Below are 128,201 nucleotides of genomic sequence, written 5' to 3' on the forward strand. Positions count from 1 at the left end.
TTAGCTTCACCCGTTACCTTCCTATTCCGTCTCTTAGCCCCAGCCAGGGATGCCGTTCTCCCTGTTGGAAGTTATTGTCCTAGTCTAGATCGATAGTCTAGGTGGTACATATAGATTCTTTGAATTCAAAATGGTAGATAGTTTGGAGAATTAGCTGAGCTTACAAATCCGATGAAGGTTAACTGTGGCAGTGCGGTGTAGACATGCAGACGTCTCTGCTGTAAATGTACTGAGGCTGTTTTCTTGAAACTAGGGTCTTTGTTTCCGTTCTTTTTTTTTTTTTTTTTTTTTTTAACCTCAAAGCAGTCTTCATTCTTCGCTGGACCCTTTTTCTTTAAAGTCATTGTAGCTGCCCCCCCCCCCCCCCCACACACACACACACACACATACACACACGCGCATACACACAAACACCACATACATACTCATATCTCAAACACTTGCTCCGCACACACACAAAGCGTTAAGATAGCATTTCACACTTCAGTTCTTGCTTGTTGATGAAGGAAACATATGCACAGCTTGTGACCACACACCAACACGACTTGATGCTGAGAGATTGTTTTTTTCCTGAGTGACATTTTCAGAGTGACTCAAACACACCCCTCTCTCTCTCTCGCTCTCTGCCTTCAGTCTCTTGATTTTATTGTGTGACCAGTTTCTTGATTGAGCGTGTCTGAAGATGCAGTGTTTGCATTAGTGGACACACACTAAGCTCTCATTTGGCAAGAGTGATAAATTACTGCACTGTTTGTCTAAAAGGTATTTCTGTTCCACTGGTTTATCACTGACCTGAATTCTTGTGGGAAAATAACAACATTATGTCAGGACTGAAGTCCACTAACCAGAGTGACATACATCCTGATTAGATGTGGGTGGTTGGTCGGGTGAAGATGTGTGAACCACAAACTTCTTGTTAAAAAGGTTTTGTTTTTACGAGTAGTGATCATGAAAATAGGACAAGTTTTATCTTGTTGTTTATCTCAGTTTGCTGCTGTGATGTTTTCTCGGATACAGTAAAGATTACAGTCAGACTCATGGTTTTGAATGACTCATGTCATCACCTTTTTAATGTTTGAGTTATCTACATTTAACCAGAGCTGCTGCGCCTGCTGCTGATAAACGAGTCAAATCTTGAGCAAATAGAAAAGGTTTGCAGCTCATCTGTCTTTCAATTCCACTAAAAAAACAGACAGTATCTTTGCACATATTGACACCGTCGTCTTTTTTTACGCCTGAACCATAAATAGTGAAACAAACATCTGCTGCACACTGTATTTGGGTTTATTTAAAATATTCAAACAGCTGATATTTTTTAGTAATGTCTTGCTCGAGATGAGAAGCTGCGATGCTATGACATAATCATACTGCAGTGTCACAGGTCTGCAGGCATGCCTTTTGCAGGTAATCGGTCAAATTGTTATGAATTCATTAGTTCTTCATTTATAGGCAGCGTAGAAGATGATTCAGGTAGTAAAAAGAATGAAGAAAATTTTGAGTTAAAACAACATATTCAAACATATATCCAGGACCGCTGCATGGGGGAGAAAAGTTATGACCAATGGGACCTAAAACCCCTGAAAGTGTCTCTGCTGATATCTCAGACTTCTACAAGGCAGCAGCTTTTATTAGCATTGAAACATTCTCACTTCCCATTTGATGGTGTTAGATTAAATGATAGGACATGAAAATAATAAGAAATGGGTCAATGCTAGATTTCATGACTTACTGTACCAGTGTGAAGGATGTGGCTCAATGTCCCTCCTGATCAGCGTAGCCAGACTTCTTGACTAGGGTGGCTCAACCGGGCCACTGACTTCTGCAGGGGTGGAAGTGTTAGGAACAAAACACATTCACATGAATGAAAAGCATTTATTAACCCATATCTTTACAATAAAGTGGCAATATTTAGATCAGTGATTCTCAACTGTTCGAGACTCAGCACCCACCAACAACTCCTCGTGAGAAATTGCGACCCAGATTTCTGATATATTTTTCAACCAATCAGTTTGGACCTTTTATTGTACAAAACATGTGACAGAACAGAAAAATGGAACAAAACAATATTTAACAATATTTAAAAGGCACTTCAAATACTTTTTGGTAAAGTCACACATCCGTGACCCACCGAAAACAGCTCCCTATTTTCAATCATTATTTAAAATATTTACGAAATGTGCTATATTGAAGTGCAAAGGAAGCTACCAGCAGCCTTTGGTAACACAGCCTAAACAGTTAATCTGTCCCACCTCTGACAAGGCAAACAGCCAATCATAGTTCAGGATTTTGGCATAGACAGGGGAGGGGGAATCAGATTTCTTTCTCCTGATTTACACCATCGTTTCTTCTTTTATGTCCTATCACTTATGTCCTAAGTGATGAATTGATAGTGACCAGTCAGATTCCTTTAGTAAGACTTTTTAACAGCGGTTATTCTTACCCCTGTGTTTGTGATGTCCAAGGAAAATTGCCATGCATTCAGGAACACTTACATGAGAAACTTAATTTCTGATTTCCACTTAACCTAGTATTTCAGTTTTTATTCTCCCGTTGACTTGAATTTTTTTTTTAAAATGTGCTTTATGAAATAAAAATTTGAAATTATTACAGACTTTTAAATCCCTTTTGGGCTTTTCTTGTGTGATACAAATCATTTAAATGTCATTCATGTCAGTCAACATTTTCTAAGAGTACTTTTCAATGATTCCAGTATCTTTCTTTCAGGCGTTTACATGAACCCTGCATTTAGTAAAACAACACATCATCTGCAAAATTACGTATCCACTTTGTACACACTTATAAGAGAAAGAGTTAAAGTTCTGTACATAAAGAACATATTTACATTTCAAAATGATCATAGATAAAAGATTATACTTTTTGAAACTGAGGGACAAACTGAAGAAAAATGTGCTACGGCTGTGTCCAGATAAAGTTTTTTGTTCTTTCAGTGACAGTGCAGGTTGAACTTTTGTAATTCATGGACTTCATCGTCTTTGAACCGTCTTCTTCTGACAGTCTCTCTCTGCTGAGTTTCTGCATAGTGCCACATGCATCACTTGCACTCTGCTGCAGTTTCATGTTGGTTTCTTGCACACTTCCATCACCAGCGCCGGATTGTTGCCCGCATGTCCTCGTATACATCGTTGTTGTTGATGCGGACTGGTTTCTCTGTGGTGCGTCGTGACCTTGTCTGGTAAACACAATTTGTGGTTAACATGTTAGAAACATTTTTGTTATACAACACCTTACAGCACACTATGCTATATAGGTTCCTTTTCTTTTTTTTGAACTTCTGTTTACTGTGCTGTCAATCGTCTTCTTTATTCAGGTTACAGTTAATCTGCATTCTAGTGTTAAGGAATGTTTTTAAAACCCCCAAAAAGTCAAACATAAGATGTTTTCAAGATTACCATTTTTATTTTCTATTTAAGGGTGTCAAACATAGATGTTTAACCACTATCAAAAGGTGTCCCACTAGGATCAATGCTGGGCCCATTCTTATTTACAAGTTTTTTCTGTTTTGAAAGTCTCTGATTTTAATGTCAATCTTTACGCTGATGATACTGTTCTGATACTGATGATAACAACCTTCTTTTAATGCTTTACAGAATACATTAATCAGCCTTAGCCTACTTAAAAACTGAATTCATGCTTTTGAACAGAGACACAGCTAATCAAAAATGTAACTTTGTTAACTGTTTATCTGTTAAGAAAGTTGTTAACTTCGATAACCAATGAGTTTATTAGTAATTAACTGAAGTTAACCTGATGATCAAAAAACAACAAAAACATCAGCTTTTAGAAATGTCAATAGATTCAAAAATAGAATAGAAGCCTTAATGACTTGGAAAATCTACAAATAAAAGAAACAATTTGATATAGCGCCACCATCTTCACTCTAGCAGCGCTCTGGAAGAACATTTATGTAGGTCAAGCAGCATTTCACAATAAAGGCACTAGGGCAGGGACGGGTATTTGGGCTCGTTGTTCATTAAGCTCTCTAAAGTACAGGAGGCGCTACGCTGTTGCTCAGGTTGTCCACGATCTATCTAACCATGTAAGAGCGCGGTTTGGATGTAAATGGAAGACAAACTCAACAGAAGTCAAAGATTCTGGAAATATTCAAATTAAAGTCTACATTTGAAAAGAATAACAATGTTAGAGTTTATATCTCTATATTTATATCTCTCCTTTTAAAGGTATTATATGTGTTAGCAGATATTAAATATATCCAAACATGTCATTTAGTGAAGCCTTTCTAAAAGAGAGCGAAGTCAAACTCCAACATGGTTTGTTGTTCTGAGCCCTGTGTTCATACGGGATGAGACAGTGCTTCCTTCAGCTTGTTTATGTTTTGCTCAGAGGCTCAAACATGTTACATTTCACAAAAATTAATCAACCAGTTGGAAATCAAAAACTCTATCTTTTTTTTTTGTTTTTCTCTCACAGGTACAGTTTACAATAACAGGAACATGGAAACCTCCCCCAGGTTTCATCAGTGTATGAGTCATAAAACATAACCAAATCAAATGCATAAAACACAAAGAGACACCTACACACACAGAGACACACACACATTCACACATGTGGGTACCTTGATGATCCACACGAGGAAGGCCAGGATGATGCCGACCAGCACAGCAGCTAAGACCACAACAGACACCAGGATCAGATTCTTGTTGGATTGGTCGCATGTCTTTGCTGTATCTGTTAGAAAGCACAGTTCATGTTAGACTCGAGCTAAACAATCTTCCTCAGCACTGTAATGTCATTTTTCTTTGGCAGGAACATTTTCGGGGGAGATTTTTTGAGCACATTGCTTTCTGTACTTTCATTTCTTATCAAATCCTTTCCATTTCAGTTTCAGGTTTCTTTCTTTGTTGCCGTTTCAACCTCACACAAATACACAGCGGAAAAACATGTTGTTTCTCCAGTAGGGAAAACACAAGGCAGCGTGCAATGTAGAGATTATTATGGAGAAGGTACAAATACTGTACTTAAACAAAGCTCTGGAATGTCTGCAAAAGTTGTTTGTTTGCAAAAACGTTAAAATGAAAGAAGGGTTGTCGTAGCATGTTTCATGTGCAATGAAGTTGGTAAAAAGTATACAGGAGTGTTTCCAGGGATCACTGTGGTCCATGTGGGCCCCACTACCACAGCACAAGTCAACCCCACACATATATAAATATAATTGTTAGGGCAGCGTTGCGACGAGATTAAGTTCTGAAAGCAATGCAATTTTTTTACAATTTTTAAATTGCATTGATTGCATGCAATTTTGTCCCTTTGGACGCACCGTAGCTAAGCCCCTTCAGAGACAGCAGCAGCATCTCACTGTACAGTCACAGTGATGGAAAGGGATGACATCTCCGCACATTTGAATGTCTGATTTCACTTCAAAAAAAACTCCAAGATGAGTCAAAAGCAGTTTACACCTCTTCATATCAAAAATGTCACTCTTTTAAGCGTTTCATTATTTCAAACATTTCACTCTTTCCCGTCCTCTTTAGTTGCTTTCATACTTTTTGACCCATAACAAGTTCCTCTTTTCAGTAGTTTTTAACCTTCAGTCAACCACAAGTTTTGTATTTTAAGTGCCATTACTTTAACAAACTCAACCTTGACAAGTTGTCATAGCTCAATGATCACGTTTAAAGTCGACAAAATACCCCAAAAATGTGGCGAGAACATTTCTAATCTCTATTGCTTTTTAAATGAATCAATAAAGAATGAGTATGAGCCTCATTTTCTTGACATGAAATTAGAATAACTCGCCCTCAGTTCTTAGTTTACTTCCTTCTTTAAACACTTAAAATAACCGTAAATCAAAGTATTTGACAGTCAAATGATGCTCCTTCTTCCATTGGGACCCTGAGTAGTTAGTTCCACTTTTACCCCCACTATGACTGCCATGCATTCACATAAGCCAGTTTAAGTTCCACATGTGTCTGTAGTTAAACATATATCCCAAACTTATCTGAACACTGAACACATCTGACACAAAACTAGTCTACTGTGATAATGCACGGTTGCAAGATTTTGTAAGGTAGAATGAAGATGAAGAATTAGAAGATGACCCACCCGTCACCAGCAGCAGCACAGACCCTTGGCCATTCACCGCCTTCTGGTCGGACGCACTCTTTTGGTACTTGCACCAGTACGGCCCAGTGTCTTCAGAGGTCAAGTTTCTGATGAGGATGTCTAGATTTGGGAACTCTCCATGTATCTGAAGTCTGCTTTTGAAATCTTTGGCGATGACAGGTCTTGAGGCGTTCATTTTGTACAAAACTTGGGAGTCATCATTGAGACCTTTCATCAGAGTCAGGGATGCTGGACTTGATTGAGGAAATTTGCACTGGATTGTGACGGATCCTCCAGGATCTCTCCGTACCACTCCATTGCTTTCTGCAAAGACAGATGCACAAACATTCAGGGTTATTGTGTTTACTCTCACTTAGCACTTGATGTATTCAGCTCTTTTTTCCTGCATTCTCAGGTGGTGTGTGTACGGGTCTTACCTGAGCCACTCAGGGCCGTGCAGCAGAGACAAAGGAAGGTAATGAGCTTCAACCAGAAGGCAGACATACTGATAGTGACTGTTACACAAGATGCAGCTGAACTTGAACCTGAAAGGAGGAAGTATTCGTGTAGACATCAACCCACATCACCTGAAACGTCAGCAACATGTGACCTACATCACGGTGTCTGATGTTGACAAGCCGCAAAGAGTGGAATCAACTTCGTCTCTAAAGCTGAGCCACTTGTGAACTTTGTTAAGGTGAACAACACAATGCTTTTATTTATCTATATATTTAGCATTTAAAAGTATGAAGCAAATAAACCGATGCCTGGACTACAGCACTCATAGCCTATAGGCTCCTTTTCAATGTAAGTCCCTTGATGGGCCTTTAAAATATAACAAATCAACAACAAATACACAAGAAACATAAGCTAACAAACTGAGTGATAGAAACAGAAAGAACAAAACAAGATACAAAATATCATACAGGAGATTATCTGTGTCTGATGTAGCTCTCTAGCAGAGAAGAACTGTTATGGAGAAACAGCACCAGCTAGTGGCAGAAGAAGAAACATGTCTTGGAATAAAGAGACACCAGATTTGAAGTTCTCTGCCTAAAAAAAAATATCAATCTGTAGGCATTATGTACACAAATATAAACAATCGCAGGTGAGCTTCTTTCAAAAGAATGAAGGAAGGAACAATCTGTAAGATATCTAGTGAATTAAATCCTAAACTGACCTTACTGTATCATCAGACATTAAAGGAAACATGCTGAAGCGCTGGTTTATCTGACAACAACGCAGCAGTCAGTATGTCCTCCTTCTAAAGGAAAGGTGTGACAAACAAGACACAGGTGACACTGGAGAGGGCAATCCAAGAGGAGGGAAACACAAGGGCAGGAAGTAAAACTCAACATGCAACACTGGGGACAAGACCTACAAAGTAAAACAGGAAACACTAAAGGCCAACTGAGTACTCAGGAATATGACAGTTAACAAGAAGTTAGAGAGACAAAGGAAGGAAATGACAAAATAAATCAGGAAGCAATCTCAGATTAACAAAATAAAATACAATTGCCACTAATGGTGGCCTAAGACTTTTACACATTTTTGCATGTGTGACGGCAGCCTGTTAGGTTGCTGCCTTCTCTTCTCTTGTGTTGCAGGTACGTGCAGTTGGTAGGCGTGGCCTGACTGAGAGCGCTCCGGGCCCGATGCTCACAGTCACAATACCATCTTAGTCTGCTAAAAGAGACTTCCTGCATGTGCCTTATTTGGTTACTTAATCCTCCTTCTCCATCCAACAATCTAATTTATGTTTTTGTAAATAAGTCAGTTTAATTAAATGTTATTTTGGTGTCTCTCTGAGCCCGTCATATAAGCAAAAACCCTAAACACTGATTTAAGGGGACCTTTAAAGTAAAAAAGTTAAATCGCAGTCATGTATTCCTCAGTAGGTTTTAGATTACAATGAATGAACACGATGATGACTACTGTAATGTGAAGCTGAAACGACCTCCATAAGCTCCATTAAGTCGTCACAGTCCTGGGAGAATTGTAAACTCAACATCGATAACATCAATAAAAGCTCTCACCGTCTTTGGGGATGAATGAAAAAAAGAAACTCACCCCCTCCCCTCTCTCTCTCTCTCTCTCTTTCTCTCCCTCTGGGACAGGATGAAAAAAAGGTCTCAGCTCTTCCCTTCATCCATCCCCCTCCTCTTGTCTCATCCAGTTATGCATGTGAGCAGGCACAGCGAGGAGGGCTTTTTTACACTCTCTTTGTCACTACGGAAACAGGCCTGTCAATTTGGCAAATGGTGCTTCCAGTTCAGGGCTTCTGGTTGGAGGGGAGCAGTATATCTCTGACACTGCAACACAATTAAGACTCTCTGTTTTTGTTCACAGAGAGGGAGAGAACAGGAAGACCTTTACATTACCTGATACAACAGCAGCATGATTCATAATTCCAGATGCTTATTAACACATTTAATCCTGCTTCTTCTCCATCAACAACATATCAAGAGCATGTTTCCTCCCATACTTATCCCCCCCCCCATCCTCCTCCTCCTCCTCCTCGGAGTAGTTGCTGAGTCAGTGCAGTGCGCCTGAATGACTCCTATTGATTGACTGATTGCGTGCAGCGTCACTCAGAGATGACTCACCTCATTTCCCCTCCATCCTTCTCCGCGCTCACATCTCCTCGTCCTCTCCTGGGAGCGCACGTGGCCTCATCTGGAGCCCACATGCTGTAATGACCCCGCGTCAATAAATTGAAGTTGCAAATGAGGGCGGGTGCTCGCACACGTTCATCACAGGCATCAGTTAAATAAGTTGACATATGGCTGTGGGGGAGGAAAATGGTAATCTCCCCGTCTTTGTGGAAAGATTAGTAGGATGATCAAGGGGGATCGAGTCGAGTCTGTTTCTAATGTGGTGTTACTGATTAGCTGATGACCAGCAGGAGAGGAGAGCAAGCTGCAGAGCTGCAGAGCTGCATATGTTTCTACAGCTTAAATGATGCAGTAGGGGAGACCGGGGACGACTGTAACAATGTGTAGTGTGGATGTCTTAACTCTGAAATCTCATGGACGATTTGGATTCAATTTTCACAATGCTTACTTGTATCTTTGTTCTACTTGTTAACAGTCATAAAATGTTTTTATAAGCAATGTACTGGTGTTCTCACATATGCACATGTTTTGTGCAGGCATGCTGTTCCAAGTTTGACTCTTTAGTGAAGATTAAACCTGCTTATAAAATATTTAAAATTACAAACTGTCCTTGAAAAACGTTTAGATTTCCTCCACATAGCATCACTTAATTTAACATCAAGGGTTCACTTATGGCAGGGTCAGAAGACCCGATCTTTTCGTCTGTTACCATGGTCACTGTGTCAGATAAGGCGATCACAGAGCCACAAATTCATGCCGTGACTTGACCCGACAGAAGCAGAGTAGAATTTTCTTCACCAACTACCAAGGTGCATGAAGAGTGAAAGAGGTCAAAATGTTCCAGCAACAATTTTAGTATGAAGATCAACTCCCGCTCTGCTTCTTCAGTACTTTGCAATTCTGAGACTCTGAGACCACATCAGCATTATCCAGTCTCTCACTTGGATGACCACGATGAAGGCCACAAGCCGAAACGCGGGACTGGGCCAACAGACATGACATGACAGGCTACAAGGTGGTAACCGACCAATCATCACGACCGACGTGATGACTTAGGAAGAAAAGAAGGGAAGACTGCAAACAAAACAAAAAAACCCTTGTGTTGCCAGAGATCATCAAAATGTTCCTCCGTCTCAAAGTTCCATCTTGCAGCAGCAATTTCATCATTCTCTTTTTGCGTCACCATTTTTTTTTTGTTTGCGCTGGTGACCTTTGCGCCTGCAGAGTGCTCTGTGCTCTCATTGGTCAAAGTCACTGACTTGTCGGAACAAATCATAAAAAGAAAAACCTGCTAGAGCTTCTGAGTCTGACCTTGACATTTGTCCTTAAGCGAGCGAGGGATCATCACAGACCAGGCGCATTATCTTATTCCTGATTGGTGCACATGTTACAAGGCCCCCAGTCTCCCCTACAACACTTAACATTTTAACCCAAACTAGGTGATACTTTGTTTCCAAAATGTTTATTAAATTAAGACGCACAAGAGATCCAGTCAGACACTGTGTCTTTAGGTCAAATCAAAAGCACAGGACTTCCCCCCAGCGGGTTCACAGCTCTTACTGAGAACAAGCCTTCATTGACTGCACTTCAACATCCTGGCATTTCTCCAGGGCAGGAAGTTCTCTTCCTGATCTTCAGTGACCTCTGCATGCCTTTCACAGCAGACACACCGCCGTGCCACAATGCTTTTCTGAGGCAGCTCCTGGTTTGAGTGTGAAAGAGATCGACTCGTAGCTCGACTCGTAGCTCGGGGCGGAGAGGAAGAGTCACTTAAATGATTCTGACAGTCACTTTTTCTCCAGGTCTGCCTGTGATTTACACACACGTGACAGGTATGCAAGTATTAAGTGTCATCAACCTCGTACAGTTAAATGATGACACAAAGCAAAGACTTACTTTAGCTTGTTTTAAATTTAAAAAAAAGAAACAATACAAATCACATTAAGATAATTTAAAAAGTCCAAGTTCGGGTGTCGGAAACCTGAAACAGTTTCAACCGAGTCAACCTTCACTACCTACTCCTAATTTCTCCCAGTGGTCATTATTGTTCTAAATATATTGTTTTTTTCACACACGGTCTCTCTTTAAAGAAGACTTTAAATCTTGTGTTATGTGAAATACAATTGTGCTTTCTGAAATGTCCTTTTTTCTCTCAGGGCCACCGTACTTATTTAAAAATAAATCAGATGTCGTGTGATTTTGCTGAAAGAATCCATGCAGTTATGAGTCTCATGTTTTGTAGTTATGTTACATTGCTCCCCCTCCTCTCTCTCCGCCTGTCTCATCTGAATATGAGACAGGCACGTTGGTTTCCATTTTGAAAAGCTTGCTGGCCGCAGATATTTAATGGGCCGAGGCTCGTCACCCCCACGTCAAGAGTTGTGTGTCTTTTGTGGATAGTTATGATTGTTTATCTTTTTGATTTAAAATTAAAAATTTGTATGAAGTTTGGATTTGTTACTTTTTCCGGCCTCTATTCTAGACTCTGTTGGGGCCCGAGGCAAAAATCAATTGGGGGGGGCCCTGTGACCGCCCCCCTCCAACCAGTGTTCAGCAGGGCAACGAGAGTGAGTGCAGTCAGATGGGGCTATTAGGGCCCCCTTAGGAAGTTTGCAAAAATTTGCACATTTTCCACCGCTGCTTTGGGCCCCCCCTAAACTAAACTAACAAACTAAACTGATATAAAAACAACCAGATAAAAACTAATGAAAAATCCTAAACTACAGTATTTAGGATGGGTGAATCTCTAAATGAAACTATCCTATAACGTGTTCCTCCTGCTGCTTAAAGAGGTGAATAAGCTCACAGACGAACGTCCATATAAGGACGTCTCTGTGGATGTGGGAGTGACGTCGTTTCATAGGTAACATTACATCATCTGGAGGAAATGTCTTCACCTGCCTAACCCAACTTTGTTTGAACAATCCAACAAAAAACTGTGAACAAAAGGAAAACTCTTCTCCTAAAGCAGACAGACAAAGAGTCAAATATCCTGAAAGAGACGTCATGAAAAGATCGAGCACTTTCTCTTTTGGCAGAATACGAGGCAGCTTTTGGGATTATTTAGGCTCGGCAGGTTTTCCAGTTGGTAGAGCCCGCCTCCGCTCTCAATCTTTAGTCCTCAAATTCACATTCAGCTCCATTTGATGAGCCACACCAGCACGGTTACTACACACGTTTTACTTTAGAAAACAGAATCAGCCACAGCAAATTCATATCAATCTTTATTGTATTTAGAAATCCACGCATCAAATCTTTTTATGTATTTTTTTCCTTTACCATTTACAACAGGGGAAGAATGAGGGACAAGCTAAACGTCATGCCTTTCCCAGCAGGCGCGATGCACTACAGGATGGGCTGAAATGGAAGGTGTGTGTGTGGGGGGGGGGAGGAGGAGGGGGCAGAGAGAGATACATAAAGTGCTTTTGTCAACAGTTTTCTTTTTTTTTTAATAGAAAATAGGATCAAAACAAAAAGGTCTGAGGGTGGAGGGACAGGACGCAGGGGTCCATGGACGTGACAGCATGTGAGGGCGGTGAAGAAGGGAAGAAGGTGACGGGGGGCCATGAGGAGGGAAAGAGTGGTGGGGGGGGCTTTTATCTTTAAAAAATAAAAAAAGCGTTTGAATGAAAAACAAAAAAAAATTAAAATAGAAGTGGTCTCAACCCAGGATGAGGCTGGACTTGCCACCGGGGGGGTTTCTTCGGCCCCCTGCGGCGGCGGCGGCGGCGTTGGCACCTCCCGACGGGGCAGAGGGCTGTGGCGTCTCCTTCTGCTGCTCCTGATCCTCCTGCTCTGCATTGTCAGGACACTCTGCAGACACAGGACAACTCATTGACCCTGAACATTTTACAGTCACACATTAGTTATGTTACTGAAGAAGGGTGACACGGGGGCGTCTCATAGCCTAGCGGTGAAGTTAAGCACCCAATGTACGGACGCTATAGTCCTCATCACAGCAGCCGTGGGTTTGAATCCGATCCGGGCCTTGTGCTGCACGTCATCCCTCCTTTCTCTCCTCCCAACATGCCCTGTCTCAGCTGTCCGAGCTAACCATCCATCCATCCATTTTCTATACCACTTTTCCCAGAGGGCTGGAGCCGATCCCAGCTGTCATTGGGCGAGAGGCGGGCTACACCCTGGACTGTCCACCAATCAATCACAGAGCTGACATACAGAGACAGACAACTGAATGACAGACAGCAAATTTTAGAGTCACCAGTTAACCTAACGAGCATGTCTTTGGACTGTGGGAGGAAGCCGGAGAAAACCCATGCATTAATAATATCTGAAAAAGCGTTATTGGTTAATCCAGAGCTAGCAGTGTTTTTTGTCTTCCTGCTTCGGTAGCGTCCGTGTAATGAACTTTAAAGGTTTATTTTTGGGCTTTTCATGCCTTTGTTTTAAAGATAGGACAGTGGAGTAGAGTCAGAGAGAGTGATGAATGACGTGCATTAAAAGGAGCCACAGGTCAGATTGGAAACCCGGGCCGCCCACTTGGAGGACTTTAGCCTCTGTACATGGGACGCGTTGACACAAACCACCTCACTACTGGCGCCCCAAAGCCCTGAATTTTAGACTCTAGTGACAGCTTCTGGGTTTTTGGCAGGTAGAGCACTTAGTTGAGGTTATCCAGGTCTGATATAAAATCACAGAGCTGCAGCAGTGGGCTCTCATTGTCCATTAGCGGTTGAATTATTTCAGAATGAGCGAACTGGAGGAGACTTTATGACGTAAATGTCACAGAGAAGAGCAACAGTTTCGGGTTTTTTTCCCACATATTTGAATTTTTTTCCGGTATCAAACGTTCCGGACGGCTGCAGAGAGAATAGTTTTAAGTTCTGAGTTTGTACGACTGGCGCCACAGATACTAGGACAGCACAGTCTCCTGCTTGTTGTGCATCCAGACACTCACATGTTAAACTCTCTGGTTAATATTTTCTGCAGCTTTTGCTCCTGTTTTTTTTTTTCCCAGGTGCCACTGTCCTCTTTGTACAAACATTTAATTGAGGGCTGTGCAAATTAGAGGAGACATGTTCTCTGATTTATGTATTCAGCTGGATTTACTGAGGTCACACGTTTGGGACTTACAGACACGCAGGGGAAATTCTCCCCTGCTAAAGAGGAGACACACACACACCACACATTAGATCTACTACAAGCACATAAAAGGTTGGAATTAAAGCAGGCTTTTAAACCAATAAAGAATAACTCAATGAAGCTCTTCAGCTTTTTATGGAAGAGGGACAATATTGGATTATCATGACGAAAGCAGACTGTGGTCGGATGTTGTGGTTTGTGTTCATTCAAGTAAATTTGAGCTTCAATCAATGAGTTGTCTAATCATATCACTTCATCTCCTTGTAGTTTCACATGAATACGTTGTTGTACAGATATTCTCTCAGGTGGCAAACATTAGAAATGAGACTTGATCGTTGCAAGCTATCTGCAAGCTTCCTCATATCTGTCCTGCTGGTTGGGCACCAGACACACGATCTGACTGCGCAGTGAGCTGCTTCCTTTGTCATTCAGACTCCGATTCTGCGACCACTCAGACCCGGTGAAACAGCACACGTTGAATTAAAGCATTTCTTTAAGTCAATCTGGCCACTATCACCGCTTTCAACAGCTGAAGGCTCGATTTTTTTTGCCTCGCCATCGTTGAGAAATGTTTTTTTTTGTGTGTATTTTTAATAGTGGTGAAACAACAACAGCATTCTGAAGTCTGTTGCTGTTAAAAAACCTTGTTACAGCTGAGTTCGCTTTAAAAAAAACAGAAGCTGTAGTTCCTAAACACACAAATTCCATCACACACAACTGCTAAATGATCTCTGTGTGTGTGTGTGTGTGTGTGTGTGTGTGTGTGTGTGTGTGTGTGTGTGTGTGTGTGTGTGTGTGTGTGTGTGTGTGTGTGTGTATGGGAACACAATACAGTGTTCAACATCCTCGAAGCTCAAACAAGAAAAAAAGATCACATAAAACATCATTTTTTTTGGACTTTGGTAGATTACAGCAAACTTGTTGTCAGTGAGATTTCTATTCAGAGTTTGTGAAGTTGATGATGGGGGGGGGGGGGGGGGGGGGGAGTAAGATTACAAATGTTTGTTTTTTGGTTGATATGAAAAAACGACCAGATCTGTGACAAACATCCGTGATCCAATCTGAATTGTGGGTCGTGGGATTTGTGACCCATTACACCACTGACTTAGTACACATGCATTCTGATTACATTGAATACCAGGGACAATGAGTGAGCTTTAATTTGTAAACGTTCATAGAAAACATACTGTAGGTCAAACCCTCCATTATCCGAGGAGCCAGCTGCTCTCACACAAACACGCACCTGGACGTCAATAAAAAGCTTTTCATACCTGCCATCACAGGACAGCTGCCTGACTACAGAGCAGGCGGCCATTATGATGACAGGGAAACCCCCTACATCAAAGGGATCATGTGATGTTGACTCAGAGAGGGGGAACATGTGTACTGTGTCTTTAAGAAAAAAGGTTACTTCTGGTATGCCAGCAGAATGAGAGACGGGGGAAAGTGAAGTGTACCATGGAGCTGTCCACTGATAAGTCATTCTCTGCTCGTTTAGACGCAGTGAGAATGGGACGGACTCTTTCAAAGCATCTTTAGAAACAACTGAAGAGTTCGGGAAACTCACCATCATTTGCTGGTTCTTGGCCGTTTTCAACCTACAAAGAAAAAAAAAAGACAAATATATCAGATCTCTTGACTTTGACACACAACTTGTTACCACACAGTAATGTTCATGTTCAGCAACTTATTGCTTTATTTCTTGTATTAGAGTTTCTGTTATGCTGCATTCAGGTGCTCCTCTGATGGTCCCAGTTTCAGAGTTGGGAAGTCGTTCTTCTGACTTCAGTGTGTTCACTTGATTTCAGTTTGGAAAGTTTGAATGTTGTAACAACAGCAAAAAAAGTGTTGATGCTACGAAGAAGATGTGTGAATGTCTCTGTTATGGGTTATATTTTAGCAAGAAGCTGATTTGCAATACGAGAATAAATAAAAAGTATCTTAACATCTAACTAACTAACCCTAACCTGAACACAACATATTTTGTTATGAAGAATATGACGTCAAGTCGACAAGTCGGGCACCTCATTTTTTCCAGAATTTCCGAGTTGTTGTTACGATTTGAGCAGGCGTTCATGTGCATTTTGCAACTCGGAAACTAATTTTTCCCGATGTGTCCGACACCACATGAATGCACCATTAGTCCAATAGATATCTAGTGTCTCTGTGTCTTAACACCTCAATCAAACATTATCACCCCAGTACGCCGTGTGGACTGACAGATTCCCAGAGTAAACATTAAACCTCCACATGGATTACAGTGGAGAATATCATGCTGGGTCTGATTCAAATGGATGGATAAAGTCATCCATCCCCCCATGATTTTTTTTTTTTCCACTGAACTGTTTGGATTTAAACTTAATCTATGACCATGTGCTCTTTTAGCTCTACACTGGTCCTCAGCTCTGTTTTGGAAACAGAGTCTGTCTGTCCAAAAGAGACGTACCTCTTTGTTCTGGCTCCACACCAGGGCTGCTCCAGAGTTGTGGATGGTGGTCAGTTCCGGCTCGGGGTTTTTGGGGAAGAGAAGAGGCTGCTGGCACCGCCTGAGGGGGGCAGAGGGCTCCCCGCACAGGGTTCCTGTGGGTGCCCCGGCTGGGAAGAGACAAGTAAGAGACAAGGATACAAAGTGAGACTGAGGGAACGAGTCAGGAAGTGATTGAAACATCATTTCTTAGAGTATCCCTTAAATCATTCATATTACTAGAATCTGTAAAACATGAACTGAAAAGTTTTGTAAACAGATAATCCATCATATTGTATTTGAATTCTCAACATTTTTTATGATTAAGATATTCACATGTTGACAAGCGGAGCATTGAAGTCCTCATGAAGCGGAACTTCAACGGGTTGGAACCAATCACAAGATAGGAGGCGGGACATAACATTGGTATGAATTTGATTGGGCGTTAGCTTTGACAAAGCTTTTTAATTAGTCGGAAAAAATAAAGTAAACACCCCTGAGTGCAGGATGAGTCATCAGACATTTTAAATGTTTTACAGGAATAATTTGACCCTCAGATGTCAAATATTACAAACATCTGTACAAGCTGAAGTTTGTGTATTTTTTAAAGTAAGGCTTTATATGTGATTTTTTTGATCCAGCAGATGTCACCCTTGAGCACCAGCATGAAACCAAAACAACTCGCGCTGCATTGTTGTGTTAGCATGCTAATTATTCGGGTAAATGTACCTGAAATGAGCATGATCTAGAAACACAGTTAAGCAGTGAGTACAGTATGTTATTCTTCTTTTCTCTAGTCCCTCAATTAAACAACTTTATACACGAGGGGAGGAGCCATCCTGAAGATAAGACTCTCAAAACTCTGAAAACAGCACAGACAGTGGGACTCGGGTGTTACACCCATTGTAGACAGTCATGACTCACAGAGTTATTTTCAGAGGATATACTTGATTTATATTATATTTAAGTGTGAAAACTCGCATATAAAGCCATTAAGTATTACACTTTATGTTTTAAAACATTTGAAAAATAATCATGCATGGGTTTTTAAGTAATGAAACAGGACGCTGTCATCAATGACAATGGAGCGGGCTGACTTGAAAGAGGGACCTTTCTGCTCCCAGTTACAGAGAGAAAGACGTCTCTAACTTTTACAGCTAAGTGTTTTAAATCGATGTAAACAGGGTCGAGTTAAACCCATAGAGGTTTGTTTTTAACACTAGCCATCATGACTGCTTTATTTTTTCTCCCTGTCCAGCCGATAGATTACACTGAAGTTAGACAGGAAACACTAGAGACATATGACAAAACATGACTCAGACTTCAGAGCATGGAGTCATGCCATGTGGACGCTAATCCAATTAGTCACCCCAGGCCCAAATGTTTCAAATCCATGAGGCAACTGTGCTAACCACAAGATTCATCTTCTCAGATTTAACAAAACATCAGCTTTAGGAGGGACTTTGACTGAAATAACACGACACAAAAATCGCTGAGAAACAACAGGAGACATCATCAAATCCGCTTGGGCGTCTGCTACAGACCCAGAAACACAGTGGAACACTTCCAGGCAGACGACCTGGGTGCCAAAACTCACATAACGCTGTAGCGCCGGCGTTCTCCTTTAGCAGAAAGAGCATTAAAACACAGAGCTTGGCCCGCAGCGAGAAAGCAGGCTGTGCTAACTAAAGCCACATAAGGTAACAGCTCTCGCTGCAGCTCCAGCTCAGAGGGCTGAGGGGGGGGGGGGGGGGGGGGGGGACACAGACAGGCCGTCTTTGTCATGAGGGGAACAACGGCGGCTGAGGAAGTGGATGAGTGTCTATTGTTTTTAATGGAGTGAAGTGAGCCAGCCCAGTAGAGAGCTTCGATCATGCTACAAGAGCTCCTTCATTACTGGCTCCACATTTCTGAGGCTGATCACTTCTCTGGGTAGTGGGCAACAAATGGGAAATGGAAGAGGATTAAACCCGAGTCACAGGCCAGACTGATGCATTACATTATCATCACTCCAGCATCATAGCTTTCTACTTAACCTTACAGCCCTCCTGGGTGCATGATGTTGTACTGTGTATCTATGAGAACGCCGCTGACCTCACAGGCAAACAGGCCCGAGGACAGGAAGAGCAATCATGCTGCTGCTGCTAGTCTTGGCGTCCTCTCTGATTACAGAGTGCTCGCCATGTGGGCAGAAGCTGAGGGCACCCGAACAAGCCAACAACTCTGGAATCCGAACGCCTGAAAAAATCCCGACGAGGACAGCGCGCTTTATGAAGAGCAATATGATCATCATAATACCAGCACAACACAGAACACAGAGTAGAAGATTTTTTAATTTTAACCATCTAAAATAAGCTTCACACCAGGAGTAGTGTCTTAATAAAACGTACAATCCTCCAGTGGACGCGCTTTGAGAGTGGACTCGTGCACGTTAAGGGGTAGAGAGCGAGCAGGGAGACAGGGTGGCGTGTGATTGGTTCATCAGATTGGTACCTCGTGGCGGACATAGGTTTACAACGGCTACAGATGACAGATTATCTTCGTTCCTTTTGCAGAGCACGAGCTATTAATTTCATGTAAGACAATTTCAACCAAAATCTGGAGAAAATTACCAACCCTGCCTTTAATGTATAGGTTTATATTTGTCATTTAATGTATAATGAAGACAAGAGTTAGGAGTGTTAACTTCCATTAAGTTGTGTTCTTTTCCAGTAATGTGGAGTTTCAGTTTGTGTTTTAGGAGGTAACAGGAGCTCCTCCTGTCGCTGAACCGCAAGTCTGGGAATGTTTGTATTTGCAACTGACTGAAATGGACGACTGAAACAATGAACTCAAGTTTTCACCTAGCAACCTCACATCCAACTGTCGAGGCCAACCTGCTCCTTTGAGCACGAGGCAGCCTCAACAGAGACACCTGAGGATGGAGCAAACAGTCAGCCAGAAAGGAATGACTGAAGCCTTTTGCAGGAGTTTCAAATAATGCTCTGAGAGAAACAGGCATAAACGAGTTTGCAGCTGTTGTAATATTTACTTGATGAGCTGGTCACATGAAGCCCATCATTAAAGAACTCAAATCTGTGTAAAGTATGCTTCTGCTGCTGCGGTGTTAGTCCACCCTAAAGCCTTGCCTAGTCTTTCAGTTTATTGTTTCACTTTTTCAAACTCATGAAAAACGTTCTCATTTGATACACTGAGGTTTTAAGATGTAAGTTTTTTTTTTTTTTTTCCACTTGACATGAATACGATTCAAATTGAAATATGATCCAGTTTCCATGGCACTGAGAGATGACACTTTTAAAACAAGACAACATGTCTTTCCAGAACTAATGTCCCTTTAATTCTAGATAAACCCCAGAGATTGGACTGTAAACAATCAGAGATGGGAAGTCCTTATTAAACTGGAACTTCAGTGAGCTCTATGGATAATTCCAAGTAAGTCTGAGGTCAAGCTGAGAATTAGATATTTGAATTCTTAATGGCCACAAACTACAGTGAAAGCCCTGTACAAACTGTTAGTGCCCGATCACACAGACACTGGTTGATATAACAGCGTCGCCAGCAAAACCAGTGTGTTTCCATATGGCGCTCTTCTCTGCTGCTGTGTAACGCCTTTTTCTAGCGGTTTCTGGGCGTGCACAAAAGTTAAAACATTTTCAACTCATACCCGGAATCGCAGTGCTCGTCACTGTCACAGATCAAATCAAGTAGGAGGATTTACCAACGCTTTTTAAGACATCCCCCCCCCCCCTCCCTCCTCCTCGTCTAGGAGCAAAACATTGGAGAGAGCTCTACCTTTGGTCAAATCCATTTTTTACCATTTATTTTATTTGGTCGCCTGTATGCGCAAGAAGCCCCGCTCAGCAGGTGTTTCCAGCTGTTTTTTTCCCTGCAGGCACTCAGGCGTTTTTTGAGCGGCTACACCTAGCGTGACGCGTCTCAGTGTGATCGGGCTCTTAGACGATCATGAAACTGAAGCCTTCCCAGTGGACTTACATGTGTACGACTCAAAGGGAAAAGTCTTACTGCATACATAGTGGGACCTTTGTGTGCAAAATATAGCAAAACACTTTTTCATTATAAAAGAGCTTAAAGCTGTAACGAGTCTCGGATATAAATATCTCCTGTAGGACAGCGTTGGTAACAGAGTGCACATTGTTTGAAGATTGAAGAGGCTTACATTGAGAATAGAAAATGTGGATTTGAAAAAAGGAACTACACAAGAGGGCATGCCAAGGTAAACAACCCGGCTCATTTACACCGGGTGGTCATCCCCGGGTCAGTCCGATCGCACAATGCTTATGAAAGCTGTTATAGAAAATAAACCTTCAGAATGGCATATCCTCATCCAGCTGTATCCAGTGAAGTGGTTCAACTATGAAAGCTTCCCCCCCAAAACTTGACCGTGACCCAAGAGAAACAATGCAAGCAGGAAGAGGCTGCACTGTCTGCAGCTGCCGTCTGCAGAGGTCACAGGCTGAAGAGAGGATTTTAAGGTAGATTCTTCATTGGCCACACACTCAGGAAATCTGATACACCATGTAACTGGTTTCCTACAAAACGGTCAGTGTGGAAGCATGTGATCCCCCTGTGGGTGACTTCACGGCCTCGAGTTGAAATTAAATCTGTTTGCTGCAGGGCTTGAATTGTATTCTTTGTTTGTGCTACACTTTTAAATATCTCAGCTTTAAAAGCCCCCAGAGGAAATGGAGCTCCAAACAGCAAAAATGCACACATAATATTAAAGTTCAGACTCATGAAGCATCCGCAAATATCTGAGTGGAAACAAAAGTGAATGACAATAAGAAAGAGTCGTTTTTAAAGAACAGCTTCTTTTGCTGTTTGGATCATTTCTCAAGACTGTGTCTGCATGGCTGATCTCATTTTGATTGACATCCACAATGCTCCGCCCACAACAACAGTGAATGTGACAATCAGGAGTTTGCATCCCCCCGATACAATTTGTTCAAAGGTTTAAAAAATACAATAAAATCCCTTTTTTATTTACATGAATAGTATCGAAAAGTAACTACTCTTAAATCAGTTCTTCAATGTTTAACCAAAAGCTGCAGCGAGTGAAAGATAGAGAGCTCTTTCTAAACTGCACAAATATGTTGGCAATGCATTTTTGCACTTTAGACAGTGTGCAGGAGTTTGCCTGCATTTTCAGTAATAAAAAACAAGATATTAGGGGCATCAGTTGGCCTAGTGATAAGTTTTAGAGCCCCATGTACAGTCGCTGAAATCCTTAAGGCAGGCTGCTTGGTTTTGATTCTAACATGCGGCACCTTTCCTGCTCGTCATTCCTTACTCTCTCTCTCTGGTTTCTTACTCACTCCACTGTCTTATCAAAGCAAAGACTAAAGTTAGCTGAGTTTAAAATTCTGGCAATAAGACAACTCTAGTATGTTTGTTTGAGTCGTTAAGGATTTACAGGAGCAAGAAAAAGTAGCGCAGTAGATAATATTCATTTCAATTGGTCACTCAATGGTCACTTTGCTCTCCATGTCAGAGTCAACAGTTGGCATGAAAAGTTAGAGGCTCACATTTCCCAAAGCTATGAACTCAATGTTTAATGATAGCTTTAGAGTGTTAGCCAGTGCTGTATTTATAATGAGCTAATGTTGACCCACTGATACACAAGCTGCTTTAACCTGAACATCCACGTCCTCAACTGAACATCCGCAACCCAAAGGAAGCAGTTGTCAACACTGAGTATCTGTGGGGGTCAGCACTTGAACCAAAGAGGACGCTCCTGCTGGGTGTAAGTCGTTAATTAGCTGTTAATGAGAAGTTTTCATATTTCATACGCAAGGATATCCTTATTTGAAACCCGTTATCAGAAACATCTACTAAAAACTTAAATTTCACTTTTCTGGAGAGTGATGATGCTTGTTGTAAACCATATAGCGCCCTCTGCTAGTGAAGGAAAACTGCTAGTGTAATACAATGAAACTCAAATTAAATGCTATTTGATTGGTGAATAACTCCAGTAATAACTGCGATAAAGTTAGCCGATACTGATAGTCACTGTATATGCTAATATCGGCGGATATTATTGGCTGGTTGATAAATCGGTCAGACTCTAATTTTTGTCTTATTATTATTTATTATGATCATAAATCCTGAGTTACATGGTTTCACTTTTCCAGAGGGCTTTAACCAAACACTCTCCAGCTGGGTGATACAACATATTTAATTACAAACAATAAAGAGTGAAAGATGTTTGGCTCGAGCTCCACCTGTATTCATTTATTAAACTACTAGACCCTATAATAAAGTTGGACCACATTTTTAATTCAAGCATGTGGTTGTGTGTGTTTCCAGCGACCTTGATAACTCGAAGCCCTTTAAGAGGTCTCATATCCGCTGCTGCCGTGTTCCTCCGCCTCTCGTTGTGTTGTAAAAGTTCCCTCGTGTCTCTCCAAGGCCACACGTTTCACCAATTGACACATTTTTAACTGACCTATTTCTTTCCATTGAGAGCTGCTCCTTAACTCCACTTACTAAAGCCTGGCTTCAAATTACCCTTATCCCAGTCCTCCAGGGCTTTTTGGCTATCACACTTGTGGGATGTTCTTTCTGACAACCTAAATGGAAAATTACTAAATAACACTCCAATGTTTTTCCTTGCTTAGGAATTAAATCCATGATGATTTTTGCTTACTTGAGGATTCTGGTAGCTGTGTCTCGTTTGGCAAGATTAAACTTGCCCATCTAAAAGCGATTATACCTTTCTTGTTGCAAAACACAAACCACTGCTTGAGTATTATATTTTTTTGCTTTGGGTGCTGATATTGTAAATTTAAGATTGAATTACTGGGTGGGTTGTTCCTTCGATGAGCGTGGGGGTCATCAGGTTCTGCAAAGATGCTGGAGGTCATCTTGTTCTTGCGCTGGGGGGTGCTGTTTTCATCTGTGCCGAGGGAGAAGCTCGAATCCCCACCTGGTGGTCGTAGTACCCTGGGGGGGGGGGACAAATTTACAATTATGATATTTTATTGACATCCTGCTACATCCTGCTTAGGCCGGATTAAAACACACCGCCTGTGTGTCACTGTGTCACTGCTAAAGCAAAAATCAATAGGCAAATATAACGTGAGGATGCCGCAAGCAACTTGCAGCCTCCTCGCGACTCCACCCTAAACCTTTTATAAACATACCAGTCTCTCAAAAACACACAGGCTAGCAGCAAGGTCTCTGCTCTAAGCCCCGGCTGTCAGCCTGTCAGACAGACAGTCACAATCTCTGCCCGGCAGCTGACTCCCCTCGCACATAATCACAGAGTTAGCTGGCTAGCTGCTGCCTCTATTCATACGGATTCCTTTGCGATGACACAAGGGAATGGTGTCAGTTCCTGGCAGCATTGTTGAACAATTAATAAATGAGTAAATTAAATATGACACCCCCTTTAGGTAAAAAAAAAGACAAAGGAGGGGGAAAGTCTGTGGTCCCGGCTAATGTAGGTCAGCTAATAAATGGACTTTTCTGGAACAATAAAGGAGACATGCAAGCAGACCAGTGCAATGCGAACAAAGCCCACTTTGCTCCGACATTCCTTCGGCCACAAGCTGAACAAAAGGAGCACGATAATGAGTGGGGAAACTCTTTTTCCTTGCCGTGCTGAAGGACAGACAAAAACTGATGTGTTTGCAGAGCCCCTGCCCTGGACCCCTCCCTCTTTTTCCCCCAGAAAACTCTCCTCTCCTCAGAGTCCCTGAAGCCACCAGCTGACACACTGAGCAGCTGTCCAAGGGCCAGGCGGGCAGATGGAGGCCAAAAAACAACCCAGCTCTAAAAAAGAAAGCAATAGAGGAGGGAACTCCTCTCTGCATGAACGGTACCGACATATATTTTCTCAATCAAAGCGTATATCTACACACGAGTGTCTGTCACACTTGGCTGTGACAGTAATGCTGAAAGCAGACTTCACCTCCCGGCCAGAGGGGATGAGCTCATGCTTTCCACGAGGATTGCAATGGGGGGAAAAGCTTTAAGCTGCCTGGCAGCAGACCCCACCCTAGAATGAAACTGCAAATAATATCAATAAAAAGGCTTTCATTTTCAGGAGCTGAGGGGGCAGCTGCAGGCAGGTGGAGCTCGGGAAGATACAGCAGAGCTCCACAGCCTCAAGATGGCATGTCTGATAAGGCAGGGTGGGAGGCTTTTGATGGCCTACTAAGATTTGAGCCTAATTCTGCTAAAGTTGCTGCTGTACCGGATCCCTTCGGTCGTCCAGGAGCAGAAATGACCAGCAGCTCGTAAAAACGGCTTTAAGGAGCAAATGCAAAGAGCTAAGGAAAGATTTACAGGCTTAGCTGGCTGAAAAGCCCCCACCCAAGCCCCCACAAGCATCATCAGAAAACAGCATGCGGCTTCAAAATGCTTAATGACTGACCGAGATTTGACTTGCTGACTCTGAAAAGGCTAATAGCCTCAGTTTTCCTGAAGAAAATCTGGATTATAACTCCTGAAATCAGTAGAGCAGCCTTCATTTAAAGTCATTATCCTTGCTTTTTTTTTTTTTTCTCCTGCAAAGGGGGCAGGAATGCATCCAGACGAGACGCATCACTTACTGGAAAGATATGACTGCATGCCTGGACCATGAGTGGCCCTCTCTCCAGTGCTTTAACATTTATATAGAGATACAATATACAGATGGAAAAAGGGATAAGGAAATGGAAAAAACCTTGAATTTGCTCTAGTCAACAATGAGCCATATCCCTCATTTCCTAAATGGCATTTGCAGAAAAAGATTGTCTCGTCTGGGATTCTTCCTCCAATCGATCACGCATTTGGACCACTGCTCTTGAGTTGTAAATTAGGTAATAATTTCTTGATAATAAACATTAAAATCTACATTTAGCTCAACATTAAGTACTGGATGTGTCATAATCGGCAACTTCAAACAGCAGCACATAGCCAATCACCGCAAGAGACGAGCTGTGAACTAATAAAAAAGTTATTTTGCAGCCGGGAGGTGAGTTAGCTGTAACCTGCAGATATGTGGAAAACATCCCTTCTGCCTTCTTCGTCTTCTTCTTCTTTTTATCTATTTTTAAACTCCTAATTGTTTGACGACGCCAACACGAGCCAAACAACGAACTTATCATCAGTCGCCCAATAAGATTAACTTAATTAGCAAGATGTGACAGTTGAGCTAAATCCAGAAAAATCCCCCGGCAGCCAGCAGCAGCAGCAGCAGCAGCAGCGGGCTGACGTCGGGCAGCAAGGCTGAAAAAAAGAGGCGTTTGCTCGCAGAGAGGCACTTCTTTGTTCCTCTGCGAGACGTTTTCAGCTCCTTTTCTTTTCTTTTTTTTACCTGGAACTGCTCTTAGCACCAGGCTCCATTCCCTTGAAGTTGGTTGTCGTCGTCATCTTTCTGGTGTCGTTTCGACGCAGCGGCAGGAACAAACAGTCTATGAGAAAGTAATAGAAAAGAAAAAGTCCTCCTCCTTCTTCCCCCGCAGAGATGCGACAGGATGCAGACTCCACCCGACACTGAAAAACATAACGAAGACCAGATCCGCTGGTTCTGCGGTGCCAGCCCACAAGACCCATCCCACCAGCGTTCGGCCCGCGCTGATTGGACAGCGTGTCGCAGAATTGCTCTCTCATTGGTCAGAACAGCACAGAACTCGACTCTCATTGGACAGAACCTGAGAGACAGGCTCTCTTGTTGATGGCAGGTCTTTGGCTTCATGTCAATGATCACACAGAGTGGAGTCCACATCCCCGAGGCCTTGTTTCTCCAATCAAATGTGTTTGCATTGATCACGGGAGTTTGCAAAATGTTATTTTCCTTTCATGTGAATGTAGAAACGTGACATCCAGCTGCTGAAGACTTTGTGACTATTTCCTTCAGTCTTAAAATAAAGTAGGTTACCATCTGGAGTCTTGCACGTTTCAAAGTAAATGCTCATAACAGTGATGTCAGCTTGGAGAAAATAGGGGATGAAGTTCGACATCCAGCAGCTGAAGATATGTAGACTATAACCCAAAGCAGTGGTTCTCAACCTGGGGTCTGGGCCCTCCTAGAGGGGACACCTGAGATGTCAGCAGGTGGACGAGGCTCTGTCTGCTCGGAGGTTGTCAAAATTAGATTTGCACATATTAAATAAAATGTTAAAACATTACTTCTTCCATCCAACTTCTTCTGCTTATCTGAAGTCAGGTCGCAGATGTCAGCAAGCGCATTAAGTCAACCCAGACTTCCTTCTCCCCAGCTCCTCCTGTGTTTACAAACCAGACGGGAACTCTGGATCTGGTCCGGGGTCACCTCCCACTTGGGCGTGCCCGGAAAACCTCCGAAGGCAGGCGTCCACCAGGAGGCATCCTTATCAGATGCCTGTACCACCTCAGCTGACTCCTTTTGATGTGAAGGAGCAGCGGCTCTACTCCGACCTGTCCCTGAATGTCCGAGCTCCTCACCCTGAGCCCAGCCACCCTCCGGAGGAAACTGCTTTCGGCCGCTTGTATCCACGATCACATTCTTTCAGTCACTACCCACAGCTCATGACCACAGGTGAGGGACGGAGCGAAGATCGACCGGTAAATCGAGAGCTTTGCCTTCGATGGTTAAAACATTACTGGGACATTTATATAAAGGTCTTTTGGTAAGAACAAGTGTGTAGGCATATTCTGAGGGGGGCTCCAAGGACAAATGGTTGGGAACCCCTGATCTAAAGATTTAATCAAAATGAGGCTGATATCTAACCCTAACCCTAACCCTTGTTATAAATCATCAAACTCATATGACTTGTATTCCTGTGCAGAAAAAAGGTCATACACTGTCACATTAGAAAGCCAGACAAAACGAGTGGAAGTTTGGAAAAAGACAATAGCTTTATTTTTAACAGGCATCTCAATAGATAATACAGATGTTTACTTAACTGGAACATCTCGACATCTCGGCTTCCCAAAAAATTTTGAAGCTCTGCCTAGTCAAAAGATTATTCAAAACATTTCCCTACACATCCATTACTATATAAAAATGTATAAAATCAAATAACTTTGACAGACAAATGACAATCTAGACCCATTCCCTAACTGGGTATAGCGCTCACAAAAGTGATGGCCAGTCCCAAAATAGTACACTTTAAGAATAGATTTACTGGACATTGAACGAGCATAGCCCAATGACATTTGATCAGTGATGTCAGTTTTATTAATTCTCCCTCCGACAGTCGTCGTCCTTTCTGTCTACAACCGTAGAAAAAGCTCTACAAATCGGGGAAAGCTAAGTCATTAAAATTCAACACAATTCATTCAGCATAAAAACACAAAACCTGAATGTATGTGGGGGGGGTATGGATGTTGTTTATGTACAAAAAAACAGAAAAGGATCAAGGGCAAGGATGAAGATAATATACAGCAGTTGTGTGTAGCAGAGAAGTGAAAACTTCTTCTGCGTGAAGTTCTGTTGAGACATCAGGGCGAGTTGCAACGGACGCAGCTGCTGAGTGACTGACGGGGGAAGGTTTGCTGTGAAGTGTGATGCATGAGGTCGATTAAATCAGGCCTCCCGTCTGTTGCTGAAACACATCAATTGTGTCTTCATCTTCCATTTCCAACTGTGGAGGATAAAGAAACACTTTAGTTTACATGGTACAGATTACAAGTGGGTTCAGATGACCTGTAACGGGTATGTCATTAACTGATATTCCTGATTTTTTTTAATCCATGACTTATCTTGAAGGTCAGGATCTCGTCTCAGAATCAAAATAATTTTTTCTCGGTCTTGGACTACTGTAGGTCGACTCCTTATTTTAAATCAAGACCAGTTAAGACCACCGCTTATGGGCTGTTTTTCCACGTCATCACTGTGATTAGAAGGAAAATGCGTCTTTCTAAAACAACAAATATTTTTTATTTATTCATAATTTCATCCCCCCCCCAATTACAGCCACAACCTTCCTGGTGTTAAGGTCTAAGTGAGTGACACGCCCGCTACACACTAGATGATGATTTTTCAGGGATATTTATGTTGTTGGTCCTAACTCGGTCTGGATCCCTAAATGTCTTGGTCCACTCTGGTCTCGGGTATCTCTCGGTCCTGGTAAGTGTGGTCTTGACTAAAACACTACTGTGTCCTTATGGAGATAAAGTCAAAGTAGTAACTTAACGTTTGACCTGCTTTGCACATAGACATGGAGAGTTTTTCTTTTCTTTTGTTTGTTCCCGCTCATCTCCTGTTTATTTGTTATTTGTTATTTGATGCAAGACGAGAGCACCATGACCCACAGCTCTGTTGACAAATGAGACTCCTCGCAGCGTTTAAACCGGACGAGCGAGTCGAGGAGGAGAGGTGAGAGGAACATAACGAACACTAACAAACACACGAGTCATTGAACTTTCCGTAACTGTGAGTGTCTGCTTCAAAGAGTCCGATCTGCTGTGGGATCTTTCACGTTTCATCAGTTAGTTTAATGTTAGCTTCGTTAGCAGAAAGGGCATGACGTCAGTCCCACCAGCCTGCTTCAATCTGTGCATGACTTGGCCCCAAATTACTTATCCAGTGTAATAAGTCAGCGCGTGCCACAGGGGTGTTCTGGCTTCACTTTTGTGTGCTTTTGAGTGCTGTCCGTATATATATATATACGGTCATTTGTGTATGCATGTGTGTAAGTCATTCATAATCCCTCAGGTTGTGCAAGATGTGACCCGCCTCCTTCATTGAGAAAAAAATGGAATGTGCAAAAACTTTCTTACTTCGATTGCTATGATCGCTCGTTTCTTTCTTCTTCTGGTTTCCAGTTTGGTGTTACTGTGTCTGAAATTGGTTTGGATCTACTACTACTCTCTAAGACCGTAGATATTCTGCCAGTTCATCACTTTTTAGACCAGATCATCCACTTTGGCTTTAAGGTTCCTCTTCCCATTGTCCCCAGTAAGTTTCTTTTACATTTAAAGTTTAGTTTCACTGTTGGACAGTTTCGTTGTTGCGAGGGTGGTCAGAGGGTGGTCTCAGAAGGGGCAATTAGCCGCAGCATCGACTGACATCGGGGACACTTTTCTGGGCTCAGCTTTGCAGTCTTTGAGGGTTTTGGAACGACGGGAGTCCCAGGGGCTGGATTAAAGATGCTTTTAATAAATGAATGGTCTCTTTTAAATGGTAATCAGTGGGTAATTCTGCTCTACATGCTTTTGTTGTTGTTTTTCTGCATTCTGCATGTTAAGACTCTTTTTCATATTTTAGTCCCAGTGGGCCCCAAACTTTATAAATGTGTGGCAGAATTTTGAAGGAGATCTACCTTAAAGGAGATCGGCCTTAAAGAGACAGCAGCTGAAATGAAGCGTTTCAGGCAGAGGCTGAAATGTGGGATATTACTGACACCAGTGTCAGACAGATAAGGAGGTTTTTGAGCTACACATCTCACAACGCTGCTCAAAAGGTGTCCCATAGTGACATCATTAATGGTGAAAGTGAGGATAATAGATCTGCCAGATTAGAACAGGGATTTGTAAATGAGCTCACGGACTCTCCTACCTACACTGCTGACTGTGGGTCGATCTCCTCTATATTTAACTGTTGGATTGTTTAGTCTGTGACGACGTTTATGCCCTACTATTGCACATAAGACGTGGACGTGGTGGGGAGATTTTTAGTTCTGTGTTCATCCCTTCATCCCTTCATCATGTGTGTCAAATTGTATTAAGACCTGCCATCAACTAGAGTGCCTGTCTCTCAGGTTCTGTCCAATGAGAGTCCAGTTCTGTGTTATTCTGACCAATGAGAGAATTTGAGAGCAGTCCATGAAGGTGCATACAAAAAAAAACATGAAATCCTTACTTTTAATAAATATACAGTAAGCTAAACTATATCAGAACATGTCCTGATGCATTTAGGAACATGTAAAACATGTTTGAGGCCGCTATAAATCCCCAGGCACACACTCTATTCCTTTGGTTTATATTTTATAACTGAATTTCTTTTTGTACATTTTCTTTGAATAAAAGCTTCTTGGTCTGATTTGGGAGCTGAAGCCAACCTTTCAAACCTTCAGACTTACCTGTGATGGCGTGTCTGTCTCGTTTATGGGCTGTCCATCGAATCTGAACCTGATTTGTCTCATTTGAAGTCCCTGTAGAGACAAACACATAAAAACCTTCGATGTCAATCAAACCATACAGAACTCATTTGTTACCACACTCAGCATCTTTTTAGTTATTTATCTTTCGGACCTTTTTGCCTTTATTGGATAGGACAGCTGAAGAGAGACAGGAAATGTTTGGAGTAGAGAGAGGGGGGAAGGACATGCAGCAAAGACCCGAGGTCAGATTTGAACCCACGGTCTCTAGCCTCTGTACATGGGGCGCCCGATGTAACAAAGCCCTTCAGTGTCCGTCAGAAGAACAATAAATAAGAGTTATACTTTGTGTTACAGAAGGAAAAAAACACAACCATGTAATAAAACTAGTGTGACAGGAACACACACAAATACTCTTAAATCACATTTTCTTCCTCTAATGCACTTTATTTTTTACTGCTGCACTCGAAGTGAATGACTTATTACTGAACTATAATTGTGTTCTTTTTTATTTGTTGTGTCATTTCTTTACTGCTGGTTTCATTGCACATTGATTTATCATGTCTTCAACATGAACATCACCCCCCCTCATGCTAGACTACATTATTATTACTACTGGGGGAGGCAGCATCTCAGTCTGCAGGGACTTGGGTTGGAAACTGGAGATGAATGACTAAAGATGTCTGAGTTTGGCAAATCAGCCATCTCTATTAGAGCTACACATCAAACCGAGTAAAATCAGAGAGTGCTGTAGCTTTGCTGAATTTAATTCTGAGATCAAATCAAAAAAAAAAAAGACCCAGCTCTTTCCTGAATACCTACTAACTTAATGATGATGGTCTCCATATTATTGATGATGATGATGGTAATGACGATGGTTTTTGTTTGATAAGATGGTTTCTATACTGATTAGAGCTCTCAAGAACTGCCGTCAATGTTGTGCTTTGCCTCTGGTCACTTCCTGTCAGCACCTGTGTGTCCAATCGGACTCAAAGCTGATCGTTTGCTCTTACTGACATTGTTCCCTTTTTTCTAGATCCTTGCTTGTGTTGTTCTTACTCTCTGATGTACGTTGCTTTGGATAAAAGCGTCTGCTAAGTGAATTGTAGGATTGTAGAATCATGACTCAAATCTACTCGATCATGTCCTCATCACACATAAACACATGACATTTGTCTAATGTAGTGTATCGATGTGTTATTATGGTATTGATGTGTTGCTTTGGAGATACATGATGCGGTATAGCTGTTTTTGTAGTGTAGTTTGTGTTCTGATGTTCGTGGGTCACAGGGAAAGAGTGTACCGTCTCTGCAGTGAAACAGGAATAAAGGAATAATGAAAAACATCTGCCTCGTGCTGTAGTTTTTTTTAAATGAGCTGCATGACGAACATCTCTGATTTGACCTGCTCTGCTCTCCTTTCTTTTCTTCCAGAGAGTTGAAAGCTCATTTGACTTTCAGATCCAGAGGAATGTCAGAGGTTGCCTTTCTTTCCACTTGTCCTCTCTTTTGTTTTCACAGTAGACACAGACACTCGTGGATGTGGACGTTGTTGTCACGCCTCAGGATGTGTCTGAACAGTTCAGCTTTAAGAACACAACTGGCACTCGTCCCGATGTAAACTCATATGAATACGTTAAAAGAATACGTCAGCATTCCTGCATCCCGTTGAAGGACGACTTCAGACGTGATTTCGCTTGTAACTGCTGATGGAAAAGACGAGATATGCTCTGTAATTAACACGTGGAATCACAGATGAGGAAGATAAGGAGGTTTGGTTTTTGGGTGACGAGAGAGATGTAAGCTTCTGCAGCTGAAGGGAGATTTACATCCAGACTCTAAACGCACCGGAGCCAAGACATCAGAGAGATAGCGCCCAGCTGGATCACAGCCAGTAAACAGTGAACTGTAACTCTCTCAGGGGATTGATTGATAATGTGACCGTGAGGAATTATTCTTTAATGAGCGTCATGTGACTTTTATTTCACGTTTGAACTTTTGGCTTCCTGCAATCGCCCGTCTCTTAATGTCACATAAAAATTCACTTTTGTACCACATATCCTCAGAGGACAAGGACTTTTACATTTCCCAGCCATAACATTGCATTATTTAGAACCCTGTAAAACTAAATCTCAAATTACCAGCTACTAAGTGCCTGTTTCACGAGTGCAAAGGGCTGAAAATGACTCTCATCACAGCCTATTTGTCTTCCAACGAGAATAAACATGTGCATACTTCAAAACTGTTGCCTGAAAGCATCAAGTAATAATAGTTATTTTGATGTGTGTGCAGCACAACTTCACACAAACACATCTACACATTGCACTGCATCGTTGAATGAGGACTACTGTTTTAGTATTAAGAAAATATTCAGGCCTCTGTCTGCTCGACTAGAGAAGAAATATTCCTCATTGAGAGGACTTTTCAGTGGCTAACATTTCGACATGTTCCAGCAGGAAAAGCTCTGCTGTAAGTAATGATGTTCACAATGGTTGACTTATATTCAGGTAGGTGTGCAGGTTCAGGTATCGTGCTGATGGCTGAATGGGGATTTCACCAACGTCTGTGTGGATGTCAAATCAGTGATAGAAGAAAATGTATACAATTGAAGCGATGCATTCCTCAGTGGGTGCATCACAGGCTGAGAAAGCAAGCAGAGCCTACATGTACCATAATGCATTGTGCATGAGCTTCTGCAGCTCAGCCTCGCTTCACGGCCTCCCTGCATCTGTTGACTCGGCCTGAAAGAAACAAGGCTGAACATCCCCGTCTGCCAAAACTCTGTCGAACGATTCCTTGACTAGTGATTCATCTGCGCTCAAATCCCACGGGATGTTTTTATTTTTTCCTGTTTCCTGTTTTTTAGATAGTTTGCGATGAAGAAGAGGCAGGAACTAGAAGTCCAGCTGAATAAGGCCTGTAGTTCTTTAAGACCTCTGACTAGTTTGATGCATCTAGAGGACAAAGGATAAAGGAGGAGGAGAGGATAAAGTCTACACCCTCTCTAGTCGGCACCAGCATTACTAGTAACCGGTTAAACTAATTAATAATACTTATTATTAGTCATGCCCGTAATGACAGTTAAATGTTGACTCTAAGGTGTAATGCAGCCAATGGCCACCAGCTGGGGCTGTAGCTCCGGTTACTGGCTAACTACCGCTCTTCTCTACTACCTGAATGTAAACCAGCACAGTAGACAGCTGGCATCTTGCAGCTCCGACCGGTTTGGCAATTATTTGATCTTAGAAAATGAAGATAAAGTTGCATGTAGGCGGTGTCCGGTTAAACTGGTATATCGACTGGAGAGATATGTAACCACATTCAGTACAACGAGGACCGCAGACCGGATGTGTTATGTCTGTGTTACTTCAAACCAATTTGTCATAATTTACCCGTAGATGCTGAGATCCTGTGTTTAATACACAAGTGTCTTCTTAACGTTAGACTAGTTAACTAGTCTGATTTGAAATATGCGTTTAATCGACTTTTAAATTAGTGGCCGGGGAGCATCCCTGTGGCCTGCTAACATTTAAAAAATCAAAGCTATCCTTCTTTGAATCGTTCCCTTATTAACAAGTATTATCAGTTTTTTCTACATTACATTAGTACACACCCTGTAATAAACAAACCCTGAAGTTTATGGGACCTCTGCTCCTAATCTACGCAGATATTAAGCTCCACCCACCTGTCTCTCGCAGTAGGCTTTCATGAGCTTGATGAGCGGAGTGTGTCTTTTGATCTTAAACTGCACCACTGATCCATCCTGACCCGCCACCTTCAGGTTTATGTGTTCGTTGTTTTCTGTCTTGACTCCCTCCTGCAAGATAAAGTCAGAGAAGAGAGACAGTTAACGTAGGCAGAGAGGAAAACAGAGCTGACCTCAAAGTGAGTGAACGACTCCACAATACTTTGTACGTCTCTTTATGGTCTTACACCAGGCAAAGTGTTGGAGCTGAGGGGGGCCTTAAGCCTCCTGACTAACAGCTACAACGCCCCTGCTTGTAGTTAGATCAGTCGCGCTTAATTATGCATAACTCTCGTATCCCTGATAAAATAAAAAACAGATGAGCAATAAAACTAAATCACCCTCAAACAGTGCGTGCCAGTTAAGACTAACTATCCTTTCCAACAATGTTTTTGTTTAATAGGCTGAATACAAGTTAGTTTTGCTGTCAAAATGGGGATTGTAACATGGCTCTGTATGAAACCTCCAGGCTTTTGGAGCCAGCTTCAAGTGGACACTCGAGGAGCTGCAGTTTTTGCGCTTCATTTTTTAACTCTGGAGGATGCCGCTTGAGTTTTAAACAAATCGTAAGGGTTTGTTAATAGGAAGGTCAAAACATTGCAAAATTTGACTAATAAAATCCAGATATGAAAATGAAGAGCAGGTTTATGTTGCTGAGCTGATAATGTGTCTTACTTTCAGACCTGTACCTCCAATCACCAGTTTAGGTAGGCTATATGTTGGTTCTCATCATAGATGTCTTCACACTTAAAATCCTTCCTCAGTCATCCATTTCACTTCATTTACGTTATAATTCTGTGTCTCTAAAGTTGGGCACTGCCTGCTGTAAGCACAGATACACTGAGATAAATTCAGCACTGGTAGTGGCATAAACAAATGATGACTGCTGAGTGCACAAACTTTCTCCCACTTGCAGGAATGTAAACACACATGATGTTTTCACAGTTGAATCCATCCATTCCCCTGACACTGATAAGCTGAAGCATGCACTCAGGATGGCTCCAGCTGAGTGTGATCAAGCAGAAAGCGACCTGCGCGCCTATGGATGCGCGTTCACAAACCTTCCGGTCTATCAGAGTAGGTATAGCTGGTAGTTAAAATTTAGCTCTCAACTTTAAAAAAGGTGAGACAAATCGCAGGAATTCTCCGTTTTTACGTGAGTCACTGTCTTACAAAACCAGTTAAATAATTTGGTTAATTGACACAATGTAGAAAAACACTCACCTTTGGTTTTTCATCTGCCATGGTCACTCTTTTGGCGCTTCTCTACGCTGCCACACAAAGAACACGTGTGCGCGCACGTACTCGTTCCCGATTAAATTATGCGAACCGAACGTGCGCGTCCACGAGCCGATGCGCGTCCACAGTATTTTGATTTGAATGGATGCAGGCGGTCACGTGGATGAAAGCGCGGTCTGGGCATGGGCGGGAGAGTCTCAATGCGCGTGACAGAGGCAGCAAGAAGCACATGAACGCGCACTCAGACGTCCTCCCTTTTGTTGTCATGTTTTTAAATGTTTAACTAAACAACAGCTTCTACTTCATCACACTGTTTGATGAAATACACACTGTACGATACAATCCTCCTCAGCATACTGTTCACGACACCACAGGACAGTTAGTATTAACATGTTTTCAGTTTCTCATCTTTAACCCTTTATATTCCAGCGGCCATCTTGTTTTTCTGTCAGAAGAAGAACCACATGAAACATAAAAGATAGAAACATGTACATCTAACAACAGGGCGTATTATTATTTAAAACATTGCTATTTGACTTAAATCAGTCAAATATGTTAAAAAATATTTGTTTGTAAACTCATAGCAGAAAATATTCTTAATTTATGTGAACCCCTCGAGGGTTTTACAGTCATACGACCTGTGTTATGTGATATTGTATGTATAATCTGTCTTTATAGTCTGTGTTTCCTGTTAAAAACAGCAACACCCGGCTGTGAGTTATTATTTACAGCCTATGAGCCGAAACACAGCAAGATGGAAAAACAGGCAAGAAGAAGGGCGGCCTTTCCATGACGTCATCACGCCGGCGTCGAAAAGGGGCTTGAATGAGTGAGGCGCGTAAGCAGCGGCAGCGGCAGCAGCATCGCACCTGTACGCGTGAAGCGTTTCCAGCCGAACAGTCAATCAATTCATAATTTAATCGTATTCGACATAATTATCCCCGATGGAGGAGGTGGACGTCGAGCCGGCTATCACCGTAAGTGACCTCTGAAGTGAAGCTTTCACGTGTTTTCTCCAACTTAAAGCTAATCATTGCTAACAGGCTAACTACAGAGTATATAACATACAGTATATAAAAAGTCATAAATAAATACAGTGAAGATTAATAAAGTGAATGTGTCTCTAAACATGTCACAACTGTCTAAGCAGTAAAAACACAATAGATAACGAGAGTTTATTAAACTACTATATTTACTGACTTATTCAAGAGAAATGTAACTTCATTGTTTTTGTTTTTATGTCGTTTAATTCTATTGTATTTGTTTGGATGATCCCCTAGTGTTTGTCATATTGTCTAACTTTTTATGAATTCGTGTTTTCTTTTATTGCACCCTTTAGTTTTGTCAGAATGGCTTTTTATTTAGTTTTACTGGATTAGCGTTATTGGGCAAGTCAGGTGTGTTTATGTAGAAGATTTCAGCAACAAGGTCATTCAAAGTTTACTTCACAACAAGACATCAAAAGCTTCAAGACAACGGGACTTTTACAAAATCACTCAAACAAATCATTAACAATCACAGAGGAGATACATATGAAAAATGTTTAAAAATCAGATCCTGAAGAAATAAAGAAATATGACATTGAGTAAAAATAAGAGATGGATAATGTCCGTGTAATGACCTGGTTCCTCTTCTTTTGATGCAGAACATCCCTGCTGCCAGTGATGGGAAGCATTTGGGATTTGCATGGGGTCCTGGTGATATCCTTACCTACGAGACCCTGTACCCCTATGCTTCCTCAGGTATGTGCAGCTCATGCGTTCTATTGCACAGATATCCAAACAAGCCTCTGCATTTTCACTCTCTTCCTTATTGTAATCATTTGATCTGCTTTTTTCTCCCTCCATCATTAGGAGTTAGAGGATCAGGCAGCTTATACATCCATGAGGTCAGGAAAGACGAGGACATTTACTCCCCCATTCTACGCAAACTCTTCAATGAGTCACATCACATCTTTGTCGGCCTGCAGATAATAAGAGAGGACCTCCCCAGCAAGAACAAAAAACCTCAGTAAGACCGCCTGATGGATAAGATCTCTGCTCCTTTGCATGTCACCGTAAAAGTTTTCAGGTGTAAACATTTACAGCTACAAAAGGAACTAAAACACTCACATAAATGATCTCATATCAGTAAATTGTTGTTGTCTTGCTCTTTAGATTTGTCAGCATCAGTAAAAACTATCGATCTGTGATACGAGCCTGCATGGAGGAGCTTCAACAAGCTGCTGGTAAGAATTATTTTCTGTTATAATTTGATTTTGAATTATCATTTCATTACTGAGGGATAATCAAATTGACCTGCTTCTTTTTTCCCCCCCGCAGTTTCTACAAAAGTTGCAGATGTGGCGACACAATATGGAAATCAGGTACGTCCTTCTACTGTATGTGCATCTCTGCCACAACGTTACAACTGTACAGGAAACATAGACTCACAAAGGAGGCCGTCTGCGTATATGTTATGTTATATAAGAAACAGTTCAGTGTTTATATCTATTTATTTAAGTTGAATATGTTGTGTTTTATATTTACATAGAATTAGAACATTTTAAAAGTTCACAGGCATTGAGCTTTAAAACACCGTCATAATCTTCCTACATGGTGCATTAGACAAAAACAAACGTATAGATGCAGCAAACAGGAACTTAACACAAAGAACAAAAGGAGTCTTGATGGAGTAAATTCTTATTGAATCATAGGAAGGATGAACAGATGGAAACATTATGGATGCAGATGTTTTAGTCCCTCTGTGACTTTCTTCAGTCTTTCCCTGCTGCGCCTCTAAATGTGAACATTTTAATGGACTGATTCATGATGCTTCATATTAAGGGGCTACTGCAGAGGATATCAGTTTTTTATTCATATAGTTCTAACCTTTTTTTCTGTTCTGATGCGACAGGTGTCGATTCTGTTGGCCATAGAGCTGATCTGGAATCTGTGTGAAGTGCTGTTCATCGATGCCGCTCCAGGTTAGAGTTACCTGTAGTTAATCTATCTCACATTTAATAACTTGATTTGAGTTTTGGTAAGAATCCGAAACAACAAGTCAGCATCGTAAGTGTCTGTGTGTGTGTTTCTGTGCCTTCAGCGGGGTCCCTGTTGCTCCACCTCCTGGACTGGGTAAGGTTGCACAAGGCGGATGTGGATGAAAAGGCCAGAGAAGTGCTGCAAAGTGAGAGCCCTGCTGAACACCGCGACTACTGGGATGTGGTATGTTCTGCACACACACACTGGGCACACACAAGCTACAGCACATCTAGCCCTGACTAAGCAGACGTTTGTTTTCTGTTACAAAGCAACAACAAAGACTCTTCTGCATTTAGCTCTACATGTTCTTGTCCGACATCGAGCACAGCGTCAAATGTTAGTTCTGAAATGTTTGGTGTGTGCTCTGTGCAGGTGGTGAGTTATGTGCTGCAGGGCAGGTTGGAGGAGGCCAGGCAGATGCTGGTGAAGCAGGCCACCCTGCACCCTGCAGCCAGGAACATGTTCAAGCTGATGGACACTCTGCTCAGCAAGATGCCCTTCTACAACGTAAGATCATCTATTAATGGTTCATCTCATTTTGTAGCTTCAGGTATGTTGATGATTGTATCTTCTCAATGGATTTGTTTTTATGTGAAAAGAGGAAAGGGACATAAAAAGTACTTGGCTTTTTGGTGCAGCTTTATGCAGCTTTTTAACAGTTCATTCTGTAGTTTCAGAAAACTAGAGATGACTGCTGCAAGATTTGATAATGCTGCAGCTGCACCATTATGCAGTTTATGGTGTTGACACCAACTTTGATTTGAAACATTCTCTTGGTGTAATAGTGTCCCTAGAATAAGAGACTTCCTATGTTAAGGAGGTCTGCTGTACCAGAGCTTCAAAAGAAAGTTGTCTACTGTAATTGAAGAGTTTAAGGTGCTATTTTCACACAAACAAACAAACAAACCTATGTATATGGTTTATGCTCCGTCTCTCACATCATGGTTAACATACACAGCTTAGTGCTAAAGTGCTAAAATATAACACAGGGTATATTTTTGTACAAGCCTGGTCAAATATCTGCCAATAAAACAACAAAACGAGGCGTGCATCAGTGACATGTTTGTAATCCTTCAGCCCGGTGGCACCCAGACGCTCACAGAGTTTGATGTGAAGTGGAGACACTGGCACGAGGAGGTGGACCGCTGCCTGCAGGACAACTCGTTCGCCAGCAACCCACACCTGGAGCTCATCTGCAAGGTCTGTGACCCTTTGCCCTCAGTAGCCGTAACCATCGTCCGTTTACTTCTTACCTTACCTGATTCTGTTCTCCTTGTTTTAGATCCTAGTGGGTGATGAAGACACTCTGCTGGAGCACAAGGGACTTCTGAGCACCTGGTACCACTTCCTGGTCACCAGACTGCTCTTCTGTCACCCCACAGTCAAACCTACTGAGCTACACTTCTATGCACAGGTACACTACCATAAAAGCTGCTGCAACACTCACACTTCCTACTCAGTGCTACAAAAATCCTGTTGATTGATCTTTTGTGTGTGTGTGTGTGGGTACTTACTGCAGTCATGCATGACGATGTTCTTGGACATGAGCCCAGAGCCCCTGGACAGCATCTTACTGGCTGCCTTTGAGTTCGACATCCATCAGGTCATCAAGGACTGCAGGTAATACCTTTTTAATAAAAACTATAGAGTGTCTACAAGCTACATACTGTACATGTTTATGACGACAGTCTGCTACTCCTCCAACACTTCATCTCCTTATGTCTCCACCCTGCGTCTCCTCAGCATCGCTCTCAACAACTGGTGGTTTGTGGCCCATTTGACGGATCTGTTGGATCACTGCAAACTCCTCCAGTCCCACAATCTGCAGTAAGGACTCGGTTTGGCTGCTTTTGTAATTCTAATCAGAAAATAACTTTAAGATTAATCTCTTAAAATAATCTCTGTGGTGTTTTTGTTTTCAGCTTTGGCTCCAACTTGAGAGAGTTTCTCCTCTTAGAATATGCTTCTGGTCTCTTCACTCATCACAGGTTTGGTCATCTTAACTTAATATGAAACATGATTATGTTTTAGGATTTATTTGTAAGGTTTTCTTTAACCTGAGGTATTCAAACTTTTTGCATCTTGTACGATAGAATTTCAGAGATTTAGATGATGATTTCTGTATTGTAGTAATACACAATTTAAATTGGTGTTTTGATTTGTTACATGCTACAAATGCCTGATCTTATATCTTGTTTTTGTGTGTGTGTTTGTGCACAGTCTGTGGCAGTTGGCCGTGGACTACTTCGACCACTGTCCTGAGTTCGGCCGTGTGTACCTGGAGCTGCAGATCGAGCGGGTTCCCTTAGAAACGGAGCGCAAAGCACTGAAGGTGCTCAGAATCTGTGAGCAGAGGCAGATGTCAGAACAAGGTACCACTTTCTTTCTCACACCTCAAGTTCCAAACCTGTCTTGCATAAAACACACAGACGAGACTGCAAAACTTTTGTCCTCCTTCAGTGCGGAGTATCTGTAAGATCATGGCCATGCGCGCTCTGAGGAACAACAGACTGGGCTCGGCTCTCTCTTGGAGCATCAGGGCCAAAGATGCTGCTTTTGCCACCCTCATTTCAGAGAAGTGAGTTATTGTAAAGACCCTCTGAGGGGCTTTTGGGTTCTATGGCAAATTCTCTCTTTGCACTAAAGTCTCTTTAAGCTCTTAAATGAATCACAATTTTTTTTTTTTTGCTAAACTTGTAAAGTCAACTTTAAAAGTGGTTTTGTATTTGTTAGGTTCTTGCAGGATTACTGCGCCAAAGGAACCTTCTCAGATCTGGACCTGATAGACAACCTGGGTCCATCAATGCTGCTCAGTGACAGGCTCACTTTCCTTGGTATGAAGAAAACACACACACACACACACATTCCTGTGTTGTGAGGTTTGTCTAACATCATGCACTCTTAATGAGAAGCTCTATTAATCTTGTGACTCAGCCTCTGCTGTGCTCTCACAAATTGAATTCCCGTATTAAGTGAAGGGAACATTCAGTCAGGACGGACCTTTTAGTCTCTATTAGGCCGTCACATGAGACTCAGATGTGTGCACACTGAGATAAAAATACAGTTTTGTTCTGCTTTGCTTAATGCAAGAGCATGTGACTGCATGTTTTTCTACTGGAAGAAAAAAAGAAACCGATTTCACACTCAGCTTATACACCTTACATTTACAGAAACTGGTTTATACTTTGTGTGTTTGTTTTGAAATGCATTGAGACATTATTTAAAAACTATGAACCTAACTCCTTTAGAGTCTCTGTGTAAAGGTTAGATCATGAGCCGGTGTCGCAGGGTGGAAACTGAGCTCTCTCTCTCTCTTTTCCCTTCTAGGAAAGTACCGCGAGTTTCACAAGCTGTACGGGGAAAAGCACTTCAGCGAGGCGGCCAAGCTGCTCCTCTCCCTCATGACGGCAAAGATCGCCCCCCGAAGCTTCTGGATGACTCTGCTGACTGACGCGCTGCCGCTGCTGGAGCAGAAAGAGGTTAGTCACTGTTAAAGTGTTCAGTATACTGAGATGTTAGTCTGTGAATGTATTATAGAACATGTCTGATGATGCATTATTCAACACATCTTTAGCGATAGTGTTTGGTATTGTGATGGTGCTCGACTGTTTTAACTGGAATGTTGATTTTTTTTTTTATGTTTCAGGTGATCTTCTCAGCAGACCAAACCTATGAGCTGATGTTTTGTTTAGAGGAGCTCACCTCCTCGCTGAACACCGCCGCTGTCGACGCAGACAGGCCCATGCAGGTACGCAGACCTATCACAAAGTCACCTTGATCCTCTACAACGTAAACTCTGGTTCAAAAACCCAATATCTGTTTTGTTACCATGGCAACAAAAATTTAATTTAGTAGGGCTGGTTAAAAATATATACATCAAATATATTTTCCCAATTCAGGGAAATCCTGAGATTGATTATTTACGTTGTAATGACACCCCACTCCAGTAGGGGCACTGTGGGTGCCGCAGTACTTCCAGACAACTTACTTTTACAATTTTATTCTTTGTTTATTAAAGAATATTTTAATCATAACATTTATTTTTTTTTGTCAGTTTGTCCTAAACTAATACAAATAATGCACACATAATTATTTAACAAATATTAGAAGGTACTGTGATTAGTTATCTGGGTATTCCTGTCATCTATGTGTAATATTATATCGATATCGTGACCCAAAGATCTGAAGTCTAATCGAATAGTGAGGTTGTGGAGAATACCCAGCTCTAGACTTTAGTACCTCGTAAAGTGATTTCAGGGACTAAAAATCTCTCATACCTTTACTGGACACTGAGTTCTACAGTCCCCAACATCTCTCCTTTGAATTCTTCCTGGCAGGATGAAGACATAGAGGTGACCAAAGTGGAGCTCCTGAGACTCGCCCTCGCCAGAAATCTGTCGATGGCCATCGTCAAAGAGGGAACGGTGGAAGCTTAAAGAACACAAAGCTCTTCTTTTTGCATTTTTTTGTACTGTACATAAAATTCATGTAATCGACCGTGCTCTTTGATAATAAAACTGTTTTCATTTGACTTTGAATGATGAGAAATCAGAACATCAAAGATCCATTTACAGAACCATTTATTCTTTCATGCAGCGAACACATGATGGAACATATTACAGTATGTACACTCTCCCCAAATCCACACGCCACAAGTTCACATAACTTGTCACAACGGGCGATAGGTACATTACATACTATGTACATTTACAGCCCACATCACCACGGATCAAAGACGACGAGAGAAGAGATTTTAAGGGACGATCAGGAGGACTGATTTTGTCAGCGTCCTCACAGCACAGATCTGCTCCATCCCGCCGCGACACACTGCAAAGCCCGACGTCTGCTCACAGTTTTCCCTTTCAAGCATTCAACTTTAAAAGCTCAGATTTCTCCGTTCACATTTTCAAGATTCAGTGATGCACTGAAATACTAACAGAAAATAAATAAGAGACAAATACTGACACTGTTAGAAGAGTGAACGTCTTAAAATACAAATAAAAACATGGATACCAACTGCTAGAAATAAATCTGCCTTCATTTACTTCAAGAACAAAAATCTAATGAAATAAAACTAGTTCAACTCAGCAGCTGAAGTCATGACGGCATATGTTGGCTAAAAACAATAGAAAGTGCAGTTGGTTGTCTTTTCTATAGAAGCCCTGAGAGGACATTCATCCTTAAATTAGATTTGACTGTTTTCCAGCAACGACTCGGCTGTTTGCTCAAATCTCGACTTATTCGTCGCATTAGTTTGGGATAAAGACCAACGTTGTTTTCTCGGGGGTTACGACATACATGAGAAACGAGATCAGAAGAAAACAGTCACATAAATTGTGAAAAACCGTAATATCCGGATTATAAGTCACAGAAGTTTACAGGCGCAGTCTTGTTTTTGGGTTCTCCCAGAAAGAACAGGTTTAAACTTTCTTATTGTGTGATGTTTTCCACTGTGCTCAGCAAAGTCCACAACGTACAACATCTTTCTGTGCAGCTCTGTCGCTCTTACCATCTTTTTTTCTGCTTTGTGCAGTTTGAACTCCTACGAGCTACAGTACGGTAGCGGAGCTCTGATGGCCCACGAGTTGCGCTGCCCACCTTCCATGGTCACTCGCTGACTTCAATTAAGGACTACACAAGGTTCATGTACTGAACAATAGACCATCTTTAAATGAATGATGATCTCATGAGGGAGAAAGGATGGTAAAAAAGTGGAGCCTGGCACACTGCTATGTGTCGCTGTGTATCCCTACAGCTAGAACGCAGCAATGAACGGGGATGAATTTTCAAACATTTCAGGTGGCATGCAGCCAGCATGTGATGGTGACGGCCGCACTGTCTGTAATGACAGCACATTTGTCAACATGTTGTACTGGGTTATTCGTCGCACTGGTATGTAGGACGCAGCCAACTTTTTAGATTAAAAAAGAAAAAGGTATTAAAAGTGCGTCTTATAGACCGGATGTTACGGTGAGTTTGTCCCCTAAGGGCTTCCGTATTTTACAACAAAATTCAACATTGGTTACCTCATCCAAAAGGAATAAAAATAAATTCAAAAATCTCAATTGTTGAAGTAATAAATCAATAAAAAGTCAAATATGTTTCTGCAGCAACGAGCATTGTGACTTCACTTTGATACATAACCAATGACGTCTCCACATTTACTCCAGTGTTTGACTATTACAAGAGGCCTTTCTTCAATTTCTATTCAAGTATATATTTTAATAATATTCCAACTAGAGGAATAAATAAAAGCACATTTGTTCTGTCTTAAACTCTGTTAGCTTCAAGGTGAGTTCATTTTAAATGAGAGGTCACTTTTATCTTAAAAGTCTCTGCTATGCTTCTCTAATGCGTTACATATTTAGAGTACATTTTAATCTATTAGAATATTTGTCTCCATTGCATTGACCCGTAAACATCCCGGCATGTATCTTCATTGTGTTAGCTTTCTGCAGATAATTACACACACGCGCGTCATGTGAATAGAAGAAGCTTCTCACTGCCAGTAAAAGGAAAAACAAACATCTATAAGGAATGTGAAGCTGAAAGGTCGAGTGCGGATTCTCCCACCTCTCCCTCATTTCTCTCAGGGATGGACGTCAACAAACGCACCCCTTCATGAAGTAAGAACCTCTCCGTTCCCTGCTGAATGTTTGCCCGTCGACACGCTGCTATAGATGACCCCACATCTCCTGAGGGGGGAACTGGTCGACCTCTCCGACCTCGTTGCACGGTCGCTCTCCGAGCGTGAAGTCCAGCTTGTAGCGCAGACGAACCTTCTCCTGTGAAGACGAACACAAACAACGTTATCTTCATCTCATCTAAACTTCTGTCACAACGACTTCACTACTAATCTACCAACGCTCAACAACATTTTATTACAACAATAATAAAGTCAGGCGTTTAAATATGCTATTGCTACATGACGCATTTTGTTGTTAACTGCTAATCATGACCCTAAAAGAAAAGTTTTCAACCCATGTATCTCGCTCGTTGTTTTCTGCAGAAGAATTTGACCCCCAAGTGAAAAAGATAACAGATAACACAACCACGTTTTCAAGTTACATTCAAGTTACACATTTGTCATGAGGTACATAGAATCAGAATCAAGTTTTTTTCTTCTCGTATCAAAACAGTAAAGATTAGTATTGTCATAATTATATAATAAAATATTCCAGCCCTGGTGTTTTTGTGATGTGCAGGTGTGACTGTGTGACCTACCTTTGTAGGGTTGGCCAGAAACATGATCTGTGTGATGGAGGCTGGAGGGAGGATGGGGTTAAAAGGAGCCAGTTCTGTTCCTGATGGAGGCTGCAGCTTCACCTTCATGGCCTGCAGGAGGATTAAAGGGACAGTTAGCAGAGTGTGTTTATGCTTTAATTACAGATTCAAGTCACAACTTCTTCAGAATCTTTCATTTCTTCCGAGAGAAAAAGTTTAGTTAGAGAGGATGTGGCTGAGAATAGGACCACAAAATGTTTACATTTGAAGGTTACCCGTTGATCGAACTGACTCCCAAGCCTTACATAAACTGTTACTGAAATAAAGAATGAGGACTGTAGATTTAGTATGCCATTACTGAATCTGAATTCCTGTTAGAAATCATCTTTTTACGATCACAAGGGAGGAGAGGAAGGATTACAGGGATCTGTCATCTTAAAGTAAATTCATTATAGTGACATGTGACATAAAATAAGTTGGCACATTAGAGCAATAATGATTTCCTTTCACTTTTTATTACAGAAGAGAAGGTTGAGACCAAACTCTTTGAAAAATAAAGTAAGAGGACCCAGCTAAATCCACCATAAGCCTGTTATGTTGACCCACCAGATCATGAAGTCTGTGAGATATGATATGTAAAAGATAGTGTCTAACCAGGATAAAATCAAGTTGATCCTCGTAAAGTTCATAAACACAACAATGTCCTTTTTTTTTAAAAAGAGGGAAACATGAGCGAACCAAAAAGTTCTGTGTCTACCTTTGGGACGGCAGCCTGCAGTACCACATTGTGAACAGGCTGTGGAGCTGTGTTGAGCATGGACACCACCATCACCAACACGTCAGGCCTGCCGGGGGGGCAGTCCGAGGCAAAGTTCAGGAGCATTCGAACGCCGTCCTTATCGTAGGCCGTCACAGGCAGCACTTTACCTGAGGATTGACAGGACACAGCCAATCAGGAAGAGGCAGAGAGTCTCAAACAGAACTATGTTTTCATTTTTTATTTATTAGTTAAAAACAAATCATCTCCCGCAGCTAAAACCAACAATGGGGTACCTCAGGGCTCATTTCTGGGGCCCCTCTTCTTCTACATCTACATCCTTTTAAAACATCCATAACGCATATATTTCTTTTCGAAGATAAGCTGAAGATAAACTGTTAAATGTACGGTTAAGATATAATGATCGGTTTGTAAATTCCTTTGAAAAAAACTGTTCAAAAAAGTGTTTTACAAATAAGTAAATACAGTTATTTACACTGTTTGGTTCCACTTTTACAGGCTTGTGTTTGGTTAATGCACATTTTTGTTTTATTGTACACAACATGTCTCTTAACTTAACCAACTTGAAAATAAATATCCTAATTTATTGATCTTAATGCAGAAAATGACAACTGGTGAAGAAAACAAAAAATCCCAGTGTTTATCAGACCATGATTACTGCAAGGAAAACAAGTTTTTTTTCATTTATAGACAACATAACATAAATTTTTTAACTTGAGAAAACTGAGCTGAAGTCAATATTTGGTTTGCGTTTACAGCTTTCTTGCATTTGTTATTCATTGGGGCTATACAAATACAGATTGATTGATTGATTGATTGATTGATGCGTCTTGGCATGCTCTCCACCAGTCCGTCACATTGCTGTTGGGTGATGTTAAGCCACTAATGGTGCAATAACTCAAGCAGCACAACTTTGTTCCATGGCTTCTCAAGTGTTTATCGAATCAGTGCCTTAGTAAGTAGAATGAGGTGTGCCTGTGTTGAAATTCAACAAACACTGAAAGACAACTTTTCCATGCACATAGAGATGTTGATGAAAAGTCTCTGTATATTTGAGTTATGAAAATTGTCTTTTATCCAAACACCACTTAAGCCTGTTTTTAACTTGTACGCTCACTCCTCTCTTACACTTACTTGGTCTGATGGCCTCCAGAGGGACATGCACGCCGCTCAGAGAGGCGTCTGTGGCTCTGGCCGGGCTGCCCTGGAGGGGAGGATGGCAAGGGGACAGAGAGCGGAACAGCGGGCTGCCCGGGGCTGAACTCAGGCTCTGAGCCTTTGTGTATGACATAGCGGGAGAGCCAGGCATTACACCCTGAAGGAGAGAGGGTGAGGAGGGACAGCCCTGCACAGGGAGGAGGGGGGGCACTGCTGCAGGCGATCCGAAGCTGCTTCCTCTGGTCATCATGTGGCTGGACAAACTGACAATAACAAAAAGTGTAACAAAATGCAAAATAAACGTTGTTGAATGTTATTCAAAATGTAAGGAAGGGCTGAAGTCTCTGTACCTCTTGTGATCTGAAAAGCCCAGCATGGCCAGGTCCTGCAGGTTCTGGAGACTGTGTGTGGCAGCAGCTGGTTCAGGCGGCGGGGGCACCACTGGACCTGAACATGATGTAACACTCCCAAAGAAATCCACACCTGAAGCCGGAGCCTGCAGAGGAGAAAGAGGGGACAAGATGATTCATCTTCTCCCGTTGCACACCAACAGAAAGAATATAGTTCTATATGTACCTGCAGGGAAGTCCACTGATTGGACAGCTCGTTCAACGTAGGCTTTGCCTGGCTGCTGGTAGAGGTAGGGGGGTCGTTCAGTCCTAAAAGAAGGTACAGATATTTAGAGTGTAAGAAGAGAGACAAATCTTTTGGACCTGAAAGTTCTGGCAGCAGCTGGCTTACCAGTTAGCTTAGCCTAACTCTGCCTGATGTTATCAAATCAACCTACCAGCAAATAAAATGTCACTTTAAAGCACTTTAAGTTCATTTGCTCAATCCATGTCTTACAACAGAGCTTAAAACATTTTACAGGGCATTATAATGCAGACTATTTCTTGTCTGGGCGTAGTTCTAAAAATGCCAAACAGTTCCTTGGACCGGTTGAGTCATGAAAGGGATGTTCTACCTAAAGACAGCAGCTCATCATCCAGCAGAGACAGAGCAGTGAAGGCCTTGTCGAGCGGCGGGTGGCTCGGGCTGTTGTTCTGGCTGCCGATGGAGCCGAGCAGGTGTTTGGGAGGAGGGGGGAGGACCGGGATGGGGGAGTCTGTGAGATTGATGGAGATGGGGATGGGGATGGGGATTGGGAAAGAGGGAGGAGGGACAGGTTGGGGAGGGCTCGGAGTGTCGAGGCCGGCAAGGTCGATCAGCGTATCTGTGGTGTCTGAGAGGAAATAACAGCGGCTAAACTATTTATTTGATCTCAAGCATTATAAGGAATCTCATTTTAGAGAAACATTCAACAACATCTCTCACCACTTTCACTCTGACCAGCTGTAGACGGAGGCTCTTCCCTGTCACCATTGATTGGCTGCCCTTCCACTATCTTCTTGTAAGAGTTGATGACTCTGGAGAGATCATCACTGGCCTGCAGGATGTCACCTGAAGGGGGCGACAGGATGGGGGGGGTTACAACTTACTCACAATAAAACCTTTTTTCGAGACATTGCTTGTTAGAATGAAGACAACACAAAACTATCAAACCTAAATTGGCGTCATTGTCCTCGGACTCTGTGGCCATTTTGAAAGCAGAACGCCTCAGCTTGTCACAGCGCTCGTAGAGTTCCTGAGAGGAAGAAAAGAGGAGGTGCTGATTAAAATTCATGTACCTATCAACTTCAAATGATGACATTGTACAGTATTAATAAACTATCTACTGTAACCACAAGGAGGACTCATTATTTACAGTTTGATTCAGACAAAATAAATGTTTGAATATATAAAAAGTCCACCATTTTCTCCTTGTCTCCTTTGAGTGGGGACTAAATCTGGACAGCAAATGAGAAGATTCACATCCACGTTTAGGGACTTTGTAGGTCAGAGCTGATTCAGGTTTCTGAGAGAGAGAGAGAGAGAGAGAGTGTGTGTGTGTGTGTGTGTGTGAGACTGCAAGAAAACCCACCTTAATGATCTCCCTGTCTGATTCTGTGGAGCTGTCTTTATTGTAGTGGGTCAGCATCTCCGTCAGCAGCTTCACGTTGATGTTCACCTCCTCCAGTGTGTGTATTCGCTTTGTTACCTTCTGCACTCGAGCCTCATCCTGAAGAAAAACAAAAAACGACCAAACTGACAACACGTTTCATGCTAAACATCAAAATGTTCATGTGAGGCATTCAAAGTACTGTACAGCAGAAAATCTTAGCCAATAACACACGAGTTATACATTTTAAATAAACCTCAACGTTACCTCTTTCACCATGTTCTTGATTAATCTGTTGGCTTCCTGGAGATCCTCTGGATTTTTACTTCGCAGGAGCTCAGCAAGCAGCTAATTACACACACACACACACACACACACACACACACACACACACACACACACACACACACACACACACACACACACACACACACACACACACACACACACACACACACACACACACACACACACACACACACACACACACACACACACACACACACACACACACACACACACACACACACACACACAGGAACTCTTTAAACATCCGTTTTTCTCTGTGATTGCAGATGGGTTCAACAGGAATAATAAATATTAACACGTTTCCCCTTGAACAAATAATTCAGCTTCTCTTTTTGTCATGCTGGCCTTCACTTTTTGGATTAATGTATCTCAAACTCTGTTAAAAACTGAAGAATTCTATCAGTCCCTTTTCAAATATGTCCACCATTTGCTGGTTCAAGCTTCTAAATTGAGAGTTTTTTGTTTTCTTGATCGTTAGCTGGAATAAAATAAACATTTTTAGACATCACTTTTAGCTCTGGGGAAAAGTCACATCAATTAAATCCATAGATTCAGAGTGACTTTTCCCGCTCCTCTCTCACCTTGCCCATGTCCTCGTTGTCAAACACCGGGTGTCTGGGTCGGGTTGGAGGAGAAGGAATCAGCGTCCTGTCCAGCGGTAACTCGGGGTCCGTCGTAACGAGGCCTGATGAAGAGAGTGAGGACTGAATTATTACTTTGATGAAAGTCGTTTTTTTTTTTTTTTTTCACGTGCATATGTCTGATCATCTCAACACACCCTGCCTCCTCAGCGTCTGGTAGGCTTCACCGATCTTTACTTCGTTTGGAAAAGCAACAGTCCAGCTGTACAACATCTCCACGATCTTCAACTTCACCTTCTCAGGTGCGCTGTCGCCCATGTACTGGAAACAGGAGGTGGTTAAACAGAGGCTGTGCAGCAGGATATAGAATGTGTGTCATAAATGATACCGCACACTGCTCACCTTTGGAGACACAACTTTGATCAGCTCGTTCAAAAACCTGTATTTCCCGACTTCGTTATGAAACCTTCTCCCGCAGTTCTTCATGCACGCCTCCAACACCTGCACACAAAACCATGACGATGAATCCAAAGTGTTTGCTTCAGTAGATGAGAAGAAGCTTCCTGTCTGAGAATGTCTTACTGTCAGAGCCTGCAGGGCTTCCCATTCCTGCGGGGAGTGGATTTTATGGACGAGCAGAGGGACAGCTATCTGAGGACTGCAGGAGGAGGAAGAAAATCCACACTGAGGAGCTTTTTCTGACACGTTGTGAAGAATATTTGAATATATTTCACCAACTCACCCTTCCAGTTCCTTGTTGATCTGATCACAGAAGCCTATGATGTACTCCCAATCCTCCTGTCGGTTTGTTGGATGGGTGGCTTTATCTGCAGGAGACAAACATTCACATTCAATGTGGTAGCTGTGCAAAGCAGAAGAGAGCGGGGCGCTTGTTTTTAATGTAGTTACACAAAACTCTTCAGAATGCTTATACGGTGGTATCAATCAAGTATCTATTTATCTATAAATGATCTATTAATCTCTTATTGGACGTTCACCATCAAATATAACATCTCTGCTGATCTGGACCCGACCAAACTCTGCTCTACTGACCGTCTGTCGCTTTAAGTCCCGCAGTAAAATGAGCTTTTCCGCTTACAACACACTCTCAAGATGGACACTCTAGTTTCTCTGAGACAAGTTAAGACAATGATGTCAAAACACTTCACCACAGTGTGTGTTTGTACTGAGAATCATCCTCTCTCTGCTGAAATGAAATGAAATCTATAGTGTTTAATTTTCACTGGAATCACACCAAAGTGTTTAATTCTGGTACAGTGACATCCTACACATGTAGGAGGAAATACTCTGGATATAAATATTTTTACTCATAACAAAAACAAAGTTAATGAGTATGAAAAACCCTGTTTTTTATATTTGGCATGTAGAGATGGATGTCACAGACCAGGTTCATGCTGACTTTCATTCTTCGATCTTGTTTCTGATTTGCTGTTATCTAAGACAATTGTCCCTTGTTTCAATTCCCCTACATGTTAATGCTGCACACACATCCTGTGGTAAATATGGCTCCCATTGTGTCTAAACAATACAGTTCTTGTTATCCCTCTTCCTCTTTGTATTAGCAGTGCTGCTCTGTCATCACTCACAATGTGTCCAATAAGCTCCACAGACGGTCAACATCACACACAGCTGTCAGAGGTGAATATGATCCACACACTAAAGTGTTTTAAAGCTCTCCACCCACCCTGCTAATGATGCAGACAGTGGGGCTGTCACTCAGGACCCTCTGTTAGCTGTAAATCACTTTAAAAGCGCGTTGACAGCGTCGGTACCGACAGATTTACCGCCCTGCCGCCCTGAGAAAAAGCACCTAGCTAATTTACCATGTTATTTAATTCATAAAACGGGATTAAAATCACTCACTGAGCCAGGATTCAAGCGACTCCCCTTCCTGGTACGCCATAGCACATCAAACATCGCGTGATGTCAGCAGCGTAAACGCGAGAGTACAGAATTATGATTCAGAAAATAAAAAAATAAAAAAGATTTTTACCATTCTGAAAAAAATATATTTTAGCATTAGTATTTTTTAAATCAAAATGTTTAAGATAAACAGCCGATTTTTTGTAGCCGATGTAAAAAAAAAATAAAATAAATGAAGGCATCTCCGGGAGATACTAATCTGGGGTCCTCACTGACGCTCACATTTCCAAGATGGCCGCCTCCATCTCAGGATTACTGAAACCTTGGACACCAAGGTAACTATCATTTTATACAGCCTCCAATAATGAATCAGTGGTGTTACTGTGTATTTGATATTAATGTAACAATGGCGAACTTTAGAGCACTTTTAACATCGAAACAATAAAGAAAGGACGAAGTCCGGAAGTAAACTATCTCCGGTGCTAAACATGAACCAACATGAAATTAACGGAAGGCTTTAATAACCTTTTTATCCTTATTAATCCACTTATATCTAAATATATAACTTTCAATTCATTCTTAGGCTTCTCTCATTTGTTACTTAATATTTAAAATGTATTAGATTAGGACATATTCCAACCACACGATGACAGTGAACAGTGCAAAACAGTTTTTAAGATATTCATCACAGATGTTTTTCTTTTTATTCATCTTTTTATTTTAATAAATGCCCCCCAAAAAAACAACAAAAAAACTACAAACAAATTAAAAGTAATACATAAATAAAAAAGATAATTGTATTAATCCAAAAATCCAACTTCCAATCTTTTTCGAGTTTTTATTCATTTAAATATAAATTTAAACTATAAACTTTTTAACTATAAACATTCTTCTAAATTTCACGAGATTATTTATATTTTTTTTAACCTAGTGTGAAATTGGTGAAAATACCGAAGCTTGTCTTAAAATCTTTAAATGTCGTTATAAAATAAAGGATCTGGGGAGAATAAAAATGTTCCTACACTTTTCCTGATTGACTAATTAATTTAAATTAATTCAATTGTTACTGATCAACTAAATATTACTACATTGTGATTGTATCTGTCGGTCAGACACTTGCTTTATTTGAAATGGATCTGCCTTCCTCACACAGATCTTTCACACTCAGCTCTCTGATGAAGTACGGTTGTCAAAATGTCCAGTACTTCAATAGTTTTGAACACGATATAGTCTGTTATTTTAATCATCGATAGAATCAAAAAGCTTTTTTTTTTTTTTAAAAAGGACAGCGGTTCATAAAACAGTTGCAAAGGACAGGTATGAGTCCAAAAACTACATGAAATGAATAAGTTTGCTTACAAATATTTCTCAATAACAACAAGGATTTAGTCAGTATTGCGGGCCTAGGACTTGTTTTGTTGTTGCTGGGGTATGGAAACAGGTTTTGATATCATTTGATTTTTACTAGAATCATTTCAAAGTTTATATTCTTGTTATATAACTCTACTCTGCTGTGCATTTTCTCTTCAGAGTGTTCCTGGTGAGATGGAGCAGATACAACCCGTACTATCTGGAGCCAGAGGTCAGGAAGGAGGTGTACAACAGGCCGGAGGCCGAGCTGAGCGCCCAAGAGAAGGAGCAGCGGGAGCTCAAAGCGCTCAGACCCATCAAGGCAGCAACCAGTGGAGTCACCAGCTCTGTCTTCAACGACCCAGTCCTCAGGTAGAACCATATCAGATCACTACACGAGAGAGCGTCACTTTTCAGTCACAGCTACATGCCTCAGGGTGTTTGACTTTTTGTTCTTCTTTGCAGTAAATTCATCAACATGATTATGAAACATGGAAACAAGGTTATGGCCAGAGAGATCTTGACAGATGTAAGAAAAAAAAAACTGTTTTCAGGGAAGTTTAAAGTTTAAGTTTAAAGATTTAACCTTTTAGGAATATCAATTCCTTCAATTTGTCCTGTGTCTTCTAGACTCTGGAGCAAATCAAGAGGAAACAGGTGGAGAAATACAACAAAGCTCCGGCGGGGAAGAAGGACGAGATCGAGTGTAACCCGTATGTCATTTTCCACCAAGCTCTCAACAACTGTAAGCCCATCGTCGGGCTGGTTAGCATTCAGAAAGGTGGAAAGTATTACCAGGTCAGTGAAGAAGCAGATCGGTACATTTCTGTGGCAGCAAACATAAAAACATGAAGTCTAATTACCGTCTGTGTTGTTGCAGGTGCCCATCCCTCTTTCGGAAAACAGACAGCGCTTCCTCGCCATGAAATGGATGATCTCGGAGTGCAGGGAGAACAGGCACAGACGCACACACATGTATGAGAAACTCTCCCAGGAACTGTTGGCAGCCTCTGCGAAGGAGGGCAACGTTATCAAGAAGAAGTTTGAGATGCACAAGATGGCCGAAGCCAACAGAGCCTACGCTCACTACCGCTGGTGGTAGAAAGACGCTCTGGACGCAGAGGGTCGAGGGGCGACTCAGTGACACGTTTGTAAATAGTGAACAGTGTGAAGGTGTTCTGCAGGAAGGACTGAGCTGTGGGACAACAGTGGATTATAAACGGCTCACAGGGATGGACTTTTTTTCTTTTGATAAACGATGTAGTGAAGCATCACAGCATTTTTTCATTTCAACAAAATAAAACACATAAAAACTGAATAAAGGAAAAACTTTCAAAATTTATTTGAACAAATACAGTCGCATCTGAAGTAAAACCCAACCATAAAAAAAATGGAATTGAGTAATGTAAAAATGTTGCAACAAGTTAATAAAAAATATAAACACATATTGCAGTCAGCTCTGTGCCCTGTAGGGAAAATTAGTATCGACAGCATCCAAACGTAGTCCTTCACACGTCGTCCTCGTTAGGATCTGTTTCATACAGCGTAAAGCGACTCTGCCTCGGAGGTGGAGTACAACATTTCTTAAATCCTGAACACGGCTGGGCTTTGATTGAAACTATTCTGATTTCCAACATTTGTCATTTTTCCTCTGAATCACTCCGAGGTTGATTTGTCTGACTGCCAATTTTATATAAAGCATATTTACATTCAACAGACGCGAGCTTTCATTAAACACATTTCAGTCGTAGCATTTCGTCAGTCTGATTCTGTGGCAGCTTAAGAGCTTAAAGCTGGATCAGATATTAACATCTATGGGCTACATGGGGACGTGAGTGCTGGTGAAATGGAAATACGCCATCCTCCAGTGATCGTGGGAGTAACAAATCAGACATGTCTGCTGCTCTTGTTAAAGAAGAGAACTGTCAGTCTGACTTATAAATCAGCGGAAATGCAGTTTTACGTTCAACTTCCGATCTCTGCAACAAAATCTATGAAAAAAAAAAAAAAAAAAAGCTCCCTGACCTCGGGACAAAATGCTTCATCTGACTAAACCAGCAACGCAGGAATCCAACTGGAAAACTACTGAGTATTTCAAAGCCTTTGTAAAATGTTAATACTAGTCTAAAATATTCAACAAAAGAAGTCAAATCGTGATTTGGAATTAAATTAAAAAGTTGGTCACACAACAATAAAAGTAAAGCAAAGACCAAATCAGCTCGTATCCGACTGGAATGTCTGCTCCAAGCCCGTCGGATCTGGTTTAAAACTAAGTCAGACTTTGAAATCTTTTCTCACAAAATAAGGAATGCCTGCGAGATAATTAAAACATAATAGAAAGATCTTCAGCTTCTTTAGCTGTCAGCAAACATTAAAACAAAGTATACCTGAATGTAACTAAACCTCGTAAACATAACTTAACTCTGGGTGAACTATTGCACATATTCCACATCCACGGCACCGTGTCTCAGAACTTATTGAACGCAGGGAATACTCCAGCAGTCTTTGACCAGTTTTGAACAACCAGCTCCACAGAACCCTTCACTGATTTATCTGGAGGATGTCCATCTTAGAATTGCTGGTTTTATAATCAGGAGAGGAGGTATCCAAGGTGCTCAAGGGTTGGCTAACGCACCTGCCAAACAGCCACTCGGCACATCCTAGTCTGCGATTTCGCTGTAGTAGTACTTGTGGGCGGTGCTGCTGAGCAGCCAGCCTCCGGCCCTGAACTCCAGGATCTCGAGCAGCAGCAGGCGGGCCATGGAGGTGAGTCCCTCTTGAAGCAGGAAGCCGTCTCGCAGCAGGAAGAACAGCTCGTCCATGCGCGGGGCGTTCATCTTCTCCAGCTGCTCTCCGATGCGATGCAGCTGCAACACAAGGCAGTCCACCTGCGGAGGCCGAGGACATGTCAGTGTCTCAAAGAAAACTAATTATTATTATATTAAAGACGTGTGAGAAGTTGAATGATGCCTATGTGACCTGCAAAAGCAAACAAGACGATTGATCATCTCAATATCACAGCAGTAAAACATGGTGGACGGAGCAGGTTGTGCAAACGGGGGGGGGGGGAGAAGTATTTTACCAAACAGGAATCAAATCGAATAAAACAAACAGAAATATAAGTGCTGGTCCTCACCTCCTCTTCATTCATGAGAGCATCTGGTTGGGCCAGCCTCATCAGACAGTCAAACACAGGGTGGACCAGAGCCACCATCGGCATGTTGTTCACCTGAATGTGAAGACATTTAGGAGAAAAGCATGATTAATACTGTGAGTTTGATGGTGACAGTAATGACCACCTTCACAATAAAGTTCACCTGGCCACAACAACAACTGCTTTTGAGGATGAAGGCGGAGTTAAACTGCAGCTGATGAGAAAGTGAACTTTTGCAACACAGGTTAAATGTCCCAAACACAGATATATCTTACACTTATTTTAGTCCAGTTTACAAACAAGACAGAGTCACAATGTTTACAGTGTTAGAGATTTTTTTAAATGTTTCAAGTTACTGTAAATAAATCAAAAATAACATTAAAGCCAGATGTTGAGATCTTCAGTATTTTCACGACATACAACACGATTACATGCTGAAATCTCTTAACAGGAAACAACAGTGACTTACCTTGAGGTAGTCAAAGATGTTACAGATGAACGTGACGAAGCACACCCACTCCTGCAGCGAGCGCCCCCTCGTCTCCTCTCGCTCCTTGAACTCCAGCTGGAGCCGGTTCAACAGGTTCCTCCTGAACACGCTCCCGTTCTGCTTGGCCTCGGCCTGCACACAGAGAGGTCAGGGTGAAGGTCAAGCATGGGCAAAAAGTCAGAAGACTAAGTAGAGCAGGTAAACTGGCTCAGAGTTTACAGCACCGAGTTTAAGACTTAAATGAGATATTTGGGTCCTGCTCTGGTTTCTTCAATCCTTCTGTTCCAGTTGTGCTCGCAGTCTGGACCAAACAAACCAAGAGGAACAACAAGTAGCTCAATGTGATGTAAACACTACGGACCTGAACGATGGTGTAACAGATGCGTCCGGCCTCTTTGCTGAAAACCTGGTCCTTGAACGACTGATCCATGATGATATTGGACACCTTCTCCAGGTTAACTGAACCTGGATCTGAAAAAAAATATAAATGCATTGTTATGGGAATAGTGTGTTTAAAGAGATAACTGTTTGGTAAGTTTTGGACTGGACAACATAAAGCTGAAGTAAAATCACATGAATAAGTGGAGTTAAGGACCTGGGAAAGTTTATCTTTGGCAGGCTACCCATCACCCTGCTTTGTCTAAAACATCTAGGAGTGACATCTACAATTTCTACATTTACAGAGAACAGCAAACAGGAGCTGTGCTGACTGCATTATAGTGAATTGTATTTAAGTATCTCATACGATCCCACTTCAAGATATTCAATCTACGCCATTGGTAACATGCACACCTTTCAAGGCTGTCTTCAGCAACATCTGCGTGTCCAGGTCAAAGGCCTGGATCCTGTAGTCATCAGAGGAGTTCTCCATTAGAGATGGTAGCACACAAATGACACCAGAGAGCCGTCACACTGTGAAGATAAGGAAACACATATTACTGCATCTTACAGCGGCCTGGGTTAAAAAAAAACAAAAAACAGCTGGGGTTTATAACAGTACTGCAACCTTGCCTACAATCCGGGCTCTGCTTCACAAAATACAGACACAGAGACACAGAACGATTTGTGTGACAACAATGAACACAAAATCCTGTGCTGTCATCAAACTGGCTGCTCATTCACTGAGGGATTACATGTGGATACTCAGGTCAACCAAGAGGTCACCCCAGGGGCGTGGCCACCCCAAAATACCAAACTATGATTGGCTACTTACCTTATTAGAGGCAGGACTTTAAAGTTAAAATCAGTTGTTCTGGCTGTGTTGCAGCTGGCTGCTACTAGTTTTCTTTCAGTGTCAGTGTAGTACATTTTCTCTTGTCAGTATATCAGTTGTTATTTATTACTGTGCACATTTATTTCATAAGAAAAGTATTTAAGAAAGGGATGAGTCCATAAAAAATGTGAAAGCAAACGTTTGCTCACTGATTAACATGAAAAGCACTTACTAGCAATGTTTGGATACCTAAACTTTTACAATAAATGCATTTATGCAAATTAGACGACGTGCAATAGTTTGCCTGCAATGTGACTTTGAGCATCTTCTTTTGGAGTCCTAAAAATATTTGAAGATGTTTGTGTTGCAGAATCTTGTAACTTACATGTAAAAATCATAAATGGGAACAGAAAGTGTAAATGAATGAAAATCATTCAGTGTGCACAAACTTCATGCCACCCCTGGACCAACCCAGACAAAAAACAGTCTGGACACGCCCCTGGGTTCATCCAGTACCCAAAACCAACAGATTCAACACAAAATAACCTGGTTTTACCTCAATAATGAAAAGAAATGACTTGCACAGCAGCCAGGCGCCTTTTACATGATACACACGTCAACATAAAGAGAAGCATCATGTTTAAACCACAGTTAGCTTGACGTGTACTGGAGTAACTTTTTTCGGTTTCTTGCCGGGTAAACACGAGTATATGTAAAGTCAAGACTTAAACAGAGTAACTATCCTGTTTATAACATACTGATAGTTAATCTGAACTATTATTGAATCAGCTGGTTGACGCGCTTCTTCTCTGAAACGTTAATAAGACGACTTAACGTTAGCGTCAAGTTTTACACCCAACCAACATTTACCTGAAAACTACCCGGAAAAAAGGTATATGAGGGATACAAAATGTTTTTAGATAAGCCAATAAGGCAATTACTTACATTTCGAAAAATAATGTAGCGAAAATGTGTCTAAATTAAGAGCCAAATCTTCACATTTGTGCTAGATAAACCGCTTGGGGAGGTGTAAGCAGACGCTACTCTGTACAGATTGTCAAAGCCCAAAGTATCGCGACAAGAGAGATCCCTGCACAGTTATATCGAGGCATGGCTAACACCACGTTACTGCCATACTGCCGACGTGTTGTTGTGAGGCAGTGATACATCTTGCCACCTTTTTCAGCTTTGGAAGGCTGCGTTCAAATGCTCATCAGATGCTCTGAGTTTCTGATTTAGTAAAGCTCTCTTATCTCTCTTAAGCTTACAATCGAGTTTTAAATTCGTAAGTTGATGAATTATATTTTATTGCCTCGCTACCCAAATCCTATAATGAAAGTTTCTTAGCTATTTCGATTTATTTTGTCTTGAGGGGACGTTTATGTGAGCTTTTCCAAAGTGATAGTTCATTTATCCGATTATTATGACGCCACTTAAATACCGGGCTCTTTATGGCCCGGAAGTAATACTAGCAGTATTTTGGGCGTGCAACAGAGAGCTGCGGTTGTCCTATAAAGTTGTCCTGTACTTTGCGTTCAGTGCTGTAGCAGTAGTTTTATTAATGAATGATTTATTGAATACGGTAAGTGTCTTTGGATCTGTACAGGTTACATAGCTGCTCCGTGTTTGTTGTTAGCTTAGCACAGCTAGTCCCAAGGTGTCATGCTTGTCCTTTACCTGCTGTGCCCATAAACTCATAAACTGGATATTATGAAATTACGATATTATGATATTACTGTTTTTCTGCTCCTCATGTCGTCATTACTTGTTGTTTTGTTCTCACTTATATAAATATATTAAAGGTATGATAATCAGGATTTATCAAGAAATAATTAGATGACAGAGAATCTGATGAAACATGGAGACTGAAAACATAAAAGAACGGCCCACACATTGAAACCCTGAGCTTTATTTAACATAAATGCCCCTCGAGATACTCCAAAAAGAAAGAATAAACCAAATAAAACAATAGGGACTGGAGACCTTGAGGAATGGAAGGTGCTGAGCCAACCACCCAATTGTCTGTGGTTGCTCTCAGCCCCTCCCCATAAAACTATGAAGACTTAAGAAATAAAATAACCTAAGAAAATCTCCTCCTCCTCCTCCTCCTCCTCCTCCCTGAGCACAGATCACATCCGGGTGTGCAGCAGGCAGAGGGAGGATGGAGACCTTAGAACCAGAGAGGGAGAGAAATAGAGCTGTATGTAACAGAGATGTCTCCTGATGTCCTTCTGCAGCATTGACCGGACTCTGAGGCTGTGGAGACATGGTGGGCTTTGACCCGTCGGCTCAGGGTGCAGTCCGCTCCCCGGAGGAGGCAGCCCTGGCCGGGTCAGCTGCTGGGATGGTGACGCGAGCCCTCATCAGCCCCTTGGACGTGCTTAAAATCAGATTCCAGGTAAAGATGTGTTTTTGTTCTTACTGTACAACCATCCTGATTTCAGTGATGTTTGAATGAAGGAGATATGATGAAACAGGAAGGATTTTAGTGTTTATGTTTGCACAGAGGTAATAATGTAGGAATAAATTACACTTATCAACAGCGCTAATTAAACTTCCACACTGTATCATGTTTTTATGTTAAATGTTCATAATGCTGTTTCCTTTCGTGCATGTGTGTCAGTGATTTTTTATTTTTTTTGTTCCCCCAGCTGCAGATTGAGCGTGTGTCCTCACAGCAGCCGGAGGGGAAGTATCGGGGATTATTCCAGGCATCCCGCTGCATTCATTCAGAGGAGGGACTCTTTGCTTTCTGGAAGGGCCACATCCCTGCACAGCTGCTCTCCATCTGCTTTGGCGCCGTGCAGGTATAGTCCTGCAAACCATCAGTCTTGAAATAAACCATTATAACCTGTAAACAGCAAGACTGATCTAGTTGTTGTGGTTCTCTGTGATCTACAGTTTGCCAGTTTTGAGTTACTGACTGAGGCGGCGCACAAGACGACGTCGTATGACAGTCAGACAGCCGGAGTTCACTTCGTGTGCGGCGGTCTGGCTGCCTGCTCGGCCACAGTGGTGTGCCAGCCTCTGGACACACTGCGGACACGCTTTGCAGCTCAGGGAGAACCCAAAGTATGAACTGCAGCTGTCAAGACATCCAGCTTCTCTGGCTTTTATCACAAGGAACTATTTTTAAGTTCTGCTGAGAAGAACTGAAAACGTCGATCATATTATCTTCTTGCTGTTTTCTCAGGTGTACAGAAACCTGCGACATGCCGTGTCCACAATGTGCCGCTCAGAGGGAGTGCTCACGTTTTACCGCGGCCTGGCTCCCACTCTGATGGCCGTGTTCCCGTACGCCGGGCTGCAGTTCTTCACCTACAACGTCTTTAAAAAGGTTCTGGCTCCATCATCTGACGCTGGGAAGTCTGGAGGTCAGTGGAGATCAAACTCGGGGCCAACACTGCACCACATTATGTGCTCACATAAGAGGAGCAGCAGATCACAAAGACTACAGATCAGATCGCATCTATTGATAAAAAAAAACCCATCTCCTTTCCATACATTTACTCAACACCTCTTCTCAATGCATCTCCATGGTATGGGTCACATCCTGGATTTGACAGATCACTGCACCTTGCTACCTGTAAGGTCTTTAATCAATCAGACTACAACTGTCAATAATGTATAAATATCTGTGTGTCTTCCTGCTTTAGCACATCCACATCACAAACACAAAACATAAATCCTTCTGCAGACCAGTCCACTGTGATTTACTAAAACAAGGAGCTTTGGCTTCATTCACAGCTTTAGCCAGCTGTTTGTTCTGATGGATCATTTGCGGTGTGAGAGTTTCATAAACATCAGAATGAGGTGTTCTGTTAGGGGTTTTGTCTTCATTCATTTTATTTTTGCATCAGCACAGCGCTGTGAAACTGAACATTTAATGACTGCAGGCTTTGGGAAAGAGTGGACTGTGTTTACAATCATCCACCAGCTGGTTATGGCAAAATAAAGAGCCCCAAAGTGGAAGCTTTCTATGAGACGAAGTCGCCAATAAAACATAAATAATTCACACTTTTGGGCTCATTTCTGTGTAAAGGCCTGCACACCCATCTCACATAAAACATGTGACAAGAAGAGTGGCCTCTTTTCACAGCAGTAGAAATGACTCTGTGGCATTGATATGCATCACTTAACAAACTGCTCCACTCTACTCTGAAGTTAGTTGTAGACTGGATATTTTCGACTGACAGGAGTGAATGTCTCTCGGATATATTCAACCTAAAACTATCTTTTCAGCCGCTGCATCGAGACATGTGACACTTCTGATCATTACACCTCAGAGTGAAGCACAACACATGTTTAATTTCTCTGCAGCTTCATGACTCATTTGCAGTAAGATTGAAGTCGCTCCACGATGTTCAGGTTTATTGTCTCTCCGCGGTTTACATGAGTGCAGTGTTGATCAGCTTTGATTCATCACACCGCGAACAAATACGAGGTATTAAAGAGTCTGTGCATGAATATCCCCTGCTTCAAGGAAACTTGAGAAGTCTGATCTGTGGCAGTGGAGCTGGAGTGATCAGCAAAACGATCACGTACCCCTTCGACCTCTTCAAAAAGAGGCTGCAGGTGGGCGGCTTCGAGGCAGCCAGAGTTCACTTTGGACAGGTAAGCTCTTCTACATCATGTCTCATAACAGTCAGACCTCATACTGTGGTCCACATCATGTGTCATTCTCTGCTGTTCTTCTGGTGCAGGTGCGGAGCTACAGAGGCCTGGTGGACTGCATGCTTCAGATAGCCAAAGAGGAGGGTCTCCGAGGTTTCTTCAAAGGCCTCTCGCCAAGCCTGGTGAAAGCGGCGCTGTCCACAGGATTCACTTTCTTCTGGTATGAGTTTTTCCTCAATGCCATGCGTAACCACAGGGAGCGTCAGAGAACAAAAGACTTGATTCAAGACTCAAAGGGAAGATAACGAAGGAAGAGGGAAAAGTAAAATCGGCTGGATCACGCACATCAGAAAACAAACGGGCGCTTTATTCTTCACTTTCTCCTCACACACATATCAACCTGCTCAATGCTCTGTGCTGTTCTCTCGGTGTTTACATGAAGGAGAAACATGACCTCATTTATTATGTGTTTGTGCTCTTATTATCACATCGTGTGTTGTTGTTTTATTTCAGACTGTTTTAAAAAAGTATTTAATGTTTCACTCTGAGGGTGGAGGTTTTGGGTCGCCTGCTTTGGGGAGACGTCCAAACTGAACTTTGCACATTTTAAATCTTCGGCCTTCATACCGAAGTTGATGTTGTTAACTCACAGCGTGTGGAGCAGAATTAGCTTTGATTTTATCGACAGAAACATGCACACTTTTTGGATTTTTAATTTATTTGATTGTAAACATTGTCAGGGTTTATTGGATCCGGTGAGTGAAAGGTCAAAATGCACTGCTCACTGTCCTGCTGAGGGAACCTCTAAACACAGACTGTGGCTGCTGCTCCTTCATGTCTGTGCAACACTTTCACTTTCAGGTCATCCTTTTTATAAATAAAACTTGTTTTTTTAATGAAGACTCTAAACTCTGCGTGGTGCTTTAACATGAAGATGCATGCATGTTTGTGATGTATGGATGTCAACATGTTCGATGCCTCAGTACGTTTGGATAACTCTGGTATAAACGGTCTTTTCTAGTCTTCTGATTACTCAAAGTGCTTTTACACCACAGGTTTATATTCTGGAGTTTAACGTCTTCTTGTAGCTCCAATAGGTCTCCTAAAATAGACTTTCATGAGTTATTTAAAATCAACATGTATGATAATTATAAGTTATCATTACACTGTCACACGATAACCTTAAAAAGTATGAAGTGTTTTCTAAATGACTGTAAATTGAAATCCCAGATGTGGAGCGTCGGGGCTCTCAAGTATGGACATGGAGAAGTGCCAGGCCACGTCCTGATAGTCCCCAGGTCCTGATTGTGTGTGTGTGAGAAGCATGTCTCTCAATATCAGAGTGTAAAACCAGAGCCCTCACACAGTGATTATTTACAACAAGATTTTATTTCATTTACTTTAATGAATACAAAAATCATCAAGTGTAACGTCCAAATGAACAATACAGCAGCCGCGTTAAACTTGAGCCACATGAGCAGCGAGTAAAAACTCTGTTCAAACACAACATCGAGAACGAGGCCGAGAAAACAAAGAAAACACTTTCAAATCACAAATATTTCTGAAGGTGAATCATGCGGGTACAGAAGTCCTTCACAGACAAGGTGGCGGAAAATCACTACAACAAACACGTCAAAGGAGAAGACAGAACCAAACTTTTTAAATACACTCAAGGCGACTTCATAGCAGCATGGTTCATCACTGGATATGTTCTTCAAGTCGATACTTCACTGTTTATGTTCATACACTATGTACAAGAATACACCTCACACCTGACTGTGACAACCTTAATACTCAACTGATACGGTGGCCCACAAGGATCTGTCCAAATCACAAACTAAATACTGCAGATACAACAAGCTCCAGGTGACAAAGGCCAGAGGCTCCGATGTCTGAAGGTAAAGAAGAAAAGGAAAAAAGTGGATTCTGTACATGTGGAGTGAATGAATATTGTCGACACACCCTGAGTTTGGATTAAAGTAAGTCGATGCTCTGCTGGGATTCATGTTTCTGAGGAATGTACGCTACACTCGATGTGACTTATTAGACTCCTAACCACAACGCAATTTTCGGAGAAAGCTGGGACGCTGTGTAAAATGTAAATAGACACAGAATGTGATGATTTGCAAAACACTAAAACCTTTACCATAAAACTTCTATTAACAGGTGTCAAAAAGAGACCGCCCTTTCACTATTTGAAAACAAACTCGTTCACAGCAAAGACAGCACAGACTATAGACTATAAGTTTACATCAGAAATAATATTTAACTCTAGGGGAGTACACCAGCCTGCTGCACTGTGTGGGAGAGAGGGAGACACCCTTCTTTCTGTGTTTTTAATCTGCAAACTAATCAGCACTAAAAACATCTGAGAGCTGACTTTATTTGTCAAAAACGGCATCACCAGGCTAGTAAAAAGGGACTGGGCCTTAAATTAGGACGGGCTTCTAAAATGAAAAGAGGACAAAAACAACGTATCAAATGTTGTTAAAGAAACGTCTGGAGCGTCACACTAACAGTGACTTTACTGTGACTTTATTGTGCAGTGAAGTCGCTCTCAGTGTGACGCTCCAGACGCTCATTTCTTTTCTAATCAAATGTTCCTGCAACTGCCAAGTGGGGGGGGGGGGGGGGGTGTCCTGTTGCTCATTGGTACTGAAATGTTTCATGTTTTTTAGGAAATTAAATGCACATTTTGAATTTGACGCCAGCGACCGTTTCAGTAAAGTTTGGAGAGACCAAGACTAGAAACGCTGTGAAATGCTTAAAGAAACAGCAGATAAAACATTTCACAGTTTCTAAGGTCAGTTACATGACGGGGTGTAAAGAGAGCATCACGTAGAGGCCGAGTCGCTCTGAAGTAAAGATGGGGAACGACTCACTACGCTGTGAATGACTGAGCTGGAAAAAAAGTGAAACAATTCAAGAATAATGTTTCTTAAAGTACAGCTGGGATGTTGTGCAAGATGTGAATCCACAGTAAGAGAGTTCAAGTGATCAGCTGGACTTCCTGTAGACCTGACTCTCCTCTTACAAAGTGTTTTTAAAGCTGCACCAGAGAGGGCTAACATGACCCTGTCCCAACGACACATTTTGTCTGCATCAAATTTAAATTGGAAATGTAAAAATCCAGAAGGGATACATTTAAACATCTGACGGTGCTTTTTCCAATATCATATGGGGCCTCAATGTTTTGCAAATCATCACATGACGTGGTCCCAGCTTTACAGGAAAATAGTGAAATTACAAAGAACAGAACACAGCGTCCAAACGTGTGAGAAAGGTTTGTATTTGACGGATGATCCTGGCTGTTTTTGTTTAAGAAGTTGGAGCCTCTGTCTGCTTTAGTTGAACTCTCAGGGGGACTTTATATCTCTACCCTCACTGAGTTTTGGGTTCAGTCTTCCTGTGTGCACCTGTACAGGTAGTCTGAGAGCTTTGTGGTAACACAGGCGGGTCTGTAGGAGCTGGGGATCACCAGGACAGTGAAAACGTCTCCTTCACTTCCGCTGGCTTGAGGGGGCATTTGTGGGATGTGCTGGGCAGGCATCCTCTACTGATTGGACGGGGGGGTTCACAGGCGTCTGACCCTTCTTCGCTCTCATTCAGGCTGCGGACTGGAGTTCCAGGAGAAAAAGCTCGGCAGTTTGAAGAGCGAATCTCTGCGGCCCGGGTCGGGCAGGGTCAGGGTCTCGGGGGCGGACTTCTTCCTGGGACGCTCCTTTGGCACCGACAGGAACTCGGGGGCTTCTGTGGAGAGCGGGGTGGACGGGGCGCTGTTGGGGCCGCTGCGGGCGCAGGACGGCAGCGGGGTCTCTGAGATGGAGATGGTCGGGGGGAACGTGCCGATCTTCAGGTTGGTGGCTTCTTGCGTGGCCCGCTCGAACTCCCGGACCTCCTCCATGGTCATGTCTGTTTGAACAAGTTAACACACTTTAGGAAAAAGAAATCCAGGACACTTTGTAGTTGAGTTTGACAGAAGACAGAAACATTTTGATTTGGATGAAAAAATTGTTTAAAAAATGAAAAATCAACTATGTGGTTTAGGAACTGCAGATTTGTAAACGGATGCTTTCTCGTCTGTTTGCTTTTGCATAGGAACCATCTTCATTTTAACTTGAATATATATGAATAGTTCCATCGTGTAAACCATGGCTCTGCTTTGTTTGGATCGGATCTAGTCCTTGTACGACACATTGCTCAGAATCTTTTAGTCAGACAGATTTAGCTGTTAGCTTATTTTGGTGACAATATTCATCAGTAAGCAGTAGCTTATTAGCATGCTTAGTAGCATACTGGCTACTTAGTAGTCATTATTAATGATAACTTTATTTATATAGCAACTATTCATGGTGAATATTGTGACCTTCATTTAAAGTCATACTCTTATTTTATCTGTATGTATTCAGGTTTTAGTGAACCGTTGAACCTGTGCTCCTACATCATATTTTTCTGTAGTGATGACAAAAAGCCTGAGTTTCCTGAGCACCACCAGCGCCATCTACTTACCAATCCACTCATCCACCCAGGCAAAGGCCTGTCTGTGTCCTAAAAGTAGAACATCTCGAATCACCTGATAAAGAGGAAAAAAAAAAGAGAGAGAGAGAGAAATGAAGCATAGGAAGCAAGGTCGCAGAGGAGGAGAGATAACGAGAGGACAAAGTCAGGGAGGAAAATCAAGGAGAAAGGAGGTGAATCAGAATAACTTAACTGTGATGGCTTTTAAAGTTGTAAATGTTTCTGTTCACCCCCAGAGGGATGTGATTAATATGAGTCACTGTATGAGTAATGTCCCTGCCTGTGTGTGTGTGTGTGTGTGTGTGCGTGCGTGCGTGCGTGCGTGCGTGCGTGCGTGCGTGCGTGCGTGCGTGCGTGCGTGCGTGTGCCTCAGGCAAGGAGAGCACAGGGACAGTTCAGCCGAGGGACAGATGCTGCGCTGGGCTAGGTGAAAGGGATTTGGGGAAATGGGAGATATGAAGTTTAAACTGTACAGCCGAGGTGAAGGGAGGCGGTGCAGGTATTTTCTGCAGGGTTTTAAAAAGGGCAGATAGCGTAGAAGGCAATAATGAAAAATCGGATTTGGTTCACGTCCAGGTGACTGAGTGTCATATGTTATCAGAGCAGAGAATGAAATGCCTCTGCCGCAGACACAGAGGGGTCAAAAAGTTCTAATGAGTGAGGAGAAGAGTTTTTTTTCTGAAAGGCGTCTACAGGATGTACACACAGAAAACATCCTGCAAATAACTTTTTTATTTAATATCCTGACCTTGTGCACAAACTGCTCTACTCGTGTTTGCAGCCCCCAGACTTCAAACTTCACGGTGACCAGTTTGTAGGAGCACATGATGGGGTCCTGGCTGTTGATCCATCCTTCCTGCAGGAGGCCTCGGCTCGTCTTCTTCGACTTAAAATAACGCAGGTCCTACAAGGCCAGAGACAACAGTTCAGAAAACGACATAAGACATTCTTTTCCTTTTTTTTGTGAATTTCTTAAGATTTGCATGTGTGCTGCATAACGGTTTGTTATCATTATTGGATGACTTTTTTGGGGTCTAATGAAACTGAATGAGGCTCCGTGTTTATTTGCATGCAAAGCAGGGAAAGTGACAACCAATCACGAGTAGTTTCAGAGACCCAAATGGCTGTGCCTAGAGCTGTCCACTTGCGATCGGATCAGCTTAATACCTGCTGTGAATTGCCCCTTTGCGTCCGCCTATATTGCCCATGCCTTGATCCTCATATACAATAGGTCAACTGTTTACCTATACCTAATTAACTCTTCTTCCTAGCATTAGTCTCTGCACATACATTTGATCCTCCCTGCCTATAGGACAGGCTCACCTGCATTCATTACAGCCTCCTGCAGGGAGCAGTCAGTCTGCACACTGAGAGTCCCTGATCAAAGCTGTATGTGCTGTTTTTTTTGCACAATTTAGAATTTATTACTGTAAATATTATTTATCTTATTTTTACCTCATTTTATTTGATCTATTTTACCTTATCTCTTTTTTTACCTTATTTTGGTTGTATTGCACCACGGGACGGAGACAAACGCAATTTCGATTCCACTGAATGTCTGGCATATTTTGAAATTGACAATAAAGTTGACTTTGACTTTGACTTTGATGTGCATTAATCACTGCTCCCTATGGACTCATTATGCGGTGGCACTTATTTGTCTTGGGGGTCATGCATGTAGCTATGAGTGTGTCAGGACACATGAGAAATGCTAATGAGAGCAAAACTTACCTGTGACATGTAATTTTCTTTACAAAATGCCATGTCAACATACACATGACCAAATGATCTGAACCGTTTTCTCTTGAGTAAATACGCTGCAGTTTAAAGAAACATCTTACTGACATACAGATGGATACAGGCTTTGTATAAGACACTCTTAAAGCTTCCTGTGAGGAGCTTTGAGATGGTTACAAAACAGAATGAAATCAATACTAAAGCCTCTTTGTGGGCTACAAAATCAAACAAGAACATCAGCGACAAGATAAATCATTTCTGTATAGTTTAGCGTTCAAACGTTTAGAAGTCCCACCTCTAATGGACACAGCCAGGAATGACTTCCTGTGGCATTCTGTGCATGCACATTTATTTAAAATGTACAAATAATCATTATTATTTATACTAAAAAGTTCATGATTACAAGATAAAAACAAGTGCATTTCTCACTATTGTTTTCTACTTGTGCTTCTCCCAGAGTCCAGCTCCTTTTGCTGTCGGTGCTATGATTGGTTTTCATTTAGTCTCTGTGGATTGTTTATGTATAAATGAATTATCTAGCGGGCGCTGTGGTGCATTGACAGATGTGTCTCTCCAAAGCCGATCCGTCTTTAAATCCAGAAGATATTTACTTCAGCCACGTGAAGTCTAATTTTAGCTCAGGACTGCAGCTCGCTGCTATTTTTAGCTCTGAGAGGGGAGCATAAATCCTGGTGGGGAGGCGTGTATTCAAGTGTGTGTGTGTGAGAGAGAGAGAGTGTGTGTGTGTGTGAGAGAGAGAGAGTGTGTGAGGGGGGGTTTCAATAATAAAACACTGCAGTGACATTATGACCCCTCCTGATTATAAAATCGCTTCGCTTTTGATTACCATCGCACCCTGAAAGACGGACGCACACACGCATACAAATGTCTTATCACAACGGCAAATGTACATCGCCTTCCCTGCACACGCACGCACACACACACACACACACACACACACACACACACACACACACTCATATAAACACACATCTCCATCACTCTGAGGAGGCAGATGGGCGACGGGTGGTCAAAAAATGAGCTGAGAAAGATAACACACTCGTCTGTTTATGCGCTCACACTTCATCCTTTGTCTTCAGTCGTCATTTCTCTCCTGTCCTTTCTCCTCGGATCTCTCTCTTTTCATCTTTCAGTTGACCCCCCCTTTAGCTCTGCCATGTGTGCGTGTATATATTTCATCTGTGCTCCTCTTCACACATCAAAATGTTTCAATACTTTGACACTTTGGTACCGAAATATTTTGTGCAATTTAGACAGTGTGCAGAAATACGGTTGGAATTCTTGATACTTAAAAACAAGAAATTACCTAACTTTAGGAGCCTTGGTGTTGACAACCTCACGACACACATACAATCATAAACATCCTGCAGGTCAGTTCCCTTCTCTCACCTCGGACTCCTTGTAGTGGCGCTCAGGGATCTCGTCGTAGACGATGTCCACCAGACACACCTCTGTCTCTTCCTCTCTGAGCTCGTTGTTGAAGATCTGAGGAACAGGGAAAGATTTAAAGAGTAAACTAGATCAATAATGCACTTTTAAAGGTTGACAAATGTTGCATGGTGATTGGCTGTGATCTTCCCTGGAAGTCAGTGAAGCAGAGTTTCAAAGCGCTGCAGGGGGTTTGACAATAAGGTGAAATGTCCTGTTGATCTTAAAAGTCCAGATGACATTTTGAGCCCCGTTCTCCCCTCTGGCTTCACCGTCACTGAATAAATGTGAGGATGAATGTGACTCACACAGTCAGGGACACGACCAGTGATCAATGATTTAAGCCCGAGTCTGACTCATACAGGGACAACAGAGAAATGGAAGCTGGTTAGCTGCCGCTTTAAAAACAACTTCCTCATTTCCTGCGTCACAGAAAGTCGGTCATACTTTTATAAAGGTGAATACGCAGAGGTGGGAAGTAAGAAGGTGCAGATAGTTAAGTAAAGTTTTGACTAAATTCAACATTTGAAGGAGCATGTTGAGACATGAACGGGAGCAATACGCTTCTCAGGTCCTGATTAAAAGACAGCAGTTATATTATAAAAGAAAAGAATACAAAGTGAAAAAGAAACATAAACTCAGTGTAAAAGAGAAAACAATAAATCCATGGGATGAGGTTTGCCTTCCCAGCATCAAGACCAAATTCAACCAAATAAAGATGGAGCGTATGAAAAGACATTTCCTAAATGTGTATGACAGATGCAATGTGACAAAAACGACCTCAAACACACATCAAGATGAAAAAACAACAAGTATGGAAATGCTGCTGAGAAGAAGCGTCTTGTGGATTTCAGACAGTTACCACAACAGATTCAGAGGGAAGAAATCTAAATCCAGAGGATTAAAAGTTCATTTTCATTATTTAAAGTCATTTTTTAAAATTAATTTAAAGGAGCAATATGTAACTCTGACCCCTAGTGTTTAAAAGTGGGTACTGCAAATTCAAAACATTGGAGAGATCTGTCTCCCCCTCCTCCTCCTTAGAGTTGATGCTCATGCTGGTTACCATGGTGTCAACACTGAAGCTTCACTGTTTCACGTTTCTGCTCGTGGAGCTTATTAGAAACATGCAGAGGCTTTTTAGGTCGGGTACAATCACTTCTATCTGAACCACTTCTCTCGCCCGCTTCCATCGCTGCAACACCTGTTGGTTTGACCTGATAACTGCTCTCATATCTGACAAACCGAGGGGCGTCCAAAACGGCCATGTGGGTTGCCTTAAAGCGGCCTAACCTTCTCTGGTCCAAACAAATCCAGATCATTCAGGACCAGAATCTAATGTTAGAAGGAGGACATACTGGCTGCTGCATTGTTGTCAGAGAAGACAGCACTCCTTAATGTCTGATCATATAGTAAGGTCACTTTATCATTTCAGTCACGAGATATCTTACACGTCATGAGGTTCTTTAAAGAGAAACAGCTGGTAGAGGAGGGGTCTGTTAGGGGGACACTTTTAATTTCATACTGTCAGTAAACTTCAGAACCTTTTCTTCTTCACTTTAACTTAAGTTCAGAAGCTAAATTAGTACATTTTTTCACATCAGGATTTAGGTCCACCTTTTTGTAGGAGGACAGAGTTGTTAGTAAGAGACCAGAAAATGATATAAATTAAATGATACTAAAAGAATAGAAACAGGTGAAGCAGTTAGTAGATTTAAAACCTCAAAGCAGAAGAAGCAAACACTTGTATGTTACTCCTCTACTCTCACGTCAGAAAACACCCCCACTTGTTACAATCCATTCTGAAATCTGAATCTGTGAATCCACCACTATGGGCGTGCTACTCTCATGAGCCACCACTAGGTGGAGCTGCGGCCTTTTGTTTCCAGTGACAGTATGGATCGAGGCGGGATTACATAACCTTTAGATTGGTGTGAAGTGTTACAGAAGGAGAGGCAAAGGAGTTTCAACCTGTGATGAAAGCAATCATTTTTTTTATTCTTCAGTAGTTTTATTCAATCTTTATCTTTTCAGTCATTGTGGATATTTTTAATTTGTCTTTGTGCTGTTTCACACTGGTGGAATTGAAGGTGTTGTCTGTGACTTGTTGCTGTTAATGAGGCTGCATTTAAGTAACCAGGGCGGCAGGTGAAGTGTTAATGAGTCCATAGCAGCAGGAACCTACGAGAGCTCAGGAGCTCCCAGGAAAATATGTGGAAAAGCAAAAATCCTGCACACTTCTCTTACCCGACATCACCAATTAATTAGAGAAAATCACTACGTTTTGGTCCCTCTAAACCTTTGTCAACACGCTTTAAAGGATCAATGTGGTGATGCCGAGCAAGAGCAGTGTGCAGGATTTTTTCCTTTCAGTGTGATAGTTTGATTTCCTATGCACCTACTTCATGAGGTAGTTGGATGTGTGAACACCTTCTTTAAATCCACCTTAAAAACAAAATGATCTACAAGATTGAGTAAGATCACATATCCTCTTCATGACTGTGAATTCATAACAAGATTAAATTATGCAACAATGATGCAATAAACTTTTGAACGTGACTGTTCACATCTCCTGATTTGGAGAATGTATGCACAGGGAGGTAGAGGTAAAGAAAGAACATTGTGCAAAACACTTCGCTAATATAGAGTTCTCATTTCTTAAAAACGCTCTACTCACACTGTCATTGCTGCCTTTGTTATCCTCGTATTTGGTCTCGATGTGGATGGAAAACTTGGGCAGGAAGGAGCACTAGAGGGGACAGAAACAGACGGGTAAAGTACGTACAGTGAAAACGTTGTCAGGTGGTGATTAAATGTAAGAAGGAGGAAGATTTCGCTCACAGGACGAGAAGCGAGACAAAGTGTGTGTCTGTGTTTTATGACCCAAACCAAATGAGCGATAACGATCGTTTTTTTTTACCTTCTCGCTGTGTAAATTTACAACGGCACAGCACACACTCTTCCACATCAATACGCGCACGCACGCACGCACGCACGCACGCACGCACGCACGCACGCACGCACGCACGCACGCACGCACGCACACACACACACACACACACACACACACACACACACACAGAGTTTATGCCCCCCAGCTGTGTAGACTGCTGTTCATTAGCTCTTAAACGTGGCTGTTTGATCAGATTAAAGCCGAACACTTTCAAAGTTATTATACAACCAAAGAGTGGAATACGGGTTACATAAGCTGCTGATGTCGTAGCGGGCGTGTGTGTGTGTTTGTGTGTGTGTGTGTGTGTGTGTGTGTGTGTTTGTAGCACAGCAGGACAGAGAGAGCACCACAGAAGAAGAAGCTTATGTCGAAGGCAAGGGTCAATCCTGTTTGTGCTTAAATATTTACATTCATCCTGATTTAAGGAAGGTCGAGGGTTCGATCCCCCAGCTGAGCAACATGTCCGATGTGTCCTTGGGCAAGACACTTAACCCTGACTTGCTCCCTCTGCTTCGGTGGTAGTGTATGAATGGGATTAGTTACTGATGGATGATACTACATAGCGATCACTACCATGAGGGTGTGAAAGTATAGGGGTGACATGCAGTGTAAAAGCGCTTTGAGGAGTCGGAAGGCTAGAAAAGCGCTATAAGCTCAAGTCCATTTACCATTTAAAGTGAGCATTTTTTTGTCATTTTATAATCACATGTCATGCAGACATTGCTAATAGAAGACGTCCCTGTCAGGTCCGACTTAGAACGCCAAGTTAAGCTTAGCTTAAGACCAGCCCTGTTGGTGCAACCAGCCCCTTTTTTGTTGTAAAAATAACTGGTAGGTATCTAAATGTCAGCCATGATAAAAGAGCCTCAAATACTCTAAGTGCTAGAGAAAGTGCTTTGTATCCTCAGCATGGAAAAAGTGGAAAAACCTGCTTCAAAAAGGAGAAACTCCGTCCCACAGCTTGTTGAAGCAGCAGAATTTGATGCAATGCAAAGTTCAGCACCACGAGTCAAGACCAGTGATGTTAAAAGGCTCAGCGTAAAAGTGCAATCAGTTCCTTTAGCAACAGGATTCTCACTGCCGAGTCCTTGACCCTTTGAGTAGGTTAAGAGGTCTGTGTAGAGGCCTTGAACATGCATTTATTTTTGATTATTCACCTGCAGAAAGGGACTCTAAATCCACTCTAAGGCAGCCCTGTTAAACTGTTCTATTAGTTACATTTGTGCTCCTGTATGCATCGAATCATAGTTCCATGTCAACATGACCTCGATGACAGAGCCTATTAAGCGGAAACTAATATTAGCTAATCATTTAGAAACAAACAAAGTGGAACTGAGGCAAATGGCAGAGCTTTTTGTTTGGAAAGAATTGATGAGACCTTTTACTCATAACCTGGCTGGAAGGCCATGACACGCACGGGAAGGACCCTGATGAAGGCCACAAGCCGAAACGCGTCGATCTAATTTGTTCAAAAAATGTATCAAAAAAGTGTTGCTGGAGCATTGTGACCTCTTCAAGACATATGGGAAGGTTTCTGACAACTTCATGTCGTTTACCTCCCTTTCACTGTTTTATTTTATTTTAATTTTATTTTATCATGTAAATTATGAGAAGCTATTTAAAGACCCCTTGTTAACTGCACTACTTAAGTTATGACCTAAAATTGAAAATGTCTGGCAATTATTCTGATGTTATGTTGTTGATGTTTTTTCTGTTGGAAAAATAATTTAAAAAAATTTAGTGGCAAAAAAGACATATGGGAAGGACACCATATTTGATAATGTTAATTGTGAAAAAAAAAAGGAAACGATTGAAAGTATAATTGGAAACATGTGTGGCATAATGAAGTATAGGATGGTTGGGATGAGTCCAGGTGGAATGAGAGTCAGAACAACAACTGGGCTGTGGCTTTGATGCCCTGAGAGCAGCAGGCCCAGGTGATCTGAATTCGACCAGAAGATTCCTCTGAGAACAAGGGAGACAGGACTTATTAGTAGAAGCCTGATTATAAAAGTAAGGCAGTGACCGTCACACTAACTACTTTTGTCATTACTCATCAATCTTGCTCATCATCCCGCCCACATTTCTCCAACAGAAAACAAAACTTCCCCAATCTGAATCAGTCCCTTCAGGCCGTGTGAGTCCAAAAGTGTCCCTCTGTGTGGTTAGTGACTCAACATTCCTGATTTAAAATAGAAAAACCGAGCGCCGATCTTCACCTACAGCATGTTTTTTTTCCTAGAAAGAGACTGATATTCTTTTGTTTGCAAAGTTGCTGTTCCACTTTCACATCGGCCGTCATGACCTCCCTCAAACATCCAGATGTTCCGTGTGTCTGCTCACAGTCTCCGGGGAGACGCTGGCCTGCAGCTGATTTTATTTGTGCCTCATTGATGTTTCCTCTCCGCAGTGGACATACGGTGGGGCAGGCTGGATGTTCCTCTGATTTCCCAGAGCAAATCATTAGTGCTCTTTTCTCAGCGACAGTCAATCGAGGAGGTTTCTTAATGACTGCGAAGGGAAATTTGTTTGATTAGTAGATATTGAGCGTCGGGGTTCGGGGTCAGCGGGGATTCAGGTGAAGCAGCAGACGATTGTTGAGGAGAAATCAGCGGCTAGGGAAGGTGACAGGTTGATTTGACTTGGCTTTGCATGTTAAGGAGCTCTGGAGTAGAAAATGAAAATCTGATTTCAGATGAAAGCGGCTGAAATGAGATTCCTTCACAGGGCGTCTGTGTTCACCCTCAGGGACATGATGATGAGGAGGAGTAAGAGTAGAACGGGTGCTTATTTTGCATATAAAAGAGACATTTGGTCAATATTCAGATCAGGACTCATGCGGCTTATACGACCTCTGTATGACGCAAAGGTCTGACCCCCAACTCTTGAGGGATTTCATATACACAGCTGAGTGACCGAATCAATAGGTGAGGTTAATTACTACTCTTGGGTACCTTTTTATTGACTGAAAATAAACATATCGACCACCAATAGGAGGACTATAAAACATGGGGTTTAATGGAGGATCCAGATCAGGGTTTGCTCATGATGTATGAGCTAAATAAGATGTGTTTCAAAGAAGGCGACCGTGAAAATGTCAACGTGTGGGGGAAAAAAAGCAAAAAATCTGAGACAAGATGTTATTTCTGTTTGATTAGATTCATTTTGTTCTGAGCACAATCTGATCAATAAAAGGTCACAGTAACATAAGCAGAATGTCAGTAAACGAAAACACCCTCTCTCTCTCTCTCTCTTCCTCTGCAGACAAACCCTTAGACACGAGCGCTGTCTAACTTGACGATCACTGTATACAGACTCATATCCTCATACTGTTAACGCTGTGTTTTGAATGTGATGTCATTCTCGTGGAGTTTAATAAAACTGCTTGTTATCTCCACTTTTTCACTTTTCTATGATGTAATGTTTAGTTATTTATTGGGACAACTGTGGAGTCAGCTGAATGTTTACATCTTTGGACTCCAAATTCTCCTTAGGGAACGTATCAAACTTACCCTATTGTTTGTTTCACAAAACCTGCCATATGCAATATGTCTGACAAGCCACACCCCCTTGTTTGAGCTCAAATTCAAATCCAATTGCAGATCAAACATGCAGAGTGAAAAATTTGAAATGTGATGTGTTGTATGGCATCATATCATATTGTGTCGTATCCAAGCTGCAAATGCAGAAATGCAAAATCCTGCAGTGGGTCGAGTGTCCGCTTGAGGCCGGCTCAAGGAACACAGGAAGTCACATACACACCAACAGGCGAAAAAGCTGTTTTTACAGCATAAATAAACATGTTTACAGCCTGGTACAAAAAAACGTAATAGGTCTGATTAGTTACTGTCATCACTGGCACACACTGTACTGTATCAAACGTACCGTATTGCATCATATCATATCTTATCGATCGTATAGTAAAGTATTGTTTCGTATCATATCTAACTTATAGTATCGTATTGTATAATGTCGTAATCGTACCGTACTGTTTCAAACATATTGTATTGTGTGGTATGATATCATATCATATTGTAAGTTGAGCAGCTTAAGCACACAAATCAAGCGGGTTGTCCACTAATCGAACAATTTTACATGACATTTTAAGCCCCAGCTTCTCCGGTCTGTATGTCCAAGTCCACAGAGTCTAAATTCCTCACAAAGGAATGTCCTCTGTGTGTATATGAATGACTTATTTAGATTAGATCTCGACTCGCAGGTTAACAGCTCCTGCTATCTACGTAGGTTAATGCTGAAATGTGAAAAGACCTTTTTAAGTGCATTGAATTCAACAATATTTATCATACTAGAAAGCATGCAAACACACCGCAGCATCAACATAAGGCCATCATTCAAATGTTATCAAGCCATTTCAACTCAGAAGGGTTTTAATGCACAGCTATACAGAGGCAAACAATATGACAGATGGTGCAGTGAGACACATGCATGTGCATGCTAACATGAATTCCTCCCCGAGAGAGACTTTTATCAGGACAGTCACCTCACACATATCTGAGCCTGCAGCATGCATGAAGCATATCCCCCCCTCGTCTTTAACCTTCACCACAAAGATTTACATGTTAGACGCATGAATCAGAATGTGTGATAATGTGTGAGATGCACAAGTACTCACCGTGTACTCTGAGCGTATTCCCAGCAGACCGCATCGTTGTGACAGACAGAAATGGGAGGTGTGTGGAGGAGGCAGACACGGAGAGACGACAGAGGCATCAAACAGGTTGAGAGGGATAAGAAGAGCAGAATAAGAGGATACTTAGATCAGGATGCTGGAAAGAAATTATACCTCAGTAAAAGCACTTTGGTGTTATCAAGCACCAGGAGACTAGTTTGGTCTCTGTAAGACGGATACGTTTACTCTGTGCATGGTCCTACTGTGGATGAACTTAGTCCAATGTGTTTGTCGCATTGACATAATGTGTATCACATATATCATGCACTATATCTGCAACAGTTAGTAGCTGCAGTGCTTTGTTTGTTGTATTTGGTCACAAGTGTAAGTTAGGAGATGTTTTAGTGTTTTGATTCTAAAGATGATCCTGAAAATGGTGTGAAAAGTTTTGTTCTTTTGGAAACTTTTGTGCCGACCTGGATGTTAAGAAAGGAACTCAGTACTGAACGCGTGATATGTGATGAAAACAGAGTGTGAATCAGTGCTGCTTCTGATACCTATTTATACATTTTTTTAAAGTAGTTGACGGCCTGTTATGAAGACACTTGAATACAAAAGGGCCCTTGAAGCACGCATACCACCAACACTTCTTGCTTCTTCAAACTGCAAATGTATAAAAATACCAAAACTGTAGGAATTCAATCTGCTGCTTTTGATTTCTTGTTCAGGAGTTAAAGGAAGAATGTGCAGCTTTTTGATCCAGTAGCTGTCGCCCTGAACACCATACATGAAACCAAAAGAAAACTGCTGTTTGGAGACACCTCTACTATTCTGAAGCCTTCCAATATCTGTTTTTATTTCACAGTCTTTGGTTCTGTAGGTCGTAACAGCAGCACTACCTGTGATTGTGTACGGGTAATAGTTCCAAGCCTTCTCTGTGACGTAGAATATTTTCGGGACCACCGCTCTGGCCCAGCTTGGAAGTTTGCTGAAACACAGAGAGAGACAGAAAAGTTGGATGAGTTGTAGTTTGAAGAATCAGAGGACAAAAAAGTTGATGAGACAAATAGCTTTTATGCTGTTCAGCCAAAAAGATTTCTCTCTGTGTGTTTCTCCTCTTTCTCTTTGGCCCCTGTCACCCAGCCAAGTAATGACAAACATCCAGCTGTGTGAAGCCACAGCGAGGGGGGGGGGGGATTAAAAAGGCAGTCACGACGGCCCCTGGGGAAGTTGATAACGATGATTACACCCTGAACCCTGCAGTGGACTTTCACCAAAGTCTTAGATACAGAGAGGGACAAAGACAGTCTGAAAGTTCAGAGACATAGCTATTACTCAGCAGAAACAGATTCTTGAAAGTTGAAGACATGTTGTCGAGAATCTTTTTTGGGGCCTCAACAGGAAAGGGAAACCTTTGTTAGCTGGAGGCAAAATGGCTGAGCCACAGATTTGAGAGATGCATGAATTTAAAGGTGAATGAAGCACATTTCTTTAAAACTGGGAAGTAAACACTTCAAATTTCAAATATTCAAATATTCAAATACTGCTTTTCTGATGAACATCACAAGTAGAATGGCTGAGGAGTGCTAACTACTAAGGTTTCAAAAACATACAGGTGCTCTTTGGATACAAGGACAGATCATACAGCTCAGAGTGTAAAAGATGAATAAAGACAAAAGAGATGAGGGGCGTAATATTTGTCTCTAGTTAAAATCGGTGTAAAAATCTTCAACATATGAGGTGAAGTTCTGTTTAAGGTTGATAAAATAATTAATCCTTTGACACCTTTTGATACCATGAGTTTCATCGCCATGCAATCTCTGATATTTGTAATGATTGACAGAATCAAAAGTTATCCAAGCTTTAAAAAAACATCAGATCTCCAGTCATGTTTTTAACCCAAAGCCACCGCCAGCAGAAAAAGAGAGAGAGAGCACTGTCTAAACTGACAACGTTTCAGTATAAATAATGGTTGAAAAAACACGCTCAACTCCCTTTCAACATAAAACAACAGGGTGCTGAATCCTGAAAAAAACATTAAAACAAGAAAAACCACAAGGCCAGCACTCCAAAATTGTATTTTAATTGCCACACGGCGTCCTCAGCGTCTAACAGACAATTTTCTCAAACATACACAGGTGAAGCATCCAGTCGAAAACGTCCGTGTGGCAATTAAAATACAATTTTGGATTGCTGTCCTGATTGAGTTTCTCGTATGCCAGCTTATTTGAGCAATTTTCGACAGTGAGCTGGAGTTTGCCTGCATTGTTTGTAATAAAACCCAAGAAAAGAGCAAATATGTGATGCCTAGTTCTTGTATTTTTGTTACTGTGTGATCAAAACAAGTCATCTAAGTTCTTCCAGCTTTCTGAGTTCAAAATCCTGGTATCTTGAAAACCCTAGTCGAGCTATGTTTGCAGAAAAACAGCTGTTAGAAATCTCCTTCAGAGGGGTACTGAGTACAAGTCTGCAATTTATCACCTCCATTTTAATGAAAGTTACTTTTAGTCCTACCAGACTTTTTTTTACAAGTATGTGTACTTCTACTTGGTAAACAAAGTGTGTTCGTTTACTACCTCGGGATTTGTTTGATTAGTTCTTTATAATGGAGCCGTTACAAGAAGAATGCGTCAGTGCAAATGGTGCCATTATTGAGCCCTGTGAGAATCAGTTTGCTGCAGCACCAATCACATTTGCTCCCATTAGTTTCAAACTGAATACAAGCCAATCGCAAACACAGCAAAAGGCACCATAATGGAACACAACCCCATTATAAAGTTGTAGCAGTTTTCACTTTCAGGATGATTATCTTTTAAACCAGCCATTGATTATTAAAGTCTCACTTCTAATTCTGTCTCCAGCGGCTGTGAGTGAAAGAGTCTTCATGAGGCACCGAGACGGGGGACAGACGGCTCGCTCCCGTCTCTCTCCACGGGGGGTGTGCAGACGCTGCACACTTGTCACATGTCCTCACACTGCTTTAACAACAAGACACACACACACACACACACACACGCATGCACAGACTGCAGATTTAACATGGTAACAGGTGGTTTGTGGGTGGAGTGAGGCGAGCGCGGCATCCAGCAGTGACTGCTCAAATTATCCATCATTCACACGCGGACCTCATCGGTCCCTGCCCACACTCACTGTGACACCAAGACATATATATACACACACACACACACACACACACACACACACACACACACACACACACACACACACACACACACACACACACACACACACACACACACACACACACACACACACACACACACACAAAGGCACTAAGCCCTTCTCTCCTCTAAGTCTGTCAATGACACTTCACATTTCCCAGAGGCCCTCTCACTTTGTCACTTCAGACCGCAGACTCTTCTCTTTGTGATTCTCTGTGCGGCTCGCCACTCGTCTCGTTGTCGTACTTTTGGGAGTGAGTGTTCTGGTTGTCTGTGACAGTTTTTCATTCTGCTAATACAGGCTTTAATCTGATCAGTTATCATTTTAAAACCCAAAGAAGAAGGCTTATAAATGGAAGTCTGTAATGTAATGAATTTCCACAAGAGTACATTTTGTCATCAGTTCGAGCATTAATGTTTAATATATTGGACATGTATTTGTTTGTCTTCCTTGTGTAAAGCACATTGAGTTGCCTTTGCGCATGACATGTGAAATATAAATAAAGCTGCATTAAATTAAAAAAAAGGCTTAAAGTTATGCATCATTAGGGTCATGGTCAGTTTGAGTGACTTCAGTGTATCTTCAGCTAATTCAGTCACTAAACTCTGGTTATGTTCAAAGTGTGTTTTATAGATTTTTAATGTAAATATCAGACAAACTATATGGATGAACGTGTGTGTTAAGGCACTAACAGACGATCACAAAAGGTCTGTGTGTCAGATTTTTCAGTGAGTGAAGTTATTTTCTTGTATTTTTTGATATGTTAGCTAGTGTTGTATTACTAGAAATCAGCCTTGGTCTCAAAACGGGTCTTGTGGCAACTTTTTGAAGGTCTCGTCTCAGAATCCAAAGTATTTTACTCGGTCTTGTCTCGGTCTCAGACTGGACGGACTCCAAATTTAAATCAAGACTGGTCAAAAACCACCACTGATGATGGGCGTCATTACTGTGATGAGAAGGAAAATGCCTCTTTCCAAAACAACAAATAAAACCGTGTTACGGTCTAAGTGAGTGACACGCCTGCTGCCCACAATGTGAGGATTTCTCAGTGATATTTATGGTCTTGGTATTTTCTTGGTCTCGGGTATGTCTTGGTCTTGGTAAGTGTGCTGACACTAATGTTAGCACTAGCAAGCCGGTATATGTTAAAGTAATCAACACACCGGACTCGTTATCTCCTTCAGTGTCTGTCACATGTAGATTTGATTGTGGTACTAGTCGTGCACAAGAGTCAGGATTTTCCTCTCAGAGAAGATGATGGGCTGTAGTGATGGGACGGACCAGCTGTTTTAAAACCAGCTCTTACTGGTCCACTCTTAGATCCAGCAAAAAAAAATCAACATTGGGATGGCCACAATGCTAAAGTTAAGGTTAAAACTTGCTCATGAGATATTGAATGTTGTCTCTGTCCATTCTTTAAGTCCATCCTGTTTGTCTCCAGCGCTGTGTTTGGTGAAAGCATAGCCCGCTCACTGCTACTTGTTGGGATTACTCCGACAGTTTGAAAGTCCCTGAAACCGTGCAGCGGGTTGAGTTACATTTAAAAATCCACAGATGTGCACGTGCTCCAGCAAGACACTAAATCAATACCAGCTCCAGTTCACCGCGGCTGACCCTGCGCTCTGATATATGTATGGAAATCAATAGAGTCAAATTTCATTACCTTGATAGGATCTGGAAGAATTTATGGACATGCGCTCCTGTCAAGTGTTTGATGTGGATTTATTGACCGAGCAACTATAAACCAACGGTATGTGATCAACTGTGATGAAAGTATGGGTGTGTAGAGAAATAAGCCATGTATGCAGGCAGTAGAGGTTAAAATACAACCTGTGAGATTTGGAGGTGTGCATTTTTGAGTGTCTATGTCTCGGTTTCAAGTTTCTTTGAATTTCTCTTTATAGCATTTTAATGTTTCAGGCCTCTCAAAGCTTTCTCAATGTCTGTTTTCCTACAGCTCATCCTTTTCAATCGTTACACATGAAATGAGAAAATCGATGAGGTGCTGATTCAGGCTTTCACCTGGATTCACCTCATCAGTTTGGTTATGATGAGTAAAACTGTTGGCCATATTTAGAACAATTGCATATGAAAAAGCAACACGTACTCAGAGTGAGGAGGCCACACTTCAGACGATGATCAGAAGTTTGTTCGATTGAAATCTACATAACAGAGAAATCAAAAACTAAATTTCGAGCTTAACAAGTTCAGTAAAGCACGGAGCAGCGCTGAGCAGAGAAACAGACCTCGAAAGTCATGAAATGTGACACCTAATTACATTTTTAACCTACCTCATTCCAGAAACACAACACTAATACTTAGAGAATTGGTTCTCAAAGCATTAGAGCCCGAGGGGTGGCAACTGAGATCTCAGGAAGGAGCCCTGGAATTATCTAGACATTTTCAGGAGTGAATATATGAAAACAGCTTAAAACTGAAGGTTGGAAACACTGGCTTAGAGCAACGTCTTTTTCTCTGTTATACTCTCCATGTCCTTTATATGACTTTACATACTCTTTTTTTGTACATACTCTGTTTATATTCTAATTATAGAGTCTTAAGATCTCGACACGGTCGGACCTCTAACTGTTATAACCCATGTCTTCACACCAACATCTTGGCTGCGGTAATTGTCAGTAACAGCTTAGCGTTGAAAAACCATCACGTCTTCTTTATTTACCAAACTTCTTCTGAAAGCTTTTTCTGCAGCCGCCTCTAAACCTCACACTCATGATGCAATGTTGTGGATCATTAGAGCGAGATGAACGATTGAAGAATAAAAAAAGTCAAACGCAGAAGCTTTGATGTTTCTTTTGCTGCTCGACAATCAAGGTTCACGTTTCTGCTTTTGGCACCAAAGGAGAATGTTAAACACCCGCTGTGTGCATTGTAAATAATTCAATAAAAAAAATGGTGTTACATGGCACGGTGCAGACACTCACTTGTTGAGGTAGATTCTTTTCTCAGTGAACTGTCCTGATCCGTGCTCAGGGTCATCATACGGCTCGTTCTGGACCACCTCCACCCCCTCCCCGCGTTCGCTCTGTTCATGGCTGTGTTTGCTGATCATGTACAGCTGTCCAATCTGGTACTGAAAGAAAAAAAGAGGAGACAAAGGAATGAGAGGCTTGACATTAGATGTATTGTTTTTAATAAATCTTTTAAAAGAATTAAGATTTGAGAGAGTCAAATTGTTGAAATTGGTGCATGGCACATTATTTTCCAATGGGTAGATATCTGTCATCAGGGCCAATATCAGCTGATACCAATCTTCAGTTTGAAGCTTGAAGATTGAGATTTTAGGTTTGACCTGATGCCATTTTTTAGGAGTAATGCAGAGCTTTAGATACACCTCTGATGGGTTATTTCACATGGCAACAATGTGCTCTCCAACGACTGACTCAACAGTATATTTTTAGAGCAGCCATTAAAATACACACAGAGAGGAAAATACCAGGATAACAGCGCTTAACTCACAGCACCTGACACCTGAGGGAAAGTCCCCATAGTGAGCAGAGGAAAGCTGAGGGCTTAAAGATCTGTCTGCAGCAGACTGACAAAGTCCTCACACCAGACCAGGACACCCGGCAGCACAACAATAGTAACAGCAGCAGCAGCAGCAGCAGCAGCAGCAGCGAGGGGACTCTTTCCAACGACCCCTTGTGACTCATCCGTCAACACACACATCAGTCACTCCTCGATGACTGACCCACTTGGCTGAATGACAATGTCACTTTCGGTCGCTCTGAAAGGCCGGACAGGGGCGTCACACGGAAACTATTTTCCATACATTCGGAAAACGACATTCGTTGGGAGTGAGAGTGCTCCAGGATGGAGATTTCTGACTGCCTGTCGACCTATTTCCAGGGCCGGGGAAATCGATCTGACCCTGATGGTGACTTTTTACCACCGTGAAAGAATGCAAAGGGTTCACTTAGGACTCAACTGCCCCACACACACACACACACACACACACACACACACACACACACACACACACACACACACACACACACACAGAGCTCCACTAAGGATAGCTGTGTTAAGCTAATGGAAAAAAAGCACCACCTGGGATCTTGACTTGTGACTCCACATCCAGCCGCATAAAGAGAGTGGAGATGTGTGATAGTGTAAAGGGGAAAAAAGCAGTGCCAGTGTGTATCAGTGTGTAACATCTTATTTCACAATGGTACATTTTTCCATCTGCGGGAAAAGAAAGGTGTTGAGCCGGAGTATTCCCAGCAGGAATGTTGATGGCGTCGTGTTGCGTTTGAGCAGCTGTTAGAGTGTGTTGGCATTATTTTTCCACTGCAATGACACAGACACAACCACAAGTGATAGAAGAGAAACCTGCACTTCATCTTAAACACACATTACAAGAATATAAATCCATTACATAGTTCTACATTTGTTAATAATACTTGTTTAGATTGACTGTTTCCAAACATCATAATTGCTCCTATAAAGACGTCAAATGACCAGCAGAGGTGGGCAGCGTGACTCGAGGTGAGTTGGTTACAGGCTGTTGGTTTAATCAGCCAGCCGATAATTTTGGCTGATATTAGCTGATACCAAGTGACTATTGGTATCGGCTAATTTTATCGCAGATATGTGCCGATATTACAAGATTTATTCACCAGTCAAATAGCATTTGAATTTCATTGTATTACACTAGCAGTTTTCCTTCACCAGCAGAGGGCGATATATGGACTACAACAAGTAGTATCACTCTCCAGACTGTCAAGCAATGGTGAACGTACATGGGCGGTTACGTTCCAGTTGAGTGACCATCTTGTCTTCATTATAAAGTGTTTGATAACTGCATTTGAGAAATTAATGGAATAAATGTGTTTATCTATATCTAACTATCTTTACAGATTTCTTTTCCTCTCCCCGATATATCAATCGGCTCCCAAAAATCCCATATCGGCCGGGCACTAGTCCACACTACATAATTATCAACGTTACGATTGGCTGAGAGCTCAACTAGCGTACAGTTAGGCAGCAGGATTAGTAAACTCCACACATGGAAACAGATGGTACTAGAAATGGCTAAGCAGCTGCACGGAAACTGCACGTTAATGACTTTGCTGAACTTAGTGGAAATGTTTCAAGGTACCGTTTTCAAATGTGTAGAAAATAACACCAGCTGTTTTAAATCACAGCAGCACTCTACTTCCCAGCCTTAGCGTGATGCCAGAGGAAAATGTCCCCCATGAATACTGGTATTTTGTTTGCACCTTTGCACTTGAGTGTTGTTTGTTTAATTTTTCAAAGGTCCTGTCTTTAATAAGCTGTATTCAGGAGCTATCAGAGTGCTGCAGAATGGGCGGGATCATGACATTTAAAGACAAAAGAAAAAAGAGGAGCTTGATAAACTAATCAGTAATTACACATCCAGAGATTCATTCAAAACAGAGGTGAGATGGCTGAATGGAATACATCCTGTAAACTCTCTGCCCGATGAAAAGCATCACGGCAGAGTGCCCACTCGAGGGGACCCTCTGAGCTCGCACTGACGGCGAGCAGCTTTCATTTACCAACATTAAGCACCGTGTTTCCTGTGACCCCCGGCTCATTCAGGGCTCGCACACATTGTGTAAACACGACAGATGTTGTGATGTTCGTCCTTCCTGCTTTTGTATGCAGCTCGTCTGCTGTCAACCTGAGAGCTCCGTCAGATGGACGACGGTCTGTTTTCATTTTAGTCTTTGTAAAACTCGCCCGTACGACGAGGAAGCAGGAGAGGCTCTCGCTCAAAGTGGCCTTGAAAATCTCGAATTTTGCCTCTAAAGAAAGTAGATCCACTCGCAGGATCAAAGGCTGCTCTAAATGTAACTAACTCAGGTGTACTGTTTCCCTCTTCTACAGTTCCCTTCCACTTATCATTCATCTTAATCACATCATTTCCACCTTTTTTCTGCCGTCTTCATTCTTTTTATCCTCCTCGTCCTGTACTCAGTCGCTTTCTGCTGTGATCCAAACTCCTCCTCTCAGTCTTTGCTTCCAAACTTTGCAATCTGCTCATGATGGTCCCTCATCTTGGACACTTCGGCATCCTCTGTCCAAAACTTTACTTATCGTCAGAAGTTGACTAATGGCAGAGTATCGTTACAAATGGAGCTCTTATGTTATTACAGGAGCTACACGACCACTTTGAAGAGGGAGACTAGAAAAGGGAAGGCTGATAATGCAACAAAAAGATTCTCTTCTTACATCCCTCTATTCTTTGAAGGAAGAATGTGCAACATTTTACACATTGATACAGCAGAAATAAAGTATATCATCTGTAAATGTCTCTCTGAGTCATGACTGTCGACAATGAGTGAGAAGCTCGAGTCCCGATGTGTTGTAATCAGAGCTGTGTTTACATCATGTTCACATGGACGAGACGGCCTTGTGTATTTCTGTTTTAGTGAATGAGTAGAGAAAAGAAGAATAACATACTCACTGCTTATTTTGATGTCATGTAAGTGTCTTTAGATCAGAGTCTTTTCATGTCAATTTATGAAGCTATGAGTTTACCGAAATGTGCTAACATTAGCATGCTAACACAACAATGCAGGCCACAGGCGATTGCAGCTCAGGCTTGTGCTTAATGCTGCTTAATTATGGTGCGTTTCAATTCAGAACTCCTTCATGTGAACGCGAGTGGAGAGGGGTTGGAGGTGTGTCGCTGGAGGAGAGCGGAGGCTTCAGAATAGAGGAGGTGTCGCCAAACATCAGTTTGTTTTGGTTTCATGCTAGTGCTCAAGGGCGACATCTACCTGATCAAAAAGTCACACATACTTCCTTTAAATCCCTTTGTAAAAAAACAAAACACCTATGCATTGCAAATCCTCCACTAATATTCAGAGGAAATTGAGAAAGGCATGACTTCAATCTTCAGCCCGATACTTGAAGCTGAAAAGCTTCACAGACATAATTTCTATGCAAATGTTGAAATCGACTTCTCAGTCGTAATCTGAGATAAGATCAACTTTGTTGCTCCAGAGGGAAATTTGCCTTGGACTCCACAATGCTCGGATGCAGTAACAAAATATCAAACTACAATCTGTGTGAAATCTGAAGCCAGCACAAGCATCTGGTTACCTTCTCACAAAAGACTGAAAACCAGACGTAGCTGCAGCTAGCTAGTAGCTTCACATATTAACACGATGAGTCTCAACTTCATAAATGGAAATCAGAAATGTGAGAGTTCCTGCTTTAAGCCACAATAACGTCATGTAAAAAATCCACTGGCACTGGTGTATAGATTCTACATCTTCTACAATGGTCAGCTTCTGTCGGTATTCAATGGACAAATATTATGGGAATCACATTTCATTTTTTAAAATCTGAATTTCACTTCTATGAAGAAACCGGTTTTATAAAATGAATGGTGGTGGATTATTATCATTTTGATCGACGGGTTTCCTGCTTTTCTGTCGGCTCAAGAACGAGAGAGGTAACTAAATATAAATATATGCAAGCAGCAGCTTGGAGAAGCATCATTTCTTCTTTATCTGTGAGCAAACAAGCATAAATGTTTTCCTCTTCACAAAACTACACATCTAAATGAAACATCCTGATCTTTACAAATTAACGGCAGCTTCAGTAAGAATTGAAAAATCACAACACAGAAGCCTCAAGATGAAAGTGAAATTGGGTTTAAGGATCATGCTGGTTGAACTAATGCTATAATTCAGAGATGAAAGCGTGGTGCGTGTCCTGTGATCCCACTCTGTGTGTCTCTTTCTGCCTCTCTGTTCTCACACAGCAGCAGGTGGTGAGGAGCTGTGCTCATTGTGCTGCAGCCGAGGAGTGTTAGTGTGAGTGTAAGATAAGAGATCCTCACAGAGCACGCACACACACACACACACACACACACACACACACACACACACACACACACACACACACACAGACACACACACACACACACACACACACACACACACACACACACAGACACACACACACACACACACTTCAGCACATAAGAAAATCGTGGTGACAATGCTAACATGTAATTAAAATTCAACCACTGACACACTAATTAGTGCTTTGAGCGCTCGGAATGGCTGAGCTCCTATAGCTTGTGTGTGTGTGGGTGTGTGTGTCTCTGTGTGCGCTTGTGCGAGCGTGCATTTGTCTTAATGACAGAATAAGATCTGTATCTGCTCCTATCTGTGCAGGCAGATCGTCCTGAATGAAACTCAGTATACTCAGGGGATGAACAGTCTCACATTATTGTGACAATTATTGACCCGTTTCATTCGGATTTTATTGTCTTGTTTCTCCTATTATTTAGCTCTAACAGCTATGATGCAATATGTATACGTATTTTATTCATTTTGGATGTCCGTTATGGATTCCTGTTTCACTCTGTTACTAATTCCTTCCCCTTAGCTTAACTTTCTGTCTAATGTATTGTGCCTGTGTGATTGTGTGCCCTGCTCTCATTGTTTATACCTGCGCCTGATTACTCTCTCCTTCACAGTGGTTTTTAGTTTTTGTGTTGCCCATGTTTCTAAAGATACCCCTCTCCCTCCCCTCCGATAGAAACCGTCTCAAGCTGTGAGGGACACATGTGAGAGAGCAACTCTGATAAATATCACGGGCAAGTTGTTCTACTCTACAAATTGTCAGGAGTGCATGTGTGAAAAAGGTTGAGGTGTAATCATTTATGTGACGTTTTCTGTTTCCCAGCAGAAATTTGATTTGCTGCACACACCACAGGAACCTTGAGTCAACAAACAAGAGCATGTAAAAAAAAATCATAAACAAGGCATTTGGTAATTTGCTGTCTTGTAAGGACACACTCTCTGGTTTCTCACTGGGGTTGGTGAATGAATCACGTAAGTGCAGAGTCAGGTGTGTTTGTGGCTGATTGGCCTTGATTAAAACCAGGTGTGGGGAGCTTCTATATACTCCTGGAATTCAGTGCTCTGTGCTGACTCATTATCGCACCTTCAGAGGTAGTGAGAGGTTCCCCCTGTGGTGTCTCTTGTTGTCTGTGTGTTCATAAACACAAACAAATAACTTTCTGTGTATTTGTGTCTATTGGCAAAATAACTTGGGGTGCTGGGTAGTTGATATACCCCAGCCTTTTGTGTTGAGTTTTAAAGCCTCCCTGGCAACCTTTACTTTCGCGAATTGTTTCTGGGTTTCCTGGACAATTTAGAATCAAATGGAATTTTGTCAGCTGCTTGGCAGCAGTGGTTTAGTTGATCATTTTCGGTGCATTAGTTAGAGGAGTGTTTTGGCTCTATATTATTTTCATTGTTCCCTACCCCACCTCCAATCTATCGCTTGCGATTTTTGTGGTTATCCTTCTTGGATAACTTTAAGACACCCCTGGGTCCGCACCTGTGTCCCACTTTCCTGTTTTCCTGACATGTCTCCCACACTGCTGGTGAAATCCATTCATATAGGTTTTATCTTATCTGTCCATATGGTGGTTGAAATATATGAGCATCAGAGGGCACACACAGATATAAACACCCTGCCTTTCAGCAGATGTACACTAATGGTGGCTGGGGGGAATTTAACAGCAAAGCAGCAGAGAGGAATTATTTTCCTATGGCACAGTTTGATAATCATTTATCAAAAAATTAGCTCTAAAATAAACAAAACACTGGATATAATGAGTACAGCAGCAAATGGATTGTTATATAGAGAAACCTCCATGACTACCCTGTAGTCAAAGATCTACATTTGAAAGTATTATGCAGAGGACAATGAGGCAATAATCTTGCCTAATTTATACTGAGAAGTTTTAACACACCATACGGATCAACAGTTCCAAATTCAGCTGTCACTAAGAAGTGACTCAAAATCTTCCAGGAGAAGCAAAGAAACACAAACCCCGTTCTGCAGCACTGCACCGCACCTGCAGGCAGTGTGAGAGAGAAACCTCCATTCACTCCTTCGTCTCACAGACGTGATGAAACCGACCAGCATCACAATAAACACAGAACCTCTGAAGATCATAGATCACTGAACTCCATTAAAAACACAACCAGGAGGCTGCTGGTCATACAGAGCAGTATAGAGCAGATTATGCCTCTGGGAGCTCCGGCACAAGTGTAGGAATCTCACACAGGACCTGACTGTGCCGTGAAAGAAAATGTATAAACGGCATAAAATCGAAAGACTTAAGACAGGATGGTTTTGTTTACTTTGAAGCTGGCATTATTGCAACACTGCAGAACTTGCACGGACTGATATTGGGGAAGCTGCAGAGAAAGATACATTGAAAAATCGAAAAAGTGAAAAAGTGACGTATTTGTGCATCAAATATGAAAGAGCTAGAGAAAGACAGCACATGTAGAAAACATTTATCTAAGCCTAAACCGAAACATGAATATTTGAGAGTGTAGAAACCTCTGGAGCTTTTGAAGAAGAAAATATCTGTGCAACAAAATGAATCAAGGCTTGTATCTGTTTTCTCCATGTGGAGTTCACAATCCTGCTAGCCACCAGTACATTTGAGCTCTCAGCCTATGGTAACACTTATTATTAAGTACCAAGACCCATAGCTTGTGACAAATTTGTCCTGGGTCACTCTGCCCACCTCTGCTGGTCACATGTTTTCTTTAAACCAGCTGTTTTTCAGTCAAACCAGCACGCCATGTGGTTTATTTACTTAACAGTATAACATCTTTAAATGCATGATTATGACCCCATGTGGGAGAAAAGAACTCGGTGCGGCTGCCAGCCATAAAGCATGCTTTGTGCAGGGAAGTCTGGTGGCTGCACATGACGGCGCATATCTGTGACGAAGCTTTGGATAGATTTGCATTGATATACTTCTCCCCAGAAATGTATACTGGTTTATTGGTCACACCGGTATATAGGCTGCAGCCCACTTTTCAGATTGAAAGAGGGATTATAAGTTTCAAAAATGTAGAGTAACTAAAAGCTAGTTATGTACAGTTAATGTGAAGTTATAAACTTCTAACCTATGAGTCACATCCTAACAAAACTTGCATGCTCACTGCACAAACACAATAATGAGCATCACAAATATAGTGACACACATAAATTCCCTGAAGTTCTGATAAAGGTTCAGACACTTAAGCTTGGAAAAATCTGCCTCTCTTAGATGTTTCAGACATCTCTGTTGCAAGTGTCCTAACCCTGATTGCATGAGGACAGAAGACCAAAATGTTAAAGAAATAATGATCTGGTGTTTGGCCAATTCTAATCTAAGATAATGAGGAGACGGTTTCAAGGATGTGAAGAGAAGTATTTCTCTAATCACAAACGAACACATCATTAAAATCAGCGGGTGAACTGAATCAGGATAAATCTGTCATTCAGAGGGACAGAAGTACATGTTCTTGTTCTTGGGGACGATTCCCAAGTATATGTCCGTCTTTATCTCTAACCTTCAAAACTACACGTTTAATCACAGTACTTTCTCCTAAACTGACGACGATTCTCACCTTAACTTTCCTCACTTTGCAAAAAAAAAAAAAAATGCCCAGCTCGGACTCCAAAAACTGTGACTTTTCATCAAGGGCACACATCACGCTGTGCTGTTTCAGCAAAAATCTGGGCACGTTGTTGAGAGCGAGTGAACATGACTGACTGCGCTTGCTGCGTTCATGCTGATTCAGCACAATGTGAAGGTGGGAGTTTGCTCTCTATAATGGTTCAATAAATTCACATGCCAGAGCAGCGTCGGTCGTATAAGCATCGTAGGAGGAGGCCGGGGATGGCAGCTGTTTCGTGGAAGCAATATCTTGTGGGTTGCACAACACAAGCGTAAGCTGTGTCACACAAGTGGACGATAACCTTTCCTAATTTCATGGCCTCGGTCAGTGCAGCGGCTAAGAGCAATGGAGTGTGAGAGATCTAGAGCGAGTTAGTGCTTTCCATCAGGAGGAACAGACGGTTCAGATTCCTCCAGAGAGGCTCCGAGTACACCACCTGCATTTTAAAATTGTGTTCAGGTCTCTCAATTCATCCTAAACTGAAAGGTACTTATAAGACTTTCTGCATGTTCAATCACCAGTTGCAGGATTTCATTAGTCCTCTTACAGCGGATATAAAGAGGTAGTCATTGGTCCTTGTCAGTGTAGGCTATACTGCAGCCTTAAGAGCACTTCAGTCGGAAAAAGTGGTGCAACAGATTACAAACTCAACTGTAATGTTGTTTAATCTTTTTTTCTTTGCGGGGGAAATTTAAGGCAGGTCAGAGTGGAAAATGTAATCCTCCATTTGTGATTCATTCATCTCTATGGGCCTGCATGTGTCCACTAATGCCATTTTTTTTTTGATGTGCTGGCAGCGCCAGCAACCTCAGTTTTGAACACGTCTCTACAAAACAGAACCTCCACTTCCCTCGGAAACAACTGTAAGGTGTGTTGAGAGAGCTCAGTGTGCTTAGTATTTGCTGTTATTCAAGGATGTTTCACCAGGACAACATGAAAACAATTGAAAGGAATCGTGTCCTGGCAGCTCTAGACCTGGAAAGTGTACCCTCGAAAAGATGAGTCACATTAGTTTCTCCTCCGCCGTTGTTGTTCACGATGCTGATATAACAGAAGTCCCGCCCCTTTTAGATTTAGATTTGTCAGTGTGGGAGAAGTGACATTGAAAAGCGTGGCGCTATAAATATGGTAAGAGGGAGGATAAAAGTTTTGCATTAATTAGGATGGTGTCTGATCTGACTGACAGGTGAGTGTGTTGTAGCTGATCGCTAGAAGTCTGATGACCTGCCTTAGCTCCATCTCTTTGTCTGTTTCTACATCAATTGAACGTTAGGTTGAGATAGCATTTCCAATATGGCAACTGCCATCATAGGGCTTCAAAATGCCTTTTCAGAAACCAATGTGTGACTGAGACTACGGCCATGTTTTAGAAGCCATGGAAAGATTGCCTTTGTTCCCTGGGGACATAGCATCACCAGATGTTTACTGATAACAAGATTGATTGTCAAAAAATCCTCTTTTTTTTTACGACCTTTTGGTATTCCACAACTTCTGAAATATACTTCACAAATCCCTTGTTTGATTTGAGGTAAGGTCTCTGCATATGCCTCGGTTAAATCAAGGTGAAAGGAATTTATTTATTATTTAAGGTGAAATTCAATCCCACTTCAGCTGTATGGCAATAAATAAAATGTGGTCTTAAAATACTATAATGAAGAAGTGGAGTTGACAGCAGCACTAATACACACAGGGAGATCTTCAAACCACTTGCTGTGAGCAAAGGAGCCACATTACATAAACTATGTCAGAGACGTGGGGAGCGGTGAAACTTGTCAATGCTGCTCGCTGCAGGTGGGAGAGATCACTCATCCTGTGATGCCTCCCTCTGCACCCATTTCTCCCCCTTAATCCTCTCCAGCCGTCTTCTCCGCAGTGTCCGAGGTCCCTGAACCGAGGATTACATAACATCAGGATCATCCACTACGGCTCACTACACCATGCATCATTTTCACTCCCAGCCTGGAAGCACCCTGGGTGGCCTGCTGAAGAGACATGTTTATTTGCATGCATAAAACAGGAAGGAGAGAAAGAGGGGAGGGTGGAGGGAGGAGTGCAAGAGGACTATATTGTTGTAGAGGATCAGAATAAGGTGGAGAGTATGAGCAGGGATGAGAAGGCAGAGCTGGAGGACAAAGGTGTTCAGGAAAGTGACAGGCCGCTGAGCCATCACCTGAGAGGATTTGATTGAGGACCGCTGTCGTTCTTCCCCTCCTACTACTCCTTTTCCTTTTAACATTAATTTGATGGATGTCACTTTCTCCATCAACCTTTCCTCCACTTGTTAATGCAAGACAAAATTCCTGCATGATAGGAAAATGAAATGTCGTACAGGAGTGTGTTTTTATGTGTCTGTTTATATGCAACTGAAGTCATTTCAAAACAATTTGCTTTCACACCTCCAACCTTGTTTTATTTTTCCTGCTTGCAAGTGTAAACAAACACTTTGTTAAAGAACATTATTTATAGTTTAACTCATGCTAGTGGCACGGCCGTCACATGGAAACTCTGCAACTGTTAGGTTAATTGCTTTGATTCTGATTATTTGACAACCTTTTTATATCTGATAGCAAGTAAAAAATCATCCCCTTTGGTATGAGCACCCATCTGTATTCAGAACAAGCCTCCCTAATTGCTGACATTTCCACTTTAGCTGAAACATTTCAGGAAATGTTGGCGACATGTCGGTACAGACGCTGAAGCTTCAAATCATTTCTACAATTTTCTTCAGTGTTGAGCATTTAAGATGTGTTTGATTGAAAACATTGTGACTGTATTTCATGCATTTCCGTTAAATCTGGCACATCAGTCAAGTCCACAAATGTTTTGAGATTTAAAAATTCCTTAACTTTTCAATATAACACCATCATGACGTCAAAATAAAATGCATCCATTATACTTTATTTATGCTGTAAATCAAGGACCTTCCCATCAGCTTATATGATTCGATTTGTTCCACGCCCCAATAACCAAATGTTAGCATGCTTGCAAGTTAATTAGGGTGGTGAACATTGTGTATTAATTAAATGTTTTATTAAATGTTTAATGTAACATACTTTATTAATCCTCAAGGAGACATTCATGCTACACACACCCATGGGCCAGAAATGCACACATGTACAAACCTGACCCATGAACACACATAAACTGCAAGATGTCAGAGTGAGGGGGGTGTTTGGTGTCCGATGCCTTGCTCAAGGGCACCTTGGTAGCACTCAGGAAGAGAACTGGTACCTCTGCAGCTCCCAGCAGAGTTTGCTTAATAAGCTGAGACCCCAAAGTGCATGGAGTGTTCTTCAGATGAGGAGAACCTAAAACATTGGATTAGTTTTTGTGTGATGAGATAAAAACATCACAGAGACAGATTTCAAGGCTGTTCACTGTGAAGTGCTGTGCAAACAGAGAGCTCTCTAAAAGACACAACATTAATAGATTCATATTCTGAATGCTGCCAATGAGTTTGATTCCTGCTCAAATCTTGATGCTGGAACAAACCAGTTTATTTGTACTATCCAACAACTGTTGTGCGATCTTAAGGTGACACGATGTAAGACAACTCTCCCATCATACCGTCCAATCTAATGCGTTTACAAATTGTCTCAGACTGTAGGTCTGCAAATCCTGATTCAAAGTCATTTAAAAGCAGGAGCATGGAGAGATGAAACAGCCCATCCATTGGGGAATCACGAGCCCTCAGCTGGATACTGCAGTGTGATTTACTTCAGCTGCAATTTTGATTGATGTCATTGCTGTCACAAACATAATTTGCATGCATACAAGCATCAAAGATTGTATAAACTAAGTGGACATGGCCAGTGGTTTGTGGACTGCTGTTTTGAAATCAGCTCAACTCAAAGGACTAAACCATTATGAAAAAAGTAGGCGACTTTTCCCAGCTCACTTGGTTGATTAACACGACTCCCTCCATGTAACATGAGCCTTATTTCCTGCTTGCTACACTCGGTGCAACTTACATTTGAGGTTTCTTGGGGAAAATGAATGCATTCATAATGTAGAGACTACAGAGAGCACAGCGTATGTCTGAGATGAAGTGAGAAATGAAAAACTGAGAGAGAAAAGCACCGACCACAAGGGTTCACAGTCAGCTTCCGTGCAAGATCTCTTTTTTCACTGCCATGGTGCAGCCCACTGTATCCTGGGGAAGCTTCACATCCCCACCGTTAGAAGGCTGGCTTGTTGAAAATCATAAATAAAGATAGGTTTCATTAACTTGTGTGTCAGGAAAACAGCGTTGGTTCTTGCAACTCTAACCCGGATTCTAACATAAAACCAGCAGCAGCAGAGGCCATAAGGGCACGGGAGGCTTATGAGTGAGCGAAAGGGCAGACTTTGAGGTGTAGGGCATCGACGTGGAAGAAGTATAAAGAAGGTTGTGGAAAAGATTTACAGACAGTTGAAGGTTCTCCTTTTCTTGTGGAATGGGGAGGAAGTGAGGCATGACTTTGAAAGTCAAATATGATGGAAAAATTCACTGCAGGAGCCGTTATATATTAAAGAATCTGATTTGGAACGAGCTTCAAATAATCAATCAAAGTGCTTTGAGAGTAAATGGCAATCAGGAACATATACGGCCAAATCTAGCCAACTGTGACCAACGTGACATTGAGCTCATAGTAAATGCTCAGGCAGGAAAGTCATTGGAGCAAACACTTTCAGCTGTTTAAGATAGAATATGATGCTGTGCGGTGCAGTATGGTACCATACGGGAGGGTACGATGCAGTGTGATCAGATGTGATGGGATATGGAAAGAAACAGGTTACATACTGATACGATGTGATGCGTTGCGATACAGTATATTAGATTAGGATATTTGATGGGGTGCGGTATGGTACAGTACAGAGGGTTACATTACAATCAGCTGGGGCGCCAACAGCCTAGTGGTTAGTGTGCGAGCCCCATGTACAGAGGTTACAGTCCTCTAAGGGGTGGCCCGGGTTCAAATCCCTCCTTTCCCACATATCATTCCCCACTCTCTCTCTCTCTCTCTCTCACTAGATAATATCAAATATGATACAATAAGAAACCATATGGTAAGTATGATACGATGTGATGTGATACAGTATTGTAAAACACAATACAATACATTACAATATGGTACATTACCATACACTATGATACAAGACATTTCAGTACAACACAATTTTTAATACATTATGATACAACACGCCTTTTGGATAAGAGATGTTTCAAACTTCAGCCAAGTCCATTTTCAGAGGGAGTGAGTGGAAGTAACACCAAAAACAGCCTCCTCCCCCTGCAGTACTGCAGCACTTGTAGTATTTCTAGAGACGTTTTTTTTGTTTTTTTCACACTCCATCCACTATAACTCGCTCGCTCACTCAATGTAAAGAAAAGGGGTTACACAGACTTTTACAGGTCACTATGTGCTACTTCCATTTTCAGTTGCGAGGATGATGGAGGTTCAAATGAGAGCAAGACTTGTTTAAGATAAGGATCTCTTTTCATCCGTCCATTCAGTTATCCTGCAGGAATACTTTTACGTGGGAGAATTCAGAACTGTATGTACAGAAGTCATGCTTATGTCACAGCAGCTGCAGAAAGATTTAACAGCACCCTCAAAACCACACACACACACACGACCAGACTCACTCACATGTTCTTCACCGGCAGTCAGCCAACGATATTTTACAACTTGACCTCCACGCCAACAATAGCTGTCACACACATGAAAGAGGGTATGCTACAAAGAACAGTGCGAGTCAATGAAAGGCATCCATAAGTGACACGTGTATTTGTGTGAATACAAAACAATCGTGTGCCAATGTACGCAACCATAACCTTCTAAGCACAGAATGATTTTGGACACAAGGTCAACATGTGCTTGGACGCGGCACGGCACACAAACATCACGCATCAAGAGATCATTTTGAGAGGGGGAAATATGTAGCAAGACAAAGTGGACTGAAAAACAGCCGACGAAAAAGTCGCATAACTGCAATTAGAGGACAGAAAACAACAAATCAGTGGAGTCTGTTGACGAGAGCAACAGATGCCACAGAGCGAGAGAGAGAGGAGGATTCATGCTGACGGCCACCTGCACACATGGCACCCAGTATCTGTCCAACGCTGAGTCACACACACACACACACACACACCTAAAAGAATTGGACAGAACGTGTTTGTGGAATAACAAAAAGAAGGACATGCAGTGTGAAGAATAAAAATCACCTCATGTTCCAAAAAACGAGACAGTTTTCAAAATTCCTCTTGAGTGGTTGGTGTAAAAAATAAGAATTTCTCACATAAAAGATTTTTCATTTACTAATCAAACTCTTTGTGCACAAGCTTGTCCATGAGAAGAAAGTCAAAGATGTTCGTATGTTTGTTATGTCTGTTCTTGTTCCTTCAAAGGTACAAATATACAAAAAAGGTGTCCAGCAGTTGATGCACTGAAAAATATTTTTGGTTTAAAAAAAGATCAGAAGAGATGTAAATATATTTGAGAGAATCATAAATCTTGGGAAGAAATAAAGAGGCTGTGGACCCTTGCAGAAATGTGTGGCTGACTGTATCCTAGAGAGAGAGAGAGAGATATATATATATATATATATATATATATTTAGATACTTTATCAACCCCCGAGAGGAAATTCTGGTTTACACTATACTGTTATTGAGAGACATGCTTCTCATACACATAGGCCTGAAATATACACACACATGCACAAACAGGACTTAAAGAATTGCATTAATGGAGCGATGTCAGAGTGGGGCGGCTGCACATGAAAGAGCAGTTGGGGGTTCAGTGCCTTGCACATCAGCAGTACTCAGGAAGTGACCTGCCACCTCTCCAGCTACCAGACTAACTTCTGTACTTTGGTCCCCCCTGTGACTAGACCCAGAGACCCTCTGGTTCCTGACTGACTGAGCAAACCCAAAAACTAAGATTTGTAGTCCCCCAGAAAGGGACAGGAGTTTATGAAGGGGGATTCACTCAAAAAACAAAGTTTGACGGCAGGAGCAATTGCTCTGATTTTTGTTGATTGAACACGGCCTTTGAGTATTTTAACGGCATGGTCAGCAGGGCCTTCAAAAACACACTTTGAAGCGTTTCGACATCAAGTCTTCATCAGGAAGTCAAACGAGACAAAGTCTGATTTTCCAACAGCTGTTCATCAGATTTCAAAATCTTTCCAAACACTTCAAAAACTGCAAGAATATTTAAAAGACGTTAATACCTCATGACAATTGACGTTATTATCAGTGAGCCTCTGTTTCTTTGTCAGAGCTAAGGGCAGCAGGGCTCAGTGGATTCAGATCTTCACACACATTCACACAGGCGACCAACCTTGACACACGTGTTCTCGTCGCGCACATTCAGAAGACCACTTCATCATCAAAGAGATTTCTAATCAGCTGCAAGCCGCTGATGTTGCTGTGGCAACCAGGGACGCATGTACCTGTTATTCCTGTATGAACACTGCGTCTCTGGGAATACACCCACATACTGACGGCTGTGTACACACAACCCTCTGCATTAAATTCCTTACACTTCATAGACTCCACGGTCTTTATAATTCACCATGAACAGAGCGGTTTCCTTCTGTGCGAGCCCTCTCCAACCTGCTCAAAGGTTAAAAGCACATTCAGAGCGAGCCTCATGTTGTGGTAATATCGTCTTGGTGATGACCACGTTCAGAGCTGATTGGGTGCACGGCTCTGTGGAGTACGGCGTGATCACCTCCTAATTACCCTTTGAAAAGCGAAACCCTTTCAGAGGATCAGATGATGATTATACAGCTCATTGAGTGAATCGGTTGAATCTCTTGCTTTGATTTGCTGAAGGAAACGTTTTGATGGGTGGCTCATGCGCTTGTTCTCTACCACCTCGATGATTAGTGTGATTCAACAAGCTGGAGAAAAGAGTCGAGAGTCAACACTGTAGTCTAAACTTTTTGTTTCAAGTTTGAAAACTCTGAAAGTTGACAATACTCTTGTGTCATTCAGATCATTTGAGTGTTTCATCTTAGTTCTTAGAGATGGTCAACTTGCAGGAAACATAAACTCAGGATGTTAACAAACCTGGTTGTAGAGAAAACAGGGTTATGATGTTGAACGTCCTGGCTTTGCCTTTGCAACCTTTGACTACCCACAACACCCTCCTTTTTGATTGCACACACACGTTTATGTTGGCATTCACAGAACTTCAGTTTAAGACCTAAATGTGGAAGACTTGTTCCCTGTTATAACACAACGACTGAATGCAGCATAATGGGTCTGTCATCAACAATAAGTTGTTGTTTTGGTCTGCCGCTGGAGAAAAGATGTAACTTTGTGTACACAGAGAGACTGATACATGTCTCTCTCCCCATTACCATATAATCAGTGTGATCACAAATACAGTCACTCATCAATCAGCGTGCACAATGCGTCCTGATACATTGTGATCACATTATGGTGTTGCATGCCCAGCTGCTCCCCTTCTCCATACTGCATCTCTCCTAACACCTGACCCATAACTCTACTGACACATTCACAGCGTGTCAGGGCGGCAGCTATTCTCAGCAGCCATTGTGTCTCCTTGTTTAGACAGGATGTTGACAGCAAACGTGGTTTAAGAGGACAGGAAGGGACGGAGGAATAGAGGCCATTAAGTGCTTCCTGTTCTGATAAGGTGAATGATGTGAGATTCACATTAAACTGCTGCTCTGTCAAACACAAAAACACATTGAAGCAAGTTTTTTCCCAGCGTTATTTTCCAGTATGGGCCATGTATGAATGCCCTTACAGCCCGATTCTATTTAATTTAATCTAAGTTCATAAATTTTTTCATCAACAATAATTTGATTTTCATTAAAGTTGACCCATTTTTAAATCTCACATGTAGTGTTACAATGCTGGATGTCCATACTGAACGTGGGGCAAAGTTTCAGATCATGACGTAAACGCATGTTGGAGTAATCCCTGGATACGTCTGCAGAGGGCGCTAAATGGCTCGTTCTGCAAAACTCGTGATACTTCCTCAATATGAAAACCAAGAATTTCAACCAGATGGCTTCAAGCCTCCATGTAAGCTGCTGAAACCTCTTACATATAGGCTTTCTTCTCCCAGCTCTGGAGATTATAAAATGTAATCTGGTTCTGAACAGGTCAGGGGATCATGGGGTTAGTTAAAGTAAGGGCTTCTTGTTGGTTCCATTTTTTGCAATTTCCATAAAAATGCCAGATCCTTTAAATATTTAAACATGGTAATACATTTTTCATGTGGAAATTTGCTTAATTTTCGGCCCACTAAAATTGGATCTTGACACCTGTGAGGGTCCTATAGGCGTTGATTAGATGTCTTTGACTCCTCAAGACTCCTTGTCATCTCTTTCACCTTAAAACTCAAATCTTCCAACTCAAGCCAAAACATTATTTTTTCATTCATTTCATAATATTAATCTCAGGCTGCGTCAGGCTAAAAGCCCCTATGGCATCTCCCACATCTCTTATTCAAAAAGAAGGAAAGTAACGATGAAGTTTGAGCCTCATTGGAGCATAAAAAAAAATGAATCATCAGGTGCTCCTTACTAAGATGGAAGAACTCAACTTTATCTGGTTTAAGCTAAACTTCGAAATCAAATTAAATCGTTCAGATTGTCCTCGTGTTCCCAGCAGATAAAGACAGAGACTAAAAAGTTTTTTAATGAAACCATGATGACAAAGCAGTTATCACAATGTTTCCCTAATTTCACAAACTGTCATTTTAACACAACGACGACCTTTTCTGAATCACAACGTGTTTCTCTCAACGCCTGAAATGAAACAGAACATAACCATAGCATAGACACATAAACAGATTCATCTTCAGAAGTAATTGGTAAAAGTTTTGGAAGACATGAACAAATTATGTCATCTTCCTGTTAAATATGGAGGTAATGTTTGTTTTTTGTTTTTTTACTTGTGCAGTTTTAGCAGAACATTCCCATTACTGATGGACACATTAATAAAACAAATGTCCAAAATTTTTCAAAGCAGAGTGAGCAGCTGTGATGTGAGTCAAAGTATCCTCACTCTGCCTCTATGTGAAAGAAGCCATCTCCTGCTGCGATTGCAACTACATCTGCCCACTAAATATCATATCAATGCGGCTGCTTTTTCCTGGAATTAAAGCAAATGTTTTCTGGAAAGCGCCCCTGTAATTTGTACGCTGGTCTGCGAAGTGTACGTCTCGTGCAAGAGAACATCCAAAATGCGGTCACTTCCTGTTCTAACCACTAAGGGCCACTTTTTCAGGCTCACTGCAACCATGTGTTGAGTTTGAACCAAAGCGCTGGAGGCAGCAGCAACAGATGTCAGACTTTGGTGTGACACGGGATGGACGATTTGGAGAGGTATGAGATTGAAGTTTTTTTTCACGTGAATACATCACAGATTGATAGGTTGGATATGAAAGGCTGTTGTTTTCTGACTGCATGGGAAAAACTGCACTTTTCTGTCGTATCTACGACCGTGTTGAAACCTAAAGGAAAAAATAAAGACTACAGAGACTTCAGAAAAGATACCCACCTTTCGCTTTGGATGTTTTATAAAATTTCAAAGGCTCTTATGGTGCAACCTCTCTTTTTTAAGTTACACAAGGATCCATTCAGTAAATATATATTCACAGTATTTTGTGTCTGGGTCAATGTCAAAGGCTACTCCCTGCCTTACTGGTTACATGTTTTGCATGAGTCACAACCGGGGCAATGACAGCGGTCATTGCCTCGGTCATTGCCCCGGTCTCCTTCCCCGAGGATACAATCACTTCTCGCCCATTTGTAAGTCACCCCCGTTCCCACAACCTTCAGTCACCTGACCGACTGTTTCTGCACGACTGCTCTTAATTTAGTCCTCAGCTCTCTGCTATAAATAGTAAACAGTTGACCCTAGATGTTTACCACGTCATTAAAGTTGCTATTGCAGTCAGGCAATTTGTGCCTGCTGGCATGTTGCAGTATCAGTCTACCTTCTCGGTAGATTGATTTGAATATTAAGCTCTGCTTTGCTGCTTAATCCAAATTTGGGAATATCAAAGCAGTGGATAGCAGGTCTTTCTGCCCTTTTTTACAGTGGGAAACTCTGACATGATTACTGTATCTGATACACACCAACAGTTTAAAGGAAAAAAAACAATGAATATGTCTTATGAAGATTATTAGAAGTTCTCTTTTGATTCCTCAAAGCTGCAGGGAGGCAGGTGAATCTAGGGAGCTCTCTGTGCGTCCTTATAAAGCCCCTTTTTGGGAAGATAAAAGGAGGAGCTGGAAACATTCACAGATTTAGTGCAGGTCTGTTGACACCCTGAACGGTTACAGAGCTGACACAGCAGTGACAAGCAGCATATTTTAAAAGAATGAGGGCAACAAGAAAGAAGTTTTAAAAAAAACAAAAGAATGCACATGGGGTACCAACCATCAGAACGACATTATTTTAGAGATGTTCTGATTCCACCTTTACTCCCCAGATACTGACTCTGATACTGACACAAAGTAATGCCTCTCTGATAGCACTGTGATTAAAAAATATACTTATTTATCCTAAATAAACTGAAATGTAATTGCTGACATTTTGCTCACACGACACACTCCGGTACAGCTCTGTCACTCTATGGGTGTGACCCAACCACTATACATAGTAACACTACACAAATTAAATGACTTTTGAAGGGCTCATAAATGATGGTCGCAGGTTGACTTGTTGACCCGCCTACTCACCAGTACCAATACTGTATTTTAGAAAGTCTTGGAGGCTGAAACCGATACACATTTTCTATTTTAGACAATCAGATCATTGGATCAGCGAGCCTTTTGTCTGGGACCTTTCCCATTATCCACCAGACAGAGGACAGTTAAGGCTGTTGGTCGTGACACTGAATTACCCTTACCCTCCTACACTTTCCATTTACAAGATAAGGCAGAAAAAAAAAATCGTTTTTTTCCAAAAACTTCACACGTCACATGAAAAAAATCTCAGCATATAATGATAAAAAGGACATGTACATGTATTGCAGCTTTCACTCCTTTATATCACACCTCTGAGGTTTTCTTACCACTGCTTCACTAATTATGCAGCTAAATCTAATCCCCCTCTCCCCAGTCCGCCTTCTCTTCAGTGGATCGATATATAAATAAAAATAGTGGTGTGGAGAATTAAAATAATTTCTTAGCCGCCTGGAGAAAACACTTCTTTGCATTAACTGCTTCCAATTGCCCATTGTTCCCCTGAAGATGAGCTCTGCCGACCAGGATTTAATGAATAGATGAATGAAATGCAAATGATGCAGTCCAACATAATGCTTTAGAGAGAGGGCAAAAACAGCAACCGTCAGATCCAAAGCTTCTCAGCCGGAGAAGCACAGAGTAATTTGCTTTAGAAAATAGCCATAATCTGAAACAACCTTTGTATGTGCAACCTTACTAACAACCTTACTAACAGATACTGATTATGAAGCCAGATGATGTCGTTTTCAAAGGAACAATGTGCAACATTTTAAACATAAATACAGCAGAAATCCAGTCTATCCTGTTTAAATGTCTCTCTGAGTCAAGACTGTCTACAATGAGTGAGAAGCTCGAATCCTGCTGGCTGTGTTGTTGTGGGAGCCGTGTTTACATCATGTTCACATGGACAGGACTGCCTTACAAATAAAGCTGTTTTAGTCAAGGACTAGAGAAAAGAAGAATAAAAAGCTTTTTTAAATGTCATGTCTTTATGTGCAATGTGAAGCTACGAGTTAACTAAAGTGTGCTAACATTAGCCCGCTATCACAACAATGCAGGCCACAGTCAATTGCAGCTCGAGCCAAGATCTGCCCCTTGTGCTAAAGTCCTCCATGGGAACGCGAGTGGAGGGGGGTTGGAGGTGTGTCGCTGGAGGAGAGCGGAGGCTTCAGAATAGAGGAGGTGTAGCCAAACAGCAGTTTGTTTTGGTTTCATGCTGGTGCTAAAGGGCGTCATCTACCTGATCAAAAAGTCGCACATACTTCCTTTAATCATAATAGTGTTGGTATTATGTGTAAGGCTACACAAAGCTGTAATAAACCCGGTATTGCATTGCATTGTGCTGGCTGCACATGCAAACAGGAAGCAGCAACAACTGTCATGTAGCATGTGGGCTAATTGTGCAGTAAAGTCAAATTTAAATTTGGAAGAAATAAGGTAGGTCTCTCGAAACTCTCAAATGTGAATACCAACAAAAATCCAAACACAGATAAATTTAAATAATAATTATTGTATTTCACATAAAAAAAATACTTCCAATATAACAAAACAGTAAGTTCAACAACCAACATCAATATCCTCTTAATCAAAAACGTGGTTTGGGTCCATCAAAAACCAAAAAAAAAAAAGTCACTGTCTTTTTTTATCCTTGTTCGAATGTCTTTATAGATCCTACCACTATTTAGGCAGGGTAGATCTTGTAGGTGTTACCTCGCCATCTCCACGCTGTAAGGTGCATACACAAAAACCTGACCGCTGTGTAAATCATCCCGTCCCGTCTTGGGCAAACCAAACACTTCTGCAGCATGCGATGAGGTGAGGGGAAGTGACCTCGTGAACCGGATGTTTATGATAGGTGGGAGGAGTTCTGATAGGTTGAAGATTTTACCGGAGTTCAAGTGAGATTATGGAATGTTTTAGAAAAATAAAATGGGGAAATAAATAAAAAAAAATAAAAAATGAAAACCAAATATTCACAAGTTATGGAGGTTCACTGAGGTCACTCCCCTCTCAAAAGAAAAAAAATAGAGGGCTAATATTTAAGTAACCTGATGCAGTCACACTGGACACAATGACATATTGTTTTAATACAGAACAATTTTTACATTTTCATGGATGAAAGTGCTACTAAATGTATACCTGTTTTAAGTAAAAGAATCATTGTGCTTTAAAAAAAGAATATTTAATATTTAAGTAACCTGTTTAATTAACCTGGGTTACAGTCAGGTTTTCAAATTAAATATTTTATACTGCAGTATACTAATTGTACTTTTGTTCATAAAGAAAGGAGCTGTTCCGTCTCATCTGAACGTCGTCATGGAGACGATTCGTGGGAACTTCTGACATTTCAGTCTGAATGTCTTTAAAGCGAGACTGTATAATAGCAATAGCATTATAACATTAATAGTAATGTTAGCTGTTGTTACTAAGGTATGGATACCTTGATTGTGGTTAAACAAGCGAGCTCCAGTGGGGCTGCTAGGAAGGTTTTGCAACGCTAGCTGCTCCCATTAAAAGTTCCATCCTTTCTTTATAATGCAATTCATGGTTTAGGAATGTCACATCCTTAAAGTTACTCAATATCTGTACTCAAAGCAATCCATCACCTTCTCAGCACATGCATTCTCTCTCAGTCTCTCTGTCTTTATCCTTGGCTCATCCTTTGACGTCTGGCAGATCTTCTGAGTAAGCATGTTTCTTTCCATCTGCTGTGCGTGTGAGCAAGGTCACTGCCTGGCTGAGCTACGAGCTTCTCTGGGAACCAACGAGGAACAGGATTCCTGGTAGTCAGAGCACCAAGCCTCCACTCTGGAGACTTAAACAGTACAGTACTTGAAACCGGGCCTAAATGTGGTGTGGGCCGTCACAGTCTGCAGGGAAACAAACTAACTGACCGTAAACTGACTGACTGAGAAATAAAAATAGGTGTCAATCAATCATGCTTCTGTGAAAGATTCATTGATTATGCAATTTAGTCATTGTGAGCTCTTTGTGACATGATGTTTTTGTTCCAGTCTTGCTTTATGTGACTAACAAACACATTCAACACAGCAAAAAGAAGACGCAACAATGGATGTTTTGTTCTTCTCCATGTTTTGATGGACAGTTTTCAAGCTGACTTTTGCCTACTGCGTCAAACTACAAGACTGCTGGCATGATAACAAAGCATGTCAGACTTTTAGGGAGTGAATAATCTAGAGCAGTTTTCACATACGCACTAGAAATATGCACACAAACATTTCTAGAGACACACATGCACCTGACAGCGGGAGACTGTGCCTTGTTAGACAGGAGGGGGGGAGGGGGCTCTCCTGAGGCCATTCATGATGTAAAAAGAACGATGCAAGACGTGGCGGACAAAGCAACAGAGTCCGCTATATGATGCTAAAATGAGAATACTTGCCTATTTATAGTGATATAAATGCTATGTTTAGTTTGACAGAATCACAATATGAACAAAAGAGTGGAGAAGCACAATCTGGAGAACAGAAAATGTAATGCAACAGTTAAATTACAGGAATAGCAGTCACATGCAGACAGTGTTTGGTCGTGCACTGATCGCAGGAAATAATTGTCACCACCCTCTCCCACTCAAGACCAATCTTGAGTACTACAACACTCATTGTCAAACGTCTTACAAATACCTTTCTAAATGTTATTCCAACATACACAAAATGAAAGACATGGAAGCAGATTCTATAGGGCGTCGAAGTTTTAGCTCGGCTGTTTGAACGACTGACTCCCAGATATGACTCATAGATGGTTCTATTTTAATCTATAATTTAAGTGTTTTGTAAATTGTACTGTGTCTCTCTTTGTATTTCTGTCTGTAACTTTGAGTTTTTGCTGCTGCATGTCTTGGCCAGGTCTCCCTTGAAAAAGAGTTTTTTTAATCTCAATGGGACCAACCTGGTTAAATAAAATAAAATAAATAAGAATGCACAAAGCATCATAATGATGCAAAAATATCCACTGTACTGAATACTCTGGTCACTGCACGTTGTCGGCATTACAGAAAAGAGTCCTGCAGACATGGTTCTAGTTACGAGCCTGTTTCTGGAGTCGACTGAAGTGAACAGCAAATATTTGAGGAGGAGATCATAACGACAGAGTCAGATCTGTTTTCCAAGCAGTGATCTCTCTTTAAACAAAGAGTCTCCTGATGGGTCTGTTGAAGAGTGTTTGTGATACACTTCTTCAGCCCCTGTAGTCGTGTCTGCATGCATAGAAAGCCGTCCACTTCACTTATACACTCATATTTATCTGAAGAGGAGCCCTCATGATGCGATTCCAACCGTCAAGATTTTGAATTGTGACTTCTTTTGATGTGTTGTGTGAGCGTTGCTTTACCATATACCCAGGACACTGAAGCACAAAATGATTCATTATTCATCGTAAATTCAACGGAGAGGACAGAACACTGGCTCTGTGAGGTAAAGGTGTTTTTAGCATGCATCTGATTTTCACACATTATGTAAATTGCATCAGTCAATTTCACGAGCTGCAGCTGCTTTGAAACAGAAGAGAGTAAATGGCGTTCCCTCTTTTCTACATGTTTGCACTGGGAAATTATTTAAACATTTGTTTAGAAGAGAGGAAAACTCAGAATGAGTATTTTGCACACAGTGTTGCAGTGATGATGTTTTTTTTTGTTAGTATTGCCCTGGTTGCCGGTGTTCGGTCGGAATTAGCTGCCTCGCAAAATGCTACCAGAGTGTGAAACGATAGCCGAGGCTTTCCGTCCCCTGTTAAATAATGCTACCTGATAATGCTACGCTGCCTACTCACTCCAAATGCATCGTTAGGATATTCAGAGCAAGTTTCGGTCTATTATGTGTAAGATGTCTGGGGAAGCGTAACTCGACGGAAATGTATCCCATATCAAATAATGCTCTCTACAGAATCACTTTATAACACTACTACTCACTGTGTTTTCACTTAAAGGAAAAGGGAAGCATTTTTGGATACTTCATACATTTTTTAAGATATCAGAGGAAGCATTTCTCTGACAGCTCCTACCAAAGAATGAGTGAATTTGGATCATTGCAGAAAATAAACTGGGGCAAACCAACAAACACTTGCATGATTTCAGCGCCATGTTCAGCATCATTTACACCATATCAAAGCTCAAAAATGTAATCTACCTATATAATTGTGGTGTATAACTTGCATAGTTTATCTAACATAGTTCTTGTTATTAAGAGCATGACATTTCAATTAAAAAGAGGTTATAGACTATTTATTTCTCTTGAGAATCGGACCCTGATAAGACAAGTTAAATCTGTTTGCTTGACCCATCCATCACTGATGATGACAACCGTCCAAAGAAGACTACTTCATCTGGCTTCAAGGTGTCATCAGAACAATAAGCTACAGAACGATGAAGAATTTTTGCTCCTGGCCTCATCTGAGTCTCTTTATAAAAGCTTTTCATTACCGGCATTGAGTGTGGCACAGAATACCAACTACCAAAACCCATAAATGAATTCGGTACATTAACATCCCTAATTACACCAAAGACAGATGTCAAAAAATGATGAAGCTGGGTCTTTAAGCACCATATTTAACTCATTTTAAAACTCTTTTCTGATCATTACACACACACACACACACACACACACACACACACACACACACACACACACACACAGAGAGAGAGAGATTTTATGGTTTGTGTGTTTTATGCAGGGGTAGTGTACCAGAAATTAATAGCTTACAAATGTTCATTTTCCCGGTCAATCACAGAGCAATAGATTAGATAAACCTCCATCATTGTCAATACAAAAGCAGATGTGATAGCTTTTAATCGGCCACTGAGGGAAAACGGAAACCTCCATCACCACTGGAGCGGAGCAAAGCAGAAGAACCAATCAGCCTCAGGACAAGTTGTGACAACGCTCCATCCCGGTAATTACAACCCGAAACTCACAGAAGAAAATGGTCCAAAGCAGAACAATCGAACGCACTAGATAAGAATCAGTAGATTTCAGCGGGAGTCGCTTCAAGGTCCCTCTGATTAAAAGTACAGATGACTGCAATTTCATCCTCAACCAACCTTTAGAACACAATGTGCTTTGCTTGACTGCGGATAAGGATTGTTTCATCAAATGCTGGACAAGATCTGCAGTGATTCTAAGAAGCACTTTAGTAACACAGAGCACGCACTGTGTGTAAGTGACAGCTCATAAACTGCGTTAAATGGAGCATGAAGCCTGCATGACAGTTAAATAACACTTCTGCTCGAACATCTGTTGTTCAGGTACAAGTAACACTGGAATGTATAACCTGGGTATATGAATTTATGCTACACACAGAGTTAAATATAATACACATTTTAAAACAACAAACAAAAATCATTAATGCCACTCAAAAAAATCACTCAATCAATCAAACACCAGGATGTCTGAGAAAAATACAAGAAGCCCCAACTGAGCCGAGCACTGAACATTCAAGAAATAATGCATCCTAAATTCTCACAACACATCAGCATCACTGGGTCATGAAGCAGCTTCTGTGTCAGTGTGACCTGAGGGGAACCTCAGCCTGCAGACACTTCTCTCTGTCTCATCCTTTCTCTCACGCTACTAACCTCCAAACACAAATAATGTGTGAGACAGTGAAAAGTGATCTAATGTGTGCGTTTATCCTGCATTTGAGTCATTTAGCTCTGTGAAAGAGAGAGAGAGAGAGAGAGAGAGAGAGTTCATGCAGAGGTGGCACAAACATGTGATCTTCTTGCAAACAAAAAGGGAGTAGAAAGATAACAGCTTTGTATTATGATTTGTGACAGAAGAATAAATAATAGGCAAAGGGTTGCTTGGTGCAGAAGAAAGAGGAAGGCAGTAAGCACCGTTTGCATATTATTATCAACTCATCAGAAAGCATACAGTTACTATCAAAACACTCAGATGACCACATTGTCCCTTGGCCACTGCTTTACACGATATCTCTCATAAATGACACGGTTTATAAGCTGAAGAGAGACAGCAGCAGCAGCGCCTCCCCGCGGTGGCTACAGGTTATAGCTCTTACCATGTCCTTTGTTGCAAAATAAAAAAAAGCGCATCATTGACAACTTATCAACTACGCTGCAGAGTAAAAAGAAAACTGCAGGTTATGAAACGAGACATGCTGACGTGCAACCATGTGGCAGTCAACCAGTGCGCTGTGACAAGCAGCAGACACGAGAAGGATGCAAACAACAAGAATAACAAGAAAACTTCACCTACCTCCTCCACTGTGAGGGGCATGCAGATGCGGTACTCCTTCATCAACATAGTCCTTGCACGATGGTGACAACAAAGAGAGGCGCAGGCTGTCAGTCTTCAGTCTTGGGGGGGGGCGATCTTACAACACAGACAATAAAGCGAGATGAACAATTTCACTCAGTCTTTGCACGCTTCAGCATCACATGCACCTCCTGCAACGGTTCTGCTATACGTCTACGTGAGTCTTTACACACAACCAGGTCCAAAGTACAAGAGGGTCTCCAGGGCTACAAAAGCCCTGCAGTAAAATGAGCAGTGGCCAGCTTGACGAACTACTCCAAACTGCGTTAATAAACCGTCTGTAAAGAGTAAAGTGTGGAGAAATCACACCAAACTCCCAAACAAGTCGCTCTAACTACAACCGCAGCTTTACGCAGCAAGCTTTTAACCACTTGCGTCCCGGACAGTCGTGTGTCCACCTTTTCCTCTTGTGTCTTTTGCCTCTTCGTTTAACAGTGTTCACTTGATGCAGTTTCCCCCCCCAAAAAAATCTATCAGCGCGTCTCCCTCTCCTCTGGGTATTCCTGACAGCGACGCCTGAGATGCGCAGTCGAGTGGAGTGAAGTGCGTCAAGCGAGCGAGCACGAGAGAGAGAGAGAGAGAGAGAGAGAGAGAGAGAGAGAGAGAGAGAGAGAGAGAGAGAGAGAGAGAGAGAGAGAGAGAGAGAGAGAGAGAGAGAGTATATAACCCTAAACGAGTGTCACAGTGAAACACTCTCCAGACGTTGTATTAGAGTGCATGGTGATTTAAAATATATTATGGCTCATCACTCTTTGGCCTGACATTAATTGATTTCATTTTTGCGTCGAAACAAACAGATGTTTTCTGCAAACACTCACAGAAAGTGTTGCACACCTATATGTTTTATAATACATCATGACTTATTAGCTTTGTCTCGTTTTTTTCTAGTTATGATTTAATCAGAAGCCCTTAATTTAACTTAAACGAAATACTTCAGGTTATTTTGAATCATAAAACATGGTCTATACGTGTCATGATTTGGTCTTGTTTGGTTTTGTGTTTCAGCGTTTGTGTTTCCATGTTTTTGATCTTCCCTAGTGTTGCTGGTTTTTCCCTTGTGTGTTTCCTAGTTTACTCTTCAGTGTTTCCTGTGTTATTTTGTAATTTCAAATCCTTGTGTCCCTCTCTGTTCTGGTGTGTCTTGATGTTTAACATTGTCCTCAGGGTTTCTTGTCCTGCCTCTGTGTGTTTCCCTCCAGTGTTGATTGCCCTCATTGTCTTCACCTGTGTCGTTAGTCTCACCTGTGTCTGATTACCCCATGTCTATTTAGTCTCTGTGTTTCTTGCCCTCTGTGTCAGTTCATTGTCGTTTGTTAGTATATGTAAGTGTCAGTTTTTGCTCGTGCTCCTGTGCGACTCCCTGTTTTTGATCCCTGTGTTTTTTTTGTTGAACTTTTTGAAGTAAGTTTTTGTTTTGCCTTTGGCCTTTTTTTATTCAATATATTTAGTTAATTCTGCATGTGGGTCCAGTTCCTTGTTTTTCCCCTGAACCTTGACAATAGTAACACAGCACCTTCAAGCATTAGGTAATATAATGGTAGGGGAAACACAGCAGTGTTATGGTTTTGCCCATTATGTGTACAGTTTGGTACTGATCCTGATGATGGGGGTCAGAGCTGACCTTGGTGCTGAACAGGAGCTGACCATGGTTCTGATCTTAAACCAGGATTAAGGAGAAATTGGTGCTGCTGTTAGTACCTCAAAGTTTGTCGTATAGCCTCAAAATGAAGAGAAAAGAATGCGCTTTCCCCTTCATTTCCTGAAAGTAGTTACAGCACAACTTTCTGAACTAGAATTAGAGAAGCTTTAGTATTTGTAATGAATGGCTTGGGCCTATTGATGTGTAGTTTTGTTATAATGTAATCATTTTCTAATTATATTGGCTTTTCTGCCAATACAAACACACAAAAGTTTTTAAACAAGACGGTAATGTGGCCCGCCCACAGAAATAGCTGGGCCCCCGAAAAGCCAGGTGAATGGGCCCTCCAGGTATCATAAAGGTTAATGATATCAATACATGCATGTTTGATCAATAGCCCTTTATAGGCTCTAGCCTCCTGGCAAACATTTGCCTTCTCAGCCTGGCTCTGATCAGCTGGTGGAGTTGACTGAAAAGAAGCTTGTCACCAAGTTATTGTTGGGGTCAAATTAGCCTCCTTTCTTTCCTGGCATCTTGACCTTTGTGGAAGTCCTGACGTGGCTGTGACAGTTAAGTTCAATTACATTAACAGTGCACAAAAAAAGACTCAGGCTTATACAATTTCAAGAAGAGGGGATTACATTTTGATACAGATGACAATAAATAGAATGTGTATTTTAGTTGTCTTTAATAATAGTGAGTATTTTGGTTGACAAAAAGGTTATCATGGTCTAAATTTAGGATGGACATTGTTTTACTCGACCCCCTCAACCCATGCAGCTGGAACCCAAGCCTCAGCCCCCTTATGGCCGGCCTTGCAGTAACACAAGATCTTCCCACTTTCTAAGCCAACAAGTTAATTTACTTATTCCTATGTTTATGTCTATAAGTCATTAACTGTGTGAACAGTTTCATGTAGTCAATACAAGTGTCAATAAATCATTAGTCATGAGCCAGGCGTTTCCCACTTGGATCAAAAGTATAAAAGAACTGTAGGCTAATTATACACTCATCAAAAATCACAAATACAGCCTCAACCTGGCAACCCAAAAGCTGTTTAGCAAAATAGCTAACAAACTAGCTACATTAGCATGTAAAGACTTTTTGACTCTGGTATCTGAGCGATATCTTGGGTCAGTTACTAGGGAGATGTTTTATATACATTTTATATTAATTTATTTATTAATTTCCCTTTTTGTAACCATTCTTGTATGTTTTGTTGCAGGCAGCTGTAGTTACTAACAACTTTAATCATAACTTTAGCTTCAGTAGCTTCCGTTACCTAGCAACCTCATTATGTGACTCATAATTATTATTGATTGTTATAATTGTCTTATTTTTTATGAAATATCATGAGGAATAAAAGGATTAAATCGCAAATATTACAGCTAAAAAAACTCACCAGATTATAAGTCTTCCTTTGGTGTCAGAGGATGGTAGATAAAAACAAAAACAAATGACATATCTTTGTATGCCAACCCGGAAGTAGCATCGCCATGGAGCCCAATTAAAAGTAATATTTAGTGGTAAAAAGGTCATGTGTAGGTTTTTCAGACTCGGGTGGATTTCTCATTTAAAAACGTGGCAGAAATATTTCACATGTTGTACTTCTTTCAAACGGTAGATGTCACCAGAGATCTTTATTTCACTAAACCTTATTCCTGATGTTTCTTCGGTTTGATTTTAAATGATTCAGTTTTTCAGGGGTCAAAGATAATTTTCTTAAACGACTGAAAAGTTTTTCTGTTCTATTTGCACACAAGACAATAATATGTTTTTTTTTATTTTTTTTTTATATATATTTGTGTTCAAGAAAGATCAATAGCCTATAATATCAGTCGCATGGTTGATGGGTCACATCATTTGTGTGTTTTTATGTTTTATTTTGCCACTTTTTCATGCTTTAGGTTCATATATGAACAGCTGCTATGTCTTTGACAAAAAACCCTGAACATTTTATTTTTATTTTGTATAATTTCAACAAACTGTTTGTGCTAAGACTGTTTAGCTTGCTCTGATTACCACCCAAAACAAATTGATCTCTGTTTCAAAAGATGCATTCAAAAGAAGATGACAGTAGGGAGTTTCTCCATTTAGAGATTATAAACAAAATTCAAGATTAAAAAATGTTATTGTCTATCACATAGTGACTGAATGACCTTTGGTTAGAGGTTCAGAAAAAAATTTAAACATTCACGCCCATTAGACTCACATAAAATTATAGGCTACCAAAAGTTCCATAAATAGGTAAAAGCAAAGCATGTCAAAAAGTAATATCTGTTAGTCTTCTTAAACATGCATATTGCAATGGGAATAAAATTGTTTTTGTACATTTTCTTTTTAGCCAACTCTGAAAAGGCTGCCTGAGGACTATATGAGGACTGATTCAATGAGTGGCCATGTGTCTTGTCAAAACGTTCTGTCTGACATTAAAACTTTTCAGCCTCCTCAGGAGAAACATGCACTGTGGGGCTTGGGTGGTTGTAAGAAGTTGACATTTACACAGGCAGTATTGAAAAGGTGTGTTAATCTTTCTTCAGGACATGACCGTTTGTGTTTTACCTTTAGTGATTAAAGGCTGTTAAAACGTTACCTCAGTGTTGTAGAGGAAAGAAAAACAGTTCAAAATCTTACCTCAAGAGGGTGCAATACACTCACATATGTATCTGAATACGTTTCCTTCACTTACAGTGATACATATACAACATATACAGTCAGTGCAGAGAACCTATTAGCATGCACATAACCACAAATATGAATGTTTGTATGCTGGGATGTAAAGCACACGTGAGCAGTTTTTAGCTGGTAAGGAAAAAGACTACATATAAAAGCTATCCAGACCATCAGAGAGAAGACTGATTATTTTTATTTAGTTCATTTTTTTGCCTGTCATCCCTGTCTAGGTAGGTGTCGGTCGTGACAATTATGGGCATGCTGAAGAAACAGCCTTTTAAAAAAAGCTTTTCTAAGCCAAAAAAATGAGTTGCTTGTTAGACATTTAAAATAAAGAAGAAAGAGATTTGTTACACATGAAAAAATTACACATGAACAGACTGTGGCTCAGTGGTAGAGTCATTTGTTTCTCAACCCCGAAGGTCGGGGGTTTGATCCTCAGCTCCTGCCTCACATTTTCAATGTTTCCTTGGGCAAGACACTTAACCCCAAATTGAGGTGAATAAGCGCGTATGAATGGGATTAACTAAAACTGATGGTCACTTTACATAGCAACCTTTCAGTGTGTGAATGGATAAGTGTGACCTGAGGTGTAAAAGCGCTTTAGTTAGTCAGAAGACTAGAAAAGTGCTTTACAAGCTCAAGCTCAGCTTCATCATCAAAGTGATTAATCATCCCAGTTAGTCCACAGGGGTTACCAAAGTATTACTACCAAAAGTTTCTCTTAGGAGCTTTAACAAACTCTAACATCACTGTTAAAAATATGCACACACAACTCAAAAACAGACTCTTTGGGATGATACATTTTTTTTAAGTTTAAACCAACTTAGATTCACAGGTCAAGTCAAAACTTTCAATGCACAGCTGAAAATAGTCAACGGTAACATGATAATTTACATGTAAATAATCAAATAAATGCTGTGTTTCTTTAAATAAACAGCATCTTGACCAGTGTTTACATATCTTATTTGTTCCTGTGAGATCAGACCTGCACTCACACAACATATACAGAGCACAATAACACACACACATGCAACAACAGCTACTGAGGTTATTGGTTGATGCAGATTTAAAGTGTAAAAAAACATTTCCCACAGTTCTAACACACACACACACACACACACACACACACACACACACACACACACACACACACACACACAATTTTGGTCCAAGTTGCCACAGGACATTATGCTGAGCTGTTTGTTGTGTCAAGCTAGTGAGACCTGCTACTACACACACATACATCTGCTCACAGAAACACACACACACACACACACACACACACACACACACACACACACACACACACACACACACACACACACACACACTCTTACACACATAATTCTGTTTATTCCAGCTGGTATCAGAGTGTTCGGCGAGGAGAGGAGAAGAGAGGAGAAACTGTTGCTAAGAGACGTGGCTTCCTCGTCTCTTTCCGCTAAGGATCATAAGTCGGCCTTTACTGTCACAGTCAGTCCACTGTTACTGTGGAGGAAGCAGAGGGTGGGGGTGGTGGTGGGGGGCTGGAGCCAATATTAATAAGGGATTTATTGAAGCCATCCGTCTAGGGAAGAAAACACCGGGGTTAGATTGGCGTCACAGACCGGCTTAATGATTGCGTTACACTCAGGACTGGGGGGGAGGGAGTGCATGAGGGGAGAGATGGGGTTGGGTGTTTTTTTTTTCTTGTACTCATCAGTTGTGTTAACATTGAATTTCTTGCCACTCTAGAGGGACATGATTGACTCCAGGGAAAGTTCAAAATAGAGTGGCTGCTTTTCAAAACAAGGCTTTGAATATGAAGGTTTTTGGTTGATACATTTTTGAACTTCCTTTTCCGAGTAAAACTCTTTCCGTGGGATGTTCTGGTTTTCATCTCATTCTGCTTTGATTGAATACACATTAGAAAGCACAGTTAACCTTGGTAAATTGCTTAAAAAAACATAATTTAAGGCACTTAGAAATGATTTTTGATCTGCTTCTCACCATGAGTGAAGAAGTCTAACCTTATGGTGTGATCCTTTCTAAGGACAGGTTCAGTGTTTCTGTATTTTTTGTGCTTTTTATTAAAGTTTGAAGCTGTGGGATTCAGCTAGACTGAATAAAAATCACATTCTTCTTAAAACCAGAATAAATCAACATTTGAATCCAAATTAATGCAGGTTTTTTTGTCTGTACAATACAGATCTGAGAGTAGAGACATACCGCCAAACATAATTAAACTGCAAATTAAGTATTTTGCTTGACATACTGTAGTGGCCCTGACTGAATTATGTCTGGTAATCTTTAAAATCCATCTCGCTCAACTTCTGAAGTCTGTATTTGGGTCCTTCCCCTGTTAGCTGCTACCTTGACAATCACATCTGAAAAGCCGACACAGTCCTTCTGAAGCAGACGCAGCTTTTTGGGTCAAACTTTGAATAAACAAACCCAAGAGTGTTTCTTTTTCCAACGTCCACCTTGTTTCTCCTGAAGTAAAAGAATAAAATGAAGCACAAAAGTACAAATCATAACTAGAGAAATAGAAAAAATGTACAATCATAACTTATCTTAACCTGTTTGGGTGTGCTGCTTATCAACTCCATAGCTTATCTTAGATCATATCTACATCCCATATTGCAATTTGAAATGTAAAAAAGAAATACACCTTCCTTTAAATGCACACCTTTGAGGTGGAAACTGAGAGCTGAGAGATGTAACATCAACGCCTGAGATGTGACATGACAAAGTTGGTCTGCTGATAGATTGCTGTTGCTACATTAAGACTTTTAAACAGCACATTTATTTGCAGTAGCACCTGTTCCTGCTAACCCTGTGGCCTGATGGGAGAAGTCTGAAGACACTTAAATCGTGTTTGTTTTGAGCAGTATAATACTGAAGAGATTAAAGGATGGCAGCTATCTGAACACATCACTTTGATTAACGCAGCCTGCTAATTTTCTGTTTTTCCACCATAGAAACTGAAGTGTTTTCTCAAGGGCGGCTTTGTCTGAATCACTGTAAATACAGGAAAAGAGGGGCAGCAGAGCACTTGTCAACAATCAGAACATCCAAGAAAGAAAACGGTCAGAATGCAACTTTAAAATGTGGATAATTAGCAACCTCAACATGAGTACATTCAGCCAACACAAACACTCCTCTCCTTGTGCCACATCTGCTCTCATCCTTATCAATCATGCACATGCAACCTTTTAGAGCTGTGATTGACGTTTCCATGTCAAGACTGTTTCCATGGATACAGTGGCATTCAATCCACTTCTCAGCTTTCCCTATTGCTGGTCTCAAACCCAAACATGCAGGGAGTGTTGGACCAGCATTAGCATGTCAAAAAAAAAAAAAAAAGTACAAATGCTTGAAACGAGGCGCCCAAAATGTCCCTTTTAATCCAGGTAATTTCAGCCCTTCCATTCCCCAATCTAGCAGGTCAGACAGCCATTGAGGAGTGGAGCACATTTCATTTAGAGCAGAAGATTGTGTCTTGCATAATGTATAATGAAATCTGAACTTATTGCCAGAGGAGAGAGATATTGCTGTGAGAGATGTGGCATCTTTTTTTCATCTCCAGGCTCCGCTTGCATTTCTCTTCTAAGATAAAACGACAACCACTCAATATCACAGCTCTTAGGGCGGGATGTTGGATGGATGGAGAGTGCTTTGAGATGTACGTATATGTGTGTAAGTATGTGTGTGCATGTACGTACTAAAATGGCTTGTGTGCATGACAGTGTGTGCTAGAATGTCTGTTTCCTACACAGAAATGTTTTTGCTTTGTCTCTGCAGCTCTGAAGCATCTCAGAGTTTCTAATCCTCTCTGTTTACAGCCAGGCTGAGGCTTTCCTGTCACTATGGCGACAATGTGTGCATCAAAACAGAGTAGAAATGTTAGAAAGTTTCCAGTGTAAAGATTCTTTGTGTTGTTCGGTGTATGCTCACGATTGAATCTGTTTCCTGTATTTGCTATTGTTCTCCATGTTTGGGTTTTCATTTGTGTTTTTTTCTTGCAAAATGACAATGATGCCTAAAAAGAGCATAGCAGAATTGATCAAGTTTGTTACATCCAGAAAGAGAGAGACAAATTAATTTAATGAACTAAAAGACCCAAACAGAATAAATTAAGGAAGGTGATGTGCTTCAACCATCTCAAACTGGGTTTCAAGACTTTCAGACCAAAAACGAATACTCTTCTTACACACACCCCCTTCATCCCTCACCTTCCCCCTTCCTCTCTTGTCTCCACATTTCCCCCGCCCCTCCCATCCTGTTTCACCAGGAAGTGTTTGTGAGAAAGTGAAAAGAAGACAAGTGGTGATAAACATCTGAATAAAAGATTCTGTGATTGATTTCCAGTGGTGATATGCATCTCGAAGTCCATTGAGTCGTTTGGAGTTTGACTTTTTAGGCCAACACAGTCTATGTATTTAATCCAGTTTATTGCAGTTATTTAATGGACTATTACCACAAAGACTCTGTGCAAATAGCCTGTTTTTCTCTTACTCTCATAGAGATACATTTCCTAGAAGTAACAGATGTTTTTTTGTTTTTTTTTAAATGGTCTAAGTTCAGCTTTTCTCCTATTCTCTACTTTAAATTGTTCTTTTTGTTTTTTTAACAACTTGTGTGAATGTTTGACTGCTCATGCTGTTTTCCCAAATGGACACCAGCTGTGTTTTGATGTTTCTGTGTCCTCGGATCTCAGCAGGAAACTTTATAAATGACAATAAAAAGAGCGGCTGGCCAAAAATAAGACCGCCGAAGAAAAATCTCAGACCATTAAAAGGATTGTGTTTGTGTGTTTTTTTTAGGTGACAGTAAAGGACAACGCCTGAACAGCAGGAAGGAGCTGAAAACAGAAGAAAAAGAAAAGAGGAGCGGGAAGGGTTCAAACATGTGAGAGGAGGAGAGACGGGAAAGGTGAGTTAATAATCCTTCAAATGGAGGTTAATGAATTCCTCCGAGGGGCCTCGAAGCCGAAGTCTCCATCGTGATGAAATTCAGACACACGCACGCCCCCCCCTTCCTCCGCCCCCCCGTCTCACCTGTGGAGTGGGAACAAAGACAAAGCTTGAATTGATGAGATCCTTCCTCCAGTGTTACATATGTTAACAGCTTATCTCCTGCTGATCAGGGACCAAAAAAAGACAACCATCGCTGGCTATGAAGAGACAAGGTTAGGTTCAAATCCTCGTGTGGCAAGATCAACTTTGTTCTAGTTAATGCACTCATCATCATTATGAATGCATATGACTTTAACCCTGTATGGTATGGTTTCATCCCCCTCTTTCATCTGTCTTATGTATCTTACTCTAAGGCAACTTTAATTCTCTTTTTTCAACCTGAATCTCGATCTCGATTAGTTACAGACTCTGAGAGCAGCATCATGATGTTTGGGGCTTCTGGTAAATCCTGTAGATATTCAGATAAGGAATCAAGGATTCCTTATCTGAGAGAAAACAAGTTCAACTGGTTAGCAGCACTTAATGTGTTAGACATTTTCTTTTTATAAAGATTTATTAAAAGCTAAATCGTTGTCAGATGATAGCTGATTGCATTTAAGCAGTTGGTTCTCTGTTTTACTCTTTTACTTTCCAAATGGACAGTTTAACTGGAAGAATGGTTTCGAAAAACACAAACATTTTCCCTTTGCAAAAGATCTGCAGAATCTGTTTAATCATCAAATCTGAATCTCAGCTGCAGAGCCCTGTGTTCAATTATTCTAATGATTGATTAATCTCTTTTTACAGATTGCATAAAAATGCAAAAAGGAAAAAAAAACAGTTAAAGAAACACTTGACTGAAAGTTAGGCTGACACATCATGTCAAGCATGGCGGCCAACATCGATGGGAATCCAAAGCCCCCTGGGTAACACTCTACAATAAGGTACATATATTTTGCAAAGTTAGTGGGAAACGAATGGGAAACTAACCACTAGGTAAAAGGTTACCGCCCCCTGCAGCTGGACGACGTCACTCAGGCTTCGTCCACTCATATTTACAGTCTGTGGTTGTGAATCAGTTCATTTAAAAGATTAATTTTATCTTTTTAGGACAGCATTAACTTTATTTAAAGTTTGCTTTACGTGTGCAGGAAATCAATTTTGCAGTTCTGGTTGCTCAGCATAAAGTTCAGGGGATTTAGAGAGGAAGAAACCAGACTGATGCAGAATGTGAATTTACAGAAGGTCTAAGCGTGCATGAATCATTACATTTTAATTACTTTGTTATCTTATGTTGGGAAAATCGGTTTTTATGTTGATATCTTAAGATATATATGAATGTCATGCTTTTTAAAATTATTTCAGCACTTCTAAAGTTTGAACAAAAGGTGAAACTGCAACAACAAGAAATGGACCTGTGACAAAGAGTTTGGGCTGAATACGGCTTTTTCTGCAAGTTGTTAAGGTAAACTTTAGATGTGGTGAAGTAACACAATGTTTACCTTTGAAAAAGTCTAAAAGCACAAAGAATGACTTAAAGTACGAGTAGGTTAGACTTTGAATAAGTTTAGTAGTTGAGTGTACAAAGTTATTTTTAACCACTGTATCTTGCTGATGTTCTGAAGAGCTCATTATTTTTCTCAACCATAAATGTCATTCCTCTGCAAATAGAAACCTTTATAACCACAGTTTAAAATAACTCGCTCTTCTTTCACAGCCAACATTTAAAATGAAGAAGGGTCACGGCTGTCTCTTTTCGAGCAGTTGATAATTTAGAAGTTTTCTGAGGAGTGCGTGCTTAAACTGAGACAGAATGACATACTTGATAAAAACACTGTGAAGTGGCAGATGGGTAAAATAAAAAAAAGGTGTAAAAATAAAAACGAGCTGGGTTTATAAAGTACTCACACCTGTGACGCACAGATTTGATGCAGATAAGGACAAAGTGGAGATAAATCAAGAGGAGGACTGATCACAGGTGAGTGGACAGCGATGGAGTAGTGAGCCATTCACTCTTTCTTTATTGGATCACATTCAACTAACAACTTTTGTCAAGCCGGACACAGATACGCGTGTTAAGGAGGGCGTAACCTGGAGCGCTCACAGAGTCAGAGGAGGCAGTTTGAAGGCTGATGGAGCGTGTCAGAGTGAATCAGTGAAGAGCATTAGAAGACAAACAGTGTCAGACACAGTAACACACACAGCTCGGATCAGCTGCTGTGAGCTTAGTTTAACAGTAGACCTGACATGAACATCTGCGTGTGCAGGTAGCACGTCTCTCCTCCTCTCTCCTTCTGTTCAGTCACACAAAACATGCAAAGAGTGATGCTCAATATACTTCTTTAAACATTTTATTTTTCAAGGTTGTTTCAAGGATGCAGCTTTGTAGAGTTACGGCTGCAGCGGCCCTCAGTGGCCCTATTCCCAAAAGCCAGTACGGAGTGCAGATTTTTCAGTCGGGGGTTTCAGTAGACTGAACCCTCGGGGTCATTCAAGATAGATGAAGATAGATGCATGTGCTTGTTTTTGTATTTATGTGTGTGTACATGAGAATAGCTTTTATTTGGGTCCACCTCAGTAGACTGAACATATCTGCATGGATGCTAACTTCCAGGTTTTGTGCAGTATGGTTTGGATGCATTATTTCAGGAAATGAGTTGTATTTTAACTCCCACAATGCTGTGCGAAATTAAATGTAAAATGTCATTTCACATGGGCCTCCAAATCAAAACAAAGGAGGATAGATGCGGTCGGATCTGGTAACGCCCCTTTCCAGTGTTAAGTTGTTAAATTGTTTACATGCAATGTGATGTTTTGTATCATTTACTGAGCCATCGTGCAGATCACATCTGAGTTGGAGAGTCACTAACATGAGGCGGGCTAGCGGCATCACTTCCACACTCAATGAATCAGACCAAGTAGGAACAAATATCGGTCTGCTGAACAGTAGGTCCTAACAGGATACAGAACGGAGAGAAGGGACTGTCTACTGTCAGATTGTGTAAGCACCCAGAGTCCTGAAAAAAATAACTTGTTGTTATCTTAAATGTTACGGGTCGTGTCTGTTGAATGCACCAACGTAAACACATTGATATTCTCATGTACACACACATCCGTACAAAAACAAGCACATGCATCTATCTTCACATATGACATGACATATGGACACATGTGAGTGGACGCCCAAAATTTGACTCTTAAAATCCATCGTTACAATTCAAACATCCAACTGCGTGAAACATTTACCATTATGGAGTGTTTCTTCCCCCTTACTGTCCACATCCGTCAGTCTGACCTTTTTTTCTCCGTCTCCATGGTGACTACGAAGCCCAGACTAAAATTCAGGAGTATACTGTATGAGACAAAATAAGAATAAAGACTGGAAAAACTTTGGCCGTATTTATGTGCTCTCCTCCCACGTCGCCCATGAATTAGTCACAGGCCCGGCATGATGCAGACGAGCAAAGTGAGAAAAATGGTCGCTCTGCAAGCGTCACTCAAAGGTAATTTGCACACAAGTGTGTGTCACTGCCCTTTTTGTATTATATGTATTACATATATCTGGAAATGTTGATTATGCCTCATTCTTAACTTGGCAGCAATATAAGGAGCAGAAAATGGCACAGTCACTGAAGAGCGGCGCCTGCCTCAAAGGAAACTGTGGATGTTGGAGTTCGGGGAGTATCTCTAGGAAATTGCACTTTGCATGAAACCTCAAGAACAATATTTCTGTTCATAAACTGCAGCCCTGGCCTTTGCTCAAGGTTTGTATCCTTGCAGTGAAACAATCTGAGCTGGCGTTTCTTTGTGCAGGGTTTTCAAATTCTTCATATTAATTCTGTCTTATTCTTATTCTTATTCAAACTGGACTGACACAAATTATATATATATATATATATATATATATATATATATATATATTTATATTTATATATATATATATATATATATATATATATATATATATTTTAACTTGGATCCCTATATGCCGTTACCATGGTAACACTTACTCTCAGTTTGGTCCGCACATGGTATCAAATCAATCAATCAATCAATTAGACTTTATTTGTCTAGTGCCGATTTATAACAAATGTTATCTTTAGACATTTTACAAAAAGAGCAGCTCTAGTCCGTACTCTTTGTTATATTATTCACCAACATTAATTCATTATGAGCGCAGCACTAAGAAACATTTAGCAAAATAACTGCATTTACATTCCCCATGAAAGGAAAAATACATTTTTTTCCTGTGTTAAATGTTCATTTATCTTCCAAATATGTTTCAATGATAATAAAGAACGACCTGAGTATTTATACATCAAACTAACTGAATTTTCTCTTCCTGTAAAACGTTTCAAATGTCTGATGACTCATTCTGCACTCAGGGCCATTTACTAACGATCCAATCAAATTCATCCCAACGTCATGTCCCGCCTTCTATCTTGTGATTGGTTCATCTTGTGTGACTGAGCACGGTTACCTCTTGTTCATAACGTCGTAATACAACACATGCATGTCTTTACGTGATCATGAAACGAGCTTAGTTTACAAGACAGGCGGGCTCGAAAATATAAAATAAAAATAAAAAGGGACGTGCAGTCGAGTCTGGTCCGCACATTGAGAACAACACAGAGAATATGACAGATACTTTACTGACTTTGTGTCTTATTCTGAGTCATTTTAGTCAGATACAGACAGAACACTCTGAAGGCTGTCCATGCTGTGTACGCTGTGCTTGTGTAAATTCAACTAAAATAAAACAGCAGCAAGAAGATTCATCATTACAGATATTCAAAACAGAACGAGACAGGACCACTTTGGTTTCTTTTCTGGGTTAGGATAATTAATTGTAGCTTCCTCTTTGCTGAACCACAAGTTGTATTATCAGAAAATGAATTTGCAAAATCAAATCAAGCACCTGTTGTTGTTCATGTTCTCTAAATAAAACAATCTGAATATTGTTTCATTAAAAAGAAGAACAAGGTGATGTCTCTCTGTTTGTGTTCGTTAAAATCTGGTAATAAACACTTTCTTAAAACAGTCATCTCTGTGATTACCTTTTTCTGCCTCTCAGTGTGAGTTTATTCCGTCTCTGCTCCTTTCTTACATAATAACACTAAAAAAATATTGCAGTGCTCATATCTATTATTCCACAAGGGTCGGACTGAATACGACGCCTCCGTGCTCATCATTTTTTAACAATTGTTTCCGCTGCGTGTGTGTGTGTTGTGCGTCTGTGTGTGTTTTTGGGCAATTACAGCCTGACCTTTTCTCCTACCTCTCCTCCGTATTGATTGTGAAAACAGACTTGGATTAATAATTCACCAAAAAAAAAAAAAAAAAAAACAGTGGGAGTTTTGACTCCTCTTGTTGCCATAGGCAGCAAGACCAAAGCATGTGTTTGCATATTTGTGTGTGTTTGTGTGTTGTAGTGGGCAAAAGTGTGTTGTTGTATTTGAAATGTAAATTTTACACCAACTCAAACTCTCTGAACGCTCAGGCTCAGGATGAAACGACTTTCATTCTCTCTATCTGAATTTCTAGGCGGAGAACTGTACATACAGCAGTGTAACGTGGATCAGAGGTGGTGTTGGACCTGCCTGACGATTCCCTTGTAGGAAACATTTGACACATAAATAAAGCAGAAATCAAGAATATCCTCTGTAAATGTCTCTCTGAGTCATAAATCAGACTCTGAGTCAGCAGGGGTCCTGCTGGCTGTGTTGTTGTTGGAGCCGTGTTTACATGGACGGGGCAGCGGGCTCCTCCCCTTATGCTGCAGTGTGAAGCTATGAGCTAACTTAAGAGCGCTACCATTAGCATGCTAACACAACAATGCAGGCCACAGACAATTGCAGCTCGAGTCAAGGACAATTTTGTCCACCAGGTGCACTAAACTCCTCTGCTCGAATGCGAGTGGAGGGGGGCTGGAGGTGTGTCGACTTCATCATGGCGGAGGTGCAGCCAAACAGCAGTTCGTTTTGGTTTCATGTTGGTGCTAAAAGGCGACATACTGAATGAAAACGTTGCACATTCTTCCTTTAAATAAGTTAATAGTTTGACATATTAGTCAAGCTAGCAACATTTCAATACATAGTTGAAAAAATGGTCTCTGCCTCTGGGAGTGCCGTCCAACTTTTCGGGGCTTCTGGTGGAACTAGCAGTTAGTGATGAAGGACTTCAGGGCAAGACTGGAAACTTGAAAAGTATTTGCATCACAAGGATTGCACAACAACTTTTGGATTCCACCTCTTTTGATCTCTACATATGCTGCTGTCTTGCTTACAAACCAAGTGGCAACCTCCGGTGTTGAAAAAGAAAGCCTAAACTAAAATTCCAAGAGTGTCCACTTGAAGAAGGCTGCAAAAGCAATTGAAGTCCAATAAATGCTCATGTAAAAAAAAAGAGAAACAGCAGAATTGTGAATTAATATGATTAATTTTGCAAAAAACAATTTGGGCACGCACCAAAATTACCCTATTATAATATGTTAATTTTAAAGGTTAAGAGATAATGTAGGCAGACTTTGTCAGCTTTTGATACCCTTGCTCCTGTTTAAATATATTCATTTGAACACTTCATCATTTGATTGAAGCTGGTTAAGGTCAGATATCTCATCAGCTTCTTCCTCTGATTAACCCAGTGGGTGTGAGATGCAAAAGCTTTTTTGTTTTTTTAAACGTTTCCTGTGCTGCTCCGCTGAGACGTCAATCACATCACTATTGATTGTGAGCTCGTCTGACACAATAAGCATCAGTGCAGGTAAATAACAACACTTGTAATGTGTGATCCGTTACTGACATTGTCTCAAACAGCTTTCAAACCCGCTCCTCCTCACCATCTGACAGTTTCTCTGTCCTTCCAGAACCAACAATCCCACAAACATGCCATCTTTACGCAGCACTTGGCAGCTAGGTGTGTGGAGGCAAGAAAATTATGCAGGACCTGAAGCAGCATA

At 41.4% G+C, this 128,201-nt stretch overlaps 8 protein-coding genes across 9 annotated transcripts; 3 read left to right on the forward strand and 5 right to left on the reverse strand.

Moving 5' to 3' along the window:
- Nucleotides 1-1,990: 1,990 nt before the first annotated feature.
- Nucleotides 1,991-25,890, reverse strand: LOC109985810 (jupiter microtubule associated homolog 1). Its single transcript, XM_020636223.3, has 9 exons — nucleotides 25,580-25,890; nucleotides 23,078-23,220; nucleotides 16,243-16,391; nucleotides 15,364-15,394; nucleotides 8,688-12,509; nucleotides 6,519-8,414; nucleotides 6,082-6,405; nucleotides 4,595-4,707; nucleotides 1,991-3,190 (listed from the first exon to the last, which is right to left on the reverse strand). The coding sequence occupies exons 1-5, from the start codon at nucleotides 25,873-25,875 to the stop codon at nucleotides 12,358-12,360; spliced, it is 771 nt and encodes a 256-aa protein (XP_020491879.2). The 5' UTR covers nucleotides 25,876-25,890; the 3' UTR covers nucleotides 1,991-3,190; nucleotides 4,595-4,707; nucleotides 6,082-6,405; nucleotides 6,519-8,414; nucleotides 8,688-12,357.
- Nucleotides 25,891-27,079: 1,189 nt separating this feature from the next.
- On the reverse strand, nucleotides 27,080-35,413 carry LOC109985884 (small ubiquitin like modifier 2). Its single transcript, XM_020636310.3, has 4 exons — nucleotides 35,256-35,413; nucleotides 33,972-34,103; nucleotides 30,270-30,341; nucleotides 27,080-27,830 (listed from the first exon to the last, which is right to left on the reverse strand). Exons 1-4 carry the CDS (start codon nucleotides 35,274-35,276, stop codon nucleotides 27,768-27,770), a joined length of 288 nt encoding a protein of 95 aa, XP_020491966.1. The 5' UTR covers nucleotides 35,277-35,413; the 3' UTR covers nucleotides 27,080-27,767.
- Nucleotides 35,414-36,087: 674 nt separating this feature from the next.
- On the forward strand, nucleotides 36,088-42,824 carry nup85 (nucleoporin 85). The gene is made up of 19 exons (XM_020636280.3): nucleotides 36,088-36,247; nucleotides 36,916-37,012; nucleotides 37,124-37,280; nucleotides 37,427-37,497; nucleotides 37,592-37,635; nucleotides 38,166-38,235; nucleotides 38,355-38,476; nucleotides 38,666-38,800; nucleotides 39,371-39,493; nucleotides 39,576-39,707; nucleotides 39,813-39,913; nucleotides 40,037-40,120; nucleotides 40,216-40,281; nucleotides 40,514-40,665; nucleotides 40,754-40,871; nucleotides 41,027-41,127; nucleotides 41,621-41,772; nucleotides 41,940-42,041; nucleotides 42,631-42,824. Exons 1-19 carry the CDS (start codon nucleotides 36,215-36,217, stop codon nucleotides 42,727-42,729), a joined length of 1,959 nt encoding a protein of 652 aa, XP_020491936.1. The 5' UTR covers nucleotides 36,088-36,214; the 3' UTR covers nucleotides 42,730-42,824.
- Nucleotides 42,825-42,856: 32 nt separating this feature from the next.
- Nucleotides 42,857-52,266, reverse strand: gga3b (golgi associated, gamma adaptin ear containing, ARF binding protein 3b). 2 transcript variants are annotated; one of them, XM_020636278.3, is made up of 17 exons: nucleotides 52,206-52,266; nucleotides 51,064-51,148; nucleotides 50,904-50,979; nucleotides 50,724-50,822; nucleotides 50,519-50,642; nucleotides 50,322-50,425; nucleotides 49,699-49,779; nucleotides 49,414-49,551; nucleotides 48,996-49,077; nucleotides 48,768-48,893; nucleotides 48,418-48,675; nucleotides 48,030-48,112; nucleotides 47,804-47,949; nucleotides 47,430-47,716; nucleotides 46,275-46,444; nucleotides 45,518-45,628; nucleotides 42,857-45,078 (listed from the first exon to the last, which is right to left on the reverse strand). In XM_020636278.3, the coding sequence occupies exons 1-17, from the start codon at nucleotides 52,243-52,245 to the stop codon at nucleotides 44,968-44,970; spliced, it is 2,121 nt and encodes a 706-aa protein (XP_020491934.2). In that variant the 5' UTR covers nucleotides 52,246-52,266; the 3' UTR covers nucleotides 42,857-44,967. The 2 variants fall into 2 exon arrangements, with proteins under 2 accessions (XP_020491934.2, XP_029133638.2); XM_029277805.2 differs by having other exon boundaries at nucleotides 50,724-50,979; nucleotides 52,206-52,263.
- Nucleotides 52,267-52,452: 186 nt separating this feature from the next.
- mrps7 (mitochondrial ribosomal protein S7) lies at nucleotides 52,453-55,000 on the forward strand. Its single transcript, XM_020636213.3, has 5 exons — nucleotides 52,453-52,540; nucleotides 53,736-53,927; nucleotides 54,021-54,084; nucleotides 54,186-54,353; nucleotides 54,436-55,000. Exons 1-5 carry the CDS (start codon nucleotides 52,497-52,499, stop codon nucleotides 54,655-54,657), a joined length of 690 nt encoding a protein of 229 aa, XP_020491869.1. The 5' UTR covers nucleotides 52,453-52,496; the 3' UTR covers nucleotides 54,658-55,000.
- mif4gdb (MIF4G domain containing b) lies at nucleotides 54,874-59,482 on the reverse strand. Its single transcript, XM_020636214.2, has 6 exons — nucleotides 59,358-59,482; nucleotides 57,992-58,111; nucleotides 57,561-57,670; nucleotides 57,179-57,331; nucleotides 56,692-56,784; nucleotides 54,874-56,443 (listed from the first exon to the last, which is right to left on the reverse strand). The coding sequence occupies exons 2-6, from the start codon at nucleotides 58,068-58,070 to the stop codon at nucleotides 56,216-56,218; spliced, it is 663 nt and encodes a 220-aa protein (XP_020491870.1). The 5' UTR covers nucleotides 58,071-58,111; nucleotides 59,358-59,482; the 3' UTR covers nucleotides 54,874-56,215.
- A 385-nt stretch (nucleotides 59,483-59,867) lies between these two features.
- slc25a19 (solute carrier family 25 member 19) lies at nucleotides 59,868-63,928 on the forward strand. The gene is made up of 7 exons (XM_020636293.3): nucleotides 59,868-59,994; nucleotides 60,650-60,810; nucleotides 61,064-61,219; nucleotides 61,314-61,484; nucleotides 61,606-61,786; nucleotides 62,896-63,026; nucleotides 63,116-63,928. The coding sequence occupies exons 2-7, from the start codon at nucleotides 60,679-60,681 to the stop codon at nucleotides 63,329-63,331; spliced, it is 987 nt and encodes a 328-aa protein (XP_020491949.1). The 5' UTR covers nucleotides 59,868-59,994; nucleotides 60,650-60,678; the 3' UTR covers nucleotides 63,332-63,928.
- A 468-nt stretch (nucleotides 63,929-64,396) lies between these two features.
- On the reverse strand, nucleotides 64,397-112,544 carry pitpnc1a (phosphatidylinositol transfer protein cytoplasmic 1a). The gene is made up of 9 exons (XM_020636210.3): nucleotides 111,932-112,544; nucleotides 84,439-84,587; nucleotides 79,213-79,301; nucleotides 78,317-78,324; nucleotides 73,408-73,479; nucleotides 70,692-70,787; nucleotides 68,293-68,448; nucleotides 67,536-67,599; nucleotides 64,397-66,938 (listed from the first exon to the last, which is right to left on the reverse strand). Exons 1-9 carry the CDS (start codon nucleotides 111,977-111,979, stop codon nucleotides 66,628-66,630), a joined length of 993 nt encoding a protein of 330 aa, XP_020491866.2. The 5' UTR covers nucleotides 111,980-112,544; the 3' UTR covers nucleotides 64,397-66,627.
- Nucleotides 112,545-128,201: the final 15,657 nt, after the last annotated feature.

Source organism: Labrus bergylta, chromosome 16, assembly GCF_963930695.1.
Source record: "Labrus bergylta chromosome 16, fLabBer1.1, whole genome shotgun sequence".
NCBI lineage: Eukaryota > Metazoa > Chordata > Actinopteri > Labriformes > Labridae > Labrus > Labrus bergylta.

What these genes read in the sequence shown, in the direction of transcription:
- LOC109985810 (XM_020636223.3), bottom strand. Translation starts at nt 25,875, where the DNA reads ATGAGAGAGCAATTCTGCGACACGCTGTCCAATCAGCGCGGGCCGAAC. An exon ending in GGTGCTAAGAGCAGTTCCAG is followed by an intron (nt 23,221 to 25,579) that starts GTAAAAAAAAGA and finishes CCCCCCCCCCAG; the next exon opens with GGTACTACGACCACCAGGTG. An exon ending in TGTGGAGCCAGAACAAAGAG is followed by an intron (nt 15,395 to 16,242) that starts GTACGTCTCTTT and finishes TTTTCTTTGTAG; the next exon opens with GTTGAAAACGGCCAAGAACC.
- LOC109985884 (XM_020636310.3), bottom strand. Translation starts at nt 35,276, where the DNA reads ATGGCAGATGAAAAACCAAAG. An exon ending in TGGCAGATGAAAAACCAAAG is followed by an intron (nt 34,104 to 35,255) that starts GTGAGTGTTTTT and finishes TTTATCTTGCAG; the next exon opens with GAGGGAGTCAAGACAGAAAA. An exon ending in AAGCCTACTGCGAGAGACAG is followed by an intron (nt 30,342 to 33,971) that starts GTGGGTGGAGCT and finishes TTGTCTCTACAG; the next exon opens with GGACTTCAAATGAGACAAAT.
- nup85 (XM_020636280.3), top strand. Translation starts at nt 36,215, where the DNA reads ATGGAGGAGGTGGACGTCGAGCCGGCTATCACC. An exon ending in CGACACAATATGGAAATCAG is followed by an intron (nt 37,636 to 38,165) that starts GTACGTCCTTCT and finishes CTGATGCGACAG; the next exon opens with GTGTCGATTCTGTTGGCCAT. An exon ending in CAGGTCATCAAGGACTGCAG is followed by an intron (nt 39,914 to 40,036) that starts GTAATACCTTTT and finishes GCGTCTCCTCAG; the next exon opens with CATCGCTCTCAACAACTGGT.
- gga3b (XM_029277805.2), bottom strand. Translation starts at nt 52,245, where the DNA reads ATGGCGTACCAGGAAGGGGAGTCGCTTGAATCCTGGCTCA. An exon ending in GGCTTTTCAGATCACAAGAG is followed by an intron (nt 47,717 to 47,803) that starts GTACAGAGACTT and finishes TGTTATTGTCAG; the next exon opens with TTTGTCCAGCCACATGATGA. An exon ending in TTCTGGCCAACCCTACAAAG is followed by an intron (nt 45,079 to 45,517) that starts GTAGGTCACACA and finishes TCGTCTTCACAG; the next exon opens with GAGAAGGTTCGTCTGCGCTA.
- mrps7 (XM_020636213.3), top strand. Translation starts at nt 52,497, where the DNA reads ATGGCCGCCTCCATCTCAGGATTACTGAAACCTTGGACACCAAG. An exon ending in CTGAAACCTTGGACACCAAG is followed by an intron (nt 52,541 to 53,735) that starts GTAACTATCATT and finishes TTTTCTCTTCAG; the next exon opens with AGTGTTCCTGGTGAGATGGA. An exon ending in AAGGTGGAAAGTATTACCAG is followed by an intron (nt 54,354 to 54,435) that starts GTCAGTGAAGAA and finishes GTGTTGTTGCAG; the next exon opens with GTGCCCATCCCTCTTTCGGA.
- mif4gdb (XM_020636214.2), bottom strand. Translation starts at nt 58,070, where the DNA reads ATGGAGAACTCCTCTGATGACTACAGGATCCAGGCCTTTGACCTGGAC. An exon ending in ACATCTTTGACTACCTCAAG is followed by an intron (nt 56,785 to 57,178) that starts GTAAGTCACTGT and finishes CTTCACATTCAG; the next exon opens with GTGAACAACATGCCGATGGT. An exon ending in CTCTCATGAATGAAGAGGAG is followed by an intron (nt 56,444 to 56,691) that starts GTGAGGACCAGC and finishes CGGCCTCCGCAG; the next exon opens with GTGGACTGCCTTGTGTTGCA.
- slc25a19 (XM_020636293.3), top strand. Translation starts at nt 60,679, where the DNA reads ATGGTGGGCTTTGACCCGTCGGCTCAGGGTGCAGTCCGCTCCCCGGAG. An exon ending in CAGCTCAGGGAGAACCCAAA is followed by an intron (nt 61,485 to 61,605) that starts GTATGAACTGCA and finishes CTGTTTTCTCAG; the next exon opens with GTGTACAGAAACCTGCGACA. An exon ending in CCAGAGTTCACTTTGGACAG is followed by an intron (nt 63,027 to 63,115) that starts GTAAGCTCTTCT and finishes CTTCTGGTGCAG; the next exon opens with GTGCGGAGCTACAGAGGCCT.
- pitpnc1a (XM_020636210.3), bottom strand. Translation starts at nt 111,979, where the DNA reads ATGTTGATGAAGGAGTACCGCATCTGCATGCCCCTCACAGTGGAGGAG. An exon ending in TGCCCCTCACAGTGGAGGAG is followed by an intron (nt 84,588 to 111,931) that starts GTAGGTGAAGTT and finishes TTTTTCTTTCAG; the next exon opens with TACCAGATTGGACAGCTGTA. An exon ending in CTGGGTGGATGAGTGGATTG is followed by an intron (nt 66,939 to 67,535) that starts GTAAGTAGATGG and finishes TTGTTCAAACAG; the next exon opens with ACATGACCATGGAGGAGGTC.